General features: G+C 46.8%; 6 protein-coding genes across 21 annotated transcripts in view; 4 read left to right on the top strand and 2 right to left on the bottom strand.

The window, feature by feature from the left end:
* Positions 1–19,216: 19,216 nt before the first annotated feature.
* On the bottom strand, positions 19,217–35,713 carry CUNH17orf100 (chromosome unknown C17orf100 homolog). Of its 8 annotated transcripts, none has more exons than XM_058431493.1 (7): positions 32,229–32,907; positions 27,417–27,587; positions 26,961–27,120; positions 25,919–26,079; positions 24,805–24,948; positions 23,466–23,675; positions 19,217–20,381 (listed from the first exon to the last, which is right to left on the bottom strand). In XM_058431493.1, the coding sequence occupies exon 1, from the start codon at positions 32,905–32,907 to the stop codon at positions 32,551–32,553; it is 357 nt and encodes a 118-aa protein (XP_058287476.1). In that variant the 3' UTR covers positions 19,217–20,381; positions 23,466–23,675; positions 24,805–24,948; positions 25,919–26,079; positions 26,961–27,120; positions 27,417–27,587; positions 32,229–32,550. The 8 variants fall into 8 exon arrangements, 7 of the variants coding, with proteins under 7 accessions (XP_058287476.1, XP_058287473.1, XP_058287477.1 ...); XM_058431492.1 differs by lacking the exon at positions 19,217–20,381 and adding an exon at positions 21,615–21,936; XR_009211096.1 differs by lacking the exons at positions 19,217–20,381; positions 32,229–32,907 and adding an exon at positions 35,689–35,713 and having other exon boundaries at positions 21,605–23,675.
* Positions 33,145–40,270, top strand: MED31 (mediator complex subunit 31). The gene is made up of 4 exons (XM_032140157.2): positions 33,145–33,320; positions 34,144–34,221; positions 34,499–34,595; positions 39,900–40,270. Exons 1-4 carry the CDS (start codon positions 33,158–33,160, stop codon positions 40,090–40,092), a joined length of 531 nt encoding a protein of 176 aa, XP_031996048.1. The 5' UTR covers positions 33,145–33,157; the 3' UTR covers positions 40,093–40,270.
* A 1,155-nt stretch (positions 40,271–41,425) lies between these two features.
* On the bottom strand, positions 41,426–43,693 carry TXNDC17 (thioredoxin domain containing 17). Its single transcript, XM_032140160.2, has 4 exons — positions 43,323–43,693; positions 42,720–42,801; positions 42,233–42,308; positions 41,426–41,601 (listed from the first exon to the last, which is right to left on the bottom strand). Exons 1-4 carry the CDS (start codon positions 43,465–43,467, stop codon positions 41,533–41,535), a joined length of 372 nt encoding a protein of 123 aa, XP_031996051.1. The 5' UTR covers positions 43,468–43,693; the 3' UTR covers positions 41,426–41,532.
* Positions 42,762–104,916, top strand: KIAA0753 (KIAA0753 ortholog). 7 transcript variants are annotated; one of them, XR_009211095.1, is made up of 20 exons: positions 48,457–48,543; positions 49,272–49,432; positions 55,682–56,297; positions 59,548–59,654; positions 60,844–60,906; positions 61,313–61,528; positions 63,418–63,628; positions 70,850–71,079; positions 72,831–72,997; positions 74,513–74,629; positions 76,003–76,092; positions 76,313–76,402; positions 83,135–83,213; positions 84,270–84,353; positions 87,250–87,435; positions 88,565–88,646; positions 92,564–92,684; positions 93,192–93,416; positions 103,194–104,484; positions 104,782–104,916. XR_009211095.1 is itself a non-coding variant. In XM_058431479.1 (19 exons), the coding sequence occupies exons 2-19, from the start codon at positions 49,340–49,342 to the stop codon at positions 103,309–103,311; spliced, it is 2,895 nt and encodes a 964-aa protein (XP_058287462.1). In that variant the 5' UTR covers positions 42,762–42,850; positions 49,272–49,339; the 3' UTR covers positions 103,312–104,676. The 7 variants fall into 7 exon arrangements, 6 of the variants coding, with proteins under 6 accessions (XP_058287462.1, XP_031996039.1, XP_031996044.1 ...); XM_058431479.1 differs by lacking the exons at positions 48,457–48,543; positions 104,782–104,916 and adding an exon at positions 42,762–42,850 and having other exon boundaries at positions 103,194–104,676; XM_032140148.2 differs by lacking the exon at positions 48,457–48,543 and adding an exon at positions 43,821–43,916 and having other exon boundaries at positions 103,194–104,916.
* LOC131381977 (collagen alpha-1(I) chain) lies at positions 44,113–47,662 on the top strand. The gene has a single exon (XM_058431475.1). It carries the CDS (start codon positions 44,237–44,239, stop codon positions 47,660–47,662), a length of 3,426 nt encoding a protein of 1,141 aa, XP_058287458.1. The 5' UTR covers positions 44,113–44,236.
* A 20,613-nt stretch (positions 104,917–125,529) lies between the features above and the next one.
* PITPNM3 (PITPNM family member 3) overlaps positions 125,530–139,515 on the top strand; it is a 105,309-nt gene continuing 91,323 nt past the window's right edge. For all 3 annotated transcript variants that reach the window (XM_032138087.2, XM_058431477.1, XM_058431476.1), the window contains exon 1: positions 125,530–125,683. In XM_032138087.2, the coding sequence (XP_031993978.1) occupies positions 125,662–125,683 (22 nt within the window). In that variant the 5' untranslated portion in view covers positions 125,530–125,661. The remainder of the gene's footprint in view (positions 125,684–139,515) is intronic.

The raw sequence follows: 139,515 nt of genomic DNA, 5'->3' as shown, positions 1-139,515 counted from the left end.
GTGCTGAGCTCCCACCTGAAGAGGCTGACCAGAGGCCAATCCTAAACAACTGTAGGAGTTGGCTGGAGTTGCACTAAGGTGTATGGCCTCCCCAACCAAACACTTTGCCTCTTAGGGCAAGGACCACCCTGTCTCATTGATCACTGTCCTGAGCCTATCTCAGGGGAGGCAACAGAGAGGGACCCATATTCAGAGATCTTCCCTTGGCATGACTTGCTCTTGGCCACTTACCTTTCCCTACAAGCCCTATGAGGCCAAGGCCCTTCATGGCTAGTGGAAGGAGCAGTGGGCATGGAGTTGGAAGATCTGGGTTGGAACGGTAACTGCTACTAACTTGATGTGTGATTCTGAACACTTAACTTGGCCATACATGCTCTCTTATTTGCTTTTGATGGCAAATAACGGAAGGCACAGCAAACAGTGGCTTAAACCAGAAGGTCGTTTAATGTTTACTTCTCAGGAAGTCTGTAGGTAGATGGTTGCTGGCATTGGCCCAACAGCTCATTTCAGCCTCCAAGGACTTGGGCTCCATAGTCCACTCTGTCATCTTAAAGCCATCATGCTTTTACCCCCATGCTTGACCCCCAGGCTACATACACAGCTGCTTTCCTTCAAGGCAGAAAGGTGGATGGGGTGAGGGCATGACGCTGTCAACTGCATCTTTCTCTTTTACTAGGAAAGTAAAAGCTTCCTCAGAAGCCCCATGCAGACTTCCCTTTGTGTCTTATGGGCCACAGTGGGTCACATGCCCACCCTTAGACCCATCATTCACAAAGGGGGATTGGAGTCCCATTGGAATACTGTGACCAATTAAGACTCATCTCTCGGGGTTGGGGAATTAGCCTTCGTTTCCCGAAATTAAGTTATTTCCATCCACTACAAAATCTGGGCTCTGGCAGGAAAAAACAGTGGGAGGAGCTGTTGGGTAGGCGATGATAAGTGTCTGGTATGATCACTCCATGAGTCTTGAGAGGCCCTCTTTCCACAGAATTCAATAGGAGCATGTTGCTAGGTAGGAAGTGAGTACATGGTTTTCTGGTCAAGAGCTTCAACAATGCCTCCAATTCCCAACAGGCAGGCCTTCTGCAGGGGGTCCCGTGGATTGCGAGGCTAGAGTCTGAGCCATGGACGGAGCTCAGTCCTGACATCAGACACCAAATCAGTCATGCTGCACTCTGGGTCTCAGTTTCCTTCATGAAGGTGCTGGACCAGAGGGTCTCTAAGGGCTTTCCCCAGAGTCACGGATCCTCTTACCCCAGTGGACCCTCCCTCTGCTTGGGCCAGATGCAGCCCCGCATCCCGATCTCCCACGCTGTCTCATCTTGGAGCCTGTTCCAAGGTCCCACGGCCTGCTTCCCTATGGGGCTTTGCCAAAGGCCGTCTCAGACCTTTCCCCGATCTATATCTTGCCTCTGACATTTTGTAAAGAGGCTCCACCCTAGGCCTTTGAGTTCTCTCTTCCTAGTGCTTGGATCAGACATCTGGGCTTGAGGTTAGCTGAACACGCAATGTTGACCAGGATTGCTCTCTTAATTTTTTTTGGCAGGGACTTATGGCTCCACAAAGATTCTTTGCGTTCCAAAATTAAGTCCCTGGAATCCTTAGCCTCTGATCTCTGAATGAGATGCTCCTGAGAGCAGGACACAGGTCTCCTCCCCTGTTCATCATGAGCTGAGAGCTTTCTTGGAGAAGGACTGGGGTCTCCCCATCTAGCATCTACCTGGGACAGGTGAAGTCTTCTCTCCTCCCCATCATCTCTTGCACGTAAACAAAACAATTCTTTGCTCTGGGTTCCAAGCAGGATACCAGCTCACTAGCACAAAGCCCAATCCTTGAGATGAACAAAGCAGGATGTTCTTGGGTGAGACCTGTAATGGCATGTTCTTGTCTGTGGAAACAAAGTCCAAATGCCGTATTGTCTGGTTAGAAACTACAGCTGGCGGCTGGGCGCGGTGGCTCATGCCCGTAATCCCAACATTTTGGAAGGCTGAGACAGATGGATCACGAGGTCAGGATTTCAAGAACAGCCTGTCCAAGATGGTGCAACCCCGTCTCTACTAAAAATACAAAAATATCTGCCGGGCATGGGGGTGGGTGCCTGTAATCCCAGCTACTCGGGAGGCTGAGGTAGAGAATTGCTTGAACCCAGGAGGCAGAGGTTGCAGTGAGCTGAGATCACGCCACTGCACCCCAGCCTGGGCGACAGAGTGCGACTCTGTCTGAAAACAAACCAACCAACAAACAAACTACAGCTGGCTGCCCTATTCTTAGCCCACAGTCCCTTCTTCCAGGTACTTTCTCCCCCTAGTCACACAGCCTCTGAAAAGCGTTTGTGTCCCAACCTACCAGATACTTTTAAAAAATCTGTTCACACACACACACACACACACACACACACACACACACACACACATGTTTTATTAAGATAAATCCTCCATACCAGGGGATGGGCTTTGACATTTCTCAACCGGAAGTTTGCCATTTCAGGCTGAAATCTCTGCAATCAAGATTCCGTTTATCTCACTTGGCTTCCTGAGCCAGGACTCACGTGTACTCTCTTCCCTACCCCAGGAGCATCTTCCAGCAGCTTCCCTGACCTGCTTGTACAAATGCCCCCTTCCAGCTGCAGAGCCACAGGCCACCCATGGTCGGCAGTGGAGTCCCTGCTTCCTGCTATCAAGGGCAGAGAAATATTAAAGTTCAATCTCGGAACACCCTGTTATCTGGTCAAGAAATTTTTAAACTACTTTTTATAGTAAAAAATTAATATGAACACAGTAAAAGAAATTCCAGTGGCACAAAAGGTATTGAGATGTTTGCCTCTCACTTCAGACCTTTAGTCCCCAAACCATCCCCGCTGAAAGGGAACCGCTGTCAAGAGTTTCTTACACATCCCTCTGGAAATATTATATAACCTAGAAAGATTATGTAATGGATATCCATTAACTGTATTACACATGGGAGCATACTATACACATTTTCTGTTCTTGATTCCACCTCCCCCTCCACCAAGTAAGAATTTATTTGGAGATCATTCTATTTCAGGACATATTAAGTTTGGCTAATTTTTTAAATAGTTAACGTTAGTTTTAAACTGAGATGAGATTAGGCTGAGCATGGTGGCTCACGCCTGTAATCCCAGCACTTTGGGAGGCCAAGGCGGGCAGATCATGAGGTCAGAAGATCGAGACCATCCTGGCCAACATGGTGAAACCCCGACTCTACTAAAATACAAAAAATTAGCCAGGCGTGGTGGCGCGCACCTGTACTCCCAACTACTCGGGAGGCTGTGGCAGGAGAATCTCTTGAACCCGGGAGGCAGAGATTGCAGTGACCCGAGATTGTGCCACTGCACAGAGACTCCATTTCTAAATAAATAAATTGAGGTGAGATTAAACTTAGAAAACTGCACAGATCTTAAGTGTACATACCATCCAATGATTTTGACAAATGCTTACGTCTTGTAAACAACATCCAAATTCCACAAGCGTCCTGCCCAAAGTTCTCTCTGCCCCTTCAAGTAACACTTCCTGCAGGCAACCACATTCTAATTTCTGTCCACATTCTGATAGATTGTCACCATACATGAGTTGTGTCCATTGAACTTCATATAAATGGAATCATACAATAGTACTCTTGCATCTGATTTAACGAAATACTTCTGAAATTCATTCCTGTTGTTGTACGTCTGTTCATTTTATTGTTGCTAAATAGTGTTCCTTTGTATGAATATACCACAATTTGTGTTGTCTCCCATTGGACATGTGGGCTGTTCCATTTTGGGGCTACTATAAATAAAGCCATTATAAACATCTCTGTACAAGTTTCTTTTGTGAGCATATGTTTTCACTTCTCCTGAGGCATACCTAAGAGTAAGCCCCAGTCTTTTTAAAAGCTGCAAGGTTTTCTTTTTTTTTTTTTTTCTGAGACAGAATCTCACTCTGTCGCCCAGGCTGGAGTACAGTGGCATGATCTGGGCTCACTGCAAGCTCCGCCTCCGGGTTCACGCCATTCTCCTGCCTCAGCCTCCCGAGTAGCTGGGACTACAGGCGCCCACCACCACGCCCGGCTAATTTTTTGTATTTTTAGTAGAGACGGGGTTTCACCAAGTTAGCCAGGATGGTCTCAATCTCCTGACCTCGTGATCCACCCACCTCGGCCTCCCAAAGTGCTGAGATCACAGGTGTGAAAAGCTGCAAGGTTTTCTATCGTAAGTGTGTGTCACAGAATAATCAATTCCCCTATTGATGGGCGTTGGGTTGTTTCCAGTGGATTGCTAATGCTGTAATGAACATATCTGTACATACGTCTTTGTGTACCTATGTAAGAATAGTTTCTGGCCAGATGCGGTGCCCCATACCTGTAATCCCAGCACTTTGGGAGGCCAAGGTGGGTAGATCACGAGGTCAGGAGATCGAGACCATCCTAGCTAACACGATGAAACCGCGTCTCTACTAAAAATACAAAAAATTAGCTGGGTGTGGTGGTGGGTGCCTGTAGTCCCAGCCACTCAGGAGGCTGAGGCAGGAGAATCCCTTGAACTCAGGAGGTGGAGGTTGCAGTGAGCCGAGATGGCGCCACTGCACTCCAGCCTGGGCGACAGAGCAAAACTCCATCTCAAAAAAAAAAAATTTTCTAGAATGACACACTCAGTCAAGGGATGTGTATTTAAATCTGGGACTGATACCACCCGCCCTCCAGGAGGCTGTTCCAATGCACTTTCTTGGGAACTGCGCATGAGACTTGCTCTCACAAACCCCCAGCAACCTTTGCTAATCTGATAGCTGAAAATGCCATCTCATGACTTCTATTTGAAGTTCTTTAAATTGCAAGTAACATTGAATATTGTTTCTCATGTTTATAATTGATTTGTATCTTTTTCCATGACTTCCCTGTCTTTTGTCTATTTTTTCCAAGAGTTTTTTTTTTCTTTGAGACAGAGTCTTGCTCTGTCGCCCAGGCTATAGAGTGCAGTGGTGCAATCTCGACTCACTGCAAACTCCACTTCCAGGGTTTAAGCGATTCTCTTGCCTCAGCCTCCCAAGTAGCTGCGATTATAGGCGCCTGCCACCACTCCCAGCTAATTTATTTATAGTAGAGACGGGGTTTCACTACGTTGGCCAGGTTGGTCTTGAACTCCTGACCTCAAATGATCCACCCACCTCGGCCTCCCAAAATGCTGCGATTACAGGCTTGAGCCACCGTGACCAGCCCCAAGAGTTTTTTTTTAAGTCCTTTTCTTATTAATTTGTAAGAATTCTTTGTTTTTAAGAAATTAGTCATTTGTCATAGGGATTTTTATAATAAATGTGAAGATCTGCTGAGGCTACTTTGTTTATTCTTCTTTTTCATTATTTTTGCCTCGCTATTTTCACACATTTTTCCATAAGAACTTCTAAGTCAGCTTCTTCAGGTCCAAAAAAAAAAAAAAAATGGGTTGGCATTTATCTCCCTGGCTCTCTCCCCTATTCATCTTCCCCCACTCACTCCAGGATCTCCTGACTTCGGCAATATTGACATTTTGGACCGAATGCTTCTTTGCTCTAAGAGGCTGTTCTGTGCACTGTGGGATACCGAGAGAATCTTAGCTTCTATTAATATTTAGTAGAAGCCAATAGCAACCCTCTCCCCCTCCAGCTGTGACAATGAAAAATGTCTGTAGACATTGCCAAATGTCCCCTGGAGGGCAAAATTGCCCGTGGTTGAGAGCCACTGACTCACTCTGACCTAGAACCCTGGCCCCTGCTCTCTGGAGCATGTGGGGTCCCCTCCTGCTCCCTCGCTGCTCCAATCTTTCCTCAGTCGTCCCTTCTCAGCCTAGTTCACACGACAACTCCCTCATCTGCTCCACACTCTCTCTCTACAGCCTCCTTGACTTTTCTCTATTATACTTTTCATCTTCTGACATACCATGCAATTTACTTTTTATTTGGTCTGTCTCTCCCACCTCTGTAAGAATGTAAGCCCCATGAGGACAGGGATTTTTGTCTGTTTTGTTCACTCATGTTGCCAATCCCAGAGGGTCAGCCTCTGGGAAGGGGCTCCTTGGAACAGCTCTGGGCTCTTTCCCATAAGAGGAGGGCTGATGCTCATCTTTGAGTTCTCCCGCGGGGGCTGGCGACACACAGGCTGAGGTGACCTTACCTTACCTGGCCAGCTCCCCAGCCTAATGGGAAGGGCCATACCAGATGGCCCCTCACCCCACGATGTTTTCCCTACACGGTCCAGTGGAGGAGGAGGATGGAGGAGAGACCGTTCCTTGGCAGGCTCTGAGAGGACAGAGGGGGAAAAGGCCCTCCGTCCTTTCTTGTGTTTCCTGATTCTTCCACATGGGCCACCCCCGTCCACAGCGCAGGAGTGTCTGGGAGACCGGGAGGCACAGCTGAGCTCCAGGCTCTCCTTGCTGGGTGTAGTTCCTTGCCTGTGAAATGGGCACGATGACCCTGCTGAGCTTCTGGGGGCTCATGTCAGCCATTGCGGCTCCTCCCCAGGCTCTCCTTTTCTGCAGTGCTTCTGAGGATGCCTACCAGGACCACATGAGTCCCAGGTCCACCCCAAGGCACCCTCCAGATGGGGCTGTAGCTGTAACCTGGTGCCACCCAGGGAAGGAGTAAGACTTTTAGAAGCACCAAGCCCCAGAATGATTATGTGGCCCCTCCCTCTTCTTGCGTAAGTCAACAGAAAACAAGAGTACGCTTGTGAGGAGACCAGCGCCATTGACTGTGGAGAAGATGCTGTGTAGGGTCCTGCCTGCCCCTCTCCCTGCACTGTCTCTGGGACCCCTCCATGCGGCCCCACGGGACATTACCAGGTGGGGTGTAGAAAACAGCTCTGCTCAGAGCCCAGAGACCCCGCGGACAGGGCAGGTCTGAGGCTTGGTGGGCTGGCCCTGCAGGGAGGCTGGGAGCAGGCTCCTGCCCGCTGCTGGGTTGCGGCAGTGTCCCGCGGTTCGCCACTGCACATTTATAGCTACAGTGCTTCTCAGCTTACTGTCCCTGCGGTGGGAGGCCTGGCTCTCTGGTAACCGCCACTGTGGTTTGCCGGGTGCCTGCCTGAGTGCTGCGCTGTGAGGGAGGCTCAGAATTTTCCCAGGACACTGAGGCCCAGCCCAGAGCCTCAGGCTTGCCCTGGTCTCTTCCTGGAACCTGACTGAGGCTGGAGGGAGCCGCCAGCATATAGAGGGGCTCCTGGCACCCCTGCTGTAATCTGGTGTTCCAGCAGGAGCAAGAACCTTGCCAGAGAGCAGGGTGTTCCTCAGGCCATGGGGGGACTCTTGAAGGCAAGGGAATGGACGGAGGAGGTGAGGGCGTCCTGAGGCTAGAGAAAGGGCAGGAGCCAGGTGACAAAGTCCTCTTGGCCCCTGTGGTGCCACAGCCAGTGCTGTTTTCAGAGCCACCAGCTCCTCCCCTGCTGCCAAGAGCCCAGGTGGGCCTATCTGGCCGCTTACAGAACCAAGGCTGGGCTACCTGGAGCTCGAGGTTTGACGTGTGCACAGGAAGCCTCCAGATGCTTTCCAAGCTGCCAAAGCTGCTGCTCTCCAACCCGAATTTCTTTCCCTGCTGGCTTCCACAAACAGTTCCTCCGCTGGAGTGGCTGGTCCTGTGCCATCCCTGCCCCACAGTGTGACTTGGTGGGTCCTCTCTGCAGGTGATGCCCCCTTTGGCCGCTGAGGACTCTGAGGCTTGCAGGGGTTTGTCTAAATGGAGGAGCAGGACCAGGACCGGAACCCTGATTCCAAAGCCTCTGCTCTTTGCACTGCGCCATGGGGCCCCCATGCATGATCCGAGCTAAGGAGTGGGACCTGCTGGCTGACAGAGGCTTGGGAGAAGCAGGGCTTAGCTCCTTCTGTGCACCAGCCATCCATCTTCTGCTCTTTGGATCAGGTAAGGGACAGATCCTGCGACAGACTGACTCCCTGCCTGCTCCCTCTCCTCTCACAGGGCCCTGGCTCTGGCCTCCTTCTCACTAACTCCAGCGTCAGGGAGGGAGGGAAGGGGCCAGTCTGAGACAGGCCCCTGTGATGTCTGGAAGCTCAAACCCTGCAATCGAGGGAAACCCCAGAGAGCAAACTGCGGAGGGGAGGTGGGGCAGGTAGGGCCGTGATTACCGGGTGGGGTGTAGAAGGAGCTGGTGCAAGGGCAGGACCCACCTTGGGGAGGTGAGATGGGAGGGCTGTTACCTAAAAACAGACCAGATTTTCATATAAATAGAACATCTATTCACTGTGTTTCTTTTTTTAAAGTTAGGATTTCAGTGTCTTCTTCCTTAGCAAACATCCCTGGCATGCCAGCCTGGGGTGGTTTCAGCCCAATAACATGGGCACTTGGCTGGTTCAGGTCATGGTGCCCTTAATCTGGGGCTGAAGCAGTGGGCGGTATGTGTGTGCGTGCATGTGTGTTTGCAACTGCAAAGAGCAATTCAGTTCTACATTTACTGACCCTTGGTCGACACTTCTTCTGTGCTGAGAGATGGGGTCACAGAGAAGAATCAGGCTCTGTCCCTGTCCTCGAGGTTACAGCCTAGTAAATGGGGTTAGCTTGGTCTGCGTGAATCAGCAAAGTCTTCATCGGATCTATTTTAGGCAGAGTTTTAAAGACAAACAGGAGTTTTCTCGATTCTTCTTTTTTTCTTCCAAGAACAGTTGCTGAGCACCTGCTACATGCTGTGCATAAAACTAGCGACAAAGGGACAGGACACAGGTCCTCCCTTGAGAGGTCTAGCAGGAGACAGTGATAAGCATAGTGAAGTACAATGTCTTGAGGGTTAAAACAGAAGCATGTGTAAGATGCACCATTGGCTGGAAGAGGGAACCATCCACGTGGGGACGTGAGAACAAGGGCCTGTGCAGGGAGTGGACTTGTCCCCTGGCGTGGCTGAGGCAAGGGAGCAGTGCAGTGTGCACCAGGAGAAGAGGGGGGCTGGGAGACAGGCACTGGGCCTGAGCTTCCTTGGGCCTAAGGGCTCAGCAAGTTGCCCAAGGGCGTGGGACCACCAAGGCGTTGCTGAGGCACAGCCAGGAGCAGGCCTGGTGGTCTCGGGCCAGTTGCCTGTGGATGCGCTGTGTGGTCCAGGGGTGTTAGGATAACTCAGTCCCAGCTCTGACCCCCTCACTTATGACCTGAGTGGCCTTGGTCATGCCACCTGAGCTCCATCTGTTCATGTCTCAACTGGAAACTGTGATAACACTAACCACACCCCTCGGCAGAGTGACGGGAGGAGTAAATGAGATGGTGCGTGAAGGGCCCGGATAGAGCAGGTCCTGCAACGCCTGGATGAAAGGATGCTGTTCTGCCTCCCCCACAAGGCTATGGGGAGGCAGGACTGGGCCTGGGAGGGCCATGTGGAGAAAGGGCAGTTGGTCCTCCTGACTCCTGCTGGTAACCCTGGTCCACGAGCAGGGAGCCAGCCCCACTCTGGCTGTCTGGGTGCCATCGTGGGGCTGAGGGGTGGTGCTCACACTGGAAGAAAAGCTTAGTTGGCCTAGGCCTGGTCAGCCAGGCTGTCCATGGAAGCCTGGCCCCTTCACACTCCTTGGATGTTTTTCTTCTTCTTCTTCTTCTCTGAATTTAGGCCCCTTTGGGCAATAGCAGCCTGTCTGTGACAAGTGTGCCAAACAACCAGGGCTTGGCCCATCTGACCCTGGGACCCTGGTCAGGGCCGGGGAGAGCAGCATTTGGGAATCTTCGAGGGTGCAGATGCTCTGGGATAGACCTGCCCAAGGTATGGTCCAAGGACGGTGCTCACCTCCGCTTCCAGGCCCCTGGCTCAGCCCTGAGGCCCAGCGCTCAGGTCGGGCCAAGCGGTAGCATCTCAGCTGCTCCCACGCCATCCGGGGTCTTCCCGAAACCCTGGTGCTGACTTGGCCTTCGTGGAGGCTGCCCTGGGAGGGGCTTCAACAAGACAGGCCTTGAGAAAGGCCTGTTACCTGCCAGTGCTCGGCCTCCAAAATAGAATTTGAAGGGAGCAAAGCCTTTAATTCCATGTGTCCCAACAGCAGGTCGGTGTGGGGATAACTATGATCTGACTGGTCTTGAGCTATAATTACGGAGTCAGAATAAAAAATTACAGGCATTGTGTGTGCTTGTTTTAAATATAATGTAATCCATACTGTCCTCTCTCTTATTTGCTAGATTTGAGGTGGAGACTTTGGCAGTTGGCGCAGGTTTTGCCTGACGTGTAGCAGATAAAAATGGCCTTTGCTCAGTGAAGAGGGCATGGTGGGAGGCCTCTGAGACCCTCAGTGTTCCCAGCTGCCCACTTCCCACAACCACAGGCACGTGTGCGTCCGTGCGAGCCCTCTTTGTCGACTGCATTACCTGTATGTTGCGTTTCCCAGCTGGCCTCCCTGTTTCCTGTCTCCCTCAAGCCAGTCCACCAGAAACATGTCTGTAAAACCCAGCTTTGATGCTTAAGGACCCATCAAGCGCCTCTCTCTGTCTATAGGGTAAATCCAAACTCCAAGTTTCTTTATGACTTGGCTCTGATCCACATTCCAGCATCATAGCCGGGAACAGGAGCTGTGGCATGGAGGTGACGTGAAGTACAAGGGCCCTGGGGCCCAACGGCACAGGCTCCAACTCGGGCTCCAACTCTTAGTAACTGCATGTGAGTCCAGGCAGGTTCCTTTTTTTTTTTTTTTGAGATGGAGTTTCGCTCTTCTTGCCCAGGCTAGAGTGCAATGGCAGGATCTCAGCTCACTGCAACCTCCACCTGCTGGGTTCAAGAGATTCTCCTGCCTCAGCCTCCTAAGTAGCTAGGATTACAGGCTCATACCACCATGCCTGGCTAATTTTTCTATTTTTAGTGGAGACAGGGTTTCGCCATGTTGGCCAGGCTGGTCTCGAACTCCTCACCTCAGGTGATCCACCCGCCCCGGCCTCCCAAAGTGCTGGGATTACAGGCTTGAGCCACAGTGCCTGGCCAGGCAATTTCCTTAACCTTAACCTGTGTGCTTTAGCTCCTCCACCTCTTGCTATTTATGTGGGGTTGCTGTGAAGACAGAATGAAATCACACACTCCTAGAACCACCCTCGGCATGTCCCTTTTCCTCTCCAAGCCTTAGTTGAGCGATCACTGAAAGGAGGCAACAGAAATACTGTCTTTCGAGTTAGCTGATGTTTCTTTCAATGATATTTCTTGGTGTAGTTGGTGGTGTGTGGCGAGATGGGCATGTGTTAGTTCAACCTTTCTCAAAAGTAAAATAAAAATACACATGCGAAGTCTTAAAACATGCCTATACCCCATGAGTAGGAATCTAAGCTAAAGGAAAAATCAAATCGTGGACAAAAATTTATGCATAAAGATGCTTACCTTAGTATGTTTTGTTTTGTTTTTGAGACAGAGTCTCATTCTGTCGCCCAGGCTGAAGTACAGTGGGGCGATCTTGGCTCACTGCAACCTCTGCCTCCTGGGCTCAAGTGATCCTCCCACCTCAGCCTCCCCCACTCCAGCTCCCAAGTAGCTGGGACTACAGGTGAGAGCCACCACACCCAGTATTTGTTTTTTTGAGATGGAGTCTCACTCTGTCCCCCAGGCTGGAGTGCAGTGTTGCGATCTCAGCCCACTGCAACCCCTCCGCCCCTCCAAGTTCAAGCGATTCTCCTGCCTCAGCTTCTGAGTTGGTAGGATTACAGGCGCCTGCCATCATGCCCAGCTAATTTTTGTATTTTTAGTAGAGGCAGGGTTTCACCATGTTGGCCAGGCTGGTCTCAAACTCCTGACCTCAAGTGATCTGCCCACCTCGGCCTCCCAAAGTGCTGGGATTACAGGCGTGAGCCATGATGCCTGTCCCAAGATGTTTACTTTGGTATATTTTTATATCCTTGAAAAACTGAAAACATACACGCCTAACATTTAGGTAATATTAGTTAAGGTGTGTCAGCTCAAAAGACTATTATGCAGTCATTAACAGTGCTTTTAAAGAATAGTTTGTTATATTGAAAATGCATATAATCTGAGGTAAATAAAGCAGATACAGAATCACATATAATGTATGATCTCAGTGATAATAAAAATATATGAGCACAGAAAAGGCTGATATTGAAATAGCAGTTATCTTTGATGAACTGATAGGAGGATTAATATTTTCTCCTTTATAGTTTTCTGTATTTTCCAAATATCCTAGAAACAGGCACTCATTACTTGTATAATTTTTAAAAAGCTTAACATTAAAATGTTAAATAAAATGAGAGGGTGGGGCTGGGCGTGGCAGCTCATGCCTGTAATCCCAGCACTTCGGGAGGCTGAGGCAGGTGGATCACGAGGTCAGGAGTTCGAGATCAGCCTGGCCGATATGGTGAAACCCCATCTCTATTAAAACAGAAAAATTAGCCGGGCATGTTGGCGCATGCCTGTAGTCCCAGCTACTCGAGAGGCTGAGGCAGGAGAATTGCTGGAACCCGGGAGGCAGAGATTGCAGTGAGCCGAGATCACACCACTGTACTCCAGCCAGGGCGACACAGAGAGACGAGAGAGAGACAGAGAGAACTTGATGTCAGAGTTCCCTTCTGGGTGTTATCAGTCTACGATTCTAATGGGCTGGGACCACCCACAGGGTCTGAGAGAGGACTGTAGAGAGCCCTCAAGACCTGCCTACCTCAAAGACAAGCAGCAACAGGGCAGGTCCAGAGCCCGGAGTCAGCAACTCACTGACCACGAGGATTCACCAAGTACATCTACACAGACTTCCCTTGAAGCCAGCTGCCTTTCTGAAGTCTTTCTGAAACTTTCCCAAGTGTTGAAGACTCTTCAATGCCATCGAAACTGGGCAGTGTGAGAGCCCTGCTCTGACCCTGCTAAACCATGGGGCCTCGGTGGCCCCCCGTCCGCCTGGTGCCAAGTGGGGTTTGGCCTGAGAGGTGAGCTCTTTCTGCCACTTCAGGTAAGGGGCTCGTTGGAGAAGGCAGGCAGGCAGAGCCATTGTCACCTCTGTGGACCTCTCTACTGTCCACACATCTGGACTTTGGGGACACCACTTTCTGGCTCTTTCAGACCACACACCCCCAACGGCCAGGACACACAACCCTGTCTGGTGAGTTGTCCTGAGGGTGGGGCATCTGGAACACTTCCTAAGAGGGAGTCACTGAGGGACAGCCGGCTCACTCCCAGCTACTTCTGGGATCTCAGAATCACTGGATCCAATCGAGCAGGTCAGCCCAGGTGAGGCTACCTGGAGAAATGAAAGGGGCCTTTGGTGAGGCCCTGGTGGAAGGAAGGGCACCACGTGAGTTCACAGAGGGAGCTCCCCAGGGAGGGAGCCCTTGGAGACAGGAGCCTAGAGCCCTGTGCCCAGAACCCTGCGCCCAGCCTCTAGACTGCAGCTTGTCAGGGCTTGGCTAGGACCTCCACGAACCAGCTCCACACCTGGCCAGTTAGAAACCAGAGAAACTCCGAGGAATCAGAGGCTGAGACATTGAGACAGACAGGCTTAGAGGGACAGTAAGAACAACAGTCAGCGGGAGGCAGGCAGAGGTGTGGGGAGACACAGGCTGAGAAACAGACAGTGCCTGAGACAGGGCGGAGAGGCCCCCACTGGGCAGACTGTGCACATCAGCACCTCCAAACAGGCTCACCCTCACGATCATCAGGGAACGCAAATTAAAGTGCCTCTGACGTGCCATTCATTTCACACCTACGAAATTAGCAAACATTAACAAAATTATAATGTCTTATGCTGTTGAAGCTGTGCTGAAACCAGCTTACACACACTGCCAGTGGCAGTGTAAATTAACACCACCTTTTTAGGGGAGAAATTGGGCAATACGCTTCCAGAGCTATGAAAATGTTCATACCTTTTAATGTGGTAATTCTGCTCCTGGGAATGTGTTGTAAGGAAGTCATTCAACAGAACCGTGAAAGATGTGTATCTAAAGACCATGAGGGCGGTGCTCTCCGCTATATCCCGTGAGCTCCAGTATGGCCGCCATGAATATTTTTTAAAATAGGGAATATTAAGACTATAGGCTGGGCACAGTGGCTTGAGCCTGTAATCCCAGCACTTTGGGAGGCCGAGGTGGGTGGATCACCTGAAGTCAGGGGTTCGAGATCAACCTGGCCAACATGGCAAAACCCCGTCACTACTAAAAATACAAAAATTAGCCAGATGCGGTGGCGGGCGCCCATAATCCCAGCTACTCAGGAGGCTGAGGCAGGAGAATTGCTTGAACCCGGGAGGTGGAGGTTGCAGTGAGCTGAGATTGCGTCACTGCACTCCAGCCTGGGTGACAGAGAAAGACTCTGTCTCAAAAAAAAAAAAAAAGACTATATAGTGGAACATTTAAGGGTTCTTAGAATATGTGAAAATGAGCAGAAAATAAAACCATCTGTACATTAAAATTAATAATTCCATAAAACAGCTGCCTGAAACCTCAGGGCAGCCCACCCTTGCTGGTGGAGGGTGAACGGTTCTTGATTCCCAGCTGGCCGTACAGACACTCCTGTCTTCCCACCGAGGGGCCTGCCCTGCCTCTCCCTGTCTAGAAGCCTAATCCGCAGACCTCAGACCAGTGGGGAGACAGGCTCAGCAAAGCCTGCCCACCTGGCCAGCTCATGGGGGTGGCCCTGGGGAGTCTGAATGGTGCTCACTGAGTCACATCCGCGGAGGTGTGTCTCTGATGTCACACCTACAGAGGCCAAACCAGAAAGGAAAAGAAAGAGATGGTGGGGTTGGGTCTTAGTTTAAGAAAGGGATACAGTGATTCTGCAAGTTCTGAAGTGTCTTGCTAGTTGCAAGCACAGCGGTCTGTTTAAGCCAGCTGACGTCTGGACTCCCAGCTGGTGCATCACCGGCTGAAGACAATTTAGAATAGATTGAAGGCAAAGGAAGAAGGGATCCTGGGGTCACCGCTCCTGGACTGCCTGACAGTAGGCACGATCTCATTCTAAACTTGATTGTCCAGTTCTGCATGTTCCCACCGCTATTACCCATCACAGAAGCTGGCACTGAACCGGAACTCAGTGAATTGTGGGTGGATGAAAAAGTGAGAATGTGACATATTCTAAGACCACAGAGTATAATGACCACGTAGTATGAATGAGCACGTGTCACCAGACAATTCCGTCTCTATCCAAAGCCTGTCTAGCTTTTCAAAGGTGCCCTTCATCATGTTCTGGGGATGCTATGCCCCTTGTGTCTGCCCTGCTAACTGCCAAGGGGATGCCCTTCCTTACAGAGGCCAAGAACATTCAGTGACGGTGCCCAGGTCCAGACAAGCCCAACCTTGTTCACTCGCTCCACGGATAGCTACAGAACACAAAGAGGCTTTGTGACAGGCCTGCCCTTGATGTGCTTTCAATCTCATGAGAGAGACACCGGGAAACAACAAAGAATCATTCACGGAGTGACCACATGGATGCTGTAAAAACAGGCAGCAGCAGTGGGGAGTGAGAACACCCAGGAAGTGGGCTCAGAGTCAAGGACTGGGCAAGTCTCCTTGCGCAGGTGGAAATGGAGCCGGAATTTGAGGACAAACAGGAGTTTATCTGACAGAAGGAGCAACCGAGGTCAGGGGCACGTGTGAGTTCGCTTCAGCCTTCCCCAGCTTCTCATCAGTGAACCACCGGCAAAAAATTCATCCCGACCATTCCTTCGTTCCTTCATTTGTTCCTTCCACCAACACTTACTGCATGCTGACTCTGTGCCAGACATTGTTCTAGGTTTGGGGACATAGGGGCAAACAAGTCAAAGTCCTTGCCCTCCCGTGGGGAACATAGATCATAAACAATTAAGCAATGAATAAATAATATCAAGTCCCATTTTAGTAGGCGCTATAGAGAAATAGAAAAGGTTGACCGGGCACAGTGTCTCACACCTGTAATCCCAGCACTTTGGGAAGCCGAGGTGGGCATCTGATCACGAGGTCAGAAGTTTGAGACCAGTCTGGCTAATATGGTGAAACCCTGTCTCTACTAAAAATACAAAAAATTAGCCGGATATGGTGGTGTGCACCTGTAATCCCAGCTACTCAGGAGGCTGAGGCAGGAGAATCACGTGAACCCGGGAGGCGGAGGTTGCAGCGAGTGAGATCACGCCATTGCACTCCAGCCCAAGCAACCGTGCGAGACTCCCTCTCAAAACAACAACAACAAAAATGAAACTAATTAATCCAGAACAAGATGCCCAGCCCGTGAGAGGCTGGTGCTCAGGACGGAGGCCTGGGCGAGAGAGACATCTGCAATCAGGCAGCGGTTGCCATGTGAGTGCTGGGGCAGTGTGCAAAGTGAGAAGCTAAGGCGGAGGAAAGAATTCTGGGGACCACTGACATTTGTCGGGTGTGGGGGAGGGGGAGAGAGAGTTCAGGTTTACGGAGAACAACAGAGGAAATACTTTTGAGGAGGAGGGAATTGTCCCCAGAGCCAAATGCTACAGAAAGGTCAGAGAAATTGGGGGTCGAGAAGAAACTATTGGATTGGGAACAGGAAACAGCACGAAGTTACATTGGGAAGGACAGATTTGGTGAGGTTGCAGTGCAAGGGCAGGGAAAAATGATCAGGATGGGGATGTGTGAGCAGCGAGTGTAGACAGCTCTTTGAAGAGCCTGGGAAATAAAACGAACTATGGCTTAGAGTGTGCAGGGGTGGGCAAGAGGCAGAGAAGAGGGAGTCCAGTTAGGGCAGAGGGGAGATGAGATATTTTTGTTGACCAAGGCAAGGGATCAGGAAGAGATGGAAAAGCTAAAGACTCCAAGGAGGAAGATGTGACCCAGGGACTTCCCACTGCTTCCTTCCCACCCCCTCAAACTCGGGCTACCTGGGACTCCCCAGGCTTCCTGTCCAACGCCAAGCTAAATGCCCTCTGTGGCACCTGCCCCCACAGTGGTTGCTCAGCGTTTGTCTGCTCTTGCTTAAGAAGACAGAGTCCTCACCGCCACAGGGCTGGCTCAACTGTGAGAACTGTCTTCCCGGGAGATCTGACACAGACATGGCACAGTGCACAGTGTGCTTGTCTGTAGAATAAAGTTTGTGTGTTTTTTTTTAGGTGAAGTCTCACTCTGTTGCCCAGGCTGGAGTGCAGTGATGCGATCTCAGCTCACTGCAACCTCCGTCCCCTGGGTTCAAGCGATTCTCTTGCCTCAGCCTCCCGAGCAGCTGGGATTACAGGTGGCTGCCACCGTACCCGGCTAAGTTTTGTATTTTTAGTAGACGCGGGGTTTCACCATCTTGGCCAGGCTGGTCTTGAACTCCTGACCTCGTGATTCACCCGCCTCGGCCTCCCAAAGTGCTGGGATTATAGGCGTGGGCCACTGCGCCCGGCCAGATTTTATAATACATTTTTTAAGGTCTTTTTTTTTTCTTTCTGAGCCCAAATCCTCCTAGCTTTTCACCGTTTGATTCTAATTCTGCTCTTGAGGCTGCCTCTGACAAAGACAGCCCTTCAGAGAGCAGAATGAAGTGGTGTCTGCGCATTCTTCCTGTCTTAGGCTTGAATATCCCCTGCTCTTCTGATGGCCTCCAGGGTTTCTCCTAACCACATCACACCCTCAGTATCCTTAGGAGTAGATCAGTAGGTAGAAGACTAGGCATTTATTCCTCTTGTACCAACAGTGGCTGGTGGTTAAGAGCATAAGCTCCGGAGCCAGCTGGCCTGGGTTTGGATCCTGGCTCTGCTTCTTCCTAGCCAGGAATGCTGGGTAAGTCACCTAACCTTCTCAATCCCCAGTGTGCTGACCTACCTCATCGAGGTGTGAGGAGTGCATGAGTTAGTACATGTAGAGTGCTACAAACAGTGCCTGGGGGAGACTGAGAGCTCAGCGTGTGTTCGCTGCTCTACGATATTAAAGTTCCAGGCCAGGTGCAGTGACTCACATCTGTAATCCCTTTGCACTTTGGTTGGCTGAGGCAGGCGAATCACCTGAGGTCAGGAGTTCGAGACAAGCCTGGCCAACATGGGGAAACCCTGTCTCTACTAAAAATACAAAAATTAGCCGGGCGTGGTGGCGCTCATCTGTAGTCCCAGCCACTCGAGGAGGATGAGGCAGGAGAATCGCTTGAATCCGGGAGGTGGAGGTTGCAGTGAGCTGAGATCGCACCATCGCACTCCAGCCTGGGCGACAGAACGAAGATGGTTTTACAGGATCTTGGTTTAAAAGTAACTAGACACCTGGAAGTATTCCCAGGAAGGTGAAAAATATCCAAAGACAGGGATCCAGCCCGTGGATGGAGACTGGAAAGTGGCTGCAGTTATATCACGCAGAGAGTGCTGCGATGCCTAGCAGGAGCAGGTACTTGTACCCTGTCTCTTTCAGAAGCTTCAGGCCTGGCTTCAGGCTTCTGTCCTGCTTGGCATTTGCCTGTGGTTTCCAACTCCTCCGAAGTCCAGCCTTTGCTGCTGTGCGGGGATTGTCTGCCCTCTACTGTCCATTGTCTGTCATGGCACACGCTTAACAGATGGCCAGGAACTCAAGAGGGGGCACTAATTGGGAGAGACCTTAGAGAGGCACTTTTCTCCAACTCTTTTGACCATGACTCGCAGAAATATATTTTACACTGTGATTCCAAACAAAAAAGTTTCACAAAATAATTTTTACCAGCCGGGCGCCGTGGCTCATGCCTGTAATCCCAACACTTTGGGGCCAGGGGCGGTGGCTTACGCCTGTAATCCCAGCACTTTGGGAGGCAGAGGCGGGCGGATCACCTGAGGTCAGGAGTTTGAGACCAGCCCGGCCAACACTGTGAAACGCTGTTTCTACTAAAAATACCAAAAAAAAAAAAAAAAAAAATTAGCTGGGTGTGATGACGCGTGCCTGTAATCCCAGGGACTCAAGAGGCTGAGGCAAGAGAATCTCTTGAACCCAGGAGGAGGAGGTTGCAGTGAGCCGAGATGGTGCCATTGCACTCCAGCCTGGGCGAAAAGCAAGACTCCATCTCAAAAAAATAAAATAAAATAAAAAGAAATGTATTGTCTTAGGCCTCTCCTGGCCAAATACTGTGCTGAATCTATCAGTCTTAGGACTTTTAGAGAGAAAGCTCCACACTATTATCTCCTTGGAGCCTGGATATCAGTGTATGGACACCTTGACAGAGCCATTTTGAGACCTTCCTAGACCATACACATTCTTATTTTTGGAGATCCTGATCCATATCATATGATGCATACCAAAATTTATGCACATTGGGACTTACTGTCTTAGTCCACTTTACATTGCTATAAAGGAACACGTGAGGCTGGGTTATTTGTAAAGAAAACAGATTTATTTTGTTCACAATTCTACAGGCTGTACAAGAAGCATGGCAACAGCCTCTGCTTCTGGCGAGGGCTTCAGGGGGCTTCTACTGATGATGGAAGGTGAAGGGGAGCAGGCATCACAGGGAGAGAGCAAAGGAGCAAGAGAGAGGGGAGGTGCCAGACTGTTTTTAGCAGCGATATCCCGCTGGAACCAGGAGTGAAAACTCAATTCATGAGGGATCCGCCCCCATGGTCCAAATACCTCCCACTAGGTTCAATCTCGAACACCAGGGATCAAATTTCAACAGGAGATTGAAGGAACAAATATCCAAACTATATCACTTATTAATTTCAATTTTGTTTTCTTTTTGTATTTTGAAGCCAATCAATTTTTCGAGCCTCAACGATTTTTGCAGGCCCTTGAAAAATTCACAGGCTTTAGGACTGTACCCTATTATGACTAATGGGTGAAGTAGCCTTGGTTAAAAAAAAAAAAATCTGATCAATGAATACACACTAAGGAGAAATTTAATTACTTAGCCCTTCTCTCCTGGTCTTTTTTTTTTTTTTTTGGCAGCTGTGGGGGGAGGGGATGGAGTCTCGCTCTGTCACCAGGCTGGAGTGCAGTGCTGTGATCTCGGCTCACTGCAACCTCTGCCTCCCGGGTTCAAGTGATTCTCCTGCCTCAGCCTCCCAAGTAGCTGGGACTACAGGCGTGTGCCACCACACCCAGCTAATTTTTGTATTTTCAATGGAGACAGGGTTTCACCATGTTGGCCAAGATGGTCTCGATCTCTTGACCTCGTGATCTGCCCGCCTCGGCCTCCCAAAGTGCTGGGATTACAGGCGTGAGCCACTACGCCTGGCCTCTCCTGGTCTTTTTAAAGGGAAACGTGGACAGGCCATTAACACTAAATACATGAGTTTCCACTGGTGAAATCTTTGCTAATCTGGTAGACTGATGGGGGCAGTACCACCGCAGGTGGGCCAAATGCCATGCGACTGGCAAGGTGTTCTCACTCCGAGCCTCAGTTTCCTCACAGTAAAACAATGGGATTAGATTAGCTTGATGATATTCAAAGATTTTGTTTTAGCATTGGGACCCTTTTGCAAATGAAATCTTATGAGGCAAAAAGCAGACCTGGGATGGATAGACTTCTGAGTTTAACAGCTATGCAAGATGTCTGTGAAGATATCCAGGAGAACCTCCCCTAGGCACCTGCAGAGATAGAGAGGTTTACTACAGGGAAGGACAGGTTTAGGGACCCCAGGAATTCCTGAGGCCTCGATTGGATCTCAGCTCTTAAGAACGCAGCAGTGTTTTCCAAACCTCACTGACAGTGACACACAGCCAAAAATAAAGTTTGCTTCAAGATATGGTACATATGTAGTGAAATACAAGTTTTCATAAAATATATACACTGTAAAATAAAAGATTGTCCCACACGCTGGCTGGGACAAGGATGTTTTGGGAATATAAGCCACAAAACTCTTCTTGGAAATCAATTGTATGTCTAATTAAATGCTTAAGCCATTTTCTGAGGAATTTTAACGAGATTATGACCTCTTCTTAGAAACCAGTTACCTATGCACTCAGCTAATGTCAACCCTGGAGGGAAGGAACCCAAGGGCCTTTAACTGTCTTTTAATAAATCTAATAATCCCTGACTAGAACTTCTTTTCTTTCTTTTCTTGTATCCAGTCTAACAATGATTATCTAGTCATTCTGTTTTCCTCTAAAGTGTCCTTACCCATAGGCACTTGTTGAATTGACTCAGCAAAAGCCTAATTTCTTGCCCCAATATTGTAATGAAAACTTTGACACTGGGTCATAACTAAATTGTCCAAACCTGGCCAGGCGCGGTGGCTCATGCCTGTAATCCTAGCACTTTGGGAGGCCGAGGAGGGTGGATCACCTGAGGTTGGGAGTTCAAGACCAGCCCGGCCAACATGGTGAAACCCTGTCTCTACTAAAAATATAAAAATTAGCCGGGCATTTTGGGCACTTGTAATCCCAGCTACTCAGGAGGCTGAGGAAGGAGAATCGCTTGAACCCGTGAAGCAGAGGTTGCAGCAAGCCACCGCACTCCAGCCTGGGTGATAGACCGAGACTCTGTCTCAAAAATAAATAAATAAATAATAAAATAAATCGTCCAAACCCACCTCCTTTCTTCCCCTTTCCTCTTTCCTTCCTTTCTTCCTATTAAACAGTGTGATGTATTCTGATATTGTTCTACTGATATGTTTTGTTCTACCCTATTTCATTTTTTAAAATGCTGACTGGGACCCCCTAAATTGATGTCACCAGTCTTTTTTTTTTTTTTTTTTTTTTTTTGAGACGGAGTCTTGCTCTGTCTCCCAGGCTGGAGTGTAGTGGCGCAATCTTGGCTCACTGCAAGCTCCGCTTCCCAGGTTCATGCCATTCTCCTGCCTCAGCCCCTCCGAGTAGCTGGGACTACAGGCGCCCGCCACCATGCCCGGCTAATTTTTTTGTATTTTTAGTAAAGACGGGGTTTCACCGTGGTCTCGATCTCCTGACCTCGTGATCCACCCGCCTCAGCCTCCCAAAGTGCTGGGATTACAAGCGTGAGCCACCGCGCCCGGCCAATTTCACCAGTCTTTAATGTTTTGACTGCAGTTTAAAAATCACTGGGATAGCAATCCTGGTGGACCACTTTATTAAGACAGAAACACATTGTTGCCATTATAAAATAAAATCAGAGATGGAAACCAGGAAGGATAAAGGCACATGGTGAAAGCTGAGCAACTGTCTTCTGAAATTAAAAAAAAAAAAATTAAAAGACGGGGGCAAGCCAAAAACTTTGAGAATATGTTTGCAATGCAAATAAGTGAGAATTTGTCTTCAGAATATTTAAAGGACTCAAGGAAGAAAAAGACGTGAAAGAAGCAAAACAAGCAAAGATATGAACAGAGAAGTCACAGAAAAGAAAACCCACAGGGGCAATAAGCATATGAAAGGATGCTCTACCCCACTGGTAGACAGGAAAGAACAGAACCTGGAATTACCAGAACTTTGGAAACTTGGAGGAAGGACCCTGGAGAGCTGAAACTCAGACTTTTGATAAGGGGTGCCAGTTGGCTGGTGCTGGTATTCTGAACAGGGATGTGATAAAACTGCTTCTTCAAACATTAGGAAGTTGCAAAGTGGATTCAGCTGCCACTAAGGGAAGGAACGGCTGCTACCAGGGTCAAGTAGTTACTGGTGTGAGTTCGACATGGAGCCAGGTGGCAAGGCAGGAATATGACTTGCAGAGACCTAGCTTTAGACATGAAGCTGAGTTTAGAAGGTAGAGGGTTGGAGCCAAGGGCGAAGCCTAACTCCCACAGTCAGTTCTATTGGTTAATCAGCATTTGTATTTAAACTTCCATACTAAAAAGAAAAAATGGGCCAGGCGTGGTGGCTCACACCTGTAATCCCAGCACTTTGTGGGGCTGAGGCAGGCAGATTACCTGAGGTCAGGAGTTCAAGACCAGTCTGGCCAACATGGTGAAACCCTGTCTCTACTAAAAATACAGAAATTAACCGGGCATGGTGGCACACGCCTGTAATCCCAGCTACTCGGGGGGCTGAAGCAGGACAATTGCTTGAGCCTGGGAGATGGAGGTTGCAGTGAGCCGAGGTCGTGCCACTGCACTCCAGCCTGGCTGATAGAGTGAAACTGTTCTCAAAAATAAAATAAAATAAAATAAAATAAAATGTTCTTTTCTATCTAACACAATGCAACTATTCTTCATAGAAATAAATATGCTATTAGTCTCTTCTTGAGAAAAGAGACACACAAAGTCCCAAAAGTCACTGCATCCATCTCTGGGAGAGAGTAATAATATTCATCTCTGAGCTATGATAATTACTCCATAAATGGAGTCACAGTCCTGTCTGAATATTCTGTTATCTAAAAACTAAATTGTAAAGTTAATCTTCCACAAAATGTATATAAAATAATGAGGAGGAGACCTCCAGCTGAAGTAAGGAACTGGATTTACCCTCTTGCCTGAAATAACTGAAGAAACAGACAAAAGTGGGCCCCACAGTTGCCCCAGCTTACTCCCTGGAGAAAGCTTTCCAGCTGCAGAGGAGGGAGGAGCAACCCTGGCAGAGTCCTATCATCCTCCTGAGTTAAGGAGACAGAGAGAGCTGGCAGTACTGGGAGGCCAATACAGCCAGAGTTCACAGGGCGGCATGCTGAAATTGAGGGTGTTGTACAGAAAGAGAACTCTACAGAAACAAAGGTCCCCATCGAGTGTTCAGCTGAATACAGAAGAGAAGGGGATAAGGTGTTACCTTGAAGATAGGATGTATCAATGACAGGCACCTCACGATGGCCACAGCAATGACCTCAGCCATCAAGTGTCCCCTCAGAAGATGAGACTGCAGCTCATGGAGCTGGAAGTCAGAGCTGCGCACTCAGCATTTGGCCAGAAGCCAGGCCACTGGAGAATCCGTGGGCAAGAAAACTGGAGGTGGCGGGAATCCTGTGCTGGGCAGTTGGAGCTGCAGCAGGGACAAGGTGTGGGGAGAGAAGGCATGAGTGCTGGGCACTCAGAGATTCCCGCCCTCCCTTGCATGTTAACCTCGCCCTTCGTCCTCCAAACGTGTTCCGCTTTCCCCGTCTCACTGCTGCCGCTCCCTACAGCTCCCATCTCCTCCCCTCCCTTCCTACCCGCTCGGTGCATTAGCGCCCTGCCAGCTGCTTCGCCTCCAGCATTCTGCAGAAACTGCTCTTCTGGTGTCTCCTCCAGCCTCCACTTCCCCTTTCAGTCCCCACAGTGTGGACAAGATTCAAACCGCCTGCTTCCTTCATCCCACACTGTTTTTCGAAATCTAATCTTTTAGCCCCACTTCTACACAAATGACTAAATCTCTTGTTCTCAGCTGCCTGCTGGACAATTTAAATGTCTTCCCGTTCCCTCAGCATTGGCCAGACAAAAGTCTACCTGGGCACCCTGTTCTCTTTATTGGTGCTATTTCTGCAGGCACCTGGCCTGGCTCCCCTTTCCCCTCTCCTTGATCTCCCCCTGCACTCGCATCCACCTGTCCTCTCCATCCCGAAGGTCACTACCCACATCCGAGCTCCCCTCCTCCTGGGGTCAGTGCTGGCATGTTGCCCCAGTCCCTGTTTCTAGCATCTCCCCCCTCCAACCCACCCTAAACACCACTGCCCACACCGCGTGCCCACAGCACGTTTCATCACAGCCTTCCCCAGCTTCCCACCTCATACTCCTTAGCCTGGCTTAGTCTGGCCTCTGGTCCAACTGTCCCCTAGGAATCTCTTGACTCCTCTACCTCAGCCTCTGCCCAGTCTGTCCTGCCCCTGAGGACCGGTCCTTCCTCTCCCTGCTGCTTGTCTGAGACCTGGCCCTCCTCCAAGGCTCATGACACCCCACCTCCCCAATCCCTCCTGGCCTGTCTCTGTCCTCAGGGACTTCCTCAGTCGTGGAGCTTCTGCAGACTGGCCCCGTGTGTCTCTCCAGCTACATTGCAAGGCCTTCAAATCAGAGACTTGGTCATTTCCTCCTTTCACGTCTCCCCAGTGCCTTTGAAGATGGTGCTCAGTGCATTTCGATAAGGGGCTGAGCTGAGAAGGCTGGAGACTGGGAGCAGAAATCCTGAGTCCTCTCACCTGGATGACCATGGGCAAGAGTTTCCCATCAAGCTGCAGTTTCAGCATGACCAGAGGGGCAGCCAGATGCTGCTGGCTACAGAGAATGACGTTGGCCTTGATCCCATCCAGCAGAGAGAAGTCAGCTTCAAACAATGTGCCTCCCTGGGTGGGGGAAGAGGTCAAGGGCTGCTATCAACATAAAGCATCTTCTTTCTACTCTGATTCCTCCAAGGGGGAAGAGAGAGAGAGGAGCTAACTTGTCTCCACCACCTACCTTGTACCAGGTAATGGATCATGTGCTTATTGCCTCATATCATTGTGTTTTTTTTGAGCCAGGGTATTGCTCCATTGCCCAGGCTGGAGTGCCGTGGCAGGATCACCACAGCTCACTGCAGCCTTGACTTCCTTGGGCCCAGGTGATCCTCCCATCTCAGCCTCCCAAATAGCTGGGACTACAGGTGCATGCCATTACATCAAAAATTACAGGTGATAATTTTTGTATTTTTGTAGAGACAGGGTTTCACCATGCTGCCTAGGCTGGCCTCCAATTCCTGGGCTCAGGCAATCCTCCTGCCTCGACCTCCCAAAGTGCTGGAATTACAGGTGCAAGTCACTGTGCCCAGCCTTATAATTTTTATACATAGTTGAAAGAGCCTCAGTTGCACAGAAGAGGAAACAGATAACCAGAGAGGTTGGATATTTTGCCTGAGGTCACACAGCTTACAAATAGCAGAACCAGGATTCACATCCAAGCCTATCTACCCTGTAATCCCATGAATTTCCTCTCTGTTCTTCCATGTCGCCTCCTGATGAACAGCCACAGCACTCTGACCCTGATTCTCTTACTCTGCACACTTCCTGAATCCCTAGCACCAAGGGCCAGTCACATTTCTTCATTTGATCCTGTTTCTATCCACCATTCCACCTTGCACACCCTCCCTCCACAATTACTCTCGTGTGGGAAGGAGGCCGAGCAGCTGAGCTTCTCCAGGGTCCCTCAGGACCTCTCCTGCAGAATCCCTCCTTGCTGGCTGGCAGCAAGCCAGCCCCCCAGTGGCTCCCGCAGCAGCAGCATTGACACTAGCCCACCCCACCTCACTGTTGAGCTTCCTCAGGGCTCTGATGTCCATACCTCCAGCTCCTTCTCCAGCTGGGCCTGCAGTTCCTCCATGCCTGGAGGGAACACGAGGTGAGCAGGAAGGTGAACAGAGCGCCTCAGCACCATGGGGTTGGCGCCATTAAGAAACTGGTACCCAAATAAGGCATCTTCCTTCCAGGAGTCCCGCACGCGCTCTGGGGAAGGCAGTTGTTGAGCAAGTTGTGGGATCTGAGCTCTTGATCCTTCCAACCCCACCAACCATGCCCCCTTGACTCCAGCCCACCAGAGGGACCCAAGTCTCTGGTCTCCCCACACTGCTTCTTTCAATTCCCCTGGGTTGGGTGGGATCTGAGGGTTAAGTGTCCTGGGAGACATATTGGGGTGGGGGGACTGACCAGCCAGCTTGCTTTGGCCACACCAGAAAATCCCACTGAAGTCATTCAGATCGTTCCAGCAAGTTGGAACATTATTTTATTTTTGAGATGGAGTCTCGCTCTGTCACCAGGCTGGAGTGCAGTGGCGCAATCTTGGCTTACTGCAACCTCCACCTCCTGGGTTCAAACAATTCTCCTGCCTTAGCCTCCCGAGTAGCTGGGACTACAGGCGTGTGCCACCATGCCCAGCTAATTTTTGTATTTTTAGTAGAGACGGGGTTTCACCATGTTGGCCAGGATGATCTTGATCTCTTGACCTCGTGATCTGCCTGCCTCAGTCTCCCAAAGTGCTGGGATTATAGGCGTGAGCCAGCAGGTCCAGCGTCAGAACATTTAGTTTTTGATAGCGAGGGCAGCCAGCCTTCAGCACAGGATGGGGAAAAGGGTTTGAGCATCATTCTGAGACTCCAACATGACGACCACAGGCACCGATCTTGGGCCGGTCCAGTGCAGTGCAGCCCATAAGTCCCTTGGCTTCCACTAGACCAGGACACCTCCCTCACCCAGCCTCCCCTTGCTCTCACCCCAGCAAAACCTTAAAGTCAATACTTCTGTCTTCCAGAAATTGCTCATCCACAGGGAGGTCACATGGTTTTGCCCCAGCCACATTCAGAATTAAGCCATCCTTCCAGTTTCCCCACCTGTGGGGCAGGAAGGAAATTAGGCGTGGGTGCTGGAAGCATCAGCAGCTCACGTGGGGTCAGGGGAGGAGAGCTCACTGGTACAGCTTCCTTCTCTTTTCCAGCTACTCTTCCTGGTGTTTCTGGAACAGGCCTCGAGGGTCGTCGCCCACAGTGCAGCCTAGAAGGACAGAGGAGGGCTTAGCCAATGACTTTTGGTGAGCGCCTCTTCTCGCCCCTGCCAGGAGAGCCTCTTCACCCCCTCCTTCTGTGTGGCCCCTGCCTCTTCAGCATCATGCCCTTCCCCCAGGCTCCAGCCACTTTGTGCCAGCTGCAGCCACCGCCCCTTCCACATCCCCAAAGACCCCTCGCTCCAGGTTCCAGCACCCCCATCCTGCTCCCTCTTCTCCACACGCGCATCCCCCCAGCTTCTTTCGCACCCCAGAGGCCTCCTGACACCCCCTGCCCCGCGCTCACCGGTGCCTTCGGGCAGGCTCAGGACGCCGTCGCCCTCCACCCAGCGGCAACAAGGCTCCGGGGCCCTGCACGGAGATCCAGCTGCAGAGCCTGAAGGAAGTACTGTTTGCGCAGTTTCACAAACAGCAGTGGCCCCAGATACTCCGGTACTTCCACCTTGAATTCTGTCTCCTGCGGGCGACAGAAGAGGCTCAGCCCCGGTGGGGCCTGGAGGGAGGGGCACCCGGCTGAGCCCTGCTCCCTCCAGCGCCCATGCCCTTCCTCGGAGCCTCTGAGAGGAGGAGACGTATCGGGGTGAGGGGACTGAGCCAGAGAGAGAGGGACCGCGCTAAGCAGGTGGCCCCAGGGCTCCGTTCTGAGGGGACGGGGACGGCAGGTGGGAAGGTGCGCTCTTGCCTTCACTTTCTCTTCCCTGTGGTCATTGACTGTGCCAAGTGCTGGGCTGGGCGCTGCCGCGCCCTGGACAAGCGCGCTGTGGAGCCGGGACGCACTGGTGGCAATTCCCGCTGTGCGACCCCCCCACCCCACCCCGCCCGAGGCTGAGGACCTGCAGGGGCCCCACCAGCCTGGGGACAACCTTCCCGGAGACCTGGAGGCGGAGAGGGCTCAGCCAGGGAGAGTGACAGAAAGGGAAGGCAGGGGAAAGGCGCGCTGGGCAGAGAGAGCAGCGGGGAAGGGAGGGCGAGCAGCGTTTTGGAGCTGGAACTCAGAGCCCAGGTGCGCGGGGGGTCAGCAGGTCCGGAGGCTCTCGAAGGTGGCGCCCAGGGCTTTGGGTTTGGTCCCAAGAACAAGCGGGAGCCGTTCGAATGTGTTAAGCAGGGGGAGTGAATTAGGGAGACATCATTCCGGCTTCAGAAGGGCTTGGAAGGTCCGCAGCAGAGGTGGTGAGGCCGCTGGAGGTTTGAAATGGCTTTTAAAATAGAGAAAGCGGGAGGACAGACGACCGCTCTGGCGACCGCAGTTTCCAGACACCAGAGCTGTGTGGAATGAGGGGCGCTCAGAAGCATCCCCTTAATTCCAAGGAGATCGAGTAGCGGGAACATTTATCGAGCGTTTACTGTGTGTCACCAACTGCCCACCATAGGGAGCAAAAAAAGGAGGAGGGAGCGCGTTTCCACCTTCCGTGCCCCGTCCCCTCACCATGGAGTCGCGGGGCCGCCTGCTCCGTGCGCATTTTCCCTCTTTCTGGCTCCTTTCGCCCCGCTTTCTCGGAAGCTCGGAGCAAGGGCGTGGGGTGCGGGGAGCAGGGCTCTGCAGGTTCAAGGGGACGCGGGCGGTCGGGGGCGGGACGGATATTGGGCAGGGACGCGGGAGATGCTCAGGGTCTAGAACTGACTGCGCCGGATTCTTGTTTAGAGGGAGGCGAAGCGAGGGAGGAGACGCGGGTGACACCGGGGGAGGCAGGAGGAGAGGGCTGGGAGGTGGGGAGAGGGGAGGACCTCATCCGAGCATGTTCCTTTGACGTTCCCTGAGACAGACATCCGGATTTGGGGATCTGGGAGAGAGCTAGAGCAGTGATGGGAATTTGGGCTTTCGCGGAAGAAAAAAAGGAACAGGACCGGGTACAACATCAGGTAGATATGACATGAGATATGACGGGAGGTGGGTCGGGAAATTGAGAGCGTTCTCCTGTCTTGACTCCCCATCCGTTCCCTCTCACCACCCACCCCACCCCAGGTGATAAAGCCTGAAAGGTCGGAGATCCAACAGAGCTAGCGGTTGAAATGTTTGTTAAAATACAGAAAGCGAGAGGACCGACGGCGGCTCCGGTGACTGCTGAGTTTCCAGACAAGGGAGCTCTGTGCAATGAGGAGCACAGGTGCATGCCCTCAATTCCAAGAAGATCAGGTAGCCGGAAAATTTATTAAGCGCTTACTGTGTGCCACCTGCGTGTTTTCTGTCCAAATCAGAAAAGGACTTGGACAGAAAACACGCAGGAAGAAGGAATCAACCCCTGGTACAGCAGGCAGGCGAGGTAGGAGTAAGAGTTATGCACGTGTATGCAAGCCTGGATGGCTGGGAGGCCAACCTCCATCTAAAGGCAAGCGCGGACACACACACACACACACACACGCCTCACAAGTTGGATTGCAAGAGAAGGTGAAGTGGGCGAGGAGACCTAGTCAGCCGTGGCATTTGAGGAAGGTACATTTAGGCCACTGAATTAATTCCACCAACTTTGCACACTTGTCTTCCTTGTGCCAGGCTCTGGGACTCATTCCTTTTGAGGGCAAAAGTCTGCCTCCCTGGGCTCCTGCCCCTCAGGCGCTCCCACAGCCCGGCACCGCCCCCTCGCCATTCCGCAGCCAGCGCGGGGTAAGCGGGCCTGGCCGGGGCGGGCCGGGGATGAGCGGAGCCACCGTCTCCATATTCCTCGGTGCCCCGGGGCCGGAAGAGGGAGCCGTGGTTTCCGGAACTTCTCCTGCCCCTCCGGGCTTTTCCTTGGTTGGCAGGTGGCGATTCCGTGTCTTTGCCTGTTATGGCCGCTGCCGTCGCCATGGAGACAGGTGAGTAGCGCTCCGAGCCTGGAGTCTTCGCAGATAGAACTCTCCTTGGCCCAGACAGCTTCTCCCGCTTCCCCGGGGCCTCCTTCCAGGCCTCACTCTCGGCAGGCTTAGTATTTGGACAGGGAGGAGAGAAGGCTCTTGTAGCGTCTAGAAAGGCTAAGGTACTCTGCAGTTTTCCTAATTTGGTTTGTTCGCCCATCTTTGCTATTCAAACACGACCCCACCAGCTTCCCAGCGTGGGCGAGACTAAGGGAGAGGACTTGTGTCTTAAAGCGTGTCCTGGATTGGTTTTCTGCTTCTCACCTGAGCTTGCATACGTTTGAAATATCGTTGCCAGACTTGTGTATCATTCTGCTACTTGTGATTCTTACATATGCATATGTTCCATCATCTTTTAGGCTCTCTGGAGTCTCTTGTTCAGCTTGCATCCTAAGTTTTTCTTAACGGATTCAGCACGTAGCTTTTGCGAAACTTAATCACTGTTAACAATTGTTACAATGGATTATTAAAATAGGGGAAGCCACAATTATTACAGCCTACTTCAGTGATCACTGTTAAAATTTCTACATAGTGGCCCACAAGTGGGAGGTATTGTGTCCCGTTTGTGTTGCTGTTTTCTTTGATGATTTCTCTTTACCTTTAAAGGTAACCCTCTTCCATGACTGTTCCTTAGGTCTCACTACAATCCTGCTATGCAGAAGTGGCGTTCCGTCCCAATGGACCATGCTCTAGCTTTCCAAGCTGCTAGAACTGTCAGTGTTTCTCAGCCTCGGCACTATTGACATTTTGGGACCAGTGATTCTTCATTGTTGGCAGAGGGGAGGGTGTTGACCTGTGCACTGTAGGATGTCAGGTGGCATCCCTGGCCTCTACCCACTAGGTGCCAGTAGCACCTAATGTGCTAGCCCCCCTCCCCCACAACTTTTCCACCAAACTAAAGTGTCTCTAGAGGTTGCCATATATCCTCTGGGGGACAAAATCACACAGTTGAGAAGCACTGTCCCACATTCTACGCACAGAAGCCAAAAGGATATTTTTAAAATGTAAATGGTATCATGTCATTCCCGTGTTGGAAACCCTTCAATGTTTTCCTATTGACCTTAGAATAAATCTCAAATTCCTTACTTTGGCTTAGAAAACTTTCTGTGGACTGGACCCTGCTTGCTTTTAACTCCTCTCTTCCGTTCTGCTTCCATGTCTATATAATTGACTCTCTTTCACTCCAGCCATACTGGCCTTCTTTCTGTTCCTTGAACATTCAAAGCTTGTTCCCATCCAACCTTTGTATTTGCTGTTCTTCTGCCTAGAATGCACCTGTTCCAGATCACTGTTCATTCACATGTATCTCAGATTAAATGTTAACTAATCAGCAAGGCCTTCCCTGACCATTTTATCAAAAGAAGCCCCTTACTTCCATTCTCTACCACATTACCCGTGTATTTCCTTCATAGTGCTAATCACAATAGAAAATTGTCTTGTTTCATCATTGCTTGTCTGCCTTTTCACCAGAGTGTAAGCTCCACTAGAGCTGGGACTTAGCTTTTTTTTTTTTACTGCTATAGCCCAAGTTCCCTGAATACAGACAGTTCCCAACTTAAGATGGTTTGACTTATGATTTTTCGACTTTACAATGGTACAAAAGTGACATTCAGTAGAAATAGTACTTTAAGTACTCATACAACCGTTGTTTTTCACTTTTAGTACAGTATGCAATAAATTACATGAGATATTCAACATTTTATTATAAAACAGGCTTTCTGTTAGATGATTTTGCTCAACTTTAGGCGTTCTGAGCATGTTTAAGGTAGGCTAGGCTAAGCCATGATGTTTAGTAGGTTGGGGTATTAAGTGCATTTTTAAATTACCATATTTTCAACTTACAATAGTTTTAATGGGAGGTAACCCCATCGTAAGTGGAGGAACATCTAGTGCCTGGCACAGAGCAGGTTCTCAATAAATATGACTCTTCTCCATCTTCTTCAAACCTCAGGCCAGGTTTCAATGACCTCCTCTCACTTTCTCTTCTAAGATTATTTTTGCTTGCTGGTGGGTTTACTGTCATTTTTAACTACATCTAACCTACCTTAAAAAAGTGTATGGATGGGGGTGCCAGGTACAAAGACTTAGCATAAAGAAAATAACCATTTAGTTTTTGAAACATAAAGGCCAATTAATAATTTATGAGTCTGTTCCTTGCCCCTCAAGTTTTTAGCAGGCATGGAATCATTCCACAGGTCATGCTTTCAGTTTGGTCTCTGTTCCTAAGGGGTGAAGGTCTTCTGAGGACTGTGGATCCCAAACTCACCTGGCTCAGAGGCCCAAACAGCCTCTTTGTCCATCAGCCCGATTTAGACAGCATCCTGGGCCTGAAAACCTTTTGTGCTGGCTTCAAGTGAAAATAGTTCACTGGGTCAAAAGTAGGCTGGTCCAAGACGCAGGACGGTCAATAAACGTTGGCTGTGTTCACAAACTGCGGCTTGGCTGTTTCTTACATTGATTTATGGTTTGTTTCCATGAAACCGAAAATGATTGGTCCACCTGGCAGCTGGCTGGCTGGCTGGCAACTGGAGGCCTTTCTGTCCTGGCTGAGGGCCCTGGCCCCTTGGTGGCCTTTGGGAAGCAGCATCTCATCGGGCCGTTTTTTCGTTCTGGCGGGCGGCCGGCTTGGCCCGCGGGGCCGGGCTCTCAGAGCAGTGTAGAGACGTCTCCACCCTCAGGGACGAGGCCCTGACTTGGCGGGAGGTCGTCTCCGTGCGCCACGAGGAGGATTCCACGTGCCGGGAGGACGCCTCGAGGATGCGAGGGAGCCGCTTCCCCGAGGGGGAGAGGGAGGACCCCTCGCTGCGGCGCTGGGAGGTCTCCACCCGTCGGGACGACGTCTCCACGCGGTGGGACGACGTCTCCACGCGGACCGTGGACGCCTCTGTGTAGCGGGTGGTCCCCACCCGGGGCGAAGACTGCTTGGCCCCTGGGGCTGAGGCCATTCTGCCGGCGTGAGGGGGCCAGGGAGGCCTCGGGGCACCCCACAGCCCAACGGTCACCGCAGGCAGAAGAGAGAAAAACTACGGTACTGCCATAGCCGGGAGCGCCACAACACGATGACGTGGAAGCACCAAGGTCCTTCGAAGGCTAAAACGCTGGGCTCCTGCCCCTCAGGCGCTCTCACGGCCCAGGCCCCGTCCCCTCGCTGTTTTGGAGCCAGCGCGGGTGGGGCCATCCCAGGGCTGGTCGGGGATGGGCGGAGCCTCCCCGCCCCATATCCCACAGTGCCCCGGGACCGGAAGAGGGAGCCGTGGTTTCCGGAACTTCCACCGCCACTCTGGGCTTTTGCTCGGTCAGGCTGGTGGAGTTTTGGTATCTTCGTTTGTTATGGCCGCTGCCGTCGCTATGGAGACAGGTGAGTAGCTCTCTGATCTTGGAGTCTTCGCAGATGGAACTCTCCTCGGCCCAGACCGCTTCCCCGTGGCCTCCTTCCAGGCCTTACTGTTGGCAGGGTTAATATTTGGACAGGGAGGAGAGAAGGCTCTTGTAGCGTCTAGAAAGACTAAGGTACTCTTTGGAGTTTTCCTAATTTGGTTTGTTCGCATATCTTTGCTATCCAGACACCACCCCACCAGCTCCCCGGCGTGGGTGAGACTAAGGGAGAGGACTTGTGTGTTAAACCGTGTCCTCCTTGATTGGTTTTCTGCTTCTCACATGAGCTTGCCTAAGTTTGAAATATCGTCGCCAGACTTGTGTATCACACTGCTACTGGTGCTTCTTATATGCATACGCTCCATGATCTTTTAGGCTTTCCGCAGTCTCTTGCATCCTAAGTTTTTCTTTACTGATTCAGCCCGTAGCGTTTGCGAAACTTAATCACTGTTAACAATTGTTACAACGCATTATTAAAATAGGGGAAGCCACAGTTATTACAGCCTACCGTAGTGATCACTGTTAAAATTCCTACATAGTGGCCCACGAGTGGTAGGAACTCTCCGTTTGTGTTGCTGTTTTCTTTGATGATTTCTCTTTAACTTTAGAGAAACTTCTAACTTACTCCTTTTAATCAGGGCTCCGCTTTTCTTAGATTTCGAAGGAAGATTTATCTCCTCCCACTCCTAGTTTAGGAAGACCATCTCAACATTAGTCAGGTTTCTTTATTGCTCTTTCCTTACTGCAAATCAGTATTATATACAGTGACCTTTATTTTCCATGATTTTTGCTGTCTTGTCTCCTAGATGATGCTGGAAATCGACTTCGGTTTCAGTTGGAGTTGGAATTTGTGCAATGTTTAGCCAACCCAAATTACCTTAATTGTAAGTTGTTAAGCACCTCATTAAATTGAGTAGCTATTAATGATTTCTGACAGAAGAGTTGCAGTTCAAAATAGTATTTACTTTTACACATTCTTAATTGAATGACATTACACTTATGCTGGTATATAGATATAATTGCGCACTGGGACTTGTGTTTTGAATCCAATATGTGTTGGTGGTGGGGGTGTTATGTAAATAGATCGTTTATATTAGGAGTAACAAATCATAGTTTAAGGATTGGTTTGACCTACAGATTTTTTTTTTTAATGCTTTTCAGTTCTTGCCCAAAGAGGTTACTTCAAAGACAAAGCTTTTGTTAATTATCTTAAATATTTGCTTTACTGGAAAGACCCAGAATATGCCAAGTATCTAAAGTAAGTTTTAATTTTTATAATCCTAAGCATGTGTATACTTTATTATATAATAGATTTCTTAGTTTCACATTGGCAAAAATGTATTTGGAATCTCTCCACTTCTTTTCGTTATCACCATCTTAATACAAGACACGCTCATCTCTAACTTGTAACACTGCAGTAATCTACTCCCTGGTTATCTCTGCTTCTACTTTTACCTTCCTGCCCCCATCTCCACCCCAAACCAAACCAAGCAAAACAGCTTTCTACACAGAAACCAACTCAATCATTTAAAAATATAAATCAGAACACTTTACTTTCTTGCTTAGAACCTTTTGATGGCTTTCCATTCCATGCAGAATAAAATCCAGTCTTTTTTCTTGGGCTAAAGCCCTATGTGATCTGGCCCTGCCTTTTCTGACCTTGTCTTTTACCACCCTCCCCATCTCACCAGGTTTCTTATCCCTAAGAACTCACAATCTGTAAATGTAGTGGCATAAGCCATGGGCTGAAATTAAAAGAGGGTATCTGTAAGGAAGGTGTTTCTGGGGTTATTTGGAGGAGGTGATCTTACCTGAGTCTTAGAGTTGCTGTCTTTTGTTTAAGGCCTCTTATGTGCCAGGAACAGTGCTAAATGCTTCATATGCATTAACTTATATATATATATATATATTTATATTTACCATTCAGGTCGTTCAGCAGACACTTTCACGTTAAGGCTTACTAAGTTGCAAGAAGCATATTATAACCACAAAGCAATTCCCTTTTAATGGTTAAAAAAAAAAAAGAAAAACCCACCTTGAACTCACACCACTGCTTTGTCTTAAGCAGATAGAAAGCAATAGTGAACCTTTAAAAAAAAAAAAAAAAGTTTGAGAGGAAAATGTTTCAAACTTGTCTCGAAGTCACTTTTCTGTGTCCAGTAACAATTGACTCCCGAAGCACATACGTCTTATGTTGCTTGCAGGACCCTTTGCACCTTTTCTGGCTTTTTATCCATTTAATAATCCAAAGAAAAGACTTTTAAGAAAAGTAGACTTCAGCGAATGTTGTATGTATGTAGATTTACAGACTCAGTGTTGGAAGCCTTAGCCACCACCAAGTTTAATCTTACCCACAACATTGCTGAGAGATGGTCATCTACACTCTGCAGATTTCCATTGAGCCTGTGTTACTCTGTCAGGGACAGCTGATTCAATTGTTAGCCTGATGTTAGAAAGTTCTTCCTTATATTGTGATGTAATGTACCTCCTTGTAGCTCCAGTCTGTTTGTCCCTGGATTAAGCTAGAACCATTCTATACCCTCTTGAGGACAATAGCCTTCAAGAGAGACTGCAAATTAGCCCCTTTTGGGCATTTTATTCAGTCTACAGATTTGTTTTTTTAATTCTTGCCAACATTTAAAGATCAGAAAGTTTTATATAACAAATGCAGATTTCCAGCTACTCTTTCAAATCTGGAAGATCTAGTAACCATAGATCTTAATTCTCCCAAGTCAACAACTGGGCTGAAGCTGAGAGCAGCTGTAACTACTAGCTGCTTTCCACCTGGTGGAAGAGACACTTTCTACCACTTGGCCTGCTTCATTGATAGCCAGTAGGTGCCACTATAACATCTCTCTTCCATCTATTTTTCTCAACTACCCTCAGCCTTTGTGCCATGGTGTCCAGAGTTCTCATGAGTTGAGGTTCCCTCCTTTGGATATTTGGCAGTTGTACTTTATGCAGTTCAGCCAGGAATTAAACACAGGCCTTCAGATGTGGTCAGAGTACAGTGGGCCAGAGGTCCTTTCTTTTCTTCATGTGGACATACACCTGTATTAATTCAACTTAAGTTTATATTACTTTTGGGGGTGGGGGTGGGGAGAGGATCACATTGTTGACTTGCTGGAAGCATTGTGTCAACTAAAATCCTTCAGTTCTTATTTTCCTCAATGCTGTTGGGTTCTCCCTATCTTGTTTCTTTTTAAAAACACCAAATGCAGAACTTCCCTTTTATACTGCTTCTATGTCATCTTGTTGACTTGTAGCCTATCAGAGTGTGATTCTTTATTGTCATCTAATGTATTCTGATATAATCACTGCATGTCTAAATTCTAGTTATTGACTAAATGCTACTTGAGACCATTCTCTTGGTTGTCATATTATTTTACAGTTGAAGAAACTGAACCTTAGAGAGGTTAAGTACCTTGTTAAAGGCCACCCGGCTGAAACTTACATCCTGGTCATTTTAACTGCTAATGCTGTCATGAAAGGGAGTTAGCCAGGGCAGGTGTGAATAGAGCATTCTAGCATAAGCAGCCAACAATTAGAGCAACTGTGTGTTTTTAGCGTGTGGATAGCAAACCTTTGCTGTCTTGGAAGTTACTATCTTAGAAGCATGGTATTAAGCCCTCTATTCAGTGTGGTGTTCACATCAGTAGCATTGGTTTCATTTGGTAGCTTTTTAGAAATGCAGAGCTCAGGCCCCACTCCAGGCCTAAGGATTCAATCTGCATTTTAAGGAGTGACCCATATTCACATTAAAGTTTTAGAAGCATTGTTCTAGTATCCTATTTTCCACACTTTAGTCATTTGCATATCACTTGTGCAACTTTGGCTTTATCTGCATACTTCCTGAAGGGGGCCTGCCCCTCCACACCTGTAGGTATTTCTTGTCAGGTGGAGATGAAAGACTGAGAAAAGAAATAAGACACAGAGACAAAGTACAGAGAAAGAACAGTGGGCCCAGGGGACCGGCACACTCAGCATGCGAGGACCTGCACCGGTGCCGGTCTCGCTTGAGTTCCCTCAGTATTTATTGATCATTATTTTTACTATCTTGGCGAGGTGAGTGTAGCAGGGCAACAGGTGGCGAGAAAGTCAGCAGGGAAATGTGAGCAAAGGAATCTGTATCATGAATAAATTTAAGGAAAGGTACTGTGCCTGGATGTGCACGTAGGCTAGATTTATGTTTCACTTTACACAAACATCTAACTGTAGCAGAGAGCAACAGAGCAGTATTGCTGCCAGCATATCTCGCCTCCAGCCACAGGGCAGTTTTCTCCTATCTCAGAATAGAACGAATGGAATGGTTGGCTTTACACTGAGCATTCCATTCCCAGGGACCAGCAGGAGACAGAAACCTTCATCTTATGTCAACTGCAAAGAGGCCTCCCTCTTTCACTACTCCTACTCAGCACAGACCCTTTATGGGTGTCAGGCTGGGGGATGTAAGGTCTTTTCCTTTCCCAAGAGGCCATATCTCAGGCTGTCTCAGTTGGGGGAAACCTGGACAATACCCAGGCTTTTTTGGGCAGGGGTCCCTGTGGCCTTCCGCAGTGCGTTGTGTTTCTGGTTAATCGAGAATGGGGAATGGCGATGACTTTTACCAAGCATACTGCCTGCAAACATATTGTTAACAAGGCACATCCTGCACAGCCCTAAATCCACTAAACCTTGATTCAATATAGCATGTTTCTGGGAGCACAAAGTTGGGGCTAAAGTTACAGATTAACAGCATCTCAAAGCAGAACAATTTTTCTTAGTACAGATCAAAATGGAGTTTCTTATGTCTTCCTTTTCTACGTAGACACAGTAACAATCTGATCTCTCTCTCTTTTCCCCACACTTCCTATATTTTAATGTATTTTAATTGTCTCAGTTAGCTTTTATGTCTTTTCAACTTGAAATAATTGCACTTACAAAATAGCTGGAAAAATAGTAAAAATAATTCCTGTATTTTCTTCACCCACATATTCCAAATATGTAAAACTACAATCAGCAAAAATCAGCACATTAATATTATTACCTAATCTACAGACCTCATTCACATTTTGCCTGCTGTCCTGCTGGTGTGCTGTATGTAGTGCAGGATCCAGTCTCGGCCCGTATGTTGCATTTTGCTGTCGTGTCTTCTTAGTCTCCTTTCATCTCAGTGGACTTTTCTTTTCCATGACTATGACAGAAATGATTTTGTATCCTTCATATATCTGCAGTCACATGAAGTCTATTTGTCCCACTACTGGTGACATTAATTTTGGTAACTTGGTTGAGGGTGGTACCTTCTAGGTTTCTCCATATTAAGTTACTATTTTTCCTTGTGTATTTAGTAAGTATCTTACGGGGAAAGCCTTTGAGACTATGCAAATATCATATTACATATACTTTTGCCCATTTTAGCATCTTTTGAAGATACTTGCTTGAAACATTTTTTACTGTGATGATTTTCTAATTCTATCATTCTGCATTTATTAGTTTGGAATTCGATTGTAAGGAAGTACATTCCCTTGTTTTCTATTTATTATTTTATTAAAGAAATTTGCATCCATTTAGTGTGGACTTTTGGATTCTTATTTTTAATAGAATTATGAATTAGAATTATGTATTTTCTTGCGCTAAGTATTCCAGATTTGGCCATTGGGAGTCCCTTCAAGTTGGCTCCTGAATACTTTTGATCCTCCCAAGAATTTTTAGCACTTTCTCTTCTGGCACTACATAATGTTCCAGGCTCATCTTGTACTTTCCCTGTCTTACCCCTGAATCATCCTTTTCTCCAAGGAAACCTGCTCCTTGGAAACCACAATCTGGACATTGTGTGTTCATTGGTACCACAGTGTCATTGCTTCTAGGCCCTCTCAGTACACAAAGCTCAAGAACTATTTATATGTATGTATGTGTATACATGCACACACGTATACATCTGTGTATTCTATCTATATTAAAAGCCGTAAGTACATACTGATGTTTTCAATACCAGCTCAGTAACACAGGGTTCATTCTAGCCTTTTTCCTTTCCGTTTCTATAACTCCTTTTCTGATAGCCAGAAATCTGGCTGTCTTTATCCACAGTATATCTACTTGTCCAATCCTACAGTGTATCTAATTTCAGAATTGGTATATCCCTGTGGACAAGAGTACAATGTATGTGCATAGTCCTCTTTCACACTCACTTTTAAATGAAAGTTGTCTTTTTATCCCTATTGATGGAAAAATGAATAACAAACACATAATTACTAAAATATGTTTATGTTCTTCACGTTGGAAACCGCTAGAAGGGAATAGCATGGTTTGTCCCTAAATTTTCACTCTGCTGACCAGTTACTGTGTTGTGTGGTCCTGAGCAAGTTAATTTAATCTTTCTGAACTTAAACCTTCTCATTTTCAAAAATATTCAACACTGACCTTTGATGACTAATCGGGAAAAAACCCTATGCTACCAGAGTGTACTAAGTTACTATTATAGAAATGGTAGGCTACAAGATTGTTTTTAAGAGAATAACTGAACTAGACCTTGGCATTATTTACTTAAATTATGTTGTTCATTCACTTACAAACTTAAACCCAGGTACCCTCAGTGTTTACACATGTTAGAGCTGCTCCAATATGAACACTTCCGAAAGGAGCTGGTGAATGCTCAGTGTGCGAAATTTATTGATGAACAGCAGATTCTACACTGGCAGCACTATTCCCGGAAGCGGATGCGCCTTCAGCAAGCCTTGGCAGAGCAGCAACAGCAAAATAACACGTCGGGAAAATGAAAAACTGGATGCAGACGAGGCTCTTAATACATGTATATAATGTATTTCTTTTGTACAGTGAAGACAAAACAAATGAAAACTCTTCCTATCTACCTTTATTATGGTAGCCCTTAGAACCTTTAGTGTGCTTTTTAATCCAACTTTTTATTGTTAATAGACTATTTCTGTTAAACCTGAATTGTTCTTTGATTTCCCTGTGGATTTGTAAGGTGTTTTTCTTTTTTACACATTTAGCATAATCACCTGATTAAGAATGGAAAAGTTAGGTGCTTTAGACCAAATAAGGCACTGGGGCATGGGGTAGGGGTGGGCCACCAAGGATACTGAATTCTAAGGCTAGCTCTTCCTGATACATAGTAGGGCAAGACCATCTCCTAGAACCTTACTGTCTCTCAGATCAACTACTCTACCCCACTTACCTATGTATTGAGAGTAGCGGAGCAGTGACCTCTTTAAATCACAGGACAGGAACTGCATAAAGGTTCTTAAATTCTGCAGGACAGGAAATACCTGTATTACCTGCTTTGCAAGGTGGCTTTAAGAATCACTGAATCACTGTGGCCTCACTTGACCTAGTCATGGCAGGACAACTAGTGGTTAACTACTAACTGGACTCTTGACTTTGGAACAAACATGAGGACCCTCAAATACTTGTGTTCATTTGGGAAAGCTACCATTGATTTGGGAGGTACCACAAACCAGGTGCTATGTTAAGTGCTTCCTTGAATTCTCATTTTATTCTCAGAACCTTGTTTATAGGAGAGAAAACTGAGGTTTGGAGGGGGTGAGTAACTTGCCTGTGGTTACACAGCTAGTAAGTGGTAGAATCAGTGTGACTGACTCCCAGCTTGGAGTTCTTCCCACCACTGGGTTATATAGTCTCTCCAGCCGCTCTCCGCCACCTGCCTCATCCCAAGTCAAGCACACTGAGATAGCTGTAAAACAAACTACCTCTAGTGCTCAGGAGTCTGTTTTTTAATAAACAAAACAAAACTGCCTGAACTAAGCAGAGGCTGGATTAGAGGTAATGTGCTTTCCTTCAGTGGTGAGGTTAGGTTCAACATTCCAAAATTGAAGGGGTTTCAGGAATATCATCAGTTGCTTTGCAGATGGAGAGAATTTAAAATAAAAGATACTGATCCTTTGAGAGATTGGAAGGTGTGCTCTGCACCTTTAGGAGTTTTTAGGTATTTCCGTCACCCTCAAGAATACATTCCTTTGAGCCTTTACTGCTACTTCTGAAGACTTCTTTATATCTTAAAAATATCCATGTATTACAGGCAAACTAAAGGTTCATGGGCATTTTAATAGCACTCTATTGTTTAGACACATGCCAGTTTTTTAACATCATTTATTGCTAACATGAATTCAAAGCAAGTATACAGTTTATTGATACTAGAACAAATCAGGAAATCAAGACATCATTGCCATCCTAAAATCTTAATCTTCAGAGAACAACATTTCCACCAGGTTGGCCTGAAGACACTCAGATTCTACCAGTTTTTGAGGCTGTAAGAGAAGAACAGTCAAATCTTCACTACTCCTATAAAATGTTATTAGGAGTGGAATGAGTTCTGCCTTGAATGACACTAATCTTTGAACACAGAAATTATACAATTCAGGAACTATCATCTAGTTATAACAAGTTTTATGAAAGAATCAAGATATTTGCTGTGAGATGAATCACTAACATACTTGGCTGAAGAGACTTAAACCCCAAATACCAGGAAGCTCCACAGACTAAAACAGGAGACAGCAAGCCCAGTGCCCTCTTCTTCCCCTCAACTCTTTAATTTAGGATCCCAGGGGCATGACTGAACTAGAAGAGATGCCCTTACTTTTTAACCAGAATTATGAATTAAATAGAAAACAACTGTTGGTGCAAATGTTTAAGAAATTATGAGTCAACCTACTTTTTTTTTTTTTTTTTTAAGAGTGACTTAACATGAAAAAGACCTAATAGCTAGATATTTACATTATTAGTTTATTGGGATTGGCCATAGGAATGGACTTTCAGCAGCACTCTGAACAACAATGGAATTGAGATGAAATGTGAAGCTCTTTTCAAATCTGGGACCCACAGCAAGTTAAAAGAGTTCTGACAGTGAATTACAGGCCCAGCATATTTAAAGATACTTACTGTTCCATACTTAAGTAGTGTAGGCACTGCTGTTACTTTCAAGTTTTTTCTGAAGTCATTATTTGGATCTTTCCAACTATTCCAAGAGAAAAAGTGATCATGAAAAAAATTTACTTGGTTTATTACAGTTTGCTTAATATTTGACATATTACTACATTTAATTTGTTAGTAATCACTGTTCTTGCAAACACTTAAAAAACCTTGCGGACTATGGCTTAATCTATTAATTACCCTGTGCAAAGTTTTAAAGTGTGACTGAGATATAAAAGTAAAGCCAGCTAAGTTCTGGGCTTACACCAGACCAGATTTTGTTGAATTACCCTTACTTAATTCAGGTGGGCATTTTAAATTTGTATTTAATAGCTTCTAATTGTTTAACTTGTCAGACATTACCTTGTAACACAAACTGGGTGAGTCCCTGAGGCCCCTCCCGCCTAAGTTTGCAATTTGTGCACGTCTGTGAGGTAGATTATACATTGCCACTTACTAAGGCTTTTCTCCTACTTGGCAGTAGATGAACACACATCCTTCACTAATGTGCTTCAGCCCTTCTCGTACGACTGGTTCAGCTTTAAAAAAAGTTGAGATAAAATAATCGCACGTCAACTCTACAATCAGGCACGTATAAACAGTGTTCTTTTCCCCTTCCCCCAGTCTTGGTAAGCACTCAGACTTTAACCTGCAGGTAACTGAAGAGGTCAGCAGAAGTCAGGTGTTCACTTCTGGTCTTAGAGCCACGTTAAGGGTAAGGACCAAATCCCAGTCCCGATTTGCCCCTGCACCACCGCGCCCATAACAATGGAAAGCACATGTATTTGCTGACCAACTCACGTACCCTGTAAGACACTAATGGTACTGGGGGAGTGAGAAGTTTTAAGGAAGTAGATTCCAAGATCATCCAGGTAAAATGGTACAAGGAAGAACGCTCTTGGCAGGGCGGGGTAGGATTTAATGGAGACATGGGGACAGCTCAGATTGCCTCGCGGATGTCTGAAACCAAGACTCTGCCTCCGCTAAGCCCCCTTTCTGGCTGTAGGCTCGACCTTCCTGCCATTTCCATTGGACAGCAGCCCCCGAATCCCGGCCTCACCCTGCACGCAGTCGGGGCACCAGCTTTTCCCTCCGGCGTCCTTAGAACCCGTAAAGTAGGCGAAAATGGTCTTGCCATTGTGCTGTTCCACGGCCCGGTGGAACTCCTCGAAGCCGGACACGCTTACCTCCTCGTAGCGGGCCATTGGCACGACGTGCAGCCGCTGCTGGAGGAGTGCACGTCTGGTCGCTGCGGGTGGGGCCTACGTGGGCGGGGCGAGGCTGTTTCCGGGTGGGCAAGAGAGGGCGGAGCGTGGGGAAGCCAGCGCCGCTGAAGAGTACGGGAGCTTCTGAGGATCACAATCCATCCGCATGGCTTTTTGCTCTAGTTTCTCAGCTCTTTCTGCGCTAGTGGCACTCCCAAGCCCAGGCTTAGATCTACCCTAATCTAGTAGTCCCAGCCCCGACCCCATGGACACTGGCTGCAAAACTTACCGCCTTACAACACCTGGCTCCTTAAGTAGTTCGGCGCCTCAACGGCTCCCAAGCCGCCCTGCGCCTGTTGCTATGGCGACTGGGCTGGCGGCCGGAAGCGCGGCCTAGTTGGGGGCCCCCCTTGCCCGCCTCCCAGTAGCCGCGCCTCTCCCCAGGCCAGGTGGGCTCGGGCCGGGGCTGGGGGGATTCTGGGAAGTCGCATAGAGTCATGGACCTGGGGGAGAGGAGATCTGACTCGGAAAGCCTTTGTTGCTTTGTCCCCCCCAGTTACCTTTTCTGCCGTCTAGGCTTTAGGGGGGCCTGGGACTGGGGGCGGGTTCCCGAGACTGGGCGGGGGTGGGATGGGTGAGGGGCTGGGAGGGAGAAAGGCTGCAAGGCCGGAGCTGAGTGTGTGAGTGCGTGTGTGCAGCAGCTTAGGGAGCGAGGTGCTAAGACAACCCCCAGGGCTGCGGTAGGGAGGAAGGGAACTACCCTGGAGCTATGAGCCGGGCGACTGGCCGTGGGGCCTTGCCCAGGCTGCGCCGGGGCGAGCAGGCGGCTAAGATGCCGGGTCGCTGCGTGGGGCCCAGCAGGTCCGGGCGGGGAGTTCGGCGGCCGTGGGGGAAGAGACGGGGCGCAGGGACGTCCCGAGGCCGTGGAGCAAGGCGCCGGGCGAAGTCCTCGGAGTGGGAGACGCGCTGTGTGAGTGCAGAAAGGCCACAAGGCTGTCAGCGGCCATGGGGGACTAGACAAGCGGAGGAGACATCCGACGCCGCCGGGGCGAATGAGGCTTTGGGACCTCCTGGGACCCCAGGCTCCATCGAGGCTGCAAGGGACCCTGGGGCTGTGTGGGTGAACGGGGCTGTGGGGGAGCCCGAGGTGGTGGGGCCTGCCGGGGCTGTGTGGGTGACCGGGGCTGGGGAGGAGGAGACCGAAGATAGGAGTCCCCGGGGCTGCGAGAGAAAAGGTCGCCCGGGATCTCTGGGCCATGAGAGCATTCTGCACCTGTGGCTGAAGGTGCAGGCTATGAGGGCCGCCTCGGGATGTGGGGAAGGAAGTAGAGTCGAGCTCCATCCCGTGCCTGCGGGAGAGGGACCTGTCGAAAGGGGTGTTCCTGGCCGAGCTTCCTGGGTAGAGACAAGCCGTGGCGGTCTTACAGGGCCCTGGGTGAAGGGACAGGCAAGGGGGATCCCTCGGGCCCCCTCAGGGCCTACAGCTCTGGGCTTAGGGGCAGCTTATGAGAGAGCCTTAGGCTTCTGTGGACACGGACAGGCTGGGAGGGTGCCTCCTCCTGTGAGTGTGCCTGGGGCTCTGGCGTCTAGTTCTGAAATGGCCCCGCACCTGTGGAGGGGACAAGCTGTGGGGGTTCCTGGGACTGGGAGAGAGATAGGCTATGGGCTTGTCTCAAGCCCTTGTGAAAAAGAACAGACTGTGAGCGAGCCTGGGACCATGGGGTGGACTGGGGCTGTGGGAGCGCCCAGAGCCGTGGAGGGAGAGCTCGGCTGCGGGGGTGCTGCAGGGCTGTGGGGGAGAGGACAGTCCCCACAGATTCCTGGGGCTCTGACATATGAAGCAGTCTGTGGGGCCACCCCTGGCGTATGGGGGAGGGGACAGGCTGTGGGGTTGTCCGATGCTGTGGAGGAGGAGCCTACTTCTGTGGGTGCCGCAGGTGTGTGTTACAGGAGACAGGCTGTGGAGGAGACAGACTCTGTGGGTATGCCCGGCCCGTGGGGCACAGGACACTCTGTTGGGGTGCCCTGTGCTACTGAAGAGGAAACTAGATGTGGAGGTGACCCAGGGTTCAGGGAAAGGGGACAGCCTGTGTGGGTGGAGACAGGCTCTGGGGGTGATCCAGGGTCACGGGGAGCTGCACAGACTGCGGAGCCATCATGTCCTGGGGAGCAGGCAGCAGGTTCTGGGGGTGCCCCAGGCCTGTGGAGGATAGAACAGGCTACAGGGGTACCCAGGGCCTTGGGGAAGGGCACGGGCTGTGTGAGTGTCCCAGGGCTGTGGGGAGCGGGACAGATGGTAGCGGTGCCCCAGGCTGTGGTGGTACCTGGAGCCCTGGGAGAAGAGCTGAGCCACAGCGGGGCCCTGGGCCTGTGGGACGGACAGCAAGCTCTTGGGGGGCCCCCAGCCGAGGCAGTGCCTGGGCTTGGAGAGGAGACCTGTGGTGGGAATATGCTGAGCCTGTGGGAAAGGAGGCAGGCTGTGGGGGAGCCAGAGAGTCTGGGGCCTCCAGCTTTAGGGGTCCCTGGGTCTGTGGATCAGGAGGCTGGCTGTGGAGATGTTGCATGTCCGTGTGGGAGGAGGCAGGCTGTGGGGGTGTCTGAGACGGTGGACATACCCAGGGCAGCAGATGTGCCCCGGCACAGGTGTGCCACAGCAGGGGTCCCCATAGCAATGGGTGTGCCCGGCTCTGGAAAGGTGCCTGCCAGAGTGCCTGCTGCTGTGTGGGCGTCTGGCCCTGTGTGTCAAGAAGGCAGCTCTAGAGACATTTTGAACCTGTGGGAAAGGACTCGGGCTGCCAGGATATCTGTGGCTTCAGGGGGACCCGTGGCTCGGGAGGAGCTGTGGTCTGGTGGGGAGGATTGTGGTTCTGGGGCCTTCCTGGGCCCATGGGGAAGGAGACAGACTACTGGGGTTCCTGTGGTGCCTGAGGGGCCTGGGCTTGGGGAAGAGAGTGACTCGGGGGGTATCTCAAGACCCTGGGGACGGAGACAGAGGGTCAGGGCTCCTGTGGCCACCGAAGTGCTTCCGGCTCCTAGGGTGCCTGGTTCTGTGGAGCTGGAGCCTGGCGCTGGAGGCTTCTCAGGCTTGTCGGGGAGGCAGCAAACTGCAGGAATGCCTGGCACTGTGGGGCTGTCTGCAGCTAGTGGGGTGCCCGTGGCTCCCAGGGTGCCTAGGCCTGTGCAAGAGGAAACTGGCTCAGAATTGTGGGGTGAAAGAGAGACAGTGGGCGGACCTGCAGATGCCAAGGGTCCCACAAGGATGGAGGTGCCCACCTTGACCAGGATGCCTGGGCCCATGGGGGAGAAGACTAGCTCTGGGGGTGTCTCAGGCTTGTTGGGAGGCAGACAGACTACAGGAGTGTCCATGGCTCTGGGGCTGCCGGGGTCTGTGGGGGAGGGGACCCTCTTTGAGCATGTCTCTGGCCTGTCTGGAAGAAGGCAGACTGCTGGGAGGCCTGTGGCTGCTAGAGGTTCCATGGTCGTGGGAGTGCCCACAGCTCCCGGGCTTCCTGGGCCAGTGGTAGGGGATACCGGCTCTGGGGATGACGGCTCAGGCATATGGGGAAGGAGACTGGCCACTGAGGGGCCCACAGCTGCCAGGGTTCCCGCACTTGTGGAGGGGGAGACAGGCTCTGAAGGTGTCTCAGGCCTGTGGAGAAGGAGACACGGTGGAGCCATTCCCGAGGCCGGGAGGGTGCCTCTGCCTCTGGGGGTGCTTGCAGCTGTGGGAGCTCCCATGGCAGGGCGTGCGCCTGCTGTGGTGTGGGTGACCGGGTCCTCAGGAGCAGAAGCGGATGTGGGTGTCTCAGGTCTGACCGTGCGGAGGAGACAGTCCACAGGGGGAGTGGGGGCTTCAGAGGATGAGACAGGAGGTGGGAATATTTTGGGACTGGCCGGGAGCAGCCAGGCTGTGGGGACATCTCACACCTGTGTGCCTGGGGCCAGGTTATGGAGCTGTCCAAGGTCTGTGGGGGAAGAAACAGCCTATGAGAATGCTCTAGGCATGTCAGGGACAAGAACAGCTGTGGGGGTATCCCCAGTTTCAAGGGAGGAAGTAGGCCTTGGCCATTTCAGAGACCACCTACAGCCAAGTGGGAGGAGGCTGGCTGGAGGAGTGTCTGCAGTCAGAGTGAGAGGGAGCAATTTGGGAGAGAGTTATGTGGGGGAGGCTAGATTGAGGGGGGCGTTCCAGTAGTGTGTGTAGGGAAGAAGTTGGGGCTCTGTGGGAGGGAACAGGTTTGGGGGAGGTTTGTCATGGGTTGTGGATGAAGGCACAGGCTGTAAGGGCATCTCAGCATGGCGGAGAATGGGTTTTCGTGGAGACGCCCCAGGGTATGTAGAGGGACAAATTGGGACGTTTCCTGGAGCAGTGAGAAAGGGCCAGATGCAAGGAGAGTCCCAGAACTTTGTACAGGGGGACAGTTTAGGGGTGGGTGTCCCTGGACTTTGTGTGTGTGTGTGTGTGTGTGTGGCATCACTTGAGGCATCCTGGAACTGTGGGGATCACCTAGTTTTTTCCTAGTGGAGAATGGACTATTTGGCCCTTGGCACCTAGAAGCAGCCAGGGGGAAGTACTGACCATTTAAAAGTTGCAGATCTCCGGGTCCCATTTCTGCAGCCTTCATTCTGCAACTCCAGCCACCCACCTGTGCCGACGTCAAGCCGGTTGGGATTGCCTTGCTCATGTGCCTCCTCCCATCTGTTTTTTTCACCATGTGTCTACAGCCTTAGAAATAAGGGCTCTTAGACAGCTGTCTTTATATTCCTAAGAAGTATCTGTCTTTAAGCAAATCTAGTCTGCAAATTTTGGATTTATTCAAAAGCTTAAATTAGGGTTGTTTTTTTTTAAAAGACCTCGAATTTCCCAATTGATTTACTGTAGCATTTTTCGAGAGAACAAATTCCCCAGGGATTTAAAACTAGTCAGTTCACAGAAAATCAGCTTAACTCAACAAATGCTAAATTGTGTACTATGCTCAGAGCACTTTGTTATGGGAAATAGAAGAGCAAGACAAGGCCCTTCCCATCAAGGCACCTTGTCTGGCTGGGAAGATGAGACATATACATGTGAAATAGGTAAATAACAGTATGAGACAATACTATACGTGATCAGTACGTGAGTGGCAGGGATAGTAAAGTCTATAATGAGGCCTTCAGAGTAGGGCAAGGCAATGATAAGGGTGTAGCCCTTGACAGCTTACCGAGTGCTTTCATATTTATTATCTTGTGTACATACGTGTAGGGTGGGGGAAAGATCGGGGGAAATGAAGATTGAGAGAAATCATTCAGCTCTCCAAATGACAGATCCTGGCTTGAATCGAGGAATTCTGATGCTACAGGTTTACTTAGAGTCATTGAGAGTTATGTGCCTTCGGGTCACCTGACAGAGTGAAGCATACTGCTTTCTCACTAGTATTAAGACTTGTTAATGTAGACTGCGTGTCCAAAAACCACCCTGCCGGAACGTGCTAGTTTACCATGGCAAAGCTCTGTTTCGGGAATAACGCCTTGCTGGAGACCTTTGAGATTTGAAATTTGGAATGGAAAGGGCTCAAGAGATTATTATTAAAATAGTAAGTGTTCCCCTATTTTTTTTTTTTTTTTTGAAATTAGGAACTTCCAAAGTGTGGTTGCTTTTATAAATGGAAGAAACTATCGTTTACCTATCTTTAAGCAGTCACTCTCAGTACGAGGTTACTATTGGCTACTTCTAGCATATTGCTACATGCACATGGCACTGTGTTTTATCTGTTCTTTTCCCTTGTTCAACGCTGTTGCTCTGAAGTAGCTTTGTTTCCTTTCAGGAATGGTTTTAGGGAAGACTGTTGCCTGATGACAAGGCTGTCACTATTGTTCTGTACTACCTGACACGATGGGACCAGGCCAGCCAGCTTCAACCTGTGTTCATCTAGCACCTAGGACCCAACTTGATGGGAAGAGCGACCCCAGAGTACTTCAGACCCAGGTAGTTCTATTTTTGCCTGAGATTTTTATTATTAAATATTTCAAACAAAGAAAATTTGAAAGAAAAGGACAGTGAACACTTTTGAAATCACCTCCTAGATTCAGCAATTGCTAACAATTTTTTTCTGTTTTTCTACCTACTCAACCATCTGTCTTTAAAATTTTTGCAGAATCACCCCAAAGCAAATTGCAGTCAACATGATACTTCTAAATATTTGAGAATACTTCTCCTAAAAATGAACTCTCCTACTTAATCATAATACTATTCTTACACCATTTCTTATAAGAAGTGGATCCAAAAAATTCCGTTATCCAATAACCAGTCTTTATTCAGCTTTACTCAGTTGTCTCAAAAATGTCTTTTTCCCTAGCATTATATTATGAAAATCTTTAAAAATACAGCAAAGTTGAATTTTACAATGAACACCTCACCTAGATTCCATTATATTTCATTTATTTGTTTCATTGCATATCTGTCACTCAGTCATCCCTCTAGAGATCCATTCATCAATCCATCTTATTTTTTGACACATTTCAAAGTCAATTGCAGGCACGAGTATCCAAACTATTTCCATATGCATGTTGTACATTAGAATTCACTCTGTTTAGGGCCGGGTGCAGTGGCTCATGCCTGTAATCCCAGCACTTTGGGAGGTCCAGGTGGGTGGATCACCTGAGGTCAGGAGTTCGCGACCAGCCTGACTAACATAGTGAAACCCCCATCTCTACTAAAAATACAAAAAAATTAGCTGGGCGTGGTGGTGCACACCTATAATCCCAGCTACTTGGGAGGCTGGGGCAGGAGAATCGCTTGAACCTGGGAGGCGGAGGTTGCAGTGAGCAGAGATTGTGCCACTGCACTCCACCCTGGGTGACAGAGCGAGACTCCATCTCAAAAAAGAAAAAAAAAAGAAATCACCCCGTTTACTGATTTTTTTCTTTCAATATACGTTTTACATCAGAAATGGTGAAAGATATACACATTGCAATGTGTACATCTTTTCATATTTGCTGAGTTTTGACAAATGCATACATATGTGTAACCTATACCTCTATCAAGATACAGATCATTTCTGTTATCCTAGAAAGTTCTCTTAATGCCCCTTCCTAGATAACCCCCACTCCTCCCCTCCAGAGGCAGCCACTATTCTTATTTTTTCCACCACATATTAGTTTTCCCTGATCTAGAACCTTATATAAATGGGATTTTGTATTTTTTTGCTGTTAAGACTTATTTCACTAGCTGTAAAGTTTTTGAGATCCATCCATGTCATTGCGTGTATCAGTAGTTTATTCCTTTTTAATCCTTTTTTCTCATTCCATACTATGAGTATACCACAGTTTATCCATTCTCCAATTAATGGAGACCTGGGCTGCTTCCAGTTTGGGATTATTATAAATAAAGCTGCTATGAACATTCTTATACAGATCTTTTTGTGAACATGTTTTCCTTCCTTTTGGGTAAATATCTGACAGTGAAATTGCTGAGTCATGGGGTAGGTGTATATTTAGTTTTATAACAAACCATTGGAACTTTTTACATAGTGGTGGTACCGTTTTACATTCCTGCTGACAATGTATGAGAGCTCCAGTTGCTCCACATCTTTGCCAACACTTGTTGTTGTCTTTTTAGCCATTCTGGTGGGTGTTTAATAATATCTTATCATGGTGTACAAAGAAATTTAAAAAATTTTTTTGACATAATTTCAGACTGACAGAAAAGTTGCAAGAATAGTCCACAGAATTCCTGGATACTCTTCTCCCAGATTCCTCAAATGCTAACATTTTGCTACGTATTCCCTCCTCTCTCTCACTATCTCTATGCACACACAAATTATTTTCTAAACCATTTAAGAGTAAATTGCAGACACAGTGCCCTTTTACCTCTATTTTTTTCCTAAAAATAAAGAATTCTATTATATAACCATAGTACAATTATCAGAATCAGAAATTAACATTAAATTAATACTATCATGTAATCTGCAGACCTTACTGAGATTTTGTTAGTTGTCCCATTAGTGTCCTTTATAGCAAAAGAAAATAGAAGATCATAAGGTGCATTACATTGTCATGCCTCTGTAGTCTGCTTTAATCTGATTTCTGAGTCTGTTTTTAGGTTTTGTGACATTGATTTTTTTTAAGAATATAGGCCAGTTATTTGTGGATTTTCTCTCAATTTAGATTTGCCCGATGTCTTCTCACAATTACGTTCAGGTAATGCACTTTTGGCAGGAGAACCACTGAATGGTACTGAGTGCTTCTCAGGACACCCTATCAGCAAGTACATGCTGCCAATTTAGTCCCAGCACTAGCAGTGTTGACTTTCATCATTTGATTAAGGTGGTATCTGCCTGTTTTTTTCATTGTAAAGTTACTCCTTTGCTTTTTGTAATTATTTGTCTTGGAGACTATGTTAATGTCTTTTTAACATCTCAAACTTTCACCAACTACTTTTAGCATTTTTGCCTGAATCAGTTTTTTATTATGATGGTTGGCAAATGGGGATTTCTAATTTTACCCTTCCTTTTACATTTACTTGTTGCCTTACTCCTTGCAGTCTGGCCCTTTCCCACTGCTCCAGGAAACCCCTTCTTTTCCTAGTACTTATTTATTTATTTCAGCACAGACTCATTATTATTTTTTATTCTCATTATTTATTTTGATGTTCAAATGGTCTTTGATTTAGCCAGTGAGAGCCACTTCGCGTTGGCCCCAGTGTCTCTTTGACGTGATCTCATCAGTCTTTGACCACTTTATGGTGTAAAAAGATACTCCAAGGCTGGGCGTGGTGGCTCATGCCTGTAATCCCAGCACTTTGGGAGGCCAAGGCAGGAGGATCACTTGAGGTCAGGAGTTCAAGACCAGCCTGGCCAACATGGTGAAACCCCATCTCTGCTAAAAAATACAAAAAAATTGGCTGAGCATGGTGGTGCACACCTATAATCTCAGCTACTTGGGAGGCCAAGGCAGTAGAATCACTTGAACCCAGGAGGCAGAGATTGCAGTGAGCCAAGATCGTGCCACTGCACTCCAGCCTGGGTGACTCTGTCTCATAAATAAATAAACGAATGAATGAATGAATGAATGAATGAATGAATAAATAAATAAATAAATAAAAGATACTCCAGGCTCAACTTGTCTTTTCTTTGTCCTGGCCCTGGAATTAACCATTTATCCAAGGAGACTTTGATTCTTCAGTGGAGAATGAAATTTAAAAAATCACTGTCTGGGGCTGGATGTGCTCCTTGATACTATCATGTCATTGTTTTAGGCCCTCTCAGAGGACAGAACTAGGAAATAGATGTATACTTGTGTGCATATGCATACATGTACACACATTCATAAATGCACATCCGTACTCACATGTCTGTAGCCACACTTTCTCATCTCCTTCCTCTTTCTTTCTCTTCCCTTCCTCCTTCTCTTGCTGTCTCTGTATCTTTCTGTGTCTGTCTGCCTATATGTCTGTATTAAAACTCACAAGTTCACACAGGTATCTCCAATTCAAATCCAACACTACATATTTCCAACTCCCTTGTCCCAGAGCATGAAAGCTGTCTGTCATTATCCACAATATATTTACTTTTTTGCTCAATTCTGGAATGTACAAAAAGTAGTTTCCAAATTGTAATCCGTGTCTCTGCTCAAAAAGAAGCCTGCAAAATTAGAGTTCAGTATTTGTTTAGAGTACATTTGTCTTTAGCCTGACGGCATATAGTCCAAATGCTATATTCAAAAGTTACTGGGGTTAATTTTTTTCATCTTCACTTTTTAGCGTGGTTATGTTACTTATCTGAGACTCAGTTTGGTTCATTGGTTTCTATTGGTATTTATTTGAGGGTTTTCCACTATCCTTATGGATTTTTTTTTCCTTCCTTTCCCTCTTCCTCCCTTCATTCATTCATTCCTTTCTTCCTGTCTCTCGTGTATATGTGAAACATTAACATGGTTCCAAATATACAAAAAGGTATATTCAGAAAAGTTATCTGCTACCCCATTCCCTCTGTCCTTTCCATCCTATTCCTACCGGTTCCCTGTGGATAACTCATCTCATTGGTCTCTGATTTTTGTTTTCTGTTTCTTTTTGCACAAGTGATTCAGATGTATATATATTTTCTCATTTTTTTATATGAAGGGTAGTGTATTATAAATATACTTTTTGCGCGTAGTGCTTTCTGCTGAACAGTATATTCCAATCTCTCCACATTAATTCATAGAAGTGTCACAGAGATCTTTCTCATTTTTTTTTTTTTATATCTTTGTTTTACTCCAGTTTGTGGATAGACCATTGTTTATTGAGCTACTCTCCTCCACGGGGACTCAGATTGATTCTAATAATTTACAATTGCAAACAATATGGCAGTGAGTAGCCCTATGCATGTGTATTGTTGGAGGTGTATCTGCAGGGTAATTTCCTAGAAGTGAGACTCCTGGGTCAAAAGTTATATGTGACACTTGTCCTTCAAGTTGCCTGCTTGGGTCTCTTTCAAGTGTCTTTTCTTTCTTTCCTGCTCTGAAGCTTTTTAATTTAAAAAAAAAAAGGGATGAATGCATGTTTTTGCTAGCGATGCCAAATTCCCCTCTGTAAGAATTATGCCAATTTGCATGAACACCAGCACCTCTTCTATGAGTGTGCCCGCTTCCCACAGCCTCACCAACAGCATGTATTGCTATACTTTTAAATTTTTGCTAATCGGTTGGGTAAGAGATGGTATTTCCATGTATTTTTAATTTGTGTTACGAGATTGAACATCTTTTTATGTACTTAAGGACCTTTTTTTTTGGTAAATTGGTCATATGTTTTTCTCTGTTTTTATTGAGTTTTGATCTTTTTATACTTCAATCATTATTATTATAATTATTATTATTATTTAGACAGAGCCTTCCTCTGTCATCCAGGCTTGAGTGCAGTGGCTCAATCTTGACTCACTGCAACCTCCACCTCCGAGGCTCAAGCGATTCTTGTGTCTCAGCCTCCTGAGTAGCTGGGATTACAGGCGTGCGCCATCACGCCTAGCTAATTTTTATATATTTTTTAGTAGAGATGGGGTTTTGCCATGTTGGCCAAACTGGTCTCAAACTCCTGACCTCAAATGACAAACACTGTTCATCAGTCTATGTATCTTTCAGATGGTAACTATTTGTTTTCTCTTTAGTGAGCTTTTTAACTACTTCTTAAAAATCCGAAGTACTTTCCTGAAGTTTTGTCACAATGGATTATTTTTAAGTGACTCTTGATGCCTGCAATTATATAAACACATTGATTGTGAGAGCTGGGGAGGCCATCTCCAAGGTCATGGCATCACAGGACTGGGTTCATTGAATTTGTAGGCATGAATTCTCATGCTATTGACCGGTCTTTGCCAGGCTCATTCTGGTAAGCCTAAGGAGGGTACATATTTAACGCCACAAAATCTTTTCTTTCCTTTAACCTGATAATCCCAGAACAGATCATTTATCCTAAGGAAATAATTTTAAAAAGTTAAAAAACTAAATGCATGGAGATATTAATTGAGGTAATATTTCTATTACTGGAAAACCTGGAACAATCTAAATGTTTAATATAAACATTATAGTTAGGCATGAAAAGACCCTTCATTGGATTTTGGAAAATGCAACAATGACAAATAAAAACTGTGGGGATATGGAAACATGTTTATGTTTAAGTGCAAAACGAAACAAAACTTGCACTTATTATGAGGAAAACTGACAAAAACTTGAGCCTGTGTAAGAAAGCATAAGCAGACTGTTTCAAGTGAGACACTTAGGGGCAGGGTAAAAGATGGATCCAGCCGCCAAATGAAGTCTCAGGAAGACCTGAAGAAGTACTATCAGATGGCTTGGGTCTATCCATGGAGCAAATTTTAAGAAAGCTTTAATGGGTTATATTGGTCACTTGCTGGGGCCTGACATTTTGAAATAGGACAGAAGTGTCCATAACTGGGAAATTGAAGGACTTAGTGGTTGCTGCTTGAAGCTTTCTGAGTTGACTTTTTAGAGGTGGTTCCCAGTATGACATGAGTAAACAGAAGGATAATAGTATGGGACTGGATGATTGTAGGATAGAACCAGGGGTATGTGATGAACCCAAGGGTATAGGAGAGTGGCTGTGTCTATCAGTAAAACAGAAAAATGCCTCTTAGCACTAATGATCTGGTGGAGAAATTTTAGGAATTTGATAATAGACATGTACCAACTGTGCAGTATGGAGTTTTTCTGATGTCTGCTTACTTTTATTTGCTTTTTAAAGAACCAACTGCAGTTTAATAGGAATGTTCCTACACATTCAAGCAACTTGGCGATCCGATATTCTTGCCCACATGCCATTAGAATTGAAAAACTGAAGCACTCATACGATGACTCATACCATTGTAAAGATGGAGATGGTCCTGACCTAGGCAGTTCCATTTCATTTTCCGTCATATCGGAAGAGAGACTTAGCTATGCTGTCCACCTAGCCAGAAGAGATGTGAAACGAAGACAATTTGAAGAACATATAAAAGAACATCATCTCAGAAGTCAGCCTCAAAGCTCCCAGAAGTGTGGACATACTAAGTATAAAATACCCGACCACAGGGTGCAAAGGAAGGAATCAAAGAGTCAAGCAGCCTGTCAGTGCAGCCACCAGCCATCCAAAGTAGAAATCTCCAGCTCTGGTGCCAAAGTATATCTTTACTCATCTCATCCAGGCCAGTCACAGCTTACTGTGCCAAATTCGCCACCCACGCATGATCCGGGACTTCAGCCTCATCCCAGAATAGGTGACCACAAAAACATAAGTGAACAGAAAAGCTTGCTAGAAGTCCAGCGACTCCAGAAAGAACTGAGCAGTTGTATCCACAAAATTGAAGAGGTAACTAAAAAAGGTGAGAAAAACTAGATTCTTTACTTCGACCTAAGGCTGTGAGAATGGGGTGGTTTAAATGCATTCCTTGAGGCCCCTCAACCCCTACAGCAATTTCATTCCTCCCTTCTGTGAATTGGTTCACTGGAGTGTGAGCACGCAGGACAAGACAGTTAGGCTTGGAGTTTGAACAGTGTCTTGCCCCAGCTCCTCTTTCCAGCGGAGGGACATGGAAGAACTTCTTCACTGCCCTTCGAATGTGCACTGACTGAGGGCCCAGCCTAGGAGGTGGCGTTAATGTTGGCTGAAACTTAGGTCTTCTGGGACCTGAGTGCAAGTTATCCTATAATGTTTTCCCTCTTCTGGGAAAATTATTTTTCAATTTGCTCAAAAAGAGAGCATAATGTATTTATATTATAGGTAAAACCAGTTCTCACTTGGGCAGTATTTAGGTGAGTACACACCAGTGACAAGGGAAGTTGTGGGTATATGTGTAAAGTGAGCACAGGGTAGGAAGGAAGGAGTTTAATCATCATATATGGTTTTCTACAGTTGTGCAGTGTTCTCAGGGCCCTTGCATTTCCCTGCTGAGTAGAAGACTAGTTCTACGTGGAGAATTTGGGGTTACCATAACTAACAAGTAGGGAATCAAGCCCAGCTTTCAGATTGCAAGGGGTATGGAGTTGAGCATCAAAAGAAACTGTTTTGCATTAGGGTAGTACATAGTCCAGAATTATTTTTTGCATTTTCAATTTAATTAATTTATGCATATGTACATATATGCATCTTATGTAAAGAATTTAAGGTACCTTAAGAAATACTTGTGATTGAATAAGATAAAACAAAAATGCACATGAGGATATTGTGGCAAAAGAAACAGTAAGGAAAGGAAAAACATTTACTAGGGATGAGTCACAGATTTGCTTCTGAGCTCCCTAGGAGCCAGCTAAAGAGGGAACTTCAATCACTTGGAGAATTTACAAAGTCTAAGACAGAAAAAAACAATTGTGTAAGGAAAAGAATTATTCCACATATTAAGGCCAGAAAGAAATTTCTCCTGCGGGTCTTCTTAAAGTGTGTGTTGTATAATATCATGAACAATTCAAAAACATTCCAGTATAAAAATAACAGAAATATTGTGGCTTGTTTCTCTTGATATTCCTTAGTGTCAGCCTGTGGCATGGACCCCCGCATATTTTGATTGCAAGCCCTGCAACCAGGGGAACAAAGCCACAAGGCCCACTGCTCCGGTGATCTGGCCTAATACTGGGGAACTGTTAGAACAGAGCTTCCAAAGTCTTCGTGGGGAAGGACTGGGTTGGTGTATTTTATTTACGTGAATTTTCAGTGTGTCATAAGTCAGTACTTTGTGAACTATAATAAAAATGTCACAGTAGCGGCAAACTGCTATGGAAACATGTAAACATATACTTTAAATTTCTGTACTTACCTTTCACGGAGTAATAATAGTTTGCGATGGCCCCTGGCTGCAGACCCCCTTTGAAGTAGCCCCGAAGGCCCATTTGTGCTTCCCAATGCTGCTCTGTAGACAGCTGCAAGCGCTGCGTGAGAATCGTCTGCAGTGAGCCTTCAAACCCCCCACCTAAGCCCGTTCCATTTATATTCATAGAAGTATGTGAATCCAGATTTTCCCCTACCATGCAGCCCAAACAAGACGAAAGTAATTAGACATATAGGGTCTCATGAGACTGCATCTGTATCTACAACTCCTGACTTCAGATTTTTGCTTTCTTCAAAACAGCCTTATACTCTTTGCATTGTTTGATGTTTTAAAGAGTAAATATTAAAAATTTGAACTTATAAAATATACTTTTACTAATTGAAGATTCCCTTTTCTTTGATAATTGGAGTATGTTGGAGTTTTGTATAAGAATTTGTTTGTATAAGTGTATTTGAAAACCACAGCTTGGAAGGAATAGATATATTGCATCTCCTTCAGGCAGTTTTCCAGAAACAATTTCTTTGAACCAATCTTTTCAAGATGTAGAGTACCAGTGTGTACAAGGGTATGCTTTCTGAGAAATACGTGAAGACTCTAGACACTCAAATAATTTTGAGACTTGCTATCTTAATATGTTAGAGAAAAGACTTGTCTTTTGAAATCAAGATTAAGGCTGGGCATGGTGGCTCACACCTGTAATCCCAGCACTTTTGGAGGCCGAGGCAGGTGGATCACTTGAGGCCAGGAGTTTGAGACTAGCCTGGCCAACATGCTGAAACCCTGTCTCTACTAAAAATACAAAAATTAGTTGGGTGTGGTGGTGTGGACCTCTATTCCCAGCTACTCAGGAGGCTGAGGCAGGAGAATTACTTCACCCGGGAGGTGGAGGTTGCAGTGTGAGACTGGTGACAGTGTGAGACTGCCTCAGAAAGAAAAAGAAAAAAAAAATGATTACGATAAGATACTATCTTAATGTCTCTCTCTCTCTTTTTATTCTTCTCTTTTTTAAGACAGCCTCATTTTGTCGCCCAGGCTGGAGTGTAGTGGTGCGATCTCAGCTCACTGCAACCTCCGCTTCCTGGGTTCAAGCAATTCTCCCGCCTCAGCCTCCCAAGTAGCTGGGATTACAGGTGCACACCACCAAGCCTGGCTAATTTTTGTATTTTTAGTAGAGACAGGGTTTTGCCATGTTGGCCGGGCTGACCTTGAACTTCTGACCTCAGGTGATCCGCCCATCTCAGCCTCCCAAAGTGCTGGGATTATAGGGGTGAGCCACCACGCCTGGCCAGGATTTCTCTTTTGAATTCAACATTTGATTATTCTCTATTAAACAGCAAAGAGTAAAGACCATGTTAAGTGTCTTTCAGGACATATTTAGTGGCTGATCAGTAGGCATTTATTCATACCTTCTTTACATTGTAAAACTAATTTCGCTAAACATAAAAATAGGCCAATAAAAAGTTTTTGAAAAAATAGCAAGAATAACAGATTTTGGCTCAATATAAGGAATTCTAAAATAGTAAGAGTTGCCTCATAGTGAAATCGCTGTCCAGTGGGAATTATGGCTGGATGGGAGCTTGATGGAGTAAATGTCTTCATGTCCCTTCCATCTCTCAGTCAGTACACAGGTCCACTTACTGCTGGTTTCTTGGCTGATGAAAAATGAAATTTTCTGTTATGATAGCCTCATTTTTTTCTTAATAAAACCAGAGATCTTCAACTTTATTATTTCTGTAAGTAATCGAAGTCTTTGTAAGTTTTAATATATGGTTTATAATCCACTTTTGGGGAAAACTATTAATATTTTCAGATAGACTAGAAGAAGCTTTGGATCCAGATGAAGAACGTCGAATCCGTATCAGGAGACAGGAGCAAGCTGCTCGCTCTGCCCGAATGCTCTACGTCCTCCAGCAGCAGGTGTGAAAAGTTCAGGGAGAAGTAGGGCAGTCAGCCTTGTGTACTGCTTCCTTAGAGAGTTTCTGTTTTCCTTTTGTCTCAGAAAGATTAGCACTAGAGTATCCCATATGAGTTCTGACAGATTTGTGAGGCTCAATTACCTGAACACATGGGCAAATAATTCTCATTCTTTTTGTAATCTGCGTCTGTGTGTGTGTGTGTGTGTGTGTGTGTGTGTGTGTGTGTGGTGCCAAACTCCTTAAACAGTGGTTCTTGACTTTTTGAGGCCATAGACCTTTGAGAATCTATTAAAAGCCACTCCTCCCCACCCCCAAGATGTTTATACATTATATAGCACATATTTTTGCATAGGAAGTCAGGTGGATCAGTTACCCTGAACCCTTGGTCCTAGCTATGGACCCCAGTCTTAGAGGAAAGGGAGCTTGTTAGTTTCCCATCTATTTCATGTTTATAATATATAGAAGCTTGTAATAGTAAATAATTTGGTAAACAGCAAAGAGTAGAGACCATGTTAAGTGTCTTTGAGGACACCTTTAGTGGCTGATACACAGGCATTTACGTTCTTTACATTGTGATGGATTTTTAAAAAATGTTTGTTGTGACTTTCATGCCTTATACATTAGTAAGCCTTTTACTCATTTCTGGTCACTGAAGTCACATGTTAGCCTTTATTGCTTGAACCAAAAACTGTACTTTTTCATTTAAAAGAAAATGCCTGAGTTAGGTTTTGCAGTGTATTCTTTTGAGTTCTATTTCAGTTCTTATTCTACACTGCTGCCGTAGAGATTGCTCTAAAACATGAATCTTACCATGTCAGACCTCTGCTTAAAAGACTTTAGTGGCTCTCTGTAACTTAGAGGATGAAAGCTAACCTCTTCAGCGTGGCATGTAAGACTTCATGATCTGGCCCTCGTACATTTCCAGAGTCACCTCCACCTTCACTCCTTCATGCTAAATTCCTATTACACTGGGGACCAAGGGATGGAAGGTGAACACTGCCTATTCACCATCTTGAACTGGAAACCAGTAACTGTTTTTTGGGTGCATGAATGAAGAGCCTTTTTTCGTTTTCAAGTGACTTGAATTAATAATGGTTGTATTTGGACAAGAGATATATCGATGTATCCTTTTCTACAAAAAAGGTCAATGGAAAGGTATGAAGTTTTCTTTTTTCCCCTTTACAAAACAGGTAAAAGAAATCCAGGAAGAATTGGATAAATTGAGTCCACATAAAATTAAACACACTAAGAAGGTATGCTGCAATTAAATTATGATCAATACCTTTCTATAGATGACATTTCCCAGTGTTTTGTTAGTATTGTGTAGGGTCCTCTGCACTAATGTTATTTTCAGTACTTGTAGAAACCTGTTAGTGAGGGAATGAGCATCTTAAATATTCTGAATATGGTTGCCTTCCGAGGAACAGGTTCTAAAAAGTAGATTTTTGTTGTTGTTGCTGCTGGTATAAGAAATTGGAAGTAGCAGGGAAAAGACTGCCACTAGAAAACTTTAAACTTTACAACTCCCTTTACTATGAAAAAGTTTTCACAATAGAAAGCACTTTATACAGAAGACAGGCTATAAATATCTTAGAAGTTGGGTGAATGTTAGCAAGTTCTGAGTATGGAAATAACTTCTCTCATCTTGTTTATTACTAGTCATGGGCAATGTCTAAGCTGGCGGCTGCCCATCGAGGAGCCATTCGGGCCTTACAGATGTTTGTCACTCAGTTTACTGACCGAGGGGAGCATCCACTTCCTGCTCGGTGTAAGGAGCTGGGCAGCCTTATTCGCCAGCTTTCACTTTGTTCTGCCAAGCTGGATGCAGACCCTTCTGTTCCTGATGTGGTTATAGATATTCTGCAACAAATTGAGGTATGCAATTAATTCCAATTTTTGTTAGAGGTGCATTGGAAGTAATGCTTACTATTACCTAGTTTCATTAGGATTTATGGAGAATACAGGACAAAGCCATTACCTAGTGAATTAAAGCTTTGCAGAGGGCAGAAGAAACACTTCTTTTTATTTTGTTATTTTTACAGTCTAGTCTGTATTATTGTATTTCACTACTTCGAAAATTGGTAACTTGAATATAAAACATGTAACAACTTTAAACCACGTTTATTAACTAAACAGAATGTCCTATTCCCTGGTCCATGCCATTTGAGAAAAAAATTTATTAGTGTAGAAAAAGAAACCAGTAAAGCATTCTTAGATTAGAATATCAGTGTTTAATTTAGATGGATTTTAGAAAAGAAGAAACACTTAAAGGTACAGTATATGGAATCAGAGCCTCAAATCTTGTGATATAGCTAGAGACTTCTAGAAATCACAACTGGCATGTATTAGACAGGAATTGATACTGTTCTTAGTTTTCATTGGTGACAAAGACACATTAATTTTATAGGTCTCTGAAGTTTGCTTGGTGTTACCATGTAATTATGCCATGTGAACCTTTCTATGGCAGTATGCTTTGCAATGGGTTTTACTGCTGTTGTACAGATTAAGTTTTTTTAGAAAGACAAGACGTTGGAGAGATGACAGTTATTTTTCTTGAGAGCTAGGCATCAAATTCTATCTTCTGACTCCCATGTGAGTATTAGTTCCCCCACGCCATACATTTTCATCCACAAATAGAAAGGTGATCTTTATGTTAGCGTGGCATAGTAAGCTGTTAGCTGTAGAAGACAGGTGGATAGTGGAGAGAATTCTAGACTAAATGACACTCCAGTTCTACCACCATTAACCAGCTCTTGGTGGTCTTTAAGGCCCCTTCTGCCTTCACAGTTTCATTATCAAGCAAATGTGTTTGTGATTTTCATTGGTTACATTCGTGTATATAGAACTCACTGTGAGGAATGCTGTTGTCAAATTCAGACCTCAGAATTTTAGGCAGCATCTCAAGTCATGTGATGCTTTTTTAACGTATCCATAAGAAACATTTATTGGCCAAAATAACCAAATTTAGAGTACACACCTTCATAGTCCTAGAAAGGATCTGAAGAGACTCTCTAGTCCGTCTCCTACATTTTGAGCTTGAGTAAGAGTACCTTTAACCTAATGTTTCTTAAACAGAATGTTTATCTCCCCTACTTTTCAAAATGCAAGAAATGTGTTATTTTTCCTCTTGTGGCCCTACATCATTTCACAGCATATTTTCTTACTATATTACTGTTCTCTGAACTAAATCTTCCTGACCGTGTTCAGTTGTCCTTAATCTGTACTGACCAAGTGGAGACTGGGCCTTGACTTCCCAGTAATGAATGGGTGGGAACTTATTAGAGGAAATGCCTTTTTTTAGGAAGGCGAGACACAGACCCTCTACTCTTATTGACCTATTAAGTGGTCTTTAGTTCATGAAAATGTATGTTAAGTACAGTATGTGCACCCACTTAAAAGACTGAGTTTATGAGATTTTCATTGATGATTAAAATGCTTTTGAAGCAGATGGGATAATATTCTGAAGACTATAGTTAATTTCTAAAATGATGATCCTTTAAGATTTGAATGCCTTTAAAAGTAGTCATATTCATTATGTCTTTGCTATTGGCTTTAGTGAGCTATACATCTGAAAGTACTCACAGAAATTGTTACTAATTAATTAGATATCCTAAGTAATAACATGTTTTAATTAAGATTGTGTTAACTGTTAGAGATAGCTATTTAATAACACATTTCCCTGGAGTCCTTATTTTCAGTTTTGTGATTAAAAATCATACTTTTGTGAGATAAACTAAAAGAATAATCGATTGTTTTCATGGCAGGCTTTGGAATCTCTCCTGGAAAAGAAACTGTCACCAAGAAAGGTGAAAAAATGTTTCAGTGAAATTCGGAGCAGATTTCCTATCGGTAGCCAAAAGGCCTTGGAGAGATGGCCAAGTACATCACCAAAGGGTGAGAGGAGGCCCCTCACAGCAAAGGACACATTCCCACAGGAAACATGTCGACCTTCTGTAGCAAAACAGCTTCTGGCCGGTATGTGTCTTAAAGTGTTTATTGCAAGATATTTTATTCATTACAATTATCTGGGCTATAACAGTTACTGCACTGAGGGGAAAGTCAGGATTTAGGACCTAGCCCACAACAGATGAACTTTAACTAGGATCAGTAAATAGCAACCAAGATACTTCCTCGGGCTGGAGGCATTCTATAGAGGAAGGTTGAGAAAGTAGCATTTCCTTTGCTGCATCATAGCGTTTGGGCTACCCAAGGCAAATTCCCATAGAGCTGGAAGTTAGAACCCTACTTTAAAAAAAACTTTATTTTATTTTAATGACAGAGATAGGTACACACACAGAGACACACACATACATTCTATATAGATATATATATATTTTTTTCTCAGATAAATTTTTGTTATTCTAAGAAGTGGAATTGTTAGGTGATATAGTACATACATTTAAACAGATACTGCCAACTTGCCCATTAAAAGTGGGCACACATTTATGTCTTGACTAGCGGTGACATCAGTATGTATTTCCCCACATCTTCACCAAGCATGTTGTATAATAAAATTTTAAAAGCTTTCCAGTCTCAGTGGACAGTGGCATCTTCTTGTTTTCTGTTGCGTTTCCTCGTTCCTGGTGAGGGTCGTCTTTTCTTCACACGCTCCTTAGCCATGTGATCTCCTCTTCTGTAACTTGCCTGTTCATATCCTTGATCCATCTCCCTGCTGGGTTCTAAGTATTTTGCTTATGGATGTGTATGTCAGGATGCTGCATTTTGTTGGTCTGAGGTACACATTTGAATGCTCCTGAAATCATTATGAATTGATGACAACTTGTAGTTAATTGTAACATTTTAAAATTATAAACATTTTAAACATTAAAAAATTCCTGGTGATGTATAAAATACTGATTTATAATTGATGTTTTAGATTTGATGAAATATGGGACTTTGTTAGTTAACTCTTGTATTTCTCTAGATAGATGAGATCACCTATAAATATGTATGGACAAATCCAGTAAACTTTTTTTTTTCTTTTTTCTTTTTTTAAATTAAAGTAGATCATACAAGTTGGGGGCGGTGGCTCACGCCTGTAAACCCAGAACTTTGGAAGGCCAAGGCAGGTGTATCGCTTGAGCCCAGGAATTTGAGACCAGCCTGGGCAACATAAGTAGACTCTGTCTCTACAAAAAATGCAAAAATTAGCCAGGAGTGGTGGCTCATGCCTGTGATCCCAGCTACTTGGAAGGCTGAGGCAGGAGGATCACTTGAGCCTAGGAGGTGGAGGTTGCAGTGAGGTGAAATTGCACCACTGCACTCCAGCCTGGGTGACAGAGTGAGCCCTTGATTAAAAAAAAAAAAAAGGTAGAACTTACAGATAGAAAAGTACACAAAATAATATAGATTTATAGCTGAATTAATTACCAGAAAACAAAAACATCTGTATAACTACTATCCAGGTCAAGGAATAGAACACTACCGACATCTAAGAAATTCCCCCTTGAGTTACCCCTTCCAATGTTTATCTTCTTTATCTTCCCCAGATTATTCTGATTTTTTTTTTTTTTCCTTGAAGTGGAGTCTCGCTCTGTTGTCCAGGCTGGAGTGCAGTGATGCGATCTCGGCTCACTGTAACCTCTGCCTCCTGGGTTTAAGCAGTTCTCCTGCCTCAGCCTCCTGAGTAGCTGGGATTACAGGTGCATGCCACCACACCCAGCTAATTTTTGTATTTTTAGTAGAGACAGGGTTTCACCATGTTGGCCAGGCTGGTCTTGAGCTCCTGACCTCAAGTGATCCGCCTGCCTCAGCCTTCCGAAGTGCTGGGATTACAGGCATGAGCCACAGCACCTGGCCTATTATTGGAGTTTTTAATTGTTTTAAGAGTTCTATATTCAATCTACTTACACTTAATGAGATTAATGACATATTTGAACTTTTTTCTACCTGATTTTGTTTTTCATTTGCCAAAGTTTTTTTCCTTGTTGTAATTTACTACATTAATCAAAATTTTATTTCATTTTTTCCTCATTGATTTGAAAGTTATATATATCAGTCCAGAATTCAGTTGATTTATTTCTCAATCTGCCACTATTCTGTGGAACCTTAATAGTTTAGTGTTCCACTTCTACCACAAGTGTAACTGTAAGAGACAGGAAAAACCAAACTGTTTTTCCTGCTTAAGACTGAATACTTCACCTCTGACAACAATTGTGTGGGTTTTTGCCACACCAAACAATTCTCCAGGGGACACCAACTGGGTATCCTGTAATTCAACTCAATTCTGACACTATCTCCCTGGAATTAGTCAGATACCATGGGTTAAGGTTCAGTCCCATAAGGCACCCCAACTTCAGATACCAGTCACAAGTTCCAGATTGTGACCTATGCTTCTGAGCGACAGGCTATAAAATTGGGGTTCCCTTGACCCCCTGCTGGGGTTTGCTAGGATGGCTCACAGAACTTTGAGGAACACTTTACTCATGTTTACCCATTTATCATAAAGGGTATTATAGAAGATACAGATGAACAACCAGATGGAAGAGATGCGTAGGACAAAGTATAATATGTGGAGGGGCACAGAGCTTCCATGCCCTCTCCAGGGGAGCCACCCTCCAGGAACCCCCACATGTTCACCATCCTGGGAGCTCCTCAAACCCTGTAGTTCTGGGATTTTTTTTTTCTTTTTTTCTTTTTTTTTCTGAGACCGAGTCTCACTCTTGTTGCCCAGGCTGGAGTGCAGTGGCGTGATCTTGGCTCACTGCAACCTCTGCCTCCCGGGTTCAAGTGATTCTGCCTCAGCCTCCCGAGTAGCTGGGATTACAGGCATGCATCACCTTGTCCAGCTAATTTTGTATTTTTAGTAGAGACAGGGTTTCTCCATGTTGGTCAGGCTGGTCTTGAACTCCCAATCTCAGGTGATCCGCCCGCCTCGGCCTCCCAGAGTGCTGGGATTACAGGCGTGAGCCACTGCGCCCAGCTAGTTCCAGAATTTTTACGGAGGCTTCCTCACATAGGCATGATCGATGATGAACTCAGTCTCCAGCCCCTCTCCCCTTCCTGGAGGATGGAGGATGGAGTGGGATTTCCAAGCTTCTAATCATGGCATGGCCTTTCTGGTGACCAGCTCCCATCCAGGAGTCCTCCAAGAGTCACCTTATTAGAGAAAAAACAAAACAAAATGCTTCCTTAGCCAGGAAATTCCAAGGGATAAGAGCTCTGTGTTGGGAACTGGGGTTAAAGACCAAATATTAGGAAAAAAGATGAACCTGGCACCCCTAGTGCTTGGGAAATTAGAAGGGTTTTAGGAGCTCTGGGCCAGAAACTGGGCTAGAGACCAGATGTATATTTTTTATTATATTACAATAAAAACCTAATTTATTCATTTACCGTTAGATATTTATTCACTTTAGTGGGATGTTCGCCTCCTTCTTTGGTAGGCAGGTAGAACTAATAGAGTATCTTCTTTCTAATTAGAAGTCTGCCTTTGCCAGCCTTTCCCTTGAGGGTGAGCGTCAGATTTATTTGTCCTTATATCCTCTATGACGAGCCCAGCATCTGCCACACAGTTAGGCACTTAAGTGCTTGTTGAAAGACTCTATGAAGAAGTGTAATTGAATAAGAAAAGATTTCTGAGCAGCAAATCACAGTAACTTGAGTTCTGGGTGCTAGGGAGCTCATTTTGATAGACTGGATGAAATGGAGAGAGCATTCCAGGCCTGCACACAGAGAAGTGTTTGCTAAATGAGGTAGAAGATTTGAGGTGCCCATCAGCTGACTAGTGAAAAGTGGACACCAGTTTCAGAGAGAAGCTGGAAAACCTGCTAACCTAAAACTCATTACAGGAACAAATGTAGGAAAGCTGGGAGGCAAAGGGGGGAAACTTGGACCAAGGAGACCTAGATTTTAGTCCTACCTCTGCCAGTTTGTGAATCTGGGTTGACTTAATCTGTCTGAATCTTATTTATTTATTTATTTTGAGACGTAGTCTTGCTTTGTTGCCCAGGCTGGAGTGCAGTGGCACGATCTCAACTCACTGCAACCCCCGCCTCCTGAGTTCAAGTGATTCTCCTGCTTTAGCCTCCCAAGTAGCTGGGATTACAGGCATGTGCCACCCCGCCCGGCTAATTTTTTGTATTTTTAGTAGAGACAGGGTTTTACCATGTTGGTTAGGCTGGTCTCGAACTCCTGACCTCAGGTGATCCACCTGCCTTGGCCTCCCAAAGTGCTGGAATTACAGGTGTGAGCCACCTCACCCAGCCTGAATCTTAATTTTTTCATCTATAAAATGGGAAGGATAGTCTTTGTGTTTTGTGACTTAGTTGTTGTAAGTGGCAAATTATCTAATTGCTAAATGCTGTAAAAATGTAAGGTGGAATTTTTAGTTCTTAATAATAGCACCAAGTTATTAAGAAAAGGCTAGATTGTGCTAAGCATATTCTAACTAAGAAAACAAATCTTTGGTGGCTATTTTAAAAGGAGTTTTGCGTGGCCATAGAGAAGTAGACTTAAGTTCTCTGGAAAATGGATTTATGGGGAACAGCTCCATGGTCCCTGACAAGGCAGAATGAATGGGACTCGCCTGGGACCGAAAGCCAGAAGACTTGGCTCTGCCACTCCTTGGGAACCTTGAGTAAAACACTTAAGGTTGTGGTAGCCCTCTTAGTTTTATTTTATATTTGTTGTTTTTTCTTGTCCTTGTCTGGATTTCAGAAGGTTACATTTTCCTGTTTCTGTTTTAGGTATCACTCTACTCAATTCTTCCATTCTGATTTCCTAAGGTCTCCTCTTCCCCACCCACCCCTGAAAAAATACCCTAGGGAGCCACTTGGTTGGAAAACCCTCCCTGTGTACTCTTCATTTGGAATATACGACTGAGCCTGATTTGATCAGCTATCTTGTGATTTACATAATAGTTGGCTGGTGCAGTTTTTTCACAGCTTCTGAACTGTTCTTACATTGGTTGATTGCATTAGTGTAACTTGTCAGCAGTGAGGGTGGTGGCTTCCTTCCCACTACCAGCAGTGTCCTCAGACTCACTCCTGAAACATGCTGATTTATGCACATCATTACTAGAAAGGTAACAGGACTTAACAGTCAGAGTTGCTTTGATGTATATAAGCTTGGGAGTTAAATAAATTACAGACCAAGGATTTAATTTTTTTTTTTTTTTTTTGAGATGGAGTCTTGCTCTGTTGCCCAGGCTGGAGTGTAATGGCATGATCTCAGCTCACTGCCAGCTCCGCCTCCCGGGTTCATACCATTCTCCTGCCTAAACCTCCCGAGTAGCTGGGACTACAGGCACCTGCCACCACACCTTATTAAGTGGAACACTTTTACCTTTTCACTTAAAGGGAACATTTTCCAGCTTCTTCAGCATATCTGAATTGCCAGCATCACTGTAGTTGCTCTTTGAGGCCATTATGAAGTCAAGTTCAAGGTTACTTGAACACAAGCAGTTTGATACGAGACAGTTGCTGTGATCACCAAGACAGCTACTAGGTGACTAACAGGCAGGGAGCATCTACAGCACGGATACACATTTTAAAACCTATGGGCCAGGCGCAGTGACTCACGCCTGTAATCCCAGCATTTGGGGAGGCTGAGGTGGGTGGATCACCTGAGGTCAGGAGTTCGAGCCCAGACTGACCAATATGGTGAAACCTCATCTCTACTAAAAAATACAAAAATTAGCCAGACATGGTGGCACACACCTGTAATCCCAGCACTTTGGGAGGCCGAGGCTGGTGGATCACTTGAGGTCAGGAATTTGAGACCAGCCTGGCCAACATGGTGAAACCCCGTCTCTACTAAAAATAGAAAAATTATCTGGGCATGGTGGCACATGCCTGTAATCCCAGCTGCTCAGGAGGCTGAGGCAGGAGAATCTCTTGAACCCGGGAGGCGGAGGTTGCAGTGAGCCGAGATTGGGATTTTACTCTATATGAATTTTGGATCAACTTATTTAGATCCTTGAAAAAAAATCTATTAGGGCTTTAATTGAATATGCATTGAAATTACGGATTATCTGGGGGGAGAACTGACATCTTTATGGTCTTTTCATTCATGAAAACAATCTATTTAGATTTTCTTTCCATTCATGAAAACAATTTATTTAGATTTTCTTTCATGTCCTTTACCTTTTAAATTTTTCCATAAAAGCCTTGTACTTCTTTCATTGGATTTCTCCCAACGTGCCTTATAGTTTTTGTTGTCATGTTAATGAGATTTTTTTCTTATATTTTCTATTAGTTATTTTGATATATGGAGATAATACTGATTTTATGTTTTCGTCTTCTTATATCCAGAAACCTTGCTGACCCCTCTTCTCAGCTGTAATAGTTTGTCTGTAAAGTCTCTTTGATTTTCTATATTGTCTCATTTTCAAATAAAGACAGCTTTATTTCCTTTCCCATTGCAGGCTGCATGTCTTACATGGAGTTCAGACTTTATTCTCTATCAAATTAGGACCCATTGAAGGGTTTGAGTATAGAAGTGACATTTATTTATTTATGTATGCATTTATTTATTTTTTATTATTTTTGAGATGAAGCCTCGTTCTTGTCCCCCAGGCTGGAGTGCAATGGCATGATCTTGGCTCACTGCAACCTCTGCCTCCCGGGTTCAAACGATTCTCCTGCCTCAGCCTCCTGAGTAGCTGGGATTACAGGTGGCTGCTACCATGTCTGGCTAATTTTTGTAGTTTTAGTAGGGATGGGGTTTCACCATGTTGGCCAGGCTGGTCTTGAACTCCTGACCTCAGGTGATCCGCCTGCCTCAGCCTTCCAAAGTGCTAGGATTTCACGCGTGAGCCACCACCGCACCTGGCCAGAAGTGACATTTAAGTATTGCATTTGAGAAGAACAATTTTGGTAGCCAGAAGACAGTGTGAAGATAAACAAGAGATCAGTTAGGAGACACTGTTATTCCAGTCACAGGATACTGCAAGCCTGACCTTGGGTAATAGCAAAAGGGAAGGAAGGTAAGAGCTATTTTAGAATTAGGATCAAAGGGACCAGGTAAATGAGGAAGTATGAGAGCGAAGATTCAGGGAGTCAACCGTGACACCTAGGTTTCTGCTTATAAACCTGCAGTAATATTCACAGGAGGAGGAACAATGTTGACAACACAACATCTGCTTCTCAGCAGGGCTAGGATAGGTATTTGGAGCCTATCTGGGTATAGATAATCATTCTCAGCAATTTGATTTGAATAGCATTTTCCTCAGTTTGTTCTTCAAAAATCTCCATGTAGATAAGTATCAGCCTGATACGGAGCTTCCGGAGACCCAGAGGTTGCAGAGTGAGCTTGATGTATTAGATGTGGATATACTTCCAGAAGAAGGACCGTTTATTCTAGACCAAAGTGCAAGCTTCAAAGACGAGGTGTTAGCCGTGGCAAAAACAAAAGCAGTGAAAAAGAAGTCTGTGACTGAGAATGTGCCATTTAGGAAGAAAGATACTCTGGTGCCAGCAAGACAGCAAGTATGAAATCATTCCTTTCTTTTGGCCCATTTGTGTTAATCTGACATTGTCAAGGCCACATAAACTGGTATACGCTGGAGCCAGTTCTCAGGCAATTGGATGCTGCAGTCCTTGAGTCTGGCTATTTAAGTCGTTTATATATTTTAACAAAAAAATAACAATTTTTAATATTGTTACTAGAATAGAGAATTCTTTCTATTCCCGGTTCGATAAGATCCTAACTAATATGATACCAATATCCTAATTGGGCAGGAGATTTTAAAATTCAGATTTTTTCTGCTTCTGATTTGGAAGTGTGAGATTTGAGGGGATTAAGATTTGGTTCCTGCCAGGTGTGGTGTCTCAGGCCTATAATCCCAGCACTTTGGGAAGCGAGAGGATTGCTTGAGGCCAGGAGTTTAAGACCAGCCTGGGCAACATAGTGAGACCCCATCTCTACTAAAAACAAAATTAGCCAGATGTGGTAACTCATGCTTGTAGTCCCAGCTATTTGGGAGCCTGAGGCAGGAAGATCACTTGATCCCAGGAGTTTGAAGCTGCAGTGAGCTGTGATCGAGCCACTGTACTCCAGCCTGGGCAACAGAGTAAGACCCTGTCTTAAAGAAAAAAAAAAAAAAATTAGTTCCTGCTAAAGATAAATATGGATCAATAATAATTGCTGCATATTAAAAGGGCATCCTAGGGTGAATGCTTTCTAATATGGCTTTGGGAGCCAGCAGGGTACAACTTGATTTGAAACTACGTTATATTTTAAGCTTCTGTTTAAAACTTACTTATGGCCCTATCAGTGGAAAACTGGCCAAAAGACCATCTCCTGGTTGAATACCCTTATTGTATTAGTGACATTTGGTGGTCTTGCCCAAAGGCTTCTTGAGCAAATCTGTTTATTTTCAGGTGGCCTCCAGGAAAGGAGAGTTAGCAGTTATCACAAGTTATTGACAGATTATGGATTAGGATCAAGTCTGTTTCTTCCCAAACTTCTATGGCAGGGGGCGGCCATGAATCATTGAGATGTCAAGATTGAACCTGCAAGAATTCAGATGGGTGCTCTTCTCCACAGACAGAGCCCCATTCTCGATAACATTTTTTAAATCGCTAGATTCATTCTGTTTAGACCTAAGGCCCAGAGAGGTTAAGTATTTTAATGAAGAATGTTTTACTCATTACTTGAGCTCAGGAGTTCAAGACCAGCCTGGACAACACAGTGAGACCCTGGCTCTACAAAAAATAAAAAATTAGCCAGGCATGGTGTCTCACACTTGTGATCCCAGCTACTCAGGAGGCTAAGGCAGGAGAATCACTTGAGTCCAGGAGTTTGAGGCTGCAGTGAGCTATGATCATACCTCTGCACTCCAGCCTGGGCAACAGAGCAAGACCCTGTCTCTTAAAATAAAAAAAAAGAAAAAGAAAAAGAAAAATAATTTAACAATATGGTGTGAATTTTTTTTTGTTTAATTAGGAAACAAATTGTAAATAAATAAAAATATATTTTATATATTGTTTATATGTTTAAAGGTGTCAGGCAGAGCCAGGGATTTCAATTCCACACCCTCCACCCCCGCCCCCTACCATGATTGTTTCAATGAAATTTACACCCTCCCCCAAATTTCTGCCACAGTGCTTTCTACTCAGGTTTTACTGAATGGATGCATGAATAACATGGAGAACTTGGAGCTTCAGTGAGTCAGAGGTTGAAACCATAGTTTCTTTGGTATTTGTGTGGCCTTATAATTCTTACTTATCTCTCACAGGGACTCCGCAAAGCTGAAAGGAGTAGACAAAGCCAACCTCACAGTAAAAGCAGAGTGCAGCAGACAACAGTTTCATCCAGATTAAAAATGAACCGGCAGCCTGTGAAAGACCGCAAGGCACCATGGATACCCCCAAACCCCACATCCCCACCAGCGTCTCCTAAATGGTATGTGAAAACTCAAGGGACTGTTTGTGTATGTGATTCTCTTTTTCCTCCATATATCAAAGATGACCTGTAGCTTATAAGGAGCAAATTAAGTAGTAGCCTTAATTTTTTCCATTAAGCAGAAATGCTTTTTTAGGTGAGTCATACATGAGAAGTCTTTGTCCGGAAGCTTGTTGGTTCCTTCTTCTGGCTGACTGTGGTTGGAACACCCTTCCATGGGCCACCCCAACACCAGGACATGTGTGATTGCATGGAAGATGGTGGGCTTCCCTTCACTTGTCTCTTCTGCCAATAGATTCTAGTAACTTAAGGCCAGGGACTGTGTCTTTTTTATATTTGAATGTCCGGTACTAGTCACATAGTAGGCATTCAGTAAATCTTTGCTGAGTAAATAAATACTTTAAAATAATTCTAACTCTAAGTCAAGATAATTATGAACTATAAAACCCTATAGATCTCACCAACACCATCTTAGTTTCAGGGAGCAATTAGGATAATGTTGACGTTACTGTCTTGTCATCCTCCCTCATAGCACATTAGAATGAGAAGCTGCCACTCCACAGGGCTAGAGAGAAGAGGAGCAGGGTCCAGTTAGGTGGAAATAATCTTTGGGGGAATCGGTTGAAGATAAAGGGGAGCTCGTTTGCCGTGAGGCAGTAGTTCTTGAAAACACAATGGAAAGGACCAGGAGGTGGAATGGAAAAAAGAAAGAAGTAAAAAGCAGTCATGTCAGGGAAGAACAAGGGAGAAGATAGGTGACTGCAGGGTTCTGTCTTTGGAGCCATCAGAAGTCAGGGTGAGCAGCCTGGTGGAGGAGAAGCCCCCTAAGATTCCGAATGAATGTGAAGGAATAGCTGTGCTCGTCCATCCACTGTCATTTTCAAGTTAAGGAAACAATGTTTAGAGAATTTAATGTCTTATTCATGTAACAGCCAGACCTAAAATCAGGTCTTCTGACTTCATAATGTGCTTTTTTTGTTTTTATTACTCTATTCTGTTTTCTGTATTTTTGTATACAAGTATTAATATGGAGATGTACATTCAGTTGGTAAGCTCAATGGTTGAAGTTTGTATTACAAACCAAATATACAATGAACTGTCTTTTAGAGTGCATGTGTGGTCGGTAGAGGAGGGTGGGTGAGGCTTCTAGGCTCACAGTGCTGTTAGGCCTTACAAAGATACGGAGTTGCCTTATAATATGGAATGTAATTAGTGATCCAAATCTATATATTGTAACAGAGTTTTGTTGACACCCAGTATTCTGTAATTGATCACTGTTTCTCATTTAAAATGGTGATGGCCTCTTTGAAGCAAAGGAGAATTTCTCCCCTTTGACACTGTGCCTGAGTGCAGGAGGATCTCACTTTTCTTCACATTCAGCTTCTACTGTAGGGCCCCGTGCTACAGATCACCATTAATTTAATGCTGTTGTCGTCTCTGAGCTGGCACCTACTTGGATGAGTCACTGGATACGGAGTGAATGATGACAAAGGTATGCTTTTCCATTTATTTCAGTGCCGCATGGCTAAAGGTGAAAACTAGCCCCAGAGATGCCACAAAAGAGCCTCTCCAGCAAGAAAATCCTCAAGAGGAAAGTCACCTGACAGGTGCTGTTGAGCATGAAGCAGCCAGGTTTGTGCTGGTATTTTTCAGATCTTTGAGAATTAAAGAGCTCCTTTTATATAGACTTGGAAGTGAACCCTTTCTTCTCCTACATTTAAAGTTGGTTATTTAAAATGTAGATTATTTTAAAAAATAGAATAAATACATAAAATGTAGTTTATTAAACTTTTTGGTCAAACTATACAGCATAGAGTGAGCTCTTCTATTTTTTCTTATTCATTCATAAATTATATATGTGTCGATTATATATCACTTGCTAGTTTTGTATGTGACACTGTTATAAGCTCTATAGAGACTTTAAAAAGGGCAAATAGGCCATAATCCCAGCCCTTGCTTATTTATAGTCAATAGAGAAGTTATGTAATTAACTATAATTTAAGATAGAACGCGGTATGTAACCTAGGAACTGAGAGAGTTTAGAAACGGGAGAGGGTGACTTCTTGCTGCAGAGGTCTAGGCTTCATGGATGGAAATTAAACTAGGACCTGAAGAACAGTCAGGATTTCAATATGGGAGATGAGGTGAGAACATTCCATAAGAAGAGAACAGTGAAAACAGGTTTCTCTGTATTCATTTGGCTGAAATTATTCTTACAGTTACGGGAAAGCAAAAATGAAAGCGGTCCATTAAATAATTTGACAATATTCATATATCCTAAACCAAAAGAATCAAAGCACTTTTACATACAACAGAGTTGTTCACAGTTAACTTTTCCCTTTTGTTTTTATTTGACTTCACCATGCCTATGTGGCTCCTGGGGGCTCATTGTTTGTCTAAACTTGAAGATATAGCAAGGGTTTTGTTTGAGTCTAATAAGAAACCCCAAGTACAAGTGATGGCTAGTTTTCTTGAGAACCTTTGAGACAGGTTCTCATTGCGTTGTGCATAAATGTTTTCTGGCTGGGCGCGGTGGCTCACGCTTGTAATCCCAGCACTTTGGGAGGCCGAGGCGGGCGGATCACGAGGTCAGGAGATCGAGACCACGGTGAAACCCCGTCTCTATTAAGAATACAAAAAGTTAGCCGGGCGTGGTGGCGGGCGCCTGTAGTCCCAGCTACTCGGAGAGGCTGAGGCAGGAGAATGGCGTGAGCCCGGGAGGCGGAGCTTGCAGTGAGCCGAGATTGCGCCACTGCACTCCAGCCTGGGTGACAGAGCAAGACTCCGTCTCAAAAAATTAAAAAAAAAAAAAAAATGTTTTCTGACATGGAACACGTTCTAGAGAGCTTTAGGGGTACGGAGAGGTTATGTTACCTACTGAGTAGCTTAATAGATCCTGGATTGGTGCTCTGCTCTGCGGCGGTCCTGACTTCTGGTCTGTTTCTGTGATGATGACACCCTGTAGTGTCGAGGCAGAATTGGTTTGACTGTTGACTGTCTGCTAGGCTCGCTTGGCTTGATGCCGAAACTTCCAAAAGATTGAAGGAACTAGAAGAGTTAAAAGCCAAGGAAATTGACAACATGCAAAAACAGAGGTAAATATTTGCTCCTGAGGTAGGAAAAGGTAAGCAGGCCTATTCTACATCTCTATACGTTAATGATAAATAGAGATTATTTAGGCCTAGCTACACTTCTGCCTCCTTAAAAGACTGTGAAGTCACTTAAGAAGCCAAGGGAGGAGCCAAGACTGGAGCTCAAGGGAGCCCCGACTCTGCCTTGAGGAGAGTTGGGGTGACTCTTGATACCGTTCTCTAGGCTTGACTGGCTTGATGCTGAAACTTCTAGAAGAACAAAGGAACTGAATGAGCTCAAAGCTGAAGAAATGTATAGACTCCAACAATTGAGGTATGTGTTTGCTTCTTAGGAAGAATAGTGGATGTTTGCTTGTTCTAATTGATCTAGATAGTTCTAGCAACCAACCTGAACTGTTAAGGCCTAACTTCATTACATGAAAGAATGAATAGCTGCATGTCTACCTGTATATTATACCATATTTTTTTGCTAGGAAATGCTTCTTTTGTGTGGAGTTTGAAGGAGAACTGAAAAAAATCTGTAACTGTAGAAAAGTTCTGTCTGAAAGATCAGAGTCTTATGTGTATTTGCTTGGACTACCCTCAAAGGTACTTTTCTCTAGCCAGATGTCAGTCCTTCTAAGGGCAGAAGATTAGTATGATGCACATACATGTTCTGTTCATGTGAATCAACATATAGCTACTTTAGTTTCACATGTTAGTTTGAGTGCAGGCTATGGTTTTCAAATGAGGTTCCCTTTTTCTATTCACTCCATAAGTGTTTTCAAAACTATAGGCACCGTAGACATAAAGAAGCTTGTTAAAAGATTTAGTTCAGCTGCTGCTGCAATTACCTCATTTTTCCAACTCTGATAATAATTCATCTTGTAGTCACATTAACAGAACACTCATTGAAACATCTGTGCATTCTGTCACCATTCATGATGGAGTGTTCAGTCTCAGGTTAGAAGGGCTGTGGGTATATCATTAGAAGGCCAAGACTTTTTGTCTGTAGTAAAGATGTCAAGTCATACAATCCCAGAATCTTGGGATTTGAAGGATCTTTCCCCCAACTGAGGCTTTTGGCTCCTCTCTACTATCTCTACTGAGGAACTGTCCAGTATATTTACACACACCCTCTGTGATGGGATAGTCACTACTGTCTGAGGGAATCCATTTCATGGTCATTTATTGCTAAGAAGGTGTGACATCAGGCTGTGTTGAAATTTGATTCTCTGTGACTCTTACCCACTTGTCCTTTGGGCCATATAGCAAAAGCTTCATCCTCTGTGTCCCATTTATTCCTCTGTGTGTTTTTACTTCAAAAATTAAACGTATCACACATATAGAAGAACATACTAAATGCACATGTGCAATCCAAAATATTACAGAATGAACATCCACGCATCACCATCGTAAGCCAAGGAATCAACCGTTGCCACTGCTGCAGAAGTTTCCAGTGTATCCCTCCTCGGTTGCATCACCTTTCCCCCGAGAGGCAGCCACTGTCCTGATTCTTGTGTTGATCTTTTCATTACTCTTCTTCATAAATCTGTCAACTTTGTGTGTATCCCTAACAATATCTTGTTTAATTTTGAAAACTGAGAAACAGGTACAAATCTAGCTGAACATGGAAAGGGCAGTGTTGCTGGTAATATCAGATGAAGACTCCTAGGGGAAGACAGGTTGAACAGAGCCTGGATCCTGATCTGATTTGTGCTTTCATAAAAGTTTGTAGGTGCCCCACTCAGGAGGTCACCGAGCAGGGTTGGGAGTGAGTCCTGCACACACAGGGCGTCCTCCATCTGGAGGGCCTGTCGGTGAGCCAGGTCCACTGGACTTCGGGAGGAAGCCTTGTCAGGAGAGGGGCTGCGCTGTAACGCATGGCTTCTCAGCTCTTTCTGGTCAGCTACTGTGGGGATGGGATGCCTATCCTTAGCAGACAGCAGGTCTGCAGGGAGTAGCAGAAACTTCATCAGCAAAGGGGCAAGACAAGCCAGGAATCTAGGCTTAGACCTCCCATTTCTCATATTGTGTTGTAATCTTCTTCAGTTTACTTGCTTATTTTGATGGAGCACATGCTAATGTAGCTGCTGCTTTTTTTAAAAAAAATTAGAGACAAGGTCTCACTATGTTGCCCAGGTTGGTCTTGAGCTTCTGGGCTCAAGTGATCCTCCTGCCTTGGCCTCCCGGAGGGCTGGGATTAGGCATAGGTTAATTTAGCTTCTTGAGAAAGGATGAATGGGAAGTAAATCCTTTCAGACCTTTCAAGTCTGAAAATGTCTTTATTTGCCGATAAACCATCTCATATTTGCTGGTAGCCTTACTGGGTATAGAAGATTATTTTTATTGGAAATTTTTAATTAAACTTCTTATTGTGAGGTAATCGTAGAGTCACACGAAGACCCAATTTCCCCAAATGGTAGCCTCTTGGGAAACTACAGCACAGTACTACAACCAGGATATTAACATTGGTATAGTCGAGATACAGAACCTTCCCACCCCCAAGGAGCCCTCATATTGCCACACCCACTTCTCTTCTGCCCCCATTCACTGCTTGGCTAAATATCTCCTGACAACCACTCCTCTGCTCTCCCTGTCCATGATTTTGTTATTTCAAGAGTGTTATTATAAGTGGAAGTGTATAGTATGTAACTTTTGGGGACTTCTTTAATCATTCTCTGGAAATTCATGGAGCTCATCACATGTATCAGTAGTTCATCCCTTTTCGTTGCTGAGTAGTATTCATGGTGTGGATACAAACAAACCATAGTTTAACCATGTACCTCTTCAAGAACATCTGAGCCTGTGGTCCCAGCTATTTGGGAGGCGGAAGTGGGAGAATCACTGGAGCCTGGAAAGTGGAGGCTGCAGTGAGCCATGATCATGTCACTGCACTCCAGCCTGGGCAACAGAGCAAGACCCTGTCTCAAAAAAAAAAAAAAGAACATCTGAGTTCTTTCCAGTTTGGGGCTATTATGAATACAGTTTCTATAAACAGTTGTGTACAAGTATTTGTGTGAACATAAGTTTTCCTTTTTTCCTGGGATAAATGCCCAGAGGGCAGTTGCTGGGTTGTATGCTTAGTGGTATGTTTTGTTTCGCTTTGTTCCAAACTGCCATACTGTTTTCCAGAGTGGCTCTGTCTGTTCCCACCAGCAGTATTTGAGGGATCCAGTTGTGCTGCATCTTTGCCAGCACTTGGTGGTGTCACTCTGCTTTTTTGTAGGTGTTCTGATGGGTGTATAGTGGCCTCTGAACATCTTTTCATGTACTTGTTTGCTGTCCACTCAGTCTTTGCTGGCATGTGGCCATGGGTTTTTCTGCAGTGTCTGGCTGCAGTAGAGCAGTTATTTTCTAAGTTTTCCATCTTTCTAGGCTGCCCCTTTCTTGGTCCTTTTGATAGAGAGAGCAGACTTTATTTGCATTGGAGACTTCTTTTTTTGTCTGTGCCTATTGGTGTTTCTGGGTTGCTGGCTTCTCCAGTACCTACTCTGGGATATATGAGGCAAAGAGAAATCCCAGAGAACTCACTGCTCTGTCATTCTTTTGGTCCCAGTGTCCCTAGGTGATGTGCCTTCTCTACTTCTCTCCGGGTCCTCTTATGTTTGCATATATTTAATGTCCAGGATTCTTAGTTGTAATTAACAGGAAGAAGCGGGGAAAGTATATTTTTCAACCTCTTCAGAAGCAAAAATCTGAGCATTTCTGCTCATTGTCTTGTTTCCAATGAGAAATCAGAATTGCTTTTTATCCTTCTCTAGAGGCTCACAGACTCTGCTTTCTCCCCAGGGTAGCTCAGATTCGTAATGATAGGACTTATTATGGATGTGTTTTCATTCGTCAGTAGACCTTTTCAGCCTGGCAATTTATTTCCTTTAATTCTGAGAAGTTTTCGTGCTTTATTTTGTACTTTTTTTTCTTGTCTCTGTTTTCTCTATTCTCTCTTCCTAAAACTCCTGTTCTTTGATGTTGGACTTCCTTGACTGGTCCTCTGATTTTCTTATCTGTTTTTTCCTATTTTCTTTCTCTCTTTCCCCTCTTCTACCTCCACCCCTACCCTCCCCCAGTAGGAGATTTCCTCCAACTTTAACATTTAACCTATTGAGTTTGTCATTTCTGCCAGTGTTTAAATTTTAAAATTTAAAAATGTTGAGAGCTCTATTATATTCTCCAAATATCTCCAAATATCTCTTACTCAGTGGTTGCCTATCCTTCTTTCATGGATACAGTGCTGTTTTCTTTCTGAGTATGTTAACACATTTCCTCTGCCTTTTGACCTACATAATCTTTTTCTTTTCTTCCTCAGATACCTAGTAATCTTGGCTATCTTCTCATGTTTAAACGTAGGGGGAGTGATTACTGATCGAAAACTCAGAGTATGTGGGTTGGAGTTAGTATTTTAGTTTTTTAAATAATTGTTTCTATTGTGGTATAATTTACATATAGTAAAATGCAAAGAACTTAAAGGTACAGTTCAATGAATTTTGACAAATGCATATCCCTGGGTAACCAAAACGCTAATCAAGATAGATAATTTGTCCTTCAACCCAGAAAGTTCCCACATGTCCTTTTTGGTCATTCTCTACTCCACACCCCCATCCCTCACGGAGGCAGTTGCTTTGATTTCTTTTACTCTAAGTAGCTTTGCCTGTTCAGACTTTATATGAATAGAATCATCAAGATCTACCCCATTGTGTCTGGCTTCTTTTGCTCAAGAAAATGTTTGCGATTCATCCACGTTGTGTGTGTATCAGCATAGTTCATCCATTTTAGTGCAGAGTAGTATTCCACTGTGGGAATATACCACATTCTGTTTGTTCATCCTCTTGTGAATTGACATTTGGGCTTTCCCATTTATAGTTAGTATGAATCAAGCTGTTACGTACATTCTTGCACAAGGCTTTTTGTAGAAATATGCTTTCATTTCTCTTGGGTAAATGCCTAGGAGTATAATTTCTGGGTAATAGGATAGGCAGTTGTTTGATTTTATTAAATGAGCCATATACATTATCCAGAGTAGTAGCGTTTTATACTCCCATCAGCAGTGCATGCGAGTTCGTTTCTATTGGTTTCACATCCTTGCTAACAATTGAGCTTGTCAGTCTTTTAGTGATTCTGGTGAGAATGTGGTGGTATCTCTTTGTGGTTTTAATTTGTGTTTCCTTGAAGACGAATGATGTTGGACACCTTTTCTAGTGCTTATTATGAAGTGTCTGTTCAAGTCTTTTGCCTATTAGAATTTTTTTTAAGTGTTGATTTGAGTTCTTTGTATTTTCTGGATACGAGCCCCTTGCCAGATATGTGTGCAGCAGATATTTTCTTGCAATGCTATGGCTCGCCCATAGATCTTTGTAATGGTGTCTTTTGGTGACTAAAAGTGTTAAATTCTGATTAAGACCAGTTTATCAATTTTTCTTTTCTGGTTAGTCATTTTTGGTGAACTAGCTGAGAAATCATTGCCTATGTTAGGGTCTCAAGGACTTTCTCTTGTGTTTTCCTTTAAGTGTTTTATAGTTTTACCATTTATTCTTATGTCTGTGATCCATTTAGAATTAATTTTTGTATATGAGATGAAATACTGATCAAAATTCATTTTCTTTAATGGATATCTGGCTATTCCAACACCATCTGATGAAAGTAACACCTAGACTGTTTGTTAAGGACACTTATGTTGGTCTTTAGATCTTTCCTTTGGCCTGTGTCAGACTGCCCAGAGAAATTTTCTGATCTTTGGCCCAGAGAGTAAGATCAGGATGTTGCTTCCTAGGAGCTGAGTTGGGGAAGAGGGCTGTGAGTCTAATAACACAGCATTTAGCCTGCATATGTGACCCCCGCCTCTTTTCAGTATGGTACCTACAGCCTCAACTGTGATCGGGTGCCCCTAATCAAGAGAGCTTCACACAGAGAATGAGCCATTAGACTTCTCCTAGAGTTGGAAAGAGGCGACTGTGTAGTTGTGTGAAGTAGGGAAAGGGATCTAGGAGTCTTAATTTCTCAAACATCATTTAGCTGTTGTCGTCAGTTTTTAAACCACTCCCTCCCAGCTTAGCCCAGGCCTAGGTGGACCTGGTACTACCAGTCATGTGCCTAAGTCAGCAGTACAAATTGTGTGGGTTCTAGTTTTTCCCACTACTGGCCCTAGAAGTCAACTTCCTGTCTACGGCCATACCACCCTGAATGTGCCCAATCTCGTCTGATCTCGGAAGCTAAGCAGGGTCGGGCCTGGTTAGTACTTGGATGGGAGAAGTCACCTTTCTCAGATCAGCTAAGTTAGTTATCACTTTTTTCCTTTGTTTTCCAGCACCATTTTTTTCTTCCTTATCCTTGTGGGTGTAAAGCTAACTCTACGGTTGTTTTAGTGGGATTTGGAGAGGGAACAAAATTAGTTTCTTTTGTTTAGTTTACTAACCTCTTTAGCCGTTAATGGCAACCATTATTTTTTTAAAGTGTACTCAGTGTAGGCCGGGCACGGTGGCTCACACTTGTAATTCCAGCACTTTGGGAGGCCGAGGCGGGGGATCCCGAGGTCAGGAGATCCAGACCACGGTGAAACCCCGTCTCTACTAAAAATACAAAAAATTAGCCGGGCGTGGTGGCGGGCACCTGTAGTCCCAGCTACTTGGAGAGGCTGAGGCAGGAGAATGGCGTGAACCCGGGAGGCGGAGCTTGCAGTGAGCCGAGATTGCGCCACTGCACTCCAGCGTGGGTGACAGTGCGAGACTCTGTCTCAAAAAAAAAAATAATAAAAAAAAAAATAATAAAGTGTACTCAATGCCTAACACACTTAAGATGTTACCTAAATCCTTGTGCATAAAGTAAGGCCTAGGACCAGCACTGTCACATCACCTAGGAGCTTGTTGGAAATGCAGACTCTCAGGCCTTACTTAGACCAACTGAATTGGAATCTACATTTTCACAAGATCCCCAGGAGATTGGTGTGGCCATGAATGGTTGGAGAAGCTCGTGGTCATTTTATTTCCCTTCACCTGGAGTGGCAAATAAATATGTAAAATAGGATATTTTATTGCCTTTGATTTTAATTTTCAATTTTATTTCTAAATAGTGTTTCTGCCACCCAGTTAGCAGACAAGGTAGAGGAGGCAGTTCTGGATCGTTTGAAGCCTCTCTTGGTCAAGGCCCAGGTAATCTATCTAGTTCATTTCATTTGCTTGCTTTTTGGAAGTTCTGGATTTAAAATGAGTTGCTACAGAGGTCTCATTGATCCTTTATAGGGCTAAGTGTCTCTGTGGCAGCTGGAAGATACCCTCAGACCACCAACTACTGATATGCCCTTCATTGTGGAGAAGGGATAGAGATAAAGGGATAAGGGGAAAGTCCTCCTTTTGAGAAAGTTGAGATTTTAGTTTGGGAAACAAGTTGGGATTGTAATCCCTATTCTGAATGAAATGGATCTGTTGGTGAAGTTAGTGTTCCATTAGCAGCTTTCACTCAAATGCTGTGTTTTTTCACCTCAGTGGTTTGGAATGATGAGCTCTATTTTTCCAAAGGAGAGAGGTGTTAGGACAGCTTCTGTGCACAATCCAGTACTTTCTTGGGGATGAAATTATATATGGTATCACCAAGAGGTTGTGCCATCCTCCCATAAGCAGTAAGCTCAATTCTATAGCCAGACCCTGTAGCTCCACCCTGTAAATAGAAACAATCTTGTGTATATGACTAGATGAGGCCACAGAAGAATATTATAAATTTCAGTGGAATGAATGACATTCGGGGTCCCTAAACAGGCCACTGAACTTCTCTATTTTTAGTTAGAGAAATGTTAAATTTGTATTAGAGTCCATGGAAATCTCAGTAGCGTAGAACTAGGAAGACTCTTAGAAATCAAGTAGTCTTGAGCTGTAGAGTGGCTGGAAAAAAAAAAAAGAAATCAAGTAGTTCAACTTCCTCATTTTATCATTGAGGAAGCTGTGGAACAGAGAAGTTGAATGACTTGCATAAAGCATGCAGCTATTCTGACAATGTTTACAGAGTTGAGGGAAGAAAAAGGCTGGAAAGCCAAGATCAACACATGGCATTTGTTTCTATGAAGACAAAGTGCTTTGAATTGCTACAAAAAGCCTAATGTAGCTAAAGCTGATGAATAGTTCCACACAAGTTATTCTGGTAATAGAATTCATTTGTACTAATAGGAGCTATAAGTTTTTATACTCCATGAATGTATTTGTCTGTTTTAATAGAGAGTCAATTCTACTGCAGAAGCAAATATTCATTTGAAAGATGGCTCGTCAGTAAACACAGCGACAGCCCAGCCTGCACAGGAGGTATGCGTTGTGTGATACTGGCATTCTGGTATTATTGCTTGATAACGTCTTTAGTTGTAATGAAAATGAAATACAGATTACTTTGCAAACACTAGATTATCCTACTCAAGAAGTATGAATATTATTTTTCACATTTGGCATGTTAATTCTTCCAGTGTATATTTAGTATTATGACTTAGGTCAGCCTTGCAAACAGAGCACAAAAATCTTAGAGCCACAGGTTTTTGTTAGTGGCTGCATCCCTCCTCTGGATCACAGAGTGTGGTGCCCTGTGTGGCCCTGAATGTTGATGGCCTGCGGCAGAAGAATGGCTGCCTGCCCTCATTTCCTTTCATTCAGCCTAGTTTCACTCATTATTGTCCTAATTTTCTTTATACTTGGGGCCTAATGTTTATTGTTAGGCAAGCATGTTTTGAGTGCCTAATATGTGACCAGTATCTGGCCTAGCAGAGAAAATGTGACCCAGGAAAAAAATGAGAACATCTGAGAAAAATAAAAACACATTTTCTTGTTGTCCACTCTGTACTCTTCCTCTGGAGGACCTGTTTTTAATATTTGTAGAAATGTTTCTGCCTTGCCTGGGCTTAGAGCTGCAGAGCAGAAGGTGCAAGTTGCATCCATTTAATCTTTGTGGAGTTTGGAAAGATATTTATTGCTTTAATTGCCCAGAGCAAGGAAAGGAAGCTTCATTCCAACTTCCTTCTTAGGTTTCAGAGCAGAAGGAAATTGGAATGAAGCTCCATTGGCCCAGTGACCTTAGGGGCAGGAAGAAGGTAGATTTCAAGGATGTGTCCCTATTCTGATTATTAAGCAATATTTCAGCTGTAACATATTTTCACAATCTCTGTGATTATAACTTTATCGTACCAAGGTTTTATGACATAATCTGATGTGAGGTGAGGCTTCTAAGACTGAAAGCTAAAAGCCTACATTTGGCCATTACAAATTCAGCTGTGTTATGACTTGGTGTTTTATGCAGCTTGGCCACTAAATGATATATATTTTTTTTCTGGAGGAATAGTAAGGCTAACATTTAACCCAGAGAGGCCACTCCATACTGCACTTTAATATGAAAGGAAAATGAAGTGATTATGAATGCTGGCAGTGAAATAGACATGTTTGAGTATACTAGGAATGATCAGCCTTGTATATTAGAATTATTTTGTAGGCATTACATGATGTTTAACACAATTTATTGAAACAGAAAAGTATCTCTGTGTAGTATTTAGAATTCTGGGCTGTTGTTAAATAGCAGCTTCACTGCAGAGTATTCCAGGCAGCACTGTCAAGAGTCAGTGTTTACAAAGAACTGAATGAAAACAAACAAAAGCAAACAAACTCATCAAAGTTGGCATGGTGAAGGAGAAAACTGTTTTTACTATGTTAGCTTATAAAAGAGCTGGGATACCTTGAACACAAATTCTCAGTATTCTCGTCTTTAAAATGGAGGAGACATTTGCAAGTAAAATACAGCTCTCTGTAGATTTACTTATAGGCAAGATTCTCTCTCATATCAGGAAAAGGCTTTTGTAAAGGTACCATTATAACGTATCTGTCTATTGCTGCTACTGTTGTCATTAACTAAACTTGCACATGAAATATATATTTTTCCAAAACATAAGAGTTCTTTTAGAATTAAAAGTTATACATACACATGGCCAAAATTTTAAATAATTCAGAAGAAGTATATGAAAAGTTATACCTCCCCACAAGCAGGTGCCGTTTGCTGTTCTATACTCTGCTTCTTTATTTATAATATATTTTTGTGCTCTTTCTGTATCATTGCATTGAGACCTTCCTTATCTTTTTTAATGGGACATAGTATTTTTGGTGTTCCATTCTTTATAGATGGAAAATATACACATGCGAGCATTATTGGTTGTCTCTTGATTTTTTCGTAATTTTATTATATTGGTTATTCAGTTTGATTTTTATTTCTTTAACTTTGACGAAGGTTGGACATTTTTTCATATCTTTATTGGCCATTAACATATTTTGTTCTGTGAATCATTAAAGGTCTCTTAAATTGCTGTAGCTGTAACCATTCATTGAGTGTCTTATTTCATGCCGAGCACTGTGCTAAGTGTCTCAACATGCAAGCTCTTATGCAATCCCTACAGCTCTGAAATACAAGGTTATTTCCATATTACACATGACAGGATTGAGGCCCGGAGAGGTCAAGTAAACTTGCCCAAAGTTGCAGGCTTATGAGTGGGCAGAACCAGAATTTAATTCTAGAAATATTTCATCCTATTGCCTGATACAATTAATTCCCCCAGCAAACATTCTTTGCAAAAGCCTCTTTCAGGGCAGATTATAAACATGCATTCAAATCAAGAGAAATACAGAGCATGTAAAATTGCTTTGGAAACTGGAAAGTGCTTTTTGAATGCACAACATACCAGGTCAAGAAAGGCTGGTAGAGCTCTCCCAAATGATAGGTACAGAGTTTCAAAGACAAAGAATCCTGAACTTTGTGATGTCATATGAGCAGATGTTTTCACAGAAGCACTGCACCGAAAGAGAATAGTTACATCCTTGGAATGTGTGACGTGTAAAATATTGGACATTCTCCTGAATGTAGCAAAAAGAAGGTATTTGTTCTACCAACTGGAAAAACAGATGATAGTGATAATTTACATGGACAATAATGGTATTACTTGGTTAATGCTATCACTTAAATGACTGTGATAAAAATCATTCTGGTGTTATTGCTTTTGATACTTACTGACTTAGGAGAATCTTGTTTTACCATAGAAACTCTGCCATTTGGATCTGTATGTTGTTGGTTTATCATGATTAACAATAATTTTTATGTTTTTCTGTTTTCATTATATCGTCTTCCCACCCCTAATCCACCCCATGCCTCTCCTCCCCACCCCACCCCATCTTGTAGGTTGCAGCTGTTGATTTTGAATCCAACAACATTCGTCAGCTTGATGATTTTTTGGAAGATTCTGCCCATGAGCTCTGGGCTGTGACTCATGCTAAGATCTTGGGGTCTGAAACCTTAGCCACTGTTGAGGACAGCAAGGATAGCCCAGATCTGGAGATGATGATGCGCCGAATGGAAGAGATGGAAGTAAGGTCTGGGGCTCCGGGTGTGGTTCGCTGCTAGGGGCTGGCCTCTGCCGAGTGCAATTTCTCCTCATGCCTCTGCAGCTTCATCTGTCAGAGTCACACAGTCCCAGTTTTAAATCCCTGCTCTGTTGCCAGCTAGCTGTATGACCTTGGTATCGTCAACCCCTCTGATAAGTAGGGAGTTTTAAGGATAAAAAGAGGCCTAGAGTATTCAGCTCACGGCTTGCCATGTAATCCAGTCAGTGACCATTATTATTATCCCCCTGATACCACTGATGTGTAATTCCAAAGACCCTGAGACCAGGGCCTGGGCCCACAAATGGAGTCATAGGCTTTTGCATCTGTCAGCTTGTACGTACTATTCAGTTGCCTCCTCTTCCCAGCTGGAGTGTGATCCTATCAAATCACAGATAATTTTATCTTCTTCAGTTTCCGTGATACCGCTTCACCCAGCCTAACCCCTGGATTATTCAGTGCAGGAAAATGAGGTACAATAAGGAAGTAAGTGACATGGCCAAGGTCACAAAAAAATCCTGGCAGAGCCAGAATGAGAATCCAGGTCTCCTGACTCTCAATTCAGCGTTTTCTTTTTCATCGCACCATGATTAAATCTAATTTCCGCTTTGCTGCTAGATAGAAACATTAGAGGGAAAACAATTGTTTTTTTTTGTTTTTTTGTTTTTTTTTTGGATTTGAAAGTTTAAAGATACTCAGTTTACCCCAGTCTTGAAATCTCCCCTTGGCGATAGTTGTCTAGGCCTGGGGTGCTCAAAACAGTAGCCACTAGCCACAGGTGCTTATTAAACTGCAAATTAGTGAAAATTAAATACACTCTAAGGAGTCAGTCAGTAGTTAGTGGCTACTGTATTGGACAGGGCACATATAGAACATTTCCTCACTGCAGCAGCTTCTAGTGGCCAGTGCTGGGCCAGATTGCCTTTATGCTAATTGCTTCATTTTATTTTAGACTTCGTCTCATGAACTAATTACTTCCTGGCCTGACAGATGCCCATGTCTGGCAATACGTCCGTATCAGTTGTGTCTGCTGAACTTTTACATCTTTACCAGTTCTGGTTTGTAATTAAACTCATTTTTTCTCATAAATTAAACTTTTTTCTTTTTTTTTAAAGAAATACCAGGAGTCCGTTCGTCAAAGATATAATAAAATTGCATATGCTGATCCTCGACTTTGGATGCAGGAAGAAAACAATGGTGAGTGTTTCCCCCATGTTTCCCCTAACATTTTATTCTGAAGAATTTCAAGCATACAGAAAATTGAAAAAATTGTACAATAAACACTGCTATTCTCACCTTCTAGATTCTACAATTAACATTTCACTCTCTTTGCTTTGTCACCTATTTATCCCTCTATCCATCCATCAATTCATCTTATCTTTGCATTTCAAAGTTGCACATATCAGCACACTTTACCCTAAATATTCAGCATGCTTATTATCAACTAGAGTTTAATATTTACTTATGGCTCTTTTTTTCAAGATAAAATTTACAGGTGATAAAATGCACAGATCCTAACTGTGCTATTTGGTGGTTTTTGACAACTGGATACATGTCTATTATGCAAACCCCTATCAAGACATAGAACGTATCACCTCAGAAAGTTCCCTCATGCCCCGCCACGTAGGCAACCACTGTGCTTTCTGAGTTAGCTTTGATTGTCTAGAGTTTCATATAAATGCAGTCATACGGTGTGTACTCTTTTGCCTAGACTTCTTTCATTCACCATAGTGTTTTATAAATACTATATTTATGTCATAAATATATTAAATCTGTGTTGCTTATTTCCTCTTGCTGTTATTAACAAATTTAAGTTTGTAACAAGTTTAAGCCACATATTTGGTGGCTTAAAGCACAAATTTATTCTCCTATAGTTCTGGGGGGTCAGAATCTGAAGTGAGTTGTAAAGGATTGAAATCAGGGTGTTGGCAAGTTCATTCTGGAGGCTCCAGGAAAGGATCTATTCCTTGTTTCTTTCAGCTCCTAAATTTTGGGCTATTAGGAATAAATCTACTATGAATGTATTCATGTGTATAATCTGTTTGTATATCTTAAGTTTTTCTCTTGGATAAATACCTAATAGCAAACTTGCCAGATCATTAGATTAGTTTGTGTTTAACTTCATAAAAAATTGACAAATCTTTATCAAAGCGGCCTTGCTCCTATTTCCTACATCCTTGCCAACATTTGCTGTCATCAGTCTTTTTTGTGGTAACCATCCTGGTAAAGGTGAATAATGATATTTAGAACCTTTCCACGTGATTTTTTTTATTTTTTGAGACACAGTTTCACTCTGTTCCCCAGGCTGGAGTGCAGTGGTGCAATCTCAGCTCACCACAACCTCTACCTCCCGAGTTCAAGCGATTCTTATTGCCTCAGCCTCCCAAGTAGCTGGGACTACAGGTGTGCGCCACCATGCCCAGCTAATTTTTTAATTGTTAGTAGAGACAGGGTTTTGCCATGTTGGCCAGGGTTTTGCCATGTTGTCTTCAGGTGACCCACCCACCTTGGCCTCCCAAAGTGCTGGGGTTACAGGCGTGAGCCCCCTCACCTGGCCCTTTTTCAGGTGATTATTAGGCATTTGTATATCTTCCCTTGTGAAGCGTCCAAAATCTTTTGTCAGTTTTTTTTGGGGTTGCTTGTCTTTTTGAGTCATAGAACTTCTTTATGTATTCTGGGTACAAGTTCTTTTCCAGATACATGTTTTTGTTTGTTTTGTTGTTTTTCTAAAATAATTTTAAGGAGATAATTTATATACTTAAATTTCACCTTTTTAAACTGTACAATTCTTTCGTTTTTAGTATATTCACATAGTTGTGCAACTAATTCTAGAACATTTTCATCACTCCCATCATTCTTCTTTCTCCCACCCTGGCAGCCACCAGTCTACTTAGATAGAGGTTTTACAAAATTTTTTTTCCCATGGAAAAAAAATTGGCTCAGCTGCTTATTTCCAAAAGTGTTTTATTATGAACAGACATTTTTAATTTTGATAAAGTCTAACATCAATTCTTTCTTGAGTGGTTTTTGCTTTCTATGACCTAAGAAACCTTTACGTCCTCCTAAGTGGGAAGAGATTCTCTTGTTTTCTTCCAGAGGCTTTATGGTTTTAGTTTTATGTGTAGGTCTATGATCCATCTTGCATAAAAGTTTGCCTATGATTTGAGGTAGAGGTTGGGATTCATTTTGTTTTTTCCTAATGGATGTCCATGTGTTCTAGTTCCATTTACTGAAAAGACTTTTGCTTTTCTCCTCTGCTTTTCAAAATGTATCTATATGTACTTGGGCTGCAATGGCTAGGTTACTGTCACCACTTTGGCTGGGAAACGTTACTCAAATTCTGTTTGACTCGTGCTTATCGGTTACTGCCTTACTCAAGAAAAGAAGGAGAGTAAAGTGTGGTTAAACATTACCTCTAAGGAATGTAAGCGCCGTGAGTACTACCCTCATGAAGACAAAAGGAAATGGGGGATGGAAGGTTTACCACAGCAGCCTGTATAGCATGTCATCATGTAAAATAGGACTTGGAGGTATTGTGTTAGAAAAAGTACTCTCCCTCTCAAATTTTGATGCAAAGATGAGCTATCTAAACAAAACACTAATGTGTTATGTTTTGTGTGCTCTCTGTTTTCAAGTGCTCTGTGCTTTGCTCCTGTTGTTCTCTCTTCCCCTCAATCCTCCAACAGCCTCCATTTTCATCCTCACATAACAGTCAAGCCGTTCTTCAAGGCCAGGCTCAATGATCCTACTTGGCCTGTGCTTTCCCTGGCATCTCTGCACTGGAACTTAGTTCCCTTCCTGGCCTGTGAACACCCATAGCACTTTCTGGCATGTCCTGCCATGTGTTCGAGGTATTTGTGAAGGTGTCTCATCTCTCTCAACTAAGCCACAGATTCTTTGAAAGCAGAGAGTTTGTCATTGTGTGTTCCTCACTGTGCCTAGAACAGGACTGGCCCGGCGAGGGCCCTTTTCATCATCGTTTAGTCAGCCCGTGGGCATTTTAGCATCTTTCTTTGTGGAAGCAGAGGAAAGGTAAAGGTTGGAGGGCAATTTGTTTCCTTGATGGTTTGGCCACTGGCCACAAAGTTAGGTTGCATCATGCAGAAGACAGTCTTATAGAGGACTTGGTGTTCTCTTTTTTCAAGGATGATTTAAATTATTAGTCACTATTTGTGACTCTGCCGAGAGTCTAGGTTTGCATTTAAAAGGAGCTCTCTAGGACACTAAGAACTGAAGTGAGGTTTTGGACACATTCTGGAATCATGGAATGGTAGTAAGAGTCCCGTTTCTGGTTGTTCTGTTTGTTTAATTTCATCACAAAACCCAATTTAAAGTGATCTTTTCATTGTGCAGTATCTTTGTCTGTTATCCCCTCTGAGAACAATTGAAAATTTGATTGCACTCTCAGTAATAGTTTTACAAAAGCTGACTTATATCGTACTCTCTGACAGCAAGAAATCATAAGCATATAAATGTGAGCCAAGTCGCTTGACATATAGATGCTCCCTACTTAAGAAAAGGACAAATTTTCTTCCTACACTTGAAATACATTTAAAATTATAAATAATCTGAAACTCAGAAGAGCTGTCAAGCCTGCGAGTTCTAGTTAATAAATTAATGTTTTGACAATCATCATGCACATTTTTTCAGCATTGCCCAGAGACAAATTAAATGAACTAATTCAGTGTTCAGGTGTGAGTGTTTTTTCTTCTTTCTTCTTCTTCTTCCTTTCTTCTTTCTTCTTCTTCTTCTTTCTTCTTCAGTAATCAAAGCATTTAAAGGTTAAAAAATCCAATTGCTTAAGACTCCTCGAGTGGGTGACTGGGTCCCAATGGAAGCCATGTAGCCTGGGGCTTTTCATAGACCTCCTTAAGAAACCTTCCTCAGAGCAAGTTCATTATTTCTTAAAATGTATTCCTCATTGGTTTCTTTGTAACATATAAATTCATCTTTGCATTTAAAATGAGCATTTTCCCATTGCACTGCTAGCCAACCCTATCGTGCTTAAGAGATGTCCATGTAACTTGCTCTCAGGTTCTTGGCCACTAGGACAGCTCTAAAATGGACACCAACTGTTCTTTATATGCAGTCATTTTATGACCTTCCTTTTCTAGACCAAAAAATCTCGGCAATAAGTGAAAAGCCCCTGTCTCCTCATCCAATCAAAATCACGAAGACAGTGGATCGCAAGGATCCAGCTGTGAACATCATGTTAGAAAGGCCCTGTAATGGCAAGTAAGTGGCAAAGACACTTTCTAATTTCATTCTAGTCGGTCACCTTTGATGTTATTAGATTTTGAAATCTTTCAGTTCCCATAAGACAGAGAGAAATTCTTCCTTTGAGCAAGATCTTGCCAAACTCCAAGATGGCTGAGTAAATAGCATGTTTACCAGATGGGCATTGAGTGTGTTGCATCTTAAGGAGCTTTTCCGTATTCAATAACATTTAGCTGTTTTTTTTAATGTGGAAAGCATCACATCAGTACATGTGGGTTGTAGTGATATTTACTGCACGATTTGCTTTAAGAATGCTGTTGTCTAAGGGACAGATATTCCCACATGTTGAGGGTTGGTTCCGTGAAAAGGGGAAGCAATGCATGGTGTTAGGATGTTGAGTTTTGTTCATTGTGAGAAAGAGAAATCAAGATGAGCCTTTGGCTATCAAACCATGAGGGTAAATTAACAGTTTAGCCTTGCTTACAGATAATCTTGAATGCTTTCATCATTTTTATTTGTTCTCAGTTCCCTGGATGAAAGTGTGGGAACAGAGGAAGGATCAGAGAAAAGAGAGGCTCCTCTTCGCTCCCTAGCAGAAGATTCTCAACAGAAAGAAGGCCGAGCTCCCCTCTTTGTCCCTCTGGGTATGCAGCACAGCATCGGTGACTACTGCAGTCGTTTTGAGCAGTACCTTCGGATCATATCTCATGAGGCTATAGGCTCCTTCAACCCGTGGCTGATAGCTGAAAGGTCAGTAAAATGTTACGGTCCTCTGTTTAGGAACCAAATGCGAAATTTTAGACTTAGAAAAAGCTGGAGAAAGCATTAGCCAAGGTCTTATTCCATTTGCTTTTGGGCCCTGGAGTTTCAGTGGTTGTTCTTGGGCTAGGAGACAGGCTTTCTATTTTCAGACACAGGGAACCGTAAAACAGCACGGGCAGTGCCATTCACAGGGGTGCTCTGCAGCCTTCTTTTCCTAGGCAGAGGGTCCCAGTCAGCTCAGGCTGTCATCACAGAATACCATCAACTGCGTGACTTAAACAAGAATGTATTTCTCACAGTTCTGGAGGCTGGGGAGTCTAAGATCAAGGTGATGGCAGATTGAGTGTCTGTTGAGGGCCCTCTTCCTGGCTTGCAGATGGTCGTCTTCTTGCTGTGTCCTCAAGTGACAAAGGGAACTGTGGTCTCTTCCTCTTCTCAGAAGGGCACTGATCCCATTGAGGGACCTCCATCCTCATGACCTCATCTAAACCTAATTATCTCCCAAAGGCCCCACCACAGATACTACCACACTGGGGGTTAGGGCTTCAACATATGAATATGGAGGAAACACAGACATTCAGCCCCTAACAATAGAAGTACAATACTCAGGAGTCAGTCGGAGCTGATTTCCTGTTGCTGTTAATGCTAATGGTGTCCCATCAGAGAACACAAAATATTCCTGGGCAGAAAACAGCTATGACCATGGAATGTTCTTGGTGGGGACAAATTTGCTTTTATCAGTAGCAGGCCTCTGATTTTGCAACACTTTCTTTAACCCTTCTCCATCTTTCTTTATGTGGGTAAGGTAGTTTTGTGGAGTCACAAAACAAGATCCTGTAGCTACTAAATTTTGAAGAGTGGGTAGCCCTTTTTTTATGTACAAATAATTAAAAGATAGGTGTAAATCTATTCTTTTTAAATAGGGCCCACATTTAAATTCCTCGCAAGTTACCACATGCAAGATATTTTTCATCATTGAGCTAAGTAGTATACTATAATTACATTTATATAGTAGTATAGTAGTGTACTATGATTACATTTCTTTTTATTTGCTAGTTATTTTATATATTTGTTAACTTTACCTATGCAGTAGCCTCTCAATAATATAATTTTTGTCTGGATCAAAAGTATCAGTTAATCTCTGTGACTCGGCCCCACCCTTACTTTTTCCCCTGAGGCCCCTTTTCCTCCTACCCGAGGCCGGGTGGCTGCTCTCCAGATCTACTGGATGGTTTTCATCCTGGGGCTTCCCTTCCTCATCACCCTTCGTGTTAGGTTATGTCTCCCTGTAATAGATTCCCTGTTTTCTGATGCCCTTGTCTTCCGCTTTCTTGGTTTACTCTCTTATTTTGATGGCGCATGTCCTGTTTTGTGTATTGGAGGAAATTTCTTGAAACTTAGAAGTGTGAAAGTGTCTGCCTTCATACTTGATTGATGACTTGGCTGAATTTAAAATTACTGGCTTATTTTTTCCAAAGAATATACCTTCCTTCTTTTGTGGGGATGAGGAAGGGATTGTCACTTAGCTGCCAGAATAGGGGTGGAGTGTGTCAGTCCAACTGCTTGTTCTGCAAATTTTCAGCCAGTCTCCTCATTTTCTACCCCACACTGCACTCTGCCTTCATGATTCTCAGCACTCTTAACTTCCTGAGCCTTCACGATGTTTTATAGGACAAATCAGCTTGTTTTTGCCTGGCATCCCTCCCACCCCCACTTACAGACTCTTAGGTTTCAGCTCCCTCTATGCTGCTAAATCAGTTATGATTCTTCTGTGTGCGTTTATCTCCTGAAAATCTTGGACGTTTCTCACCCACATGTGTCTCTTTTTGTAGACTTATGTATTTGTTTATCTATTTCCTTGTATTTAAGTGGGATTTTGAGTGGGATCAGGGATAATCACTTGTGTTTAAGCCCCCAGGTTGACCCTGAAGTCCTGAGACTTCTCTTTGGTATATATGATAGTACCCTTCGAAGTATATAAGATGCTTTGTTCTGGTAGAGACACAAATTTGTCTTCACATGTATTCTGAAGGATTATCTGGGAGAAGAGAAGAAGTAAACGCGACCTGCTTCCTTTCGTTAACACACGCTCCTGTAGCATATGTACTCGTTTTCTTGTAACCTGTCCAGCTCGCTTAGGCTAACCGGGATATTGGGAAATCCAAAAGCAAGCCAAGAAAGATAGACTGTTCCTTGTGTGTTCTTACCACCTGATCAAATGACACATTTTGTTCACAGTTGTTAGGTGGATGTAGGGAAAATCTCTCAGCCTGTAAAGAATAACAGATTAAAATGTAGAGGACAGAGCTATTAAAATATGCCTGGATTTTTACAATATTTTCCTCTGCTGTTCTTTGACCCCAAGTGACAGTGCATATGAACAGTCTAGCTCTGTTTCATTTTTATCTCTTCTTTTTTTATTATTTTATTTTATTGTATTTTATTTTAGATGGAGTCTCACTCTGTCACCCAGGCTGGAGTGCAGTGGTACGATCTCGGCTCACTGCAACCTCCGCCTCCTGGGTTCAAGTAATTCTCCTGCCTCAGCCTCCTGAGTAGCTAGGATTACAGGTACTGGCTACTACACCTGGCTAATTTTTGTGGTTTTAGTAAAGACAGGGTTTCACCATGTTGGCCAGGCTGGTCTTGAACTCATGACCTCAGGTGATCCACCCGCCTCAGCCTCTCAAAGTGCTGGGATTACTGGCATGAGCCACTATCTCTTCTTTTTTAGTTTATGATTTGAATATTCCAAAGATGAGAGTTATATTGATGAGATCTTTAAAAAGCATCCAAGGACAGTTGACTTCATCTAAAGCCTCTTGGGTAAGGAGAAAGCTGAGTTTTTTCCTTTCTTTTAATGTCTTTATTCCTCTTTATACCTGAAGAGAAGCACTGTTCCAGCAATTAGCATGAGCAGGTGATATAAACTGAATGCAAATAAAAGAGTGATATGAAAGGAAAGGCTTATGGTGACAGTGCTCTTATTGAAAGGAAACTCTTAAGAATTCCTGGCTTGAAAAACAATCAAGTGAATTCTGGTTGAAAAGGACAGATGAATGTATATGTTTCTGTTTACTTCCTGTATCTCTATCTCACTATATGTCACTACAAGAATGAATAAAACACATGAAACCATCAATGACAGCAAACAAGAAATATCAATAAAAACTTGGAAGCCATAAAGCAGTTAGACAATGGTGACTGACTTAGCAGGCTAGAGAAAGATAAGTGCCTAATGAGGATGAAGGCAAGAACCAAGTTTATCTGTAAAGAACATTGGTTGAGACTCAGGAATTAGAAGCATCAGATGCTTGTGAATGCATGGATGTAGGTGTATTGGGCCATTCTTGCATTGCTATAAATACCCGAGACTGGGTAATTTATAACGAAAAGAGGTTTCATTAGCTCACAGTTCTGCAGGCTTTACAGGAAGCATGGTGCTGGCATATGCTTGGCTTCTCGGGACACCTCAGGAAACGTACCGTCATGGCAGAAGACAAAGTGGGGATCAGTCACATCACATAGCAAAAGAAGGAGCAAGCAAGGGGTGGGGGAGAATGCCACACACTTTTAAATGACCAGATCTCATGAGAACTCACTATCATGAAGACAGCACCAAAGCATGAGGGATCCTCTCCTGTGATCCAAACACTTCCCACCAGGCCCCACCTCCAGCAGTGGGGATTACAGTTCATCATGAGATTTGAGTGGGAACAAATATGCAAACTGTATCAACAGGTGAGCCAGGAAATAGGAGGCTTGGTTGACATTCTTATTCTTGAAAATGAGCAGACAGCTGAGATGACAAGATATTTGATAAAAGATACATAGGCTATTATATCAGATAAGCACTCTGAGGAAGCAAAGCAGACAATACAGTGAGAAGAATAAAACATTAAAAACAGACTAGAATTAATATTCTCAGCTAAGTGAAAGTGTTATATCATGAAACAAGAACAGGATACTATAAAAAAGGAACTTTCAGGGAATGAAAAGAAAGTTCTTAGAAATTAAAAACATGATGGCTCAAGTAAACTCACTAGAAGGATCCAAAGAAAATATCAAATGTCTCAGGCAGTAGAATAAAAAGACAAGAAGCTAGATAATAGAGAAGAAAATATTTTTAAAATTAGAAGCCATTCTAGGAGATTCAACATCTGAATCACTGGAGTTCCAGAATGTGGGAAAAAGGAAAAAGGAGCAATGGGAAATTATCAGAGAAATGCTATAAGAAAATTTCCCAGAAGGCTGTTAGTCTTTAGATTGAAAGGGTTCATCAGTTGTCTACTTGTGAGTGAGTAAGTGAGTGAGTGAAGGAATAAATGAATAGAACAGAACACACCATGGTGCATCATTATGAAAAGGAAATTTGAGCGTCTCAATATAAGAAAAAGAAAGATGACAAAAGATTCCAGAGGGTAAAAACTGTACACATTCAAATAATCAGAAATGAGAATGGCATATTGTTTTTAGTAGCAACACCAGAAGCCAGAAGATATTAGAGCCTGCTTCCAAAATTTAACCTAGAATTATGTGCTCAGATAAATTATCAATTAAAGATAAGGGCAGATAGAATAGAAACATTTTTAGGGCCGGGAATGGTGGCTCACATCTAATCTCAGCACTTTGAGAGGCTGAGGTGGGAGGATTGCTTGAGCCCAGGAGTTTGATGCCAGCCCAAGGTGAGACTTCTTCTCTACAAAAAATAAGAAATTAGCTGGGCATGGTGGTACATGCCTGTAGTCCCAGTTACTCAGGAGGCTGAGGTGGGAGGATTGCTTGAGCCCAGGAGGTCAAGGCTGCAGTGAGCTGAGATGGCACCACTGCACTCCAAACAAAAACACATTTTCAGGTGGGCAAAGTGTTTAAAAATTTAGTTCACATGCTACTGGAAGATCTAAGTTACCAATGCAAGATGTACATTAAGAAAGAGGAAGACTTGAGTTTTAGTAAACTTAGACTCTACTGTGGAACTTCTAGAAGAATGGCAAAAACCTTTCCAGGACAAGATTTTTCAGTGAGCATAGAAAAGAACTAGTCCAGATTAGAGTAGTGGGAAAGAGCACTCCAGCGGGGACGGTTCCACAAGGGGAAATGCAGAACGGGCAAGATTAAAGAAGGAAGAAGAAGAAAAACAGATACAGTACCTAATGTGTTGGAATGTAGCGGAAGTACCTTTGTATTTCTCTCACAGTTTGGATATAAATTAGTGATAGGAATATAGAAAGTGAAGCAAATATAAAAACGAGGTAATCACTTTTGCTTCTAGTGATGACGCACTTGGTAATCTGGACCACCTCTCCCACTGAGGATAACTGTTAATAGAAAAGCTGTATTAAAAATAAAACCTATATTCTTGAAGGCATCAAGAAGTTAACTAGGTAATGAAGAATAACTGGGCCAGGGTCCTGGAGAAGACAGAGCCCTGGGGAGGTTAGCCCTTTGTTGAGCACTGGATAGTCAGTTTGTAGGGAGATGAGCAGCACTTCTGACAGCCTTCTCAGAACAGAGGACAGAGGCTGGAATCAGAGGACAGAGGTTGGAATTCACGGGTTGCTAAAGTGGGAGAATTGTCCTGGTGAACTTTCCTCACTTTTAATTGAGCTCCTAAAAGATTGCACTCTGGAAGTACAGGTGACCTGGATATAAATAGGCCTTCTCAGGGACTCCACTCAGCTCCAAATTATCTCAGATTGGATTGAGGTGATTCTAGATTGTTACTGCCCCACAGGCACCACGCATTAGAAAACATAAATTTTCTCTGGAGGAAAATAACATCATCTTAGGAATCAATTTATTTCTATGATTGCTGAATACATTGTCTAGTATATGGTGAAAAATAACCAGGCAACAGAGAGACAAGACAATAACAAGAACAGACCTATGGCAGATACAAATATTAGAGCTATCAGACACAGACATTAAAATAACTCTGCCTAGTGCATTCATAGAAATAAAAGACATGAATTAGAACTTTGGCATAGAACTGGGAACTAAACAAAATCCAGAATGAAAGATAAAGTTTCTGAAATGAGGAATTCATTGGTTGTGCTCAATAGCAAATTAGACACAACAGAAGAAAAAATTAGAGACCTGGAACATAGGACAGAAGAAAATATCCAGAGTGATTCCCAGAGACACACAAAAAAAGATGAAAAGTGAAGAAGAGAGGGAAAGGGACATAGAGGAGGTAAGAAGGTCTAACGTGTTGTTGGAATCTCAGGTCAGGAGAGAGAGAAAATGAGTCAGAAACAACATCCCAAGAGATAATGGCCATCACTTCCCCAGAGTAGCAAAAGACATCAAGCCATAGATTCAAGAAGCTCCAAAAACCCCAAGCAAGAAAAATAAGAAGAAATCCATACTTAGTATTACTGAAAAATCACAGATAGAGAAAATCTTAAAATCAGCTGGAGGAAGGAAAAATCAAGATAAACAAAAACAGTGGAAACTGGAAGACCTGGCATATCTTTTAAAATTCCAAACAAAAAGAACTACCAGTCTGGAGTTCTAAGCCCAGTGAAAGATACATCAAAAGGCAAGGTGAGAAAAGAGTTTCCTAACAAAGCTGAATTAGCAGTAGACCTTCACTGCAGGAAATATTAAAAAGGGTATTTTGGGAGCAGAAAGAAAACAGTCACAGATGGAAGGTCAGAAATATAGGAAGGCATGGATTTTAAAGATAGGTAAATAGGTAGGTTAAAGTGAATATTGGCTGTATGAAACAATACTGATGTTTTATGGATGCGTGTGTATGTGTATTCACACGTTTAAAATATACAGTAACAATAGCATGTACGAATATAAGTCAGGAAGGGAATAGAGTTCGTATTCTAAGATTCTTGCATTGTATGGGAAGAAAGGTAAGAATATCAATTAATGTTAGACGTCAAGTCATGGATACTTGTTGTAATCTAGGGTGGCCACTTAAAGAATCATAAAAGTGTGTGTAATGTCCAAGTCAATAGAGAAGAGCAAATGTAGTTTAAAAATTACAAAATCTAAAGGAAACCAAGAAAGAAGAGAGAACAACGAGACAAATATAGAAAATATCTATTATTTTAGAAGCATAAACTCAAATATATCAGAATAACATTAAATGAAAAAGGACCTTACATGCCAATTAAAAGACAAAAGATTGTCAGATTAGCGAAAAAACAAAAACTGGGTGGGAATGGGGTAGAAGGAATAGGAGAGGGGGACTGAAACTTACCCGCATTTACCATTTTTGTGTAACTCTGACTTTTGAAACCATGTTAATGTTTCTTATACATCCCCTTTAATCAACAGGGATGGGGAGGGGGCCTTAAGTTGAATACAAACAGAAACATGAACCTAACTGTATTTCAAATAAATAATATAATCACATTAACGGAATGAAGCCTAAATAACTTTTGAACACAGTATGTTGACTCTACACCTCTGGCTAAAGACAAAAAGAACTGTAAACACATAACTGGATTCTAGTTTGTAGGTTTCTTTTACACAGTGGCATGGGTTAACAGTTGAAAACTACTTTCTCTATATTTTAGGATTGGTCAAATAAGTAAGTACATTGTGAATAATGGGAGCAAGGTTTCTAGGGGAAGGCTGGGATGAATATATGGTTTTTTATAGATGTAGAAATAGATACAGAGTGTTTCTTAGTTTGTCTGCTGAGAAGGCCCAGAAGCAGAGGCGCCAGTAGCAGTGAGCACACCCGGTACCCACATCTTGGTTTCTAAATACCGTTCTCCATGAAGAGGCACCAGATGAAGAGGTACCAGGGCTTCTTGGAAGAATGGCTGACTACAAGGCTGGGGCTGGAAAAATGTAAGATAAGCCTCAGACATGCTGTGCTAGAAAGGAAGTGCTCAAAGAAGGATGGGGACATGTCGAGAGTTCACAGGAGTTCCCAAGAGGCGCCTACTGGCCAAATCCAGGACGTTTTCAAGCCTCAAAGTACGTAATAATAGTAATGGATTACAAACTATACAGTCAAATAAGAATCTATAAGGCCAAACTGATAGGAATGAATACATAAGTAAAGGAGAAGGGAAAGCTTTCATTACAGTAGAATGCCAGCTATTAAATGGAGAAGGAATGATGGAAGTAGAAAATCCGTGTTTGGCAACCCTGTAATAATTGATTTAGGTGAATTTCATGAGAAACAGGAATTTACATAGTCTCAAAGTATCTCCCTCCACTATACCTATTAATTACAAAGAGGAAAACGTAACTTTACAAGGGCGAAGCCTGGCAGACATCACCATAACCCAGTGATGCAAAATTAACTGACATCATTAACGGATATCAAATAGATATCATGGTGCACTGAAGGGACACACTATCCTTCCGTGGCGTCTCTTTCAAAAATGTATGTCCTGAATCTGATCTTAAGGAAAAAACCCAAATTGAGGGACATTCTCCCTGCCCCCCCCCAAAAAAAGGCTTTTATTCTTTAAAAACTGTTAAGGTCATGAGAGGCAAAGAAAGACTGAAGAACTATTTTAGATTACAGTAGACTAAAGAGCTATGACAACAAAATGCGACATGGAATCCCAGACTGGAATCTTGGACTAGCAAAAAATTTCTTTTGAAGGACATTATTTGGATGGTTGGCAAAATTTGAATAAGGCCTGTAGATAGATAGGCCTGTAGAATAGATAATAGTTTTGTATCAATGTTAATTTTATAATTGTTATAATTGTACCATAGTTATTTAAGAGAATGTCGTTGTTTGTAGGGCTACTTGGGGCATATGAAACTTGCGCCATTCAGAAAATAAAGCGGTGTGTGTGTGTCTGTGTGTGTACAGAGGAGCACCCGTGCAGAGTCCCCTAGTGTCCTCCCCCATCTCCTACAGAGAAGGCACACCCCTTTCCTCCGTCGGCCAGTCAGGCAGCTGTTAGAGGTGGAGCTAGGTTGCAGCTGGTTAGTTTCTGGTCGCCTCTGGTTTCAAACACATTGAGGATGAAGTCCATCCTGTGTATGTTTTAGGCCCGTCCCTCTAGCAGGACTTTGGGATCTAAGCACCACCATCCTTCTATCTAGGAGAGCAGGGCCTCTCACATTGTTTTTCTTCTTCAAAAGTATCTTGGCCGGGCACGGTGGCTCATGCCTGTAATCCCAGCACTTTGGGAGGCCGAGGTGGGCGGATCACGAGGTCAGGAGTTTGAGACCATCCTGGCTAACATGGTGAAACCCCATCTCTACTAAAAAAATACAAAAAATTAGCCGGGCATGGTGGCGGGCTCCTGTAGTCCCAGCTACTCAGGAGGCTGAGGCAGGAGAATGGCATGAACCTGGGAGGTGGAGCTTGCAGTGAGCGGAGATGGTGCCACTGCACTCCAGCCTGGGTGACAGAAAAAAAAAAAAAAAAAGTATTTGGTTTTTGGCCTTTGATTTCCTTTAGTTTCAGACTGAAATTTCCACAGTGAGTAAAGAATGGTCCCATAGGTGTACATACCTTTTTTTTTTTTTTTTTTGAGGAATTTGTCTTTGCGTGATCTCTGCTCACTGCAATCTCCACCTCCCAGGTTCAAGTGATTCTCCTGCCTCAGCCTCCTGAGTAACAGGGTTTACAGGCGTGCATGCCACCACGCCTGGCTAATTTTATGTATTTTTAGTAGAGACGGGGTTTCACCATCTTGGCCAGGCTGGTCTCAAACTCCTGACCTCAGGTGATCTGCCCGCCTTGGCCTCCCAAAGTGCTGGGATGACAGGTGTGAGCCACCACGCCTGGCCTTGAACATACCTTTAGTTGTGTTGTTTGTCTTCCAGCTTTTCAGAAGAGCTGGTAGATGAAGCTCTGGGTGCCGTGGCTGCTGAACTTCAGGATATGTGCGAAGATTATGCAGAAGCTGTGTTCACCTCAGAATTCTTAGAGGCTGCTACATAAAGGCTCTCCGAGGCGAGGCCCTTTGTGTCACACTGGAGAAGGGATGGCACCACCCTTTGTTTTGGCCCACAGGAAATTTTCATCCTCAGCTGTCCGTCCAGGCCCAGAAGGTGCTGCCCACTGAAAGGAAGGCAGTGCCGGGGAGGTCATCCCCACTTTGCATTTTCTTTTGTCATGGCAATGGTTCTGGAAATGTATGATGCAATGTGTCACACTTACCAGTGCCCAGACAACACAACTTGATTATGGCAATGTTTTCAGAATGTGTACTTTTCCTATTGAAATATGATGTTCATTCCTCTGGCTCAGTTTGGTGATGAAAATGTTTTGAAAGATAATCGATACATATATTTCACACAGGGATTCAGGTTGCTGTGGAACCCTTGGTGGCATTGATACCAACACAAGTGCAGCTACTAGCTGGTCCCATCACGGGGCCCCTGTTTTGCATCTTTGGCGATTTCCTGTCAGGACCTCTGGCCCTACTAGGCTGTAGACTCAGGGAGGGCACAGTCTGGCTGTGCTGTCAAACCTCTGCTCTGCTGCAGTTTATTACAAACAGGAGCCCCCTGGCTATCAGTGCACAATAATAGACACACATTTCTTCAACGTTCCATTCCTAGGTGATTTTCACATTTTTAGTTCCTCGGCATATTTTATTGCTGTGTGTTGACACAATCTGGTATAAAAAACTTTCTCTGGATTCAGAGGAAGTTTGAGGAATCAGGAGAGGACCAGGCTTTCTCCTGTGCCTGGGTGAAGGTACAGAGCTTGCTCTGTCTCCGATGAGGTCAGAAGTGTCTCTATTTCATACCACAAAGGAACCCCGAGTGGGAGTAGAGAACAGACGGATGGCGCGAAGACCTCTGTGTCTCCCCAGAGAAAGGAAGAAACTTAAGAACCATCATAGCCTGGTCCTCCAACATCTTGCAGATCATGTTTTCCAAGAGAAAAGCCTGTGTTTTCAGAAACTCTGAATTCAGAAAAAGAAAAGGAATGTGCATAAGAATCAGGCCACCGCCTGGAAAGACTTTCTCTCAATTCGTAGCCTGAGGCTCAGTGAAGGAAACGTGCAGAAAGAATGCCTGAGACGCCCCCAGGGAATAAGGGAACTCTTTATAACCCGTCCAGTGCTGTCATCTGGGATTTTTCTCTGAAGTACAAGAATTTCAGGTGATTTAAGCTGCTTGATCACACTTATTTGTGCAAAATTGATTTTCATTTAATGTTAGTGTTTTCCTGCTTAATTTTATATAACTTCAGAATGTAAAGAGCTTCAAGGTAAATTACAAGGTGTTTAACCTGGGGAGTTAAATGTGTACACTTGAATAAATAGGAGCACCTGTTGTTGCTAGTATAAAGTAATTTGTGTGGCAGTTTGTACTGTGCTGATTTTTTAAAATAAACCCAATATTTTAAAGTATGTGCCTGTCTATTTGAAATAATTTACATCTCCTTTTTTTCCCACAGGCAAAGTGAAATGTGATTTACAGAAACCACTGAGAATACTTTTATATGTGATATGAGTATAGTGGATTATTTGCCACCCCTTCCCCCCGAGAAAAAAATTAATGACAATAAAAGCTAACATTTATTGAGCACCTACTAGAGCATTGCTCTCTGTGCTCGCCATATAGTAACTTATTTAATCCTCACCTCATCTCTGTGAGGTGGAGAGCATCATTGTTCCCATCGTACAGATGAATAAAACGAGGCACAGGAGGAGATAATTTGACCAAACAAACTTGGAGTTCATCTGAGCGCATCTTCCTGCCTTTCCCTATCCCCACTCAGCGTGTGCTGGAACAGTCCCTTTCCTCACACTTCCTGCTGCAGCCTGTGTCCTGAAAGGCTGAGCCCAGGCTTTGCCTTGTTTCAGGATCTTCTCACTCTCTCTCCTGCTCCTCCCACCAGGCGGATCTGCCCTTCTCTGACTCATGTGGGTGGAGCTTCAACCAGCCCCAGTGTCCAGGTCTAGACTTTATATCCCTGGCCCGTGGCAAACATCCGCAGCCAGAGCATTATCCAAAGACACAAAAATATACTGCAAGAAATAAACATTTTTATTTGAAAATTGAAGCTAAATCCTTAGAATATAAAAGTTCCTGTTTATCGCCTTGCAGCCAGCCAGACATCTAGAATTTTTTGTTCTTCATGAACAAGGGCTGACCGTACATCATTCTTTAATTGCTTTCAGCTTTGTCACGAACTATTCGTGTACTATTTTCAGAAGCAGAAACACACGAGTTCAGTGTTTTTGTGTTGCATAGGCCGTCCCCAGTGTACAGAGACATGAAAATGCACTCCGAGTGCTCCACTGGCACAGCTTGGTCACACGGGATTTCTGTCTGTTTCTGTGCTTACCTCTAGTCTGTTTAGCTCCTTGAGGGCAGGGACCCTGCCTAGCTTGTAGTTGGTGCTCAGTAAATTCTTCTGAATTAATGAAAGGTGAAGGGCAGACTGATTGATTTTATACAGGGGGTCTGTCACATCTCATATAGTCCACAGAAATCTGTGATGTCCTTTTGTGACCCCGAGATAGAATGCCATTTGAGAACTATAATTCCATCTTGGAGGTACTGCTGCCATTGCAATTCTAGCTCAGATGGCAAGAACTTGCTTCCTCCTCCTGGAGCAGGGGATGGGCCTCAGCCTCATGCTGCTCCTGACCTTGAGCAAGCCTTGGCCAGGGTGCTCCTGGGGGACTAAGCTGGGGCGGCACAGGGACTAGAGAAGACAGAAGGATGTGCATGGGAGCCCCTTGCCTCTCGTGTTCTGTTACTATTTCAGCACTGTGGTCCCTTCTCCTTCTGCCTGCTGGTGCTGGGGTTTGGAGGAGAGATGGTGAGGAGAGAAGCGCTTTCCTCGCTCCACTTCCTCCCTGGGCTAACGGTTCCTGCTTTCCTGAAGGTGGTCCGAATGTGTGTGTGTGTGTTGGGGGAGTGGGGGAGGTGGAGGCATGAACTGCACTGTGGCCAGTGGGTCTGAAAGGCAGGAGGAAGGGCCTGAGGGAAGCCCCAGGGCCAACAGCAAGGGGAAGGGTCCGAGTCAGGAAGTCCCCTGTGCTCTCTGTGGCAGTGTAGGTTTCCATCACGCTTCTGTGTTTCTGAGAGGAGCTCTCTTTATTTTGGCAACGTGAGACAGTAGTGAGAATTCCTTGCAGAGCCTGTAAATCAGGGGTGTCCACATCATCATGGGCTTGTTATCACCACAGAAGTGCCCTTTGGGAGGGGCCGGCCTGTGAAAGGGCACCTGGTTCTCTGGGCTCTTGAAAGGCAGCAGAAGGGCAGTGGCCTTGCCCCACTCAGCTCTGTTAATTCAGGAGCCGAGATCTCAGATCTGTTTCCACACTGGCATGTTGACTGAGTCCAATAACATGGGCCTGGATTGGAGGGGCTTCCGCCTGACATCCTGTGTACTTCCTATCAGTCCTCAGTAAGGGCCCCAGGAAATCCCAGAAAGGGACCCTGGGCTGGTTGTCAGGCCCAAGTGAACTCAGGCAACAGACCCAGCAGGATCATTCCCCGACCTGGAGTGTACAGCTGGCTTCCAGAGTCAGGGCTCCCCTCCTGGTTCAGCTCCAGTGCTGGGTTCCCCTCTTGCCAGCCTGCCCAGGGCCTTGTTCCACCCTCCCCAGTCTTCTCCCCAAGCCTGCACCTGCCTTCGCAGATGACCCCTTTATCCTTTATCTGCTGCTCTCCCTAGAGTCTCCTTGGCTGTTCTTGTCCCCATATACCTGGAAATCCTTTCCTTGAACCAGACCTGCAGCGTTTTACTATTTTCCCTGGCTCGCTTTCCATCCATCCAACTGGACTTCTGCCTGTGGCCTGGAGTTAGGTCCATCCGTTCCCACCACCAAAGCTGCCTTCCAGCCCCCCACCTCGTCACAGCTGGCTACTCCCCTTGGGGAGTCCAAGCCGCTCGCCTATGCTGTCTTCTCTCTCCTTGGTGGTATCATTCCCCATGACACTCTGGGTCTCATAGTTTTAGCCCTCCCTCCACTCATTCCAACACCTCAAAAGCTTTTCTGGAGAACCTTCCAAGGTCTTACCCAGTCGTTTCTGGAGCACCTTTACACCAAAGAGCACCCTTACACTATCTCAGCTGAGACCCCGTCCACCTCCATGTCCTCTAAAACCCCTTCTGGTCACTGCCGGCCCTTTGCTTTCATTGCAGCCCCCCACCCCGTCCCCTTTTACCCTCCTGACTTGGGATCTCTCCTCTTGTGTTGCTCTGCGGCCTCCTCCACCCCCACCCTTCCTCTCTGCCTCCCTCCCTGAACTTAGTCATGCATTTCCCTTCTGGTCGGCTTGGCTCCCCAGAATCTCCCACCCACACATCGTTCCTCTGTCTTCACTGTGGGTCTTGGTGAGGTCAGCCTAAGGCCTCTCACTCCTGGCCTGCAGAGCCCTGCAGAAGGTCACCGTGCCTGTGTCCCGGGAGCCCACAGCACATTCCTGCCACCTGCCACAGGGAGGCCCTCAGCGCCCCGAGATAGCTCTATCCATGCCTGGCAAGTCTTGTGGACTGGGGAGAATTCTAGGGAGACTTCCAGCTCTGAAATGCTGCGATCACGAGGGGCAGCAGCATTCAGGTCCCAGACATGTCGGCTCTGCCATCTGCCCCGCAGCCCCAGCAGTCCCTAAGCCTGAGCTGAATTTGACTGAGGAAGCCCTCAGCAGACACTGATTTCTCGAGTGCATGCAGGAAGCAGGGAGTCCAGGGAGCCGTGGAGATCAAACTGGCCACCAAACTTGTGCAGCCACCGTCCTGTGTGGCCCTAAAGACCTCCCAGGAGAGAGTGGCATCTCCAGGGCCAGGGTCAGTAAGAGATATGGCTTTTCTTAACCATAATTAGCCAACGCACTCCTTCTGGAGAGTTACTAGAGGTCCAAAGAAGTTCCCTGAATGCTTTGAACAACAGCTCACGTATTAGCTGGCACTTTACAATTTATAAAATGCATTTACATATATTCTTTCCTTGCATCACTATAACCACTCCTGTTTTGTATACCAACAGTAGTTCAGCTCATTAAGAATTCCAGCCACAAGTTAAACTCCTGTGTGATTTTCATGCCTTGGTTTCCTAATAGGTGAAATGGGGATGAAAAAATAGCATCCACCCAAGGTTTTTGTGAGGATTAAGGGAAACATGAAACCACTTAGAATAGCGCTGGGCAGACAGTAAGTGCTCAATAAATGTTACCTATTAGACTCCCCACTGAGAACCTCGTAAGAGGGAACCTTTTAGCTTGTCACGCTGGCTTGGTTCCGAAGTGTGTCCCTGGCCTTCTTCCAGCCATTGCACTCTCTCTCCTGCTCACAATCCTGTGTCTTTCTTCACCTCGCCTGTCACACCAGACACTCGACAACACTTTTCCTGGCCTGGCCTTTGGCTGCCCTGAGTCACATACACATCTGGCTTCCCCCTCCAGCTGGTCTGCCTGGGCTGCCTCAGTGGACGCCCTTGTTCTAGGGCTTCCGGTGCCACCAGAACTTTCTATACTGGACCGCGTCCTTATGGGGTAGTTGAAGTATTAGCCCCATTTTACAGATGAAGAAACTGAGGCTTGTAGAAATTAAGGGGTTTGCTCCGTGTCATGCAGACATGGGGACAGGGCCAGAACTCAACCTGGGTCCTTTGACTTCAAGTCTAGTAGCCTTTCCATTCTGCCACACAGTTGGATCTTTCTCCCAAGTAGATGATTCTTAGATGGCCTAGGAAATCTTAGCAGATGTCAAACATAAGGGCAGTCTCCATTTTTTAAAAAATCAGCAAATATTTTCTGTGGTCCCACTCTTCACCAGGCACAGCGGTGCTTAGTTCTGGGCGTATAAAGAGGACTGAGATCTGAGATGTCTTGCTTCATTTTCTTTTTCTTTTTTTTTTTGAGACGGAGTCTCGCTCTGTCCTCCAGGCTAGAGTGCAATGGCGCAATCTCAGCTCACTGCAACCTCCGCATCCTGGTTTCAAATGATTCTCCTGCCTCAGCCTCCCAAGTAGCTGGGATTACAGGCGCCCACCATGCCCTTGCTTCACTTTGTAACACGGCCCGGCACAGTGACCAGGTCAGAGCTGAGCTGTGGCCTCAGTTTCTAGCCACTCCATCAGGGTCTGCTTTCCTGAGCCCCTACACTCCTGCTGGGGCTGGAAACCCCGCCCACAGAGTAGCGATCACCCCACTGCTCAGGTGCTGTATCCTAGGTGCTTTATTTACATCACCTCATCTGAATCTCACACTAGCATTGAAATACAGAGTATCATCCCATTTTACAGATGAAACGGAAACAAAGCAAAGTGCAGATTTTCCCATCTGGAAAGTGGTTGTCACCGGGTCTCGTTACGGATTTGATATTCTTCCCAGCATACTGCAGTGCTGCTCTCTGGGCCCTGGCATCCAGCCTGCCGCTGGCCAGGCCCCTGTCTCAGAGTCTTCTGCCAGGAGCTGGGGCTCTGCTCTGAAGGCACAAGTCAGGCAGCAGCCGCATGCTGTGCTGTGGTCTCACCTGTGGCCTTGCCCGCCTGGGCCAGGTGACTGTGAATTGGACGTGCCAGTACCAGCCCTAGCCTGGGCTGTCTCTGGGCCAGCTGTGCCCATGCAGTGCTGTTCCCCAGATGACTTTCCGCTGCACCCAGGCCAGCCTCCGCAAAGCCAGCATCCCCAGCGCGCCTGTCTAGTTTCCTCACCTGCCTCCCAAAGGCAGCATTCTCAGGCAGCCTCTCCCCACATGGTGGCAAAATGGGCCCAGCAGCCTCAGCCTGACGTTCTCTCTATTTAGCAATCAAAGCAGAAAAGAAGAGCCCGTGGTCCCCAAGAGAGCCGGCCAATGCCCCTGGGTTACTGTTCTCTGCCTCTGATTGGCCCACCTTGAGTAACAAGCCCATCTCCCATCGAATCCCTATGCTCTGATTGGTCAAATGGGAGTCATATGTCCACCCCCGGAAAAGGGGACGGATCAGCATCATCTTAGCTACAGGGAACGTGGGGCAGGCAGCTCCCCCAAGGAAGATGGGGGCCCTGTTACCTGAAGAGGAGGGAGTTGACATTGGACAGGTACAAACTGCCACTGCACATATAAAAAGCAGCGCGCCTGGTCATAGACAGTTTTCAATTTGCATTACCATTCATTTAAGGTTCACTACATGCTACAGAAATGCAAAGAGAGGCCGGGAGCGGTGGCTCACGCCTGTCATTCCCGCACTTTGGGAGGCCGAGGTGGACGGATCACTTGAGGTCAGGAGCTTGAGACCAGCCTGGTCAACATGGTGAAAACCCCATCTCTACTAAAAATACAAAAATTAGCCTGGCATGGTGGTACACGCCTGTAGTCCCAGCTACTCAGGAGGCTGAGGCAGGAGAATCACTTGAATCTGGGAAGTGGAGGTTGCAGTGAGTCGAGATCATGGCACTGCACTCCAGCCTGGGCGACAGAGTGAGACTCTGTCTCAAAAAAAAAAAAAAAAAAAAAAAAGCAAAGACTTTAGACATAGACCTTTTCAAAGCAGAATAAAAACAAAGCAGGAGGAGAGGGAAGCTAGTGTACTGTGGTTGTACATCAAAAGGGGCGATTCACTGTTAGTTACTGAGTGAGGGTTGTGGTTTTGATGGTCTTCATGGAGGAGGTGGCATTTGAATTAGGCCTTGAAAGATAATTGACGCTCTTCCAAAGCGTGGAGTCTTGGAAGTGGGGGACATAGGTGTGCACACAGTGTGATTAGACAGCAAAGGTGCTGGCGGTATTTACCAGAACTGAGAGGTCCACACTGCCATCTCAGCCCTACGCAGGTGAGCAGGAGGGCACCCTGTACCCAAGGAGGCTGGATGCATTGGAGGCAGTGAGGAGTGGCCTCAAAAGCTCATTACTCCACCAGGCAAAGAATTTTGTCCAGCTTCAAGAAGATGCTGTTGAGTAGGAATAGACAGCTTCCCCCATCCTGTCCTCCCTCCCTCCCTTTGAAAGCAAGACTTACCTCGGATTGCACTTACTCACGCTTTCTAATCTTTATTCCGTTTCTAAGTGGGGGAGTCTACCGGGAGCCCCAGGCCCTTGCCAAGTGCTCCATCTGTATTTAATCAATCCCTCCTCTGAAATCCAATCCGTCATAAATTCCAGCCGCACAGTAAGTGTGCAGAGAGGTCTGCAGACATGGGCTTGTATAGTCAAAGAGAAACAGAATTGGTGCCCAAATGATTGAATCAAGAACAGTGGGACTCCGAGAGAGGTGTGTGCAGGAGGGGGAAATATCGGAGGGCGAGCGGCTGTGCCCGGAGAGCCTGCTGTTCTTGGCCTGAGTGTGTGCCCTCCCAGCAAGCCGGGCACGTCTTCTGCCGGCCTCCCCGCCTTTATTAGCTCTTGGTAATGGATTTTATATCTGCTCAGTGTGATGAAGGAGTCTTGGCAGTCCTCAAAGACCTGCAGAATCTCCTCCCAGCCCTCCAATGAGAAGCTGGCAGCCTTCGTCACCCTTGTAGGTGGCTCTCTGGCCAACATTTACTTTAATGTCAAAAACAAATCCCCGGCATGGGATTTGAAACAGACGCGGGGCCAACCGGGCAGCTGGGTCTTTGCGAGGACAATCCAGGCAGGGTCTGGGGGCCTGGGCTCTTTTTGTACATGTTGATTGTGGTCTAGCCTCTGGAGGGGCAAGTAGTGGGCTCCCCATTCCGGGCTGGGGCCTCGGGTTGGCATGCATCACTTGTGACCTGCAGTATGTGTGACAGAGGCCGCCTGGGCATGAGGGTGGAGGCTGCTGGCTTGGCCGCCAAAGCTTTTAATTAACTCAGATAATTGTTCACAGCTTTAGGCATGAACAAGCCCCAGGCTCCTCACACTGACTTAGGGGGCCTGTTTCCCATCTGAACAAAGGAACTGACTAAAACTGGAGTTCTTGCTATTTTGAAGGGTCAGGACCCCTTTAAAAACCTGGACAATGCTGTGGACCCTTTCCTCAATAAAGACACACACATAGGGGCCGGGCGCCGTGGCTCACGCCTGTAATCCCAGCACTTTGGGAGGCTGAAGCGGGTGGATCATGAGGTCAGGAGCTCAAGACCAGCCTGGCCAACATGGTGAAACCCCGTCTCTACTAAAAATACAAAAATTAGCCAGGCATGGTGGCGCATGCCTGTAGTCCCAGCTACTCAGGAGACTGAGGCAGGAGAATGACTTGAACCCAGGAGGCGGAGGTTGAAGTGAGCCAAGATTGCGCCACTGTACTCCAGCCAGGGCGACAGAGTGAGACTCCATCTCAGAAAAAAAAAAAAAGCCAGAAACAACTATCTGGAACAGTTCATGTACATAGCAGTGTCCTCGTCACAATGCACTTTCCAATCTCTGAGGCAGGCAGAGAAGGATTTACCACCCCTTTTTCTGTGAATGAGAGCAAAAACCCAGAGTGGAAACAGGTCTCACAGGAAATCAGGAGCAAAACTGGGACTAAATCTACGGTCCTCTGATTCCCAGTCTGGTGCTCATTCAGCTGCATCACTATTTCCTCTTGCTTTTTTAGCCTGTGCTCTCTTTTGATGCATGAAAAAACCCCAAACAGACCAAAACAGAAAACCTCATCCCCCAACCCCAGGAATGTCCAATAACTCTTCCCCTCTGTGTACGGAGGGGAGCAGAAATCCACTTCCCCAAGTGGAGCCTCACTGCATCTTAGGTTCAGAAGGCTTTTGTTAAGTATTACTTTCTACAGCTTGAAATAGAATGTCAAGAAATAGAACTCTGAAAATCATGGTTGTTCTTACTTCCCAAGTATGAAATACTGCAATGTCGAAACATTGAAAAGCACACAGCCTACGGCAGCCCCAACAGAAAAGCACTACGGGAGGACCAGCAGCCTCTTCCTCCCTGGGAGGTGGGGAGGGATCGATCTGGGAGACCCCCCCAGCCCCTTCTATGCAGTTTCCTGCAGAGGATGCTCTCACGTCCTCATGCCGGGAGGAGTGCCCATCACAGGTGGCTGAAAAGTCCCTCGCTGACACAACCCTAAACAAAGGCAGCTGCACCCTTCTGAAGGTTTCTGGAACCTTTAACTTTGGCCAGGGTCTCGGGGTGAGCTCTGGGGGGATTGCTGGGTAGGTATGATGAGACAACCCCTACTGTTGAAGTCATTTGGAATTCATGATGCAATCCGTCATGAGAATTGTCCAACCCTCAGAAGTCTATTGCACTCTCCATGCCCTTGGAATATGGTTATGTGGATACAGGGCCCTGCCTCCCAAGACAGGACCCTTCAATCTTTGTCCCCCACACCTGGAAGCTGGGGCATGCATGGCCCAGGTTTGGCTAATCATGCTTGGCTGGAATGAGTGATTCAAAACTGGTTTCTTTAGAACCCATTCATTCAGGGGCTGGTGTCTACAGTGCAGAGAGTGGCCATCAGACTAAAGTCCTTCTGCTAAAAGGTGACTGCTGTGCTTTCTAGAAATTCTTGGCCTTCTCCAGCAGCCTCAGTTCCCATCTGCTTTTCTTTTTTTTTTTTTTTTTTTTTTTTTTGAGACAGAGTCTTGCTCTGTTGTCCAGGCTAGAGTGCAGTGGCATGATCTCTGCTCACTGCAACCTCTGCCGCCCAGGTTCAAGCGATTCTCCAGCCTCAGCCTCCCGAGTAGCTGGGGCTACAGGTATGCACCACCACACCTAGCTAATTTTTGTATTTTTTTTTTTTTTTTAGTAAAGATGGGGTTTCACCATGTTGGCCAGGCTGGTCTTGAACTCCTGACCTTAAGTGATCTGCTCACCTCAGGCTCCCAAAGTTCTGGGATTACAGGTGTGAGCCACCGTGTCCGGCCCCATCTGCTTTTCAAGCCTATCCCTGCAGGCTCCTCTGATTCTCTGAGACCCTGATAGCCTGCCAATAAACTCCCTTTCTGCTTCGGAGAGACTGAATCTGTGTCTGTTACTTACAAAGGGAAGCAACCGGTGTTGCATACACATCACCCGCATCTTCTATGACATCTGCAAGCAGCTGCGGTCTGTGTACCTGCTACCTGCTGCTGCTTCTCTTGACAACGATGGGTGGAAGGGAATGATTCTCAGGACACAGACAGAGAGGAAAGACTTACCGACACAAGCCAGGGACAGCTGCCTACATCTCCATGGGAGAGTGGGAGGAGAGAGCCTTGAGTTAAGAGCCTGGACTCTTTCAGTCCCAGTTGTGCCACCAAATGCCCTGTTTTTGACCCCACCCCCACCCCCATTACCCAGCGCTGAGCTTCCCCATCAGTACAGTGAGGTGCTGGGTTGGATCCCGTGGGCAGCCTTCCTCCGCCACCAGGTTCCAAGTCCAGGAAATCCTTCCAGCTATTCTGCTTCCTCATCTGCACAAAGGAAGCCCCCACTCAGTTGAGACTCCCTCCCTAGGTGCTCTGAACCTGAAAACAAAAAGCAGTTGTGTGCCCCTCCCTGTCCATCACTTTCCCTGCCCCTCACACCTCTCTCCCTCTCTCTCCCTTATAAACTGCATGACTGAAGGTCAGGCTTCCAAGGAATACTTTACTTTTCGCCTTTGCCTTCCTGCCTTTAGAAATTGATTTACATAAAACAACCAGAGGGGATTTCTGAAACCGCGTCTTCATTCACCAGTGGCCCTTCTGGGCCAAGATGTTTCTTTGATGGACTGTGTCCTTCAGCCGGTAATTTAATCGGCACCTGCTTGGTGCAACGTCTCCCACTGTAGTTTACCAGGAACGGCTAGGAAAGGGATGTTTCCGTCTTCGTGAAAGACTGTGATGCCTGGAGTCCCCAGAGTGTCCTTTCGCTCGGTGTGTAATCTAGTATATCTTTAATAAGTGGAGTCAATTCACTTTCAAAACCCTTGTAAAATTCAGCCTTTTAGTCATTCTGACCAGAAGCATTCAAATTGCAATATGAATAGATAGCCTCAGCAGCCCTGGGAGATCTGCCCGGGATACTAGGTTGGCAGCCACAGAGGAGGGAGGCATTGATAGCCTCAGGAGGCCCTGCCCAGGCAAAGGCAGCTGCCTCTGGGCCCTGGAGAATCTTGCCAACTCAGCTCCTCCCTCACCCCCTCTACTTGTCAGGGCACCTCGCACAGGGATTAGGAAAACCATAGGATCGTAGCCAAGCCACAAAGGCTCTGGGACACTGGTGAGTCTAGCAGGCTCGCTGTATAGACAAGGAGGGGCTTGCTTTGGTGAATTGCCTGAGGTTGCACCAGCACTTAGTGGCAGAACCTCAGCCTCTTGGTTTTCTGTGTCTGGTTTTCGTCTTATTTTTTCCTGTCTTCTTCTTCTCTCGTGGCTAAGGCAGGAGTGTGGACATTAGAGGGACTGGGTTTGAATACCTGCTCTACCACTTATTAGCTGTGTGACGTAAATACTTGCTCTTCCACTTATTAGCTGTGAGGCCTCTCTAAGCCTGTTTCCTTATCGGTAAAATGGGAATGGTTCTGAGAATCCCTCCCTCCTAATGTTGCTATAAGGATTCAAAGAGGAAGTACGTGAAAAGCACTTAAAACACTTCCAGGCACATAATAGTCACTCAGCAAATATCTATTCCTGTTATTCTTTTTGTTGTTCTTTTTCTTTTCTTTTCTTTTCTTTTTTTTTTTTTTTTGAGATGGAGTCTCGCTCTGTCGCCCAGGCTGGAGTGCAGTGGCGTGATCTCGGCTCACTGCAAGCTCCGCCTCCCGGGTTCACGCCATTCTCCTGCCTCAGCCTCCTGAGTAGCTGGGACCGCAGGCGCCTGTCACAACACCCGGCTAATTTTTTTGTATTTTTAATAGAGATGGGGTTTCACCGTGTGGCCCAGGATGATCTCGATCTCCTGACCTCATGATCCGCCCGCCTCGGACTCCCAAAGTGCTAGGATTACAGGCGTGAGCGACCATGCCCAGCCAGTTGTTATTTTTCTTAGGTGCTGCTGTACAGCAGGAGAGAAGTAGAGGCAACAGGAAGAGCTTCCCAGCTGGTAGAGTTAAAGAACTGGAATGGCCTCCTTATAAGTGAAGGGGTTTCTCCCCTACAAGCTTTAAGCCAGCAGAGATCTGAAGGTTTTCACAAAGTCCGGAATTGGGGAGAAGGAGGGAAGAACAGAATGACTCTTTTTTTTTGAGACATAGTCTTGCTCTGTCGCCCAGGCTGAAGTGCAATGGCGCCATCTTGGCTCACTGCAACCTCCGCCTCCGGGGTTCAAGCGATTCTCCTGCCTCAGCCTCCCAAGTAGCTGGGATTACAAGTGCCCGCCACCATGCCCAGCTAATTTTTGTATTTTTAGTAGAGATGGGGTTTCACCATGTTGGCCATGATGGTCTCGATCTCCTGACCTTGTGATCCGCCCGCCTTGGCCTCCCAAAGTGCTGGGATTACAGGCATGAGCCACCCCATCTGGCCCAGAATGACCTTTTCTTAGAGGCTTGCTCCCCACAATGACTGTCTTAGCTTTTATTCAGCAGCTGCCTGGGCTCCCAGCAGTGTGGGGTCCTCTCTTAGGAGTCAGCAACAGTAGACTTTCAGGTCTGGGTCAATGGCACAGATTCCACCTCTGCAGGGTGGGCTGTAGTAGGAGTTTTCATCACGTGAATGTGTGATAGTGGGGTGGAGGCTGGGGGACACCAACAGTTATTTCTGTTGTTGCACAGGATGCCTTTCCATGCCGACATCAGCTCACACAACCCACTCTTCTCCCCGGCCTTCTGGGAGGGTTGTGATGGACACTATTGCACTTGAGAGAGATGAAATTTCTTTTTTTTTTTTTAATTTTTTTTGAGACAGAGTCTTGCTCTGTTGCCCAGGCTGGAGTGCAGTGGCGTGATCTCAGCTCACTGCAACCTCTGCCTCCCAGGTTCAAGTGATTCTCCTGCCTCAGCCTCCCGAGTAGCTGGGATTACCGGCGCCCACCACCATGCCCAGCTAATTTTTGTATTTTTAGTAGAGATGGGGTTTCACCATGTTGGGCAGGCTGGTCTTGAACTCCTGACCTTAGGTGTTTTGCCCACCTCGGCCTCCCAAAGTGCTGGGATTACAGGCATGAGCCACTGCACCCGGCCGAGAGATGAAATTTCTATCCCAGGGCAGAGGTTCCTGGTCAGTGAGACTGCAGCCACCCTGCTGGCTCTGCAGGAGACTCTGAGGAGAGGCAGTGGGCCCTGGAGTGTTCTGGCCAGGGGAGCCCTAGGTTAGATTTCCAGACACTTGCTTTTTTTTTTTTTTTTTTTGGAGGAGTTTCACTCTTGTCGCCCGGGCTGGAGTACAATGGTGCAGTCTCGGTTCACTGTAACCTGTGCCTCCTGGGTTCAAGTGATTCTCCTGCCTCAGCCTCCTCAGTAGTTTCGATTATAGGTGCCCACCATCCATGCCCTGCTAATTTTTGTTGTTGTTGTTGTATTTTTAGTAGAGGTGGAGTTTCACCATGTTGGCTAGGCTGGTCTTGAACTCCTGACCTCAGGTGATTCGTCCACCGCCTCGGCCTCCCAAAGTGCTGGGATTACAGGCATGAGCCACCATGCCCGGCCTCAAGACTCTTGGTTTCTAAAACTAGTGCTCACTTTCCTGCTCTGGGCTTGGGGTTTACCATCCTTCAAATGAAGGGACCAGCAGAACAGCCTCTTGAGAGGGCAGTTCGGCAATGAGTTATTTAGGGAAGCGGAATGTGCAAGTTCCCTATGGCCCGACAATTCCAACCCTGTGTGAGAGCCCCAGAGAGGCTCTCACATGGGAACACAAGAAGTGCAGGGGCTGTTTGCTGCAGCACCATTTGTAACAGCGAGGAACTATGAGACCTAAATGGTCCTTTAGAGGAGATTAGAAAAATAAAATGAGGTATATCACACAACCAAATAGTATGCAGCAGTCAAAAGGAACAAGCCAAATCTACAGATACTAATGTGGATTCATCTCAAAAAACAATACTAAAGGGGAGAGTAAGAAGCAGAATGCTGTCCCCATGGTGTCCCCATGCTGTCCCCATGGTGACATTCCGTAATGTTTGAAATCCATACACACAAGTATGTAACACTCATGTATACACACAGATGGGGAAGAGCTTTAGAAAGTAGATTGGGAGGCCAGGTATGGTGGCTCACGCCTGTAATCCCAGAAATGTGGGAGGCTGAGGTGGGCAGATCACCTGAGGTCAGGAGTTCGAGACCAGCCTGGCCAACATGGTGAAACACATCTCTACTAAAAATAGAAAAATTATCTGGGCGTGGTGGCCAGTGCCTATAATCCCAGGTACTCGGGAGGCTGAAGCAGGAGAATCACTTGAACCTGGGAGGCGGAGGTTACTGTGAGCCGAGATCTCACCACTGTACTCCAGAATGAGACTCCATCTCAAAAAAAAAAAAAAAAGAAAAAGAAAAAAAAGAAAAGAAAAGAAAAAAGAAAGTAGTTTGGAAAAGGTGCAGATTCAGAGTAGACTCCTGGAGGAGAGGAATGGAATGGGGTTTGGGGACTAATAATGGAGTGTGCCCAGACTGGTGGGAGATGCCATGTGGGGTAGCACTGTACCACAGGTCCTATGATAGCCTACCATGTGCACCTTAGGTTAAAACAAAGTCAAGATGGTTTGGATCCAGGTGATCCCACGGGATCTTCCGACACTGCCATGTTGGTTTCTGTGGGACTTGGATAGCACGGCCACAGCTGGAACCAAAACAATGGGCTCGAGTGAGGACCTCGGAGAGTAGCAGAGCCTGAAAGGAAACCTGTAGCCAAGGCAAAGGTGCAAGAGCCATAATAGGTGGAGATAGTAAACCAGATGCAGAGAAAGTCACCATCTTTTTTTTTTTTTAGACAGAGTCTTGCTCTGTCACCCAGGCTGGAGTGCAGTGGCACGACCTTGGCTCACTGCAACCTCCGCCTCCCAGGTTCAAGCGATTCTCCTGCCTCAGCCTCCCAAGTAGCTGGGACTACAGGCACCCGCCACCACACCCAGCTAATTTTTGTATTTTTAGTAGAGACGGGGTTTCACCATGTTGGCCAGGCTGGTCTCGAACTCCTGACCTCGTGATCTGCCCGCCTCGGCCTCCCAAAGTTCTGGGATTACAGGCGTGAGCCATAGCGCCCGGCCACCATCTATTATATCATCATTTTACATGATCTGATTATGATTTTCTGCCCTTGTCCAACACTGTTACGTTAGTAATTGGGCAGCTTTTCCCCCTTGATCTGTCTGCCTTATCATCTACCACTGTATTTGATTTTCTGAGTTTTGGAATCTGTCAGAAACAAACAATATTGTGTGTGAGGCTGGGGCAGGGGAGGGACACGGCTGAGGTCAGAGCCTCTGGATGTGCTTGTTCCTCGGCACCCGGTGCTGATGGGAATTTGCAGGAATGCAGACACAAAGAGCCCATCCTGCAGAGAGTTTTAGATTTTCACCCAGTTTCTAATTTTAATTTGGTCTAAGTGTAACTTGAAGACAACTGGGCTTGCTTGAGGCCAATCTCAAGTCTTGACAGCAAACAAGCGCAAAACGGAGATCCAACTGCCAAAGCTTCATGAGCGAGATAAATTGTTGCTGACATTTTCAGGGGCAGATAGGAGGGCTCCACAGCAGAACCTATTGGGCAGCCTGATTAAGCTCTTTCCCCATAATTCCTCTCCTTACAGCAGCTGCTAGATTTCTCCTTGCCTCTACCCAACCACACCTCAGCCTCTCCAGATCCCCTCTCCAAAATCCCATCTACCAGCACACCCCATTCAATAAGGCAAAAGAAAGCTAAACAGCAACTGAGAAAACGCAATCTAGGCTTGGGCCTCAACTTAGTTCAGCATCTCAAATAAAAATCTGGGCCGGGTGCGGTGGCTCACGCTGTAATCCCAACACTTTGGGAGGTAGAGGTGGGTGGATCACTTAAGGTCAGGAGTTTGAGACCAGCCTGGCCAACATGGTGAAACCCCGTCTCTACTAAAAATACAAAAATTAGCTGGGTGTGGTGGTGTGTGCCTGTAATCTCAGCTACTCAGGAGGCTGAGGCAGAAGAATCGCTTGAACCTGAGAGGTGGAGGTTGCAGTGAGCTGCGATAGGGCCACTGTACTGCAGCCTGGGTGACAGAGCGAGACTCTGTCTCAAATTTAAAAATAAAATAAATAAATAAATAAAAAATCTGATGAGGTCCAGTTCAACAGATTCTGCAGATGTCTCCAGACATGTTTTGAAAACACAGCGGAAACACGCACATGTATGTGTTCTAGATTTTGCCACCCACTGTGGTGAGAATAAAGGGCGAATGCAGTCTCATGTAAAGGCAGAACATTTTGCTTGGTCTGCTGGGCGGGCGGGGGGGGTCTGTCTTGGGTAGGGGGGTCCTTACACATGGGGGTCTAGGGTTCACCTAAAAGGTCATGTGTTAACCTTAAGGGAATCTTCCTGCCCCTGCAGGAAACCACACATAAGACCATGGTGACCAGTGCCTTCTTTATAGCATCTGCCTTGAGGGTGAAGCCACAGCTGTCAACGTAACTGCTGAGAATGGGACTCACCAGAGGGGATTAAGACAGGCAGGTCCTAGCCCTTCTTGGGGTTGAAGGTAGAAGCACACACTAGATTGGCTGGGCATGGTGGCTCACACCTGTAATCCCAGCACTTTGGGAGGCCGAGGCGGGCAGATCACTTGAGGTCAGGAGTTCAAGGCCACCCTGGTCCAACATAGTGAAACCCTGTCTCTACTAAAAATACAAACATTAGCTGGGTGTCTAGTCCCAGCTACTCGAGAGGCTGGGGCAGAAGAATCGCTTGAACCCCAGAGGCGGAGGTTGCAGTGAGCCGCGATTGTGCCCCTGCACTCCAGCCTGGGTGACAGAGTGGGACTCCATCTCAAACAAAACAGAAGCACACACAAGATAAGCCACAGCCACCAGCAGGGAGAAGGAAAAGGAGGAGGAGGAGGAAGAGGAGGGGAGGAGGAGGAGGAAGAGGAGGGGAGGAGAAGGAGGAAGAGGAGGAGGAGGGGAGGAGAAGGAGGAAGAGGAGGAGGAAGAGGAGGGGAGGAGAAAAGGGGAGGAGGAGGGGAGGAGGAGGAAGAGGAGGGAAGGAGGATGAGGAGAAGGAGGAAGAGGAGGAAAAGGAGGAAGAGGAGGAGGAGGGGAGAGAAGAAGAGAGAGCAGGAGAAGAGAAGGAGAGAAGAGAGAGGAGAAGAGGAGGAGGAAGAGGAGAAGGAAGAGGAGGAGGAAAAGGAGGGGAGGAGGAGGAAGAAGAAGAGGAAGAAGAGAGGAGGAGGAAGAGGAGGAGAAGGAGAAGAATGAGAAGGAGGAGAATGAGAAGGAGGAGGGGAAGGAGGAGGGGAAGGAGGAGGGGAGGAGGAGGAAGTGGAGGAGGAGATGGAGGAGAATGAGAAGGAGGAGGATGAGGAGGAGGATGAGGAGGAGGAAGAGGAGGAGGACGAGGAGAAGAGTAGTTCTGGATGGAAGGGCATGTTCTACTCAGTGTTCTGGATGCTGGGTGGAATTGAGGGCATCCTGGGGCAAGAAGGAGATGGTGAGAAGAAACCAGCTACTCTGAGAGCAATTCTGTGAGGCTCCAAGGAAGAGCAACTGTGTCTGGGACTACTTTTGTGATTAGAGGTGGTTCCCATGGCAGTGGACAGCAACCATGAGACTTTAAAGCATAGGAACCGGAAAGGAGGGGGTGAAGAAGGGTACAGAGTCAGGCTGGGAGACACCTCAGGAAGAGGTGCTTCCAGTGGTCCAGGTGAGACGTAGTGATGTGATATTGGCCAGGGAGTGAGACTCAAGGACAGAAGGGGCTGTGGAAATTTAGAAGTGGAAATTTGGAGTGCACACTCCTAGCTGGGTGTTCGTGTTTGGCCTGGGAGGATGGCCTCACTTGCTTGTCCATGTTCATCTCATCCTCTTGGCTTTGGCCCATGGTCCCAGCTCGTCAAGGCCGTGGTGAATGGCCATGCATCTGTCCAGTCTGCATGAGCAGCGGCCTTATGCAGCTTCTTCTCTCTTGTGAGCACTTTTGCCGAGATGCTTGACTCGGGCTCAAGTCCTGGAGGGAGGTGGAGGCTGCCTCCACTGGAGCCCGTCAGGGAGTGGACTGGGGTAAGCCACTTGACCAGGCTATCTTCTTGCTCCTGACTCCCTTTGTTGTTTACAAAGTTACCGTCAGAGAGCTGGGCAGCAGCCGTGCCCCAACCCAGGCCCAGAAGGCACGGCGACGCCCAACTCCACTAGTTGTTATAACCATGTCCAAATAGGAAATGAGCTTTGCCTGGCATGACTAACTTTCAGGGGGGCCATGCTGGCTCCTAGGAACTGTCACTTAGCTTTCCAAGTGCTGACACCAGCTGTCCAGGCTGGATAGCCAGGCCTGGGGTCTGTCATGTCGAAGAGTTGTCTTGCAGCCAGCTCCCACTCCCTACCCGCCGGGAGCTCTCCAACCTGTCCACATCTCTGCACACCTCCTCCACGGCCATTGACAGGATGGGCCCCTGCTCATTTTGACTGGTTGTCTGGGCTAGAATGCTTGCCTGGGCCTCGGAGCAGCTGGCCACTGTGAAGGCAGGAGCAGAATAAACTGTGATCAGAGGAAAGGGCCTGGGTGCCGGGTCTCAGAGAAGGGATTTGATCTGGACCCCTGGCACAGTAACTCTGGTAACTGGGAGCTGGGAGGCCCCCGGGAGGCCCTGGCTGGCTCCTGCCTCTCTTTCCTCCGGGCAGCAGAGGTCAGCATCGCTAAATTGCTAGTTATCCCTTTCTTCAATTAAGGACAATTCTTCTGACACAGGAAGTTAACTCCCACCAGTTAATCTAATGGCCTTGAGTTCTGATGTGTTTGCTCTGTCAGAAGGCTGGGCTGGAACTTCCTTGGCAGCTGGTAACAGTCAGTACCTTCAGGGGCTGCCTTGGGGCAGACAGAGGCTAGGGTGAAGGTTTAAAGAGGGGAACCATGGATGTGGGCCTCTGAGTCGTGGTTTTCAGGGGACGGATCTGGCTGTCTTCCCATCTGAGAAATGGGGTGTGGAGTGGTCTGGAGAGATGAGTTCTGAAACTCCCATCAACTTGGCACCTCCCCTTAACCGCTCCACCCAGGCCCTCCTGGGTGACTAGTTTAGGGTTTGTGAGGACTAAGTGGTGGGAGGGGAAGGGGTCTGGGTGCCCACCCAGGGAGCATCTGTCAGCAGGTGTTTGCCTGTGTCTGTGTGTACGAGTATGCCTACACACACCCATGCACGCATCCCTAAGCACACACAAGCACACACACATACACCCCATGCACACATACCCAGGCACACACAGAAACACAACATGAAGCTGTGCCCAGAAGCAGGAGGGCCCTTGATGCCCTCTGGTCACTGCTGCTGCCGTGAGCCAGGGCTAGGGAGGAGCTCAGGCTCAGGCGTGTCCCCTCTGTGGCAGGCGCATTGCTTCTTCTGCAGCCAGTGTTCTGTCTCCTGCGTGACCACTCACGCCTACAGACCAGGTGGCCAAGCCTGGACATTGTCCAGGCTATCAGGCCTCTGAAACGCCTCAGGGAAGTGTGAGGCCAGTGAGACCCAGTAGACAAAGCACAGGGGCCTGAAATTGAATCCTCCATGAGCACAAGCACCGAACTTTCTCAGCCCCCACTTCCTTATGTGTACACTGAGGATAATGCAACGTAGCTGAGAGAGTACGTGAGGGTAAATACCGCCTGTTCAATCAATAGTCCTTGCTATTCTCATCCCCACTCCCATCCTCGTAGTGGGGAAAGGCTGCAGGATCCATTCCTGCTCTCCCAGCTGGTGACCAATGGCAGGTGCTGGTGAACAGCGTTGGATTCAGGTGCCCAGAGCTTCTGAAATTCTCCATCTGCTGGAGTTGGTGCTGTCATCCAGCTCTGGGATCCAGAGTTCTTGGGACTGATGGCTTTCCTGGGAGGTGAGCTCTGGCAAACATGGGTGGTTGTTCTCCCTGGGTGAAGCCATACTAGGGAGTTTGGGTAGAGGGCCCTGGGAAGCCCTGGTTTTGTCGGGTGAAGTGTCAGAAGGCAGAGCAGAACTCATGGATGAGACATGCGGGATGTAGATTTCAGCTCAAGCGAGTAAGAACATTCTTAAGGCCAGCACTGGCCAAAAAAAAAAAAAAATTAATAAAAGGAAGAACTCTCACTTAAGATGCTGAGCTTCCTGTCCTTGGAGGTAACCAACCAGGAGCTGAAGGACTGCTTAGCAGGAATCTTGTGAATGGAGTCAAAGCCCCAGAGGAGGCGCTGGACTGAGAGCCCCCATCTAACCCCATGTGTGCCCTGTTTCCATAGAGCAGCTTGCAGGACCCTGGAGCCTGGACCATGGATGGAATTCTCCAGTTGACCTTTTCCCTGTTAAGTGGAGTGGGACAGGGTGGGTTGGGTGCCTGGCTATACAGATGGTAACTGGGCTTCAGCCTTACCAATTCCTGGGGGAGGCAGGGCACCCTCTCAGTGGAGGGTTGCTACCTTCAGGCACTGCCAAATGCAATTAGCCATCTCCTGCTCTCTGTTGGGGCTGGACTGTGGATCCCTGCTGCCCCTAAACAGAAGTCATAACCCATATCTCCCCGGCCCACGAGGCCTGTCCACTAGAATCTCTGCATCCCGATTTAGGAAGTGGAAGGCAGGTACCACAAAGCCTGCTCCAGCCTAGAACCCCAGGTGGATGTGCAAGTGTTTTACTTATCCCTTGAGGGTTAAAATCACGGGAATCCTTTCTCTTTTGAGGTTAGGTCAGACGCTATAAATGATCCAGAACCCCTGGAGTGGGGGCTGATGGAGGCGGTCCGTCTCTTGTCTCTGACCCCAGAGCGACTTTCCTCTTGACTTCGTGGGAGCCTCCCTGGGTCCCTGTCCTCCTTCCTCTCCCGGCTCCCTCTATCCCTCTCTACTGGAGCCGGGCTCTGGGTCTCTGGTCTCTGAATTTCTCTCTCTCTCCTTCCCCCTCGGCGTTCCGGCCCTAGGAGCGTCTCTCTCCAGCGCTGTCTAATAGTCTCTGCGCCCCTCTCCCAGTCCAGGGCCCCGTCTCTGGCCCGCAGTGTCTCGGGCTGTCTCCGCGTCTCTGCGCCCCTGGGCTGCCGCCCCTCGCGCGCAGCGGTGGCCGCGTGGGCCGGAGCGGAGCGGGCTGGAGCGCGGCTGCAGCGGCCCGGGGCGGGGGTGCGGGCCCGCGGGGGCGGTGTTGGGCGCCTTCCTTCGTCAGTCCCTCCCCGGCGGCGCGGGGGGTGGGGGGGGCGCGGCCGCCGCTCGGCGCCTTTAAGGGAGCGGGAGGGAGCGGCGAGGCGGCGGCGGCTGCGGTGGCGGCAGCCGAGGCGAGCGGGGCGGGGGAGCGGGCGCGGCGCTCGGAGTCCGTTCGGGGCCGGAGGCGGCCAGGGCCGGGCCGGGAGGCGCGAGGAGCGCGGGTAGCGCCGCCGGAGCCCGCCGCCCGGGACATGGCCAAGGCGGGCCGTGCAGGTGAGGGCGGGCGCGGGGAGGGCAGGGCCGGGGCCCGGGGGAGGGACTCGCGCGTCTCGAGGAGGGGCCGCCGGCCCAGGTGAACCCCTCGCGCAGGTGGGCGGAGGTCCCGGGAGGGCGTAGGGGGCGGTAGCGGGGCTGGACCTCCCGCGCGTGGAGAGGGGGCTCCGCGCGCCCCCAGTCCTTCCTGCGCTCCCGGTCACCTCGCGGGACACCGCGTCTCCTTCTCCACGGCCCCGCCGGAAAGGGCCAGGTCTGCGGCGCCCCGGGCCAGTCCCGCCGTTGGGAGCCCTCTGCACCCCGCGGAGGCCCCGGGCTTCGCCAGCGAAGGGGGTGTCCCGCGGCCGCCGCTTCGTCCCGCATCCCAACGCAAACCGGGACGCGCCCCCTGGTCCTGCAGCTCTCTCCATCCAGGACGCCACAACCACCCGCCCCAGCTCCCGTCACCAGCTCAGTCCAGAGACCCAGATTCCTTCTCGGGAAGGAGGGGAGCCCCGTGCCGTGCCGGCTGCTGGCCGCCCCGCCCCCTCCCCCATCGACCCTGGGACGCAAAGCCTCAGCCGCGGAGGCCTCTTCTGGGGTCCCGTGGGCTCTGCCCTCCCCCAGGCTAAGACGGTGGAGCCCGTGGTTTGAGGGAGCGGGCATTAGTCATTCGTTCATTCATCCAGCCCGACGTTCATTCACTAGCATCTGCTCTGTGCCAGACCCTGAGCTGGGCACCGGGGCTCAGGCGGACTCAGCCTCCCTGCTGCGCCCATGCTGGGGAGACCCAGGCCCGTGACTCATCGGGCACATTCTGGGCCCGATGGTGCCTTGGGAGGCGGGTGGAGGACAGCTGTGCCCACAGGGCCGGCCATACAGTAGGCGGCAGCAAGCCTGGTCTCGGCAGTGCCTCTTGTGAGGCTGGCGTGTGAGAATCTACCATGAACTCACACCCAACCCGTGACGTTGGCTGGTGCCATGCCGTCCCCCAGGACCGGGCGCGACAGTGAAGGAATGGGTGTGAATTCACCCGTATGCACACTGGGCGTGAATACCATCGGGCTGTGTGTCAATCCACCCCCACGGGACCCTGGGCTGCCCGGGACCCTGAGCTGCGGACCCGTCTCCCTGTGCAGGCACTGAGCCTGTAAGATTTAGGTGCCTGAGAATGCACTACCGTTCTGTCCCCAAGGAGTCCTGTTGGGGTGGGGCCGGTTATGTGAGGCACAGCCAGTATGGAACACAGCTAAACAGCCTTCTCACTCCCCTCCCTTTTCCCCTCCTGAGGGAGGCACTGTGAGATGACACCAAGGAGGCTGAAAAAGGCTTCTTGCCTCCCTCTTCCCTCCACCATGTCTGGGTCCTCACCCACCCCGACTCCTTAAAACGGCCCGTGGCAGGGCGTGTGTCCCGTCTGCTGCCCTACCCTGTGTGTGTGTGAGTGTGTGTGTGCACCGGGACGCCGTGAGCACAGGTCACCTGCCAGGGCACTGTCATCACAACAGCAGTGAACAGTCGCTGCTTATTCTATGTACTAGGCAGGGTGCTAAGCTCTTTACTGCACTGTGATCCTGGGAGCGAGGAAATGCGACTCTCCCCCTTTTAAAACATCTAGAAACAGATACTCAGAGAAATAGCAGCCTCAAGGTGGCTCAGAGGGTCTGGGCAGAGCCTGGACTCACAGCCAGGTCTGTTGGACTCGAAGGACTCTCTCTGTCACTGCCCTGATAGGTCACCCCCTTACCAAATGGGGGTGCCAGTCTCAGTCCTTCTGCCTTAGCCTGTGGGTCCTTTGGTCCCTGGGCTGAGAGTCTGTAGGAATTTGTTCCAGTGACAGGTGGAAAAACTGCCCTGCTCTGAGCATCAATGCCTCGTGCTGTTCTAACGTTTTGTTTTTTTTTCTGCTGCAATTTCACGCTTGGCCCTTTCCCTCGAGGCAACACAGATTCCCCGCGTCTGTGGATCCAGTGCCTGAACTCCTGTCCCCCACACTCAGCAGTCACCCCAAGGAGTCTGATTACCTCTCCCTTCTCAGCTCAGCTCTCCCAGGCTCCTCTGCATTTTGTAAATGTCCCTTCTCTTCTTTTTTTTTTTTTGAGACAGAGTCTCGGTCTGTCTCCCAGGCTGGAGGGCAGTGGCTTGATCTCGGCTCACTGCAACCTCTGCCTCCCGGGCTGAAGTGATTCTCCTGCCTCAGCCTCCCGAGTAACTGGGACTACAGATACCTACCACCACGCCCGGCTAATTTTTGTATTTTTAGTAGAGACGGGGTTTCACCATGTTGGCCAGGCTGGTTTTGAACTCCTGACCTCAAATGATCTGCCCGCCTCAGCCTCCCAAAGTGATGGGATTACAGGTGTGAGCCACTGCGCCCGGCCTCCCTTCTCTTCTTGAGGCTCCTAAGCCTATTGAATCGAAAACAACACACAGTAATGTGTGTATGAGAATCACATATTCCCCATTGGCAACATCTGTGAAGAATAGATTGGTGAGCTTCAGAACAGAGGGAGCCCTTGGAGATCAGGAACCCCTCTCTTTCTTCACAGCTAGGGAAACTGAGGCCCAAGGAGAACATATAACAGACAGCAGGGTGGCTATTCAGTACCACCTGCCTCGGATGGGCAGACTGATGGGCAGGAATGATCAGGCCTTCACTCTGGGGGGTGACATGGGAACAAAGGGTGGCTGAAGGCCAGGAGTGGAGGCTATGGCACCTGGCCTGTGAGTGAGGGGTCTGCGCCATGGCCTGTGAGGTGTTCCCTCTAAAATCTGGCCAGTAGATCACCCACGGAGAGAAAAGACAGAGTTTTGGGCCCTAGGGCTGCCATGGTACCTGACTTTAGGTCATCACATGTGGTCTAGTGAATAATACCCCAGGAGTTGTACAGTGCACAGCCTGAGCAAGCAGGGCGTGGCTGTGCCAGATTTGTGGCACAGCTTGTGTCGGACAAGAGCTAAAAGGAGGCAGTGAAAAGACTTTCACGCTGCCAGGAGAATCCAGGTACAAGAGAAATTGTTACCGGGGCCCAGAGAAGATGAGATAAATCTTCAGAAGGTGAATCCGATGGGTTATTACCAGTTCTCAATCTCTAGGGGAGATTTCAGTTACACAGATGGGCATCATTTATGGTGGCCCCAGTCTAGCCAGTGACAGGGAGGTGTGGGGGCAGGGGTGGGGAGGATTCAGAAACTCTGTGTAGGAAGGGATGATTTACAGTACAGAGCTCCCCATGGAGCAGAGAGGCCAGTGAGTGGCTTGAGACAGTGAAGGCTGGGTTTCTCTGGGAGATAGGCCCTAAAGGCTAGCACAGTTTGGATAGAAAGGTGGCCAAGGGTCGGGCGTGGTGGCTCACGCCTGTAATCCCAGCACTTTGGGAGGCCGAGGCGGGCGGATCACAAGGTCAGGAGATGGAGACCATCCTGGCTAACATGGTGAAACCCCGTCTCTACTAAAAATACAAAAACAAAATTAGCCGGGCATGGTGGCGGGCGCCTATATTCCCAGCTACTTGAGAGGCTGAGGCAAGAGAATGGCGTGAACCCAGGAGTCAGAGCTTGCAGTGAGCTGAGATCGTGCCACTGCACTCCAGCCTGGGCGACAGAGCGAGACTCCATCTCAAAAAAAAAAAAAAAAGAAAGAAAGGTGGCCAGGGGCTGGCTTCCAGGTGGGGGTAGTGGCTTGAACAAAGGCTAGGAGGATGGAAAGGAAGAGGCATGTGTGGAAGTGTGGAAGGACTGCTATGGGTAGGGGCGGAAGGTGGGTAGGAAGTACCCAAAAGTAAAGAAACCTGGCTAGAGCGGAAGAATGTAGAGGGCTAAAAGGAACTCCAAAGAGCATGAAGACAGGAGTGCCGGGGTAAGACTTGGGTGTTTCGACAGATCCCTCTGGCTGGGACGCCAGGGCTCCTGGGAAGCTGGAGAGAGGCCAGCCTGGTGGAGCTGCCTTTGTTGGGAAGGGTTGGTTCTGATTCCTGCCAGCCACACTGCCCCTCCCTTCCTGTCTACCTCCCTGTGCCCCTCCCTCTGCACTCCAACAGGCTGCCCCTCTCTCCCACTGGGAGAACGAGGGCAGGGGGTGGGGGCCAGGTCCCCAGGCTAGGCAGGAGCAGAGTGAACAGCCTAGAGGGTCTTGGCACCTCTCAGGCTGGGGCAGGAATGTCTGCAGAGACAGAGCCGAGGCCACAGGGCTGGGCCTCACGGGCTGGAGGAACCAGTTTATTCTCCTCTCAGGTGTTAGCCTCTGCCCTGAGGGGCGTAGCTGGCAGGCTTCCATGTGGCAAACCTGGTAATTTGAGTCAGTAAAGTACTGATCCTACAGTGTTAGGATGGGAGGGAACATTTCAATACTCATGTTCCAAGTCCTCGTTAACAATGGGTCGCTGAGGGCCCGTGAGGGGTAGGCATTTGGCCAACGTCACACAACAAGGTGACGGCAGAGCCTGGGTTTCCAGAGTTTGGACCTTGCTCTGCTGAGTCAGCCTCCTTTGGGGTCCTCCTGGAGTGGGGCGTGTGCTCTCACATCCTCCCAAAGCCAGAGCTTCTCCTGGGCCCCTCACTCTGTGGCTCCCAGGGGCAGGGACTAGTGGCTGGATCACTCAGAGGAGGAAACATCTGGAAGCTTGGAAAGGGGACTAGTGCAGATTTAAAAAAAAAATTTTTTTTTTAATGCTTTTTTTTTTTTTCGTAGAGACAGGGATCTCATCATTGCCCAGGCTGGTCTCAAACTCTGGGCCTCAGGTAATCCTTCCTGCTTTGGCTTCCCAAAGTGCTGGGATTACAGGCATGAGCCATCACACCTGGACAATGCTGGGATTCTTAAATCTTTGGGAAGGTGCCAGGGGATTTGAGGCATGACTCCGAGAAACTCCCAGGCCTAGGGCACCGATTACTTTACTCTGTATCTTGGGACGGGCATTGCATTCTGCAAGGAGATAGTAAACTCACTTTCTTTGGTCCCCAGTGGGAAGGTTATGGTCAAATATGGTCAAATCAGACACCAGTGTCCAGACTCCAGGCCTTTTTTATTTGAGACGGAGTCTCGCCTGTTGCCCAAGCTGGAGTGCATTGGCCCGATCTCAGCTCAGCTCACTGCAAGCTCCACCTCCCGGGTTCACGCCATTCTCTCGCCTCAGCCTCCTGAGTAGCTGGGACTACAGGCGCCTGCCACCACGCCTGGCTAATTTTTTGTATTTTTGGTAGACACGGGGTTTCACCGTGTTAGCCAGGATGGTCTCGATCTCCTGAGCTCGTGATCCGCCTGCCTCGGCCTCCCAAAGTGCTAGGATTACAGGTGTGAGCCACCGTGCCTGGCCAGACTCCAGGCTTTTCAAAAGCTTTCCTGCAGTCTGGGGTGTGCTGGAACTCGGATGTGCCTCGTGTTCCTATGCAAATACACCGACCTCTGTGAAATCACCTATCACAGCAGCAGACCTGGCAGGTCCCCGCCTGAGACGTTTGTTGCCTCTCAGTTCTGGCTGTGGTATCCTTGTTTGAGCCAGGGATGGTGCAGCTCAAACAGAGAGGTTCCACCTCAAGCCTGTGACCTTGGGCCTGGAACCCCTTATCCCCCATTTGAGGCCTCTGTGACTTGACCTGTGTTTGGAAGTCCAGTGTGGCAGGACACAGAATACGAGGACATGGCTGGACAGTGTCCCTGTCCCAGCCACTTGCCTGGGCCATGTCTGGGTCAGATTGACCAGAAGCTGTGATGTTTTCTCACATACATCTTCATATGTTATGAGACTTCATGGCTGGAGGTGGCCTGGTGATCTCTCAGTTCTACCTGTTAAGCAGGTTGGGAGACAGAGACCAGACCCTTTTGGTCAAGGGTCCTTCTCTCAGATCGGCATCCTTTCCCCTTTCAAGGACGGAGTGTGAACTTTCAGAGACCATGGAGGCTTTAGGGATTGGGGACTTCCTGGTAGGACCCAGCTGCCTTCCAGGATTCTGAGATCTTAGGATCGGGAGTTCGCATGCTGGGACCGATTTGGCTCAGATCCTACAGCAGCTCTCAGCATGCTTTTCTGTCCAGTGGCTCAAGAGCATCTCTGAGGTAGAGCCAATGTTATTCCCATTTTGTGAATGAGACACTGAGGCCCAGAAGGGTTAAATGTCTAGGGCTAGAATCACACGTAAAGTTAGAGGCAAAGCTGGGATTAGAGCTTATGTCTCTTCTACTGTTGGAGTCAATATTCCTGGGAGCTAACTTGTCTAACGAAGGAGAGCCCTGGCTTTGGCACTGGTTGACCTTGAACTGCCCTCTTTGGGCCTCAGTTTCCTTATCTGTAAAAGTGAAAGGGAAGAGTTTGGGGGTCAGATGAGCTTCAGACTCTTTCCAGCTCCAACACTGCTCTCTCCTTTTTGGAGAGAGCCTCCCTGGCTGTGGGTTTTACTGTGCCCTGAAGAGGCCTTGCCCCCTCTCAACTCTGACCTTGCATTGATCCTCCCAGACTTGAGGGTCCGTCAATCCATGGGGAGCTGAGGACGTGGACGTGGAGAGCACGTGCCTCCTGGCAGGCCATCAGCAGGTCTGTAGCCAGGAGCCCGGAAGGGGGTGGCCAGGGTCCCCAGGGGAAGGGCTTGATGTGGGAGGGGGGAGGAGAGAATGCATAACAAATGAGTTTGGAAATCAAATGAGATCTGAGCTCCCCACCCACTCTCTCAAATCTCTCTCCACTCTCTCTTTTAAAATTCCTGTTTTCTAAAGAGAAAGAAAATGCTAAATTGCACCCCCTTTTGCAAACGGAATAGGAGGCTTAGTGAGTCACTCCGGAGGTAAATGCCACCTCCAGGGTCCCACGTGAGCCTGTGGAGGCCTGCACAGCTGTGTGGTCACCAGCCCCCACAGGGTACATGTGTGGCAAGGGTAGACAGGGGGCAGAAGCCTCCTCTGTCTGTGACTCTGGGGTGGGAGCTGGGTCCCAGCACTGGGGCCCCACCCAGCCAACCTGCTTCCACCAGGCTCTCCTAGGGCTGGATTTGTGAGGCTCACACGTTCATGAGGCCACAGCTCAGATTGGGCCAGGCTAGAAGCCCGTGTGGTCACTGTCAGCGCTTGATTTGAGGGTAGAGATGGGGTGCAGGGTGTGGCATGCTGGGGTTCAGTCTGTGGCTGGAGTTGGCACAGTGTGAGTGAATTTGGGGCTCCATGGGGTGCAGTCCGTGTGGCCAGGGCTGGCAAGGGGCTGCGGGGGTTGCATCTGCCTCTGGAAAGCAGGCGTCTCGGGTTTTGTGAAGCTGCTCTCTCTAGGTGTCTTGGAGAAGCTCTTCTCCAGGGCTGGTGAGCAAGACAGCTTGGAGTGAACCACCTACCAGGGGGATGGTTCCTGGGGGTGTTGGGAGCCTCGTCTCTCTTTGGGAGGGTCAGCCTCTTTATTAGAAGACCTGGGACATGGGAGGCCAGAGAGGAGGTGTTCCTCTTCCCAGATGACCCATTCTTCTGGAAGGAGGGGAAGTAGCCGTCTGTTAGCTGGTAGCAGGGATGCCAAACAAGGGTTGAAAGCAAAAATAGAAACGCGTTGGGCTCTGTCTGGGAGGGGCATTGAGTTCTGGTGGATCTGAGAGGCCTCTTCTGAGCTGTCTGCTGCTGACACCGTGTTTGCTTGGCTCTGGGTATTTGCAGAGCACGTCACGTCCTGCACTCCTGCCCTCCTCGGGGAGAGACCTAGGTGTGCAGGATGTGGGACTGTGAGCTCTCGGGGCTGACAGCTGGAAGGCTTTCACTTGTTCTAGAGTCTGTCTTTCAGAGATTCTGAGTGTCTGTGGCCGCCCGTCACTCATGCACCATTGACCTTTTCTGATTGTTCTGGGTTGATCCAGATTACTACCCTCAACAGAACTCCTTTTGGCCCTGATGTCGCCCCTGTGGGTTCCTTCTCTTCCCCTTGCTCCTACTTCCTGCCCCCCATGAGGCTAGTCCCAGCCGAGCAACTCTAGAGTCATCCCTTGTGGTAAAAAGAGCTATTTTCAGCTTTCCCATTACTGCCCAGTTCGGGTGTGTGTGTGTGTGTTTATCCCTCGCAGCCTCTGTGTTTCCTTCTTGTATAGTATAATCTGGAGCAGTGATGAGAGCTCCGCCTCTGGGGCTTTGGCTGGCAATTCCTGGCACTGTGCTTTGGCACCAAATGGAGGGGCCTGGGGGCAGAGGCAACCTTGGGCCCCATCTTTGCTCAGTTGCAGTCCAGGAGTGGCAGGTGGTATGAGTCGAATCACCTGCAGGGGGTCACATTGGCTCTTGCTGGCATGGGGTGGGGAGCTGCTACGCTCCTGCTGTTGGCTCCAGGCTAATGGCAGCCTTTGATGTGCTTCCCAAAAAGCTGGTCGTTTCATTGAGGTGGTGGTCTTCAAAAGAGACCCCAGCTGGGCGTGGTGGCTCACGCCTGTAATCCCAGCACTTTGGGAGGCCGAGGCAGGCGGATCAAAAAAAAAAAAAAAAAAAAAAAAGAAAGAGACCCCAGCGTCCTTTGAGGAGTCTGATTCCAACCTGGCCTCCCGTTGCCTGGGTAGGTGCCTGGACCTTGAGCCCCTGTTCTCAGCTCTCTGCAAGGGGGTCCTGCGATGAGCAGAAGGAATGCCTCCTGCTGTCCTGTCTTTCGGGCTGCCTTCCTGGGGAGCCTGCAGGTGGCAGAGCCTGTTGTGGCACAGTGGCAGGTGCTACGGGGAACTCGTTTTAGAGGGAGGAGAGAGCCTCCTCCTTATGGAACAAGAGTCTGGCGGGACATAGGGGGGACAGCTGGGCCTTGGGAGAATTGTTCCAAATAATTCAGAACTGTTGGGAGCCTAATTGGCAGAGCAAATGAAAGTACAATAGATAGCCAAAGCTATTAATCACTAATTATCTCCTAAATAAGGTAATTAATGGGTATTTAAATGGCATATTTATGACATCCCAGCAGGTCTTCAAAAAGCACATTTTCCCCAAAGCAACTGGTTTGGCCAACTGTGCCCTGCTTGGAGACCCCCCTTACCCCTAGAAACAGGCGGCATGACAGGAGGCACATCAGTTTTCTTCTCTGGGCTTCAGTTTTCTCATCTGTCAACAAGAATCGTGAGTCCTTCCTTACTGACCTCCCTGGGCTATCATGAAGATGACAGTCAGCAGAGGCTGTGGAAATCCCAGGCAACCGGATGCAATGCTGTACAGATTTTTTTCTTTTTTCTTTCTTTCTTTCTTTTTTTTTGAGACAGAGTCTTGCTCTGTCACCCAGGCTGGAGTGCAATGGCACGATCTCAGCTCACTGCAACCTCCACCACCCGGGTTCAAGCAATTCTCCCTGCCTCAGCCTCCCGAGTAGCTGGGATTACAGGCATGTGCCACCATGCCTGGCTAATTTTTGTATTTTTTAGTAGAGACGGGGTTTCGCCCTGTTGGCCAGCTTGGTCTGCAACTCCTGACTTCAGGTGATCCACCTGCCTCCGCCTCCCAAAGTGCTGGGATTACAGGCGTGAGCCACCGCAGCTGCCCTGTAGAGACTTTAGAGTGAACATATCCTTCAAGTTATTTGATACAAGCCCTTGATTGTGCTGGGTGCCGTTGTGTGGCCAGGATCAGGGCTTAGTCTTTGGCTAGGTCTGTGAGACTCTAGCTGGGTCTGTGGTCAGGTTCGTGGTGTGGTTTGAGACAGGAGTTGTGGCCTGGCCTGTGGCCATGGTTAATAATTCAGTCTATGGCCGAGCTGAAAGTTGAGGCTGTGGTTGAGGTTGAGGTTTGGGCCACGGCTAGTCTCAGACCTGAGCTGCTCTCAGGACAGTTCTGCAACCTGAAGTCAGCCTCAGTCTTTAAGTGCATTACCGATGGATGGATGAACCCCCTGGTTGCCCTGGAAGCTGGATTTCTTCCTGGGTTCTCCAGGATGTTGGCTTCAGATGCTGCCTACTCGGGCAGATAGGCCCTTCCAGGGCTCCTGGCGTGTCCCCTGAAACAGACGAGCACATGAGCTCATCGGTGGCACATATAGCAGTTTGGGAGATAGTTAGGACATGTTTCTATAGCAACCAACCCCCAACCAGTACTGGTTTCCTTCAATAATGCCTTTTTCTGGAAGCAGCTTCTCCTGGCCTCCCATCTCTCCCTGGACAGCCCCCCTTTAAGGCCGAGGATAGGCTGGCTGGCCCTGGACTGGTCTGGTCTCCAAATTCACCCTGATCCAGAGAGGAAGCCTGAGGACATTCCCTTGGGGATGCTCCCCTGAGAGGGGGCCTTGCTAACATCTCCCCTGTGCCGGGCCACACTGAGCATGACAAGAGCCTTCTCTGTGCCCAGCCCTGACCTGGCGGAGGATAGAAGCCTGGAGAGGATTCCTCCCAGGTGTATGCCCAGGGGGAACCCACAGCCCAGTGGGGCAGGCAGGCCTGGACCCAGTCTGTAAATAGGGACTCTGAGGGACACAGGTGCTGGACATGAAGGACATACAAGGAGACAGGCGCCCAGGCTGGCCTCAGGGGCCAAGAAAGACTTCCAGCTGATGCTTCAAGCATCAATAGGAATTGGGGGTGGGATGGGGAGATAGAAGACATTTCAGGCATCAGGACCTGCAGGAGGAAAGGCCTGGAGAGAAAGAGGAGTGTGGTGTGAAGGCTGTCCTGGTGGCAATGTGCTGCTGAAGCCCAGGCTGCTGGAAGGAGAGGCTGGGAGGGGAGAGCAGGTCCTGGCCTGCAGTAGTTCAAGTTTAGGGGGCAGACAAGGCAAGCCCCAGGGAGCTGCGATGGGAGGGAGGAGAGAGGGATTGGCCCCATGAGCGTGGGCAGGGGCAAGCATTTCCAGCCTTTGGGGAGTGGAGAGGCTTCCATTCCAGGGGCCTGAGAAGGAGAGGGGTCTGCCCTTGGAAGCTGCCATGGATAAAAGAACCAAAGCAAAGCTCTTGGAGAATCATGATTTATTATTTTATTTAACACACCCTTTTACAGCACTGATGGAGTCTCAGGCACTCTGCTAAACCGTTTTGAAATGTTTGTTCATGTAATCCTCACTGCGACACTATGTACACATGATTATCCTCCCCGTTTTACAGAGCAGGAAACTGAGGCACAGAAGGGTTTCCTGTCATTTAGTAAGATCACGAATTGGTAAGTGGCAGAACTGGGGCTGGAAGCAGTCAGGTTTGAGCGGGATGGTGGTTCCCTGGAGGGAGGAGGAGGCAGAGAGGAGGTGGGGCTTGACCGTCACCTGCCTGTCCGCAGGAGCCTTGGCCAGGCTGTAGGAAGCATTGCACTCCACATTCTGCGTTTGGACCCCAGGGACCCCAAGGCAGAGCTGAGAGCACTGAAGTGTGATTCTAAGTGCGTGTGTGCATGTGTGTGTGTGTGGCTGCATGAGCCACATGTGTACTCTGGGCTCTATGTGTCTACTGGGCTCCCACTGCCCATGGGACATCCCAAGGCCTGATTATTTTCAGCTGCATCAGCTGCCAGGCGTTAGACCCTGATGCTTGTGCTTGTAGAACCTGCTGTTCTCGTGTGTGTGTGTGTGTGTGTGTGTGTGTGTGAGAGAGAGAGAGAGAGAGACCATTCAAATGAGCCTCAGCCCTGCAGCCAGGCACTGCTCTCACTCTTGGCTCCTCTCCTTTTCTGTTTTTTATTTTATTTTTATTTTTTGAGACAGAGGCTCACTCTGTCCCCCAGGCTGGAGGGCAGTGGCATGATCATGGCTCAATGCAGCCTCAACCTCCTGGGCTCAAGTGATCCTCCCACCTCAGCCACCTGAGTACCTGGGACTATAGGCACATGCTACCCTGCCAGGCTTGTTTTTTTATTTTGATTTTTTTGTACAGATAGGGTCTCACTTTGTTGACCTGGCTGGTCTGAAACTCCTGGGCTCAAGCAATCCTCCTGCCTTGGCCTCCCAAAGTGCTGGGATTACAAGTGTGCAGCACCATGCCTGGCCTCCTTGTCCTCTTCTGAGGCACAGATTGCTTAAGTCCATCCAGCATTGGCAGGCTGCAGTTTCTGATACAGCCGTAGGCAGGGCTGGGCCTAGAAGCTGTGGCCACAGGCCAGTAGGTGCAGGTGCTGGCCCAACCCTGTGCACCCACCAAGGCCTCGCTCAGGGGCACCTGTTCCTCCCTGGAGGTCTGGAAATTGCACGTGTTATCTGAATGTCCCTGGAGTCACAGCTGCCAGCAGACACCCATGTGCCCTCCTTTGCCCTGATGCTGCTTACCCTTGAGGAGAAAGTTCTGGATCCGGCTTTCCTTGGAAAGGGCTCGATTGTTTTGGCCTATGTCTCTCCCTTCCTCCCACCTGCCCCAGCCTGGCCCACCCTGCCCACCCCTTCCTTGGAGGCTCATCTTGGCTTCCCCTCCCCCAGAAACCCTCTGGGCACCCTAGCCAGTCCCTGCTTCTGGGAGGACAGTTCCCGCTTGCCGCGGGACAGACACGGCGGGTGTGGAATTTCGCATGGGCCAGGCCGCCTGCTCCTCTGTTCCTCCCGTGCTCTGTGCAGGGAGCAGTGCAGGGCTGTGCCACTGGGGCTGGCACTTCTGAGGGCAGGGACTGTTCCAGTTCAGCTCCTCCCCTACTCCTTCCTCCCGGGCACCATCTGGCCCAAGGTCTGGCCCAGGAAGCATCGGCCAATACCTTTGCTCTGCATCTTACGGCCAGGGCGTTCCTCACTATGAAATGTCTTCCCCTCAGACAGGGCTCCTGAGCACGGGGCTGGCATCTCCCTTCACCTGAGGACTCGCCCCTGGGCTGGGGCTGCCTTGGGGTCCCTGATACAGAGCAGAACACACATAGGAGATGCCTGTCCATCTGTCTGCCTGTCTGTCTCTCTGTCCGCCTAGTCCTATGTCTCTGGGTGGGGAAGATGGCCAGGAGGAGTTGACGACCTGAGCGGAGTCTTTGGCTACACCCATGCTAGGGAGACCCAGGCCCATGACAAGGTCCAGGAGACCACCCTGGACCTGAGGTGGTGGGTATCGGGCCAGGAGAGGGAGTGGGGATGGCTTCCAGCAGCCCCTCCCACTGAGGGGCCCAGCTCGGAGCTGTGCTGGCATTGCTGGGGTGAAGGGTCATTTGTTTCTCTCTAAATTGCTAGAAGAAGAGTTGGGATATTCCCCTTCTCTTTCATCCTGACTTAACATTTTCAATAAATGTGGGGCTGGGTGCGGTGGCTCACGCCTGTAATCCCAGCACTTTGGGAGACCGAGGAGAGCAGATCGGTTGAGCTCAGGAGTCCGAGACCAGCCTGGGCAACATGGCAAGACCCTGTCTCAATTAAAAAACAAAACATAAAAATAAATAAATGTGGTAGTGAAGGTGAATGGAAGGAGGGTCTTCAGGAGGAGGTGGGCTGGGCCTTGGAGGACACAGATAGAGCTCTGAGACCTTGGGGAAGGCCCCTGGCGCTGCCTGGAAGCCCCTCAGGTGGGCTTACCTTGCCTCATTCCTTGGTCCTGTCGCTGACAAGGCCACCATTTCCAAGTGCCAGGCAGTGGGCTGGACGCTCTGGGGGCTGATGTCATTTAAATCTAACAGTGGGGTAAGGATTATGATGCTCATTTTCCAGATAAGAAAAGTGAGGCTCAGTGAAGTTAACTTGCTTCAGGTCCTAGATTAGCAAGTGGTAACCCTGCACCCAGATTTGTGTTGTTCCAAAGCCGTGTTCTAACCTCTGCTAAATTTTCACCCATGGCTGGAGCTGATTTACTCTGTGTGTGTGAGAGAGAGGGAGAGAATTATGGGAGTGTGCATGCATGCATGATTCTTAGAAACAGTATTAGGAAGGGGGCTGGCAGGTGGGTAAGCTCACACTCCCTAAGGAATGTAGACACACACACGACAGCCATGCAGACACAGGGACAGATGCTCGTGTAACACTAGACACCTCTACGTAGGAATGTAGACATCCATTT

Source organism: Hylobates moloch, unplaced genomic scaffold, assembly GCF_009828535.3.
Source record: "Hylobates moloch isolate HMO894 unplaced genomic scaffold, HMol_V3 SCAFFOLD_19, whole genome shotgun sequence".
Classification (NCBI taxonomy): Eukaryota; Metazoa; Chordata; class Mammalia; order Primates; family Hylobatidae; genus Hylobates; species Hylobates moloch.
The sequence above is the reverse complement of the archived record's forward strand: the minus strand, read 5'-3'. Positions and strand labels throughout refer to the sequence as shown.

Excerpts from the sequence above, each read along its gene's own strand:
- CUNH17orf100 (XM_032140156.2), bottom strand. The coding sequence starts at position 30,122 with ATGGGCGAACAAACCAAATTAGGAAAACTGCAGAGTACCTTAGCCTTT.
- MED31 (XM_032140157.2), top strand. The coding sequence starts at position 33,158 with ATGGGCGGAGCCTCCCCGCCCCATATCCCACAGTGCCCCGGGACCGGA. Across the intron at positions 34,222-34,498 it reads CAACCCAAATTACCTTAATT|TTCTTGCCCAAAGAGGTTAC; the intron begins GTAAGTTGTTAA and ends AATGCTTTTCAG. Across the intron at positions 34,596-39,899 it reads GAATATGCCAAGTATCTAAA|GTACCCTCAGTGTTTACACA; the intron begins GTAAGTTTTAAT and ends ACTTAAACCCAG.
- LOC131381977 (XM_058431475.1), top strand. The coding sequence starts at position 44,237 with ATGAGCCGGGCGACTGGCCGTGGGGCCTTGCCCAGGCTGCGCCGGGGC.
- KIAA0753 (XM_032140148.2), top strand. The coding sequence starts at position 49,340 with ATGGGACCAGGCCAGCCAGCTTCAACCTGTGTTCATCTAGCACCTAGG. Across the intron at positions 60,907-61,312 it reads AAATTAAACACACTAAGAAG|TCATGGGCAATGTCTAAGCT; the intron begins GTATGCTGCAAT and ends GTTTATTACTAG. Across the intron at positions 61,529-63,417 it reads ATATTCTGCAACAAATTGAG|GCTTTGGAATCTCTCCTGGA; the intron begins GTATGCAATTAA and ends TTTTCATGGCAG.
- TXNDC17 (XM_032140160.2), bottom strand. The coding sequence starts at position 43,467 with ATGGCCCGCTACGAGGAGGTAAGCGTGTCCGGCTTCGAGGAGTTCCAC. Across the intron at positions 42,802-43,322 it reads GTGCCCCGACTGCGTGCAGG|CTGAACCAGTCGTACGAGAA; the intron begins GTGAGGCCGGGA and ends CTTTTTTTAAAG. Across the intron at positions 42,309-42,719 it reads CAAGTAGGAGAAAAGCCTTA|TTGGAAAGATCCAAATAATG; the intron begins GTAAGTGGCAAT and ends CTCTTGGAATAG.